This window comes from Hyperoodon ampullatus (genome assembly GCF_949752795.1).
Source record: "Hyperoodon ampullatus genome assembly, chromosome: 10".
Classification (NCBI taxonomy): domain Eukaryota; kingdom Metazoa; phylum Chordata; class Mammalia; order Artiodactyla; family Ziphiidae; genus Hyperoodon; species Hyperoodon ampullatus.
Window position 1 is genome coordinate 69,227,954 of NC_136923.1, and position 143,842 is coordinate 69,371,795.

A 143,842-nucleotide genomic window follows, 5' to 3' on the forward strand; every position below is an offset into this window, starting at 1 on the left:
TTTCTAGGAAGGCACAGAAAACCATTCAACACCATGTGCAACAATAGTGAGATTCTTGGAAGGATACAGTTTTTGAGCTACTGCTGCTATAATCCATACGTCTGTCTGAGGATTAAAAGTCATTAAAGGTGATAAAACCAGATAAAGTGTAAAACTTGCCATGTTTTATAACAGTATACATATTTCTTGAATATCATTTTACTTAACATACAAATTACTCATTTATCTGTAGCTTCATAAAAACAATTTACTTAAAAACCATATAAAATTGTGTCAAAAATGTCACTTGGAGCATTAAAATAAATAACAACAGTAATGTATAATAACCTAATGCTATTAAAACCACATACATATATACATACGTACATTAGGGAGAAGGAAGAGTTCTTATAATAGAATGCCAACCATAAAATTCAGAAGGAATGATGGAGTTAGAAAGCCACCGTTTAGAAGATAATACGGTGAAAATTGGTTTAGGCAAGGGTCATCCTCAGATGCTAAAACTAGTTGGTAAAGGTTTGATGAGGAACAGAACATGTATATAGTTTCAAAATACTTATTATTTGCAAAGGGAAAAGTAGTAACTTTACAGGGGAGAAACTTAGACACCCCCTTAAACAGCTGATCAAATTACTATCACTAGTAATGGTACAGATTGACATCATGCCCCTCCCCTGCAATAAGAGGGACACAGCAGTGCCATTTCTATGCTATCCTTGCCAAAAGTTCATGGTTCCAATTTAATCATGAGGAAATATTAGATTCCAATTTGGGAACATTTCACAAAACAACTTTTTAAAAATGTCAAGGTTATGAACTACAGACTCTTAGGAACTGTTCTGGGTTAAAGAGAACTAAAGAGACATTCCATAATTTGATGTATGATACTGGATAGGTCCCTAGACCAAAAAAATGTTTCCAGCTTATTGAGGTATTATTGACAAATTAAATTGTAAGATATTTAAAGTACACAGTGTAATAATTTGATATATGTATACATTGTGAATGGATCCCCCTCCCCATCAAGTTAATACGTCTGTCACCTCAAGTATTTACCCCTTTTTTTGGTGAGAAAATTTAACTTCTACTCTTTTAAGCAAATTTCAATTATACTATATAATATTATCAACTATAGTCACCATGTTGTACATCAGATCCCCAGACCTTATTCATCTTATAACCGACAGTTTGTGTACCCTTTTACCAACCTCTCCCTATATCCTCCACCCCCCATCTCCCAGCCCCTGGCAATCACTTTTCTACTCTCTGTTTCTATGAGATCGACTTTTTTCCCCCCTAAATTCCTCATATAAGTGATACCATACAGTATTTATCTTTCTCTATCCGGCTTTTTTCACTTAGCATAATCCCCTCTAGTTATATCTGTATTTTGCAAATGATAGGATTTCCTTATATGTGTGTGTATATCTATATATATCTATATCTATATTTATATATCTATATCTATATATATCACATTTTCATTAGCCATTTATCCAAAAAAATTATTTACTACAAAGGACATTATGGGACAATTGGTGAAATATAAATAAGGTCTGCAGATTAAGGTATCATATCAGTGTTAACTTCCTGATTTTGATAATTATACTGTGGTTAAGTAAGAGACTATCCTTGTTCTTATGAAACAAACACTTTAGTATTTAGGGATAAAGAGGTATCATGCCTGCAATTTACTTTCGAATGGTTCATAAAAACAATGTGTTTATATAGAGAGGTAAATGTGTATGTATGTGTGTATAAAATGATAATAGAGAAAACTACATATATATAAAGAGCTGCATATGTGTATAAATAGAACATTATAAAGTAAACGTGGTAAAATGTTAACAATTGGGGAATCTAGTCCAGGGTATCTGAGAATTCTATGTATTATTCTTGAAACTTTTATTTAAGTCCAAAATTATTTCAAAATAAAAAAATTAGGGGCTTCCCTGGTGGCGCAGTGGTTGAGAGTCCGCCTGCCGATGCAGGGGACACGGGTTCGTGCCCCAGTCTGGGAAGATCCCACATGCCGCGGAGCGGCTAGGCCCGTGAGCCATGGCCGCTGAGCCTGCGTGTCCGGAGCCTGTGCTCCGCAATGGGAGAGGCCACAACAGTGAGAGGCCCGTGTACCGCAAAAAAAAAAGAAAGAAAGAAAAAAAGTTAAATAAGTAAATTGAATCAAATGCTTTATTTTAGCTTTCTTTAGTATATTTTTTTACAAACCCAATTTAAAATGAAATGTCAAAGAAAAGGAAGTGATGGTGACGACCATGTATTATACTGTTTCACTTGCATTATCGAATGTGTTAGAACACAAAAGCCAGAGTGGGGTGTGTATGTGTAAAAATTAATGTGAATTGAAGTATAATGTCAGCAAAATTGAAAGAGCATCTTACATCTGCCCAGGCTAAGAGGGCATCTAAATAAGATGTGGCTTTCAATGTAGCCAGTTCCCTCTTTTTGTATCCTGTACTCATGCTGATACCATCAAAGAAGAATTCTTACTTTGTGAGTCCTTTTGGAAACTACAAAGGCTATGAACATTTTGAAAATGGTAAACATATTGTTTGCCAAATAAAACTTTGGAAAGAAACCTTCATATTCTGCACTGATGGAGCCCCTGAGATGCTTGTTAAAGCATCTAGTTTTGCTACTTTCATGAGAAAGGAAACTCTTCACATCACTCATTGTCTTTTTACACAGACAAGCACTGGCAAAAAGATTCTTCTAACAGTCCTGAAAAACAAGTTTTGTCAACAGCCATAAATGTCATCAACTTTATCAGAGGCAGATCTTTGAGTCAAATGCATTTTAAAATTTTTTGTAAAGATATGAGAGCAAAATATAAATTCCTTCTCTACCCCACAGAAGTTTGCTGGTTTTCATGAAGATATGCCTTCAAGCACTTTTTAAAACTAAGGGCAGAAGTTTTACTTGAACAGAAATTTTAAAAAGAAAGAACGAAAAGAAAATCCACTCTTGGGACGTTATGAAAAAATTTTTTCATGTATTGGCTTACCTGACATATACTTTTAATCATGTGAATGAGTTAAATCTTTCAATTAAATGTTATGGGGTCAATGTTATATATGCTTCTTAAAAAATTAAAAAACATTTTCAGTTAAGTGATCGATAAGGAAGAAACTGGAAGATATGCTTTTCTAAGATGGAGTTGTAATACAAAATTCTGTCAATTTCTTTGAAAAGAGAAGTCTTCAAATTTCTGGAACACTTCAGAAGTCTTTCAAAAGTTATTTCTATCTTATGGCTTCTAAGTTAAATCACAGATATGCAATCCATTTCTTTCTTATATAAATTGAATCAAAGATGTTAAGTTGTTGATCTAACAGAAGATGAATTCATTGATCTTAGAACAAAAAATATACAATTGGAATTTAACTGAAACATACTGGAAGAATTCTAGTATTCTTTGAGAAAGCATTATTCTTGCCTTGATTTATAAAAAACTTTAGAAGCTTTAATTCCATTTGCAAAAATAAATCTTTATGAGTCTACAAATCGGGATTTTCAACAATTCTGACCATCAAAACAAAAATTCAAAATTGATTGAATTTCCAACAAAACTTGTGTGTCAAAAACCATCTCACAATTTAGTTTTCTTAAGTCAAGCAACAGCTTTCTCACTGATATATATATGAGGTAATTTTTTTTTATTCAGGTAAATTTTACATCCAGTGAAATCACACGTTAAGTGTGAACAGTTTCATGAATTTTGACAATGTATGTACCTGTGTAACCACGAATTCAATCAAGATATAAAATGTTCCCAACACCCCAAAAAGTTTCCTCATACCCCTTTTCAGTCAGTTCCTCTGTTCCAGAGCCAACGACTGTTTTGATATCACCATAGATTAGTTCTGAGTGTTCTTGAACTTCATATAAATAGAATCATAGCATAGATATTCTCCCATGCTTGGCTTCTTTCACATATTATATTTTTGAGGTGATTATGAATAGAGCTGCTATGAGCATTCATCTACAAGTGTTTTTGTGTGCATATTTTTTCATTTCTTTATAAATACCTAGAGGTGAAATTGCTGGGTCATAGATTAAGTGTATGTTTAACTTCATGAGAAACTGCCACACTGATTTCCAAGTAATGTATGAGAGTCATGTTTGCTCCAGATCCTTATGAACACTTGGTTTGGCCCGTGTATTTAATTTTAGCCATTCTAGTGGATGTGAAGTTGTTGTTGTTTTTTTTTTTTTTTTGTGGTACGTGGGCCTCTCACTGTTGTGGCCTCTCCCGTTGCGGAGCACAGACTCCGGACACACAGGCTCAGAGGCCATGGCTCACAGGCCCAGCCGCTCCGTGGCATGTGGGATCTTCCCGGACCGGGGCATGAACCTGCGTCTCCTGCATCGGCAGGCGGACCCTCAACCACTGCGCCACCAGGGAAGCCGTGAAGTTGTATTTTATTGTAGTTTCAATTTGCATGTTCTTGATAACTAACAACGTATAGTTAAGTTGGCTTTTTAGTATACAGTTCTGTAAGTTTTAACACATGTGTAGATTTGTGTAACTACCACCACAATCAGGATACAAAACGGTTCCAACACCCTAAAGAGTCCCTTATGGATCCCACTTGTTTTATGGTCACTCCTTTCCCCCATTCCTAACTCTTAACAATTACTGCCCTATTTTTTGTCCTTATGGTTCTGTCTTTTCCAGAATGTCGTGTAGATGGAGTTACACACTATGTAACCATTGGAGCCTGGCTTCTTTCACTCAGCATTTGAAATTCTTTCATTTTGTTGCCTTTGTCAATAGTTTCTTCCTTTTTATTGCTTATGTAGTATTCCATTGTAAAGGTGTACTATAGGTTATCTATTTTCCTATAGAAGAACATTTGAGTTCTTTCTAGACAATTATGAATAGAACTTCTCTCTGTATAAACATTTGTATTTGGCTTTTGTGTGAACATAAGATTCACTTATATAGGTAAATAACTCACTGTGACTCCTGGGTAATAAGGTACATATATATTCCAGTTTATAAGATACTACCAAACTGTTATCCAGAGTGCTTGTTCCACTTTCCATACCCATCAGCAATTGATAAGTATTCCAGTTGCTTCACATCTTCACCAGCACTTGGTATTGTCAGATTTTAAAAAAATCATGGGCATTCTAATAGGTGTGTATCTTACTGTGGTTTTAATTTGCATTTCCATAATGACAAATGATGTTGAGTATCTTTTCAGGTGCTTATTTGCCACCCATATATTTTGTTTGGTGAGAGATCTGCTTAAATCTTTTGCCCATTTAAAAAATTGTATTGTTGGGGCTTCCCTGGTGGCACAGTGGTTAAGAATCCACCTGCCAATGCAGGGGACATGGGTTCAAGCCCTGGTCCAGGAAGATGCCACATGCTGCGGAGCAATTAAGCCTGTGCGCCACGACTACTGAGCCTGCACTCTAGAGCTGTGAGCCACAACTACTGAGCCCGTGTGCTGCAACTAACGAAGCCCATGCACCTAGAGCCCACGCTCCACAACAAGAGAAGCCATCACAATGAGAAGCCTGTGCACCTCAACAAAGAGTAGCCCCTGCTCGCTGCAACTAGAGAAAGCCCACACACAGCAACAAAGACCCAACGCAGCCAAAAATTTTTTAAAAATAAAGTAAAAAAAAATTGTATTGTTTGTTTTCTTACTGTTGAATATTGAGAGTTCTTTATATATTGTGGATACAAGTGTGTAGTGGGATATATGATTTGCAAATATTTTCTCTCATCTGTAGCTTCTCTTTTCATTTTTTTAATAGTATCTTTTACAGAGCAATAGTTTTCAGTTTTGATGCAGTCCAATTTATCAATGTTTTTTTTATATAGATCATGATTTGGTGTCACATTTATGAACTCTTTGCCTAACCCAAGGTTATGAAAATTTTCTCCTATGTTTTCTTCTAGAAGTTTCATACTTTTAGAGTTTATGTTTAGGTCAATGATCCATTTTGGTTTAATTTTTGTATCAAGGTACAGTTTAGTTGAAGATGATGGTGATAATGATGATTGCATATGGATGTTGAAACGGTGTTCCAGAACCTTATGTTAAAAAGACAATTCTTTCATCACTGAATTGTCTTTGTACTTTTGTCAAAAAGCAATTGACCACATTTGTATGAGTCTGTTTCTAAACTCTGTTCCTTTGATTATGTGTCTATTCCTTTGCCATTATTACAATGCCTTGATCACTGCAGCTTTATAGTAAGTCTTTTTCTTTTAGTAGTAAGTCTTAAACATCAGATAGTATGGACTCTCCAGATTTATTCTTCTTTTTCAAAATTGTTTTTGGTATCCAAGTTCCTTTGCTTTTCCACATAAATTTTAAAATCGGTATGTTTATATCTACAAAAATTCCTTCTGGCATTTTTATTGGAATTGCACAAAGTTGATAGATCATTTAAGACTAATTGAAATCTTAACTATATTGAATCATCCAATCCATAAATGTGGAATTTCTCTCTCTATAGGTCTTTGATTTATTTCATCATAATCTTGTAGGGTTTTTTAGCAGATACATTCTGAACAAGTTTTTTAGACCATTTCATTTTCTTGACACTTTTGTAAATGGTATTTAAAAAAATTTGATATCCAATTGTTAATTGCTAATATATAGAAATATCCATTTTTGTTTGTTGACCTTGAATTCTGCAAACTTTCAAAATTCACTTATTAACTCTAGGAACTTTTTTTTGTAGATTCTTTGGGATATTCTATGTAGACTTCATGTCATGTGTATAAGATCCTCTTCTTTCTTCCTTTCCAATCATATGTGTTTTATCCCCCTGCCTTATTGTACTGGCTAGGACTTCCAGTAGGATTTGATTGAGAGGTGAAAGTGTTTATCCTTGCTTTCTTCCTGATCTTGTTACCAAGTCCTAGTTCACACTGTCACCACATGACAGGCCAATAAATCAAGAGACGAGGTGTTGGGGCAAGGAATAGCAACTTTATTTGGAAAGCCAGCAGACCGAGAAGATGGTGGACTAGTGTTCCAAAGGACCATCTAACCTGAGTTAGAATTCAGGCTTGTTTTATACGAAAAGAGGAGGGTGTGTGGCTGGTTGTTGCAAACTTCTTGGTGCCAGCCAGACGCAGAGAGGATGTGATAATCCTTTGTTCTTGTAGTTATCCATGCAGGGTCTGGTCATGATGTTCCTGTAAACCTCCAACAAGACAATGTTATTCTCTATTCTGCAACTTTTTATATGTGAATGAAAATTGTTACACCTTTAAGGTCAAGCCTGGGGGGCAGAGTCTTGAGAAAGGGCTATTATGTATATTTCAGGTTATAGGCTGCATTCCTCTAGAGATGTGCAGAGCAGGCAACAGAGCACAAAGGTTAGAGCTAAAGGAATATATCCAATGTAGAGGCAGGTTTGTTCTTCAGGTTTGTTGCAATCCCAGTGGGAAAGCATTCAGACTTTTCACCATTATGTAGGATTTTATACATGTATGTATGTATATATAAACATACTAATTGTAATAATTAATACATGAGTATATATACCCTTCCCTTTTTTTTTTTTTTTTTTTTTTGCGGTACACGGGCCTCTCACTGTTGTGGCCTCTCCCCTTGAGGAGCACAGGCTCCGGACGCGCAGGCTCAGCGGCCATGGCTCACGGGCCTAGCCGCTCCGCGGCATGTGGGATCTTCCCGGATGGGGGCACGAACCCGTGTCCCCTGCCTCGGCAGGCGGACTCTCAACCACTGCACCACCAGGGAAGCCCTACCCTTCCCTTTTATCGCTAGTTTTTAATCATAAATGGGCATTGAATTTTGTGAAATGCTTTTTCTGCTTCAATTAATGTGATTATGAAGTTTGATTTTTATGTCTGTTAGTGAAGTGCTTTTTCTGCTTCAATTAATGTGATTATGAAGTTTGATTTTTATGTCTATTAATAGGAATTACATTGATATTTTAATATTTAACCAGTCTTGCATTCCTGGGATAAACACTACTTGGCCAAGGTGTAGAATTCTTTTCATACATTGCTGGATTTGATTCACTAGTATTTTGTCTAGGACTTTTGTTTCTAATGTTCGTGAGGGATGTTGGACTGCAATTTTCTTTTCTTTTCCTTTCCTTTCTTTTCTTTTCCTTCTTTCACCCGTGCCATGTGGCTTGTGGGATCTTAGTTCCTCAACCAGGGATCAAACCTGCACCCTGGCCAGTGAGAGGGTGGAGTCCTAACCACTGGACTGCCAGAGAACTCCCCAATTTTCTTCTATTGACCTTTTCTGGTTTTGGTATCAGAATAATGCTGGCCTCATATAACACTTTGCAAAATGTCCCTTTCTCTTTTATTTTCTGGAAGATATTGTGTAGAATTGGTATAATTTCTTCTTTATATGTTTGTAGAATTCTACAGTAAAGCCATCTGGCCCTCAATTTTTTTGAAGTTTTTTAATAAAATTAAAACTATGAAGTCAATTTTAAAAAACAGATATAGAGCTATTCAGGTAATTTATTTCTTCTTGGGTGAGTTTTGGTATTTTGTAGTTTTTAAGGAATTGGTTCATATCAATTGGTCCATTTATATGTATAGAGATGTTCTCAGTATTTCCTTATATCTTTCTAATGTTTGCAGCATCTATAAAGATACTCCCCATTTCATCCTGAAATTGGTCATTTGTATCTCCTTTTTTTTTCTCTGGATGGCAAGAAGTTTATTAATTTTACTTACTTTTTCAAAGAACCAGTTTTTGTTTTCTTTATTTTTCTGTTTTGAATTTCATTGATTTTTGCTTTTATTTTTACTACTTCCTTCATCTGCTTACTTTGAATTTATTTGCTCTTCCTTGTCTAGTTGCTGAAGGTGGAAGCTTTGATTGTTGAATTGTGACCTTCCTTCTTTTCTGATAGAATCATTTAATACAATAACATTTACTTCTAAGCATGATTTAGCTGCATTCTGCAGTTTTTGATATGTTGTGATATAAGGGGAGGCATATATATAATATAAGACAGAATTCTGAATGTAATTTCTTTACTGTTTTCATTTGCCTACTCCCAAAATGAATTTGAAGCAACCTTTACTGGTGGTATATATTTCTTTGTGTGGATTCAATTTACTGTCTGGTGTCCTTTCTTTCAGCTTGAAGGATTCCTTTCAGTAGCCTGTAAGGCAGTTCTCATAATGACAAATAATCTGATTTTGTTTATCTGGGAATGTCTTGTTTTTAGACTTTTTTTTTTGAATGTGGACCATTTTTAAAGTCTTTATTGACTTTGTTACAATACTGCTTCTGTTTTATGGTTTTTTTTGTTTTTTTGGCCACAAGGCATGTGGGATCTTAGCTCCCCAGCCAGGGATCAAAGCTGCACCCCCTGGATTGGAAGGTGAAGTCTTAGCCACCAGACTGCCTGGGAAGTCCCTATCTGGGAATGTCTTAATTTTTCCTTTATGACCCTCCTACCCCCACACAGGTTTTTTTTTTTTTTTTTTGCAGGAGACTTTTTCTGGGTATAAAATTCTTGGTTGATGGTCTTTGTCTTTCAGCAATTTGAATATGTCATTCTAGTGCCTTCTGGCCTCCATGACTTCTGGTGAGAAGTCAGGTGTTAAACTTATTGAGGATCCCCTATTACTCCATTTAACCTTAATCACCTCCTAAAAGCCCCATCTCCAAATAAGTATTGAGAGTTAGGACTTCAACATATGAATTTTGTGGGGGACACAGTTCTTCCCATACAAGCCTCAGTAGTGAAATTTTCATATCAGTTACTGTATTTTTCAACTCCAGAATTTCTATTTGGTTCCCTTAAAAAAATCTCTTTATTGATGTTTTCTATTTGGTGAGACATTGTCCTCATACTTTCTTTTAATTCTTCAAACATGGTTTCCTTTGATTCTTTGAACATATTATAATAGCTGATTTAAAGTCATTGTCTACTAGGTTCCACTTCTGGGCTTTATCAGGTATGGTTTCTATTGACTGCTTCCCCCCACCCCCCTGTGTTTGGGGCATACTTTACTATTTCCTTGTGTGTTGAAACTGAATATTTAAAATAATGTGGCAACTCTGGATATGAGATACCCACCCCCTTCCCCAGTTTGTTTTTGTTGCTGTTTTTCAGTGATTTTCCTGAACTAATTCTATAAAGTCTGTATTTTTTGTCATGCATGGACACTGAAGTCTCTGCTTGGTTAGCTTAATGGTCAGCTAACGACTGGACAGATTTCCTTAAATGCTTGGAGCTAATAAATCTCCTAGCCTTTGTTGGGATGTGGCTTCAGTGCACTAATAGGCAGTTTACAAATCTGCCTTAGCCTTCACCTCCTGCTTGTATAGAGCCTCACTGTCAGTCAGAGGTGAGAGATTAGGGCCTTCTCAGGTCTTTCGTGGGCATGTGCACAGCCCTGCACATTCATGTGGCCTTCTAGATACCCAGGAATATTCTGGGGCTTTTCAGAGATCTCTATGGGCAACTCATTTCCAGATATTCCTTTTAAGGTTTTTGTTATCTCCATCTGGTAATGATGCTTCAGGCAGCTGCTATGTTAAACAATTGCCACTGATTATTTTTGATAATGTCTTGCAACTAGAACTGTTTGCACAGAGTGACCTCTGAGTCAGGTAAAATAAGACAAGCCATGAGAATGGAGACTTTCAGCAAGCTGCCAGATAGGTCAAATAGTGACAATTCTCTGGGGATAGTGCCAGATAGGTCAAATAGTGACAGTTCTCTGGGGACAGGGCTTTTGGGGAGCTCCAAACCTGTTTTATTCTCTTCAGTGGCTTCTAGGTTGCTGGTTTTCACAGCCACCATAGTTACAAGGCTGTTGGTTTTCAAGTCTACCATGGAGCTGGCAATAAGGAGATAGGATTTGGGCAAGTTAAAATGCCACAAAGTGCATTGTTCTTACTGAAACAATTTTTATTGAAGAAACACTCCTTGGATTTTTGCAAGTCTTGGTTAATTTCCAGAGTTCTGAAAAAGTTGATTTTGCAAATATGCCTGTGTTTTCATTGCTTTTATGAAGGACTGTATTTTCAGAGGTCCTTACTATGCCATTTCAGAAGTTGGAATTCCTGAATCTTTTTTTAAGAAGTTGTTCTAGGAATTATAATATACATACTTAACTTTTCACAGTCTATTTAGAATTAGTATTTTACAACTTTCATGGAATATAGAAACCTTATCACCGTATAGGTCCTTTTGCCCTCTCCTATTTATGTTATAGTTGTCATACATAGTATGTTTATATACATTGAAAGCGCCATCCGACAATGTTATATTTTTTGCTTTCAACTCTCATGTAAACTTTAAAGAACTTAAAAGAAGAAAAACAGTCTTATATTTACCTAGATATTTTCCATTTTTATTGTTCTTCCTTCATTCCTGAGATTTCTGATGTGAAATCTAAAGTTGTTCTAATTGTTGTTCTCCTATATGTGATACATGGTTTTTCTCTGTTTTCAAGATATTGTCTTTGCTTTTAGTTTTCAGCAGTGTGATTATGACAGGTGTGGGAATATATTTCTTTAAGTCTTTCCTGTTTAGAGAGTTCTAGGCATCTGGAATCTGTAAGTTTATGTCTTTTGCCATCTTTTGGAAGTTTTCAGTCATTATTTCTTAAAATATTTTTTCTGCACCAAGTATTTTTTCTTTCTTCTTTCATTCTGGGACTCTGATGACATGAGTGTTAGACATTTTGGTATTTCTCCACAGGCCCCTGAAGCTCTGTTCAATTTTTTCCCTCATTTTTTTCTCTTTGTTGTTCAGATTGGATAGTTTCCATTGATTTATCTTCAATTTCAATGACTCTCCCTCTGCCATCTCCATTCTGCTATTGATCCAATCTAGTGAAATTTTTGTTTCTCTTACCATATTTTTCAATTCTAAAATTCCCATTTGGTTATTTTTTAATCTTTTCTTTCTCTGGTGAGACTTACTATCTTTCTATTCATGTTAAGAGTCTTCAGGCCTTCTATTAGATCATGATTATAATAGCTGTTTTTTTCAATTGTGGTAAAAAAAACACGTAACAAAATTTACCATCTTAATAATTTTATTTTTATTTATTTAGTTAGGCTGCGTTGGGTCTTCGTTACTGCATGCGGGCTTTCTCTAGTTGTGGTGAGCAGGGGCTACTCTTCGTTGCGGTACGTGGGCTTCTCATTGTGGTGGCTTCTCTTGTGGAGCGTGGGCTCTAGGTGCGCGGGCTTCAGTAGTTGCAGTACGTGGGCTCAGTAGTTGCAGTGCGTAGGCTCTAGGGTGCACGGGCTTCAGTAGCTGTGGTTCATGGGCTCAGTAGTTGTGGCTCGCGGGCTCTAGAACACAGGCTTAGTAGTTGTGGTGCATGGGCTTAGTTGCTCCACAGCATGTGGGATCTTCCTGGACCAGGGATCAAACTCATGTCTCCCGCATTGGCAGGCAGATTCTTAACCACTGCACCACCAGGGAAATCCACCATCTTAATAAATTTAAAGTGGATAGTTCAGTAGTGTTAATTATATTCATATTGCTGTGCAACAGATCTTTAGACGTTTTTCATATTACAAAACTGAAACTCTTTACCCATTGAACGACAGCTTCATTTCTTCCTTCCACCAGTCCTTGGCAATTCTACTTTCTGTTTCTATGTGTTTGACTACTTTAGATACTTTAGATACCTCACATAAGTGGAATCATACAGTATTTGTCTTTTTGTGACTGGTTTATTTCACTTAGCATAATGCCCTCAAGGTTTATCTATGTTATAGCATGTGATAAAAGTTCCTCCTTTTTAAAGGTTGAATAATATTCCATTGTATGCATATACTACATTTTGTATATTCACTCATCCTTTGATGGACACTTGGGTTACTTCTACCTCTTAGCTGTTGTAAATAATGCTTAGGGAACATGGGTATGCAAATAGCCCTTTGAGACCCTTCTTTCAGTTCTTTTGGATATATACTCAGGAGGAGAGTTGCTGAATCATATATTAATTCTATTTTTATTTTTTTGAGGAAACTCCATACTGTTTTCCATGGTGGCTGCACCATTTGACATTCCCACCAACAGTGCACCAGTGTTCCAATTTCTCCACATCCTCTCAACACTTGTTATTTTTTGTTTTTGTTTTTTTGATAGTGGTCGCCCTAATGAGTGTGAGGTGGTAACTCATTGTACTTTGGATTTGCATTTCTATAATGATTTGTGATGTTGAGCATATTTTCATATGGTTGTTGGGCATTTCTATACTTCTTTGGAGAAATGTCTATTCAACTCTTTTGCCCATTTTTAAATTGGGCTATTTGTTTTTATTGTTGTTATTGTATAATATCTATTAAAAAAAACCTTTGTCTTGGAGGATACAAGATAATATACAAAAGTCAATCACATTCGTATATACCAAAAATGAACAAATGGAATTTGAAATAAAAAATGCAATACTATTCATGTTAACATTCCCCAAAATGAAACACCTGGGTATAAATCTAACAAAATATATACAAGGGACTTCCCTGGTGGTCCAGTGGTTAAGACTCTGTGCTTCCATTGCAGGGGGCATGGGTTTGATCCCTGGTTGGGGAACTAAGATCCTGCATGCCACATAGTGCAGCCAAAACAAACAAACAAACAAAAAAACCTAAGCAAAAAAATATATAAACAAGATCTATATGAGGAAAACTGTAAAACTCTGATGAATTAAATCAAAGAATTAAATAAAATGGAGAGATATTCCATGTTCATGGATAGGGAATTCTCAGTATCGTCAAGACGTCAGTTCTTCCCAACTTGATCTATAGATTCAGTGCAATCCCAATCAAAATCCAGCAAGTTATTTTGTGGGTATTGACAAATTGATTCTAAAGTTTATGTGGAAAGCGGGAATAGAGGGAACGTACCTCAACATAATAAACGCCATATATGACAAACCTACAGCTAACATTATACTGAATGGTGAAAAGCTGAAAGCATTTCCTAAAAGATGAGGAACAAGACAAGGATGCCCACTCTTGCCACTTATATTCAACATAGTTTTGCAAGCCATAGCCACGGCAATCAGAGAAGAAAAAGAAATAAAAGGAATCCAAATAGGGAAAGAAGAAGTAAAACTGTCACTGTTTTGCAGATGACATGATACTATACATAGAAAATCCTAAAGATGCTACCAGAAAACTACTAGAGCTCATCAATGAACTTGGTAAAGTTGCAGGATACAAAATTGATACACAGAAATCTCTTGCACTTCTATACACTAACAATGAAAGATAAGAGAAATTACAGAAACAATCCCATTTACCATTGCATCAAAAAGAATAAAATACCTAGGAATAAACCTACCTAGGGAGACAAAAGACCTGTACCCTGAAAACTATAAGATGCTTATGAAAGAAATCGAAGATGATACAAACAGATGGAAAAATATACCATGTTCTTGGATGGAAGAATCAATATTGTCAAACTGACTCTACCACCCAAGGCAATCTACAGATTCAATGCAATCCCTATCAAATTACCAATGGCATTTTTCACAGAACTAGAGCAAAAAATCTTAAAATTTGTATGGAGACACAAAAGACCCTGAAGCAATCGGGGTCTTTTGCCAAAGCAATCTTGAGAAAGAAAAATGGAGCTGGAGGAATTAGGCTCCCTGACTTCAGACTGTACAGTAAGTCCCCTACACATGAACCTTCAAGTTGTGAAATTTCAAAGATACAAACGTGTGTTCGCATGTCCAATCATGTAAGTTAGTTCATGTGTCTGGCATACATTGTCACACGTGTGCATCCTCTACAAGTGGTTGTACAGTACTGTATAGAGTACAGTAGTACAGTATTTTTATTTCAAGCCCAGGATGTCCGGAAGCAAGTGTAAAAGCAGTGGTATATAGCTGATTGTGTTAGTTGGGTACCTAGGCTAACTTTGTTGGACTTATGAACAAATTGGACTTACGAACATGCTCTCAGAACAGAACTCGTTCATATGTAGGGGACTTATTGTACTACAAAGCTACAGTCATCAAAACAGTATGGTACTGGCACAAAAACAGAAATATAGATCAATGGAACAGGATAGAAAGCCCAGAAATAAACCTACCCACCTATGGTCAATTAATGTACGACAAAGGAGGCAAGACTATACAATGGAGGAAAGACAGTCTCTTCAATAAATGATGCTGGGAAAACTGGTCAGCTACATGTAAAAAAGTTAAATTAGAACATTCTTTAACACCATACACAAAAATAAACTCAAAATGGATTAAAGACCTAAATGTAAGACCAGATACTATAAAACTCTTAGAGGAAAACATAGGCAGAACAACACTCTTTGACATAAATAGCAGCATAAATGACATAATGACATAAATATGACATAAATATCTTTTTTGAGCCGTCTCCTAGAGTAATGGAAATCAAAACAAAAATAAACAAATGGGACCTAAGTAAATGCAAAAGCTTTTGCACAGCAAAGGAAACCATTGACAAAACAAAAAAACAACCCAGAGAATGGGAGAAAATATTTGCAAATGATGTGACTGACAAGGGATTAGTCTCCAAAATTTGCAAACAGCTCATGCAGCTCAATATCAAAAAACCAAACAACCCAATCAAAAAATGGGCAGAAGACCTACGTAGACATTTCTCCAAAGAAGACATACAGATGGCCAAGAAGCACATGAAAGATGCTCAACATCACTAATTATTAGAGAAATGCAAATCAAAACTACAATGAAATATCACCTCACACCAGTCAGAATGGCCATGAAAAAAAATCTACAAATAATAAATGCTGGAGAGGGTGTGGAGAAAGGGGAACCCTCCTGCACTGTTGGTGGGAATGTAAATTGGTACAGCCACTATGGAGAACAGTATGGAGGTACCTTAAAAAACTAAAAATAGAGCTACCATATGATCCAGCAATCCCACTCCTGGGCATATATCTGTAGAAAAACATGGTTCAAAAAGATACATCCAACCCAGTGTTCATTGCAGCGCTGTTTACAATAGCCAAGACATGGAAACAACCTAAATGTCCATCGACAGATGAATGGATAAAGAAGATGTGGTATATATATATAATAGAATTTTACTCAGCCATTAAAAAAATGAAATAATGCTATTTGCAGCAACATGGATGGACCTGGAGATTATCATACTAAGTGAAGTAAGTCAGACAGAGAAAGACAAATATAATATGCTATCGCTTATATGTGGAATCTAAAAAAAATGATACAAATGAACTTATTTACAAAACAGAAACAGACTCACAGACTTAGAGAATGAACTTATGGTTACTGGGGGGAAGGGTTGGGGGGAGGGATAGAGTGGGAGTTTGGGATTGGCATGTACACACTTCTGTATTTAAAATAGATAACCAACAAGGACCTACTGTATAGCACAGGGAACTCTGCTCAATATTCTGTAAAAACATAAATGAGAAAAGAATTTGAAAAAGAATAGATACATGTATATGGGAAAAAAATTTAGTTGAATGCACAACAATGTGAATGCACTTAATGCCATTGAATTGTACACTTAAAATGATGAAAATGGAAAATTTTATGTATATTTTACTTCTATAAAAAAACAAAAATATATTTGCAATAATATTAAAAAAATAAATTTTCTGTGGGTAGGCAAAAGATCCAGAATAGCCAACACATTACTGAAGGAGAAGAACAAAGTTGGAGGACTAACAGTACTCAACTTCAAGACTTACTATTAGGCCATAGTGATTAAGATATAGCAAAAGAATAGACAAATAGATTAATGGGCAAAATATAGAGCCCAGAAATAGACCTGCATATATATAATAGATTAAGGGGCAAAATATAGAGCCCAGAAATAGACCTGCATATATATAGCCAACTGATCTTTGACAAAGGAAAATTGGCAGTACAGTGGAGCAAAGATAGTCTTTTAAAAAATGGCACTAGAGAAAAAAAAATGATACCAGAACAACCAGACAGTCACTCTTAAAACTCTTAGAACTTAATAATAAGATAACAAGGGACTTCCCTGGTGGTCCAGTGGTTAAGAATCCATCTTGCAATGCAAGGGGTGCCGGTTCGATCCCTGGTCAGGGAACTTAAGATTCCACATGCTGCAGGGCAGCTAAGCCAGCGTGCCGCAACTACAGAGCCCATGAGCTCTGGGCCCTCACACCACAATGAAAGATCCTGCGTGCCGCAACTAAGACCCGACGCAGCCAAAAAATAAATAAATAATAATAATAAGATAACAAATAACCTAATTAAAAAATGGGACAAAGACCTTAACAGACCTCACCAAAGATACACACATAATAAACAAGTATATGAAAAGATGTTCCATATCATAGGTCATCAGGGAAATGCAAATTAGAACGAGATACCACTACACCCAGACTAGAGTGGCCAAAATTTGGAATATTGACAACCCTAGTGCTGGTGTGGATGTGGAAAAGTGGGAACTCTCATACATTGCTGGTGGGAATGCAAAATGATACAGCCACTTTGGAAGACAGTTTGGCAGTTTCTTACAAAACTAAACATACTCTTAACATATGATCCAGTAATTGTGCCCCTTGGTATTTACCCAAAAGTATTGAAAAATTATGTCCACAGAAAAACCTGCATATGAATGTTTATAGAAACTTTATTTGTAATGTCCAAAATTTGGAAGTAACCAAGATGTCCTTCAGTATGTAAATGGATAAATAAACTGGGATACATCCAGACAATGGAATATTATTCAGTGTTAAAAAGAAATAAGCTGGGACTTCCCTGGTGGCGCAGTGGTTAGGAATCTGTCTGCCAATGCAGGGGACACAGGTTTGATCCCTGGTCCAGGAAGATCCCACATGCTGTGGAGCAACTAAGCCCATGCGCCACAACTACTGAGCCTGCATTCTAGAGCCCATGAGCCACAACTACTGAAGCCCGCGCGCCTAGAGCCCATGATCTGCAATAAGAGAAGCCACCGCAGTAAAAAGCCCATGCACCACAATGAAGAGTAGCCCCCGCTCGCCACAACTAGAGAAAGCCTATGTGCAGCAAAGACCCAATCCAGCCAAAAATAAATAAAGAAATAAGCTATCAAACTATGAAAAGACATGGAGGAACCTTAAGTGAATCAAAGAAACAAAACAAAAACCACGCGATTTCCTCCAGTTTCTCTGACCTATAGGGACTTATTTCTTGCTTCTGGGATAAGAAATAGATGGTTTCTTGGAGCCCTTTCCATCTGCACCCCTTACACGTTCCAGGTTTCAGGCTGCCTTTCAGTCCTGGCCAGGAGATACCAGAGGGGGAACAACTGGGAAACTCACCCTGATTTGGTGGTTCTTTGACTTCTGTTTTTCCTTCCAAGAATTCTGCTGGGCTTCCCTGGTGGCACAGTGGTTAAGAATCCGCCTGCCAATGCAGGGGACATGGGTTCAAGCCCTGGTCTGGGAAGATCCCACATGCCGCGGAGCAGCTGGGCCTGCCTGTTGTGCCACAACTACTGAGCCTGTGCTCTAGAGCCCGCAAGCCACAACTACTGAGCTCACATGCCACAGCTACTGAAGCCTACGCGCCTAGATCCCGTGCTCAGCAACAAGAGAAGCCCATGCACCGCAACGAAGAGTAGCCCCTGCTGGCCAGAACTACAGAAAGCCTGTGCGCAGCAACAAAGACCCAACGCAGCCAAGAATAAATAAATTAAATAAATAAATTTATTTTAAAAAAAGAAGAATTCTGCTACCATTTCTTTTCATAATCCTCAGATAGGTGTTGCATGCATTCTGCCTAGGTTATAAATTGCATTCAGTGGAAGAAATGGGATGGAATGTGTTTTCTCCATTTTGACAGGAATTGGAAACTTCTGTTTCTCTTTTTGTTGTTGGGTATTATATATTTTTTTGGAAATAAGTCATTTGTCAAATATTTGTACTGTGAATGTTTTTCTTTCAGTCCGTGGCTTGCCTATTCAATTTCTTAACGGTGTCTTTTGATGAGCAGAAGCCTTTTTATTTTGTGAAGTCTATTTTTCTCAATTTTTTCTTCTGATTAATGCTCTCTGGGTCCTTTGTAAAAAATATCTTTGTCTACTCCAAGTCTGCAAAGATATTTTTCTATGTTTTCTTTTTTTAAACTTCTGTTTTCCCCTGTTTTATTGAGATATAATTGATATAACATTGTATGTTCAAGGTGTAAAACATAATAATTTGATATATGTATATATTGGAAAATGATTACCACAGTAAGTTAACATCCAGCACCTCACATGGTTATAACTTTCAAATATACAATACGTTATTGCTAACTATAGTCACCTATGTTTTCTTTTATAAGCTTTTTTTTTCTTTTCCATTTTTGCTCTTTGTTTAGGTCTGATCCATTTTTTTTTTTTTTTTTTTTTTTTGCGGTACGCGGTCCTCTCACTGTTGTGGCCTCTCCCGTTGCGGAGCACAGGCTCTGGACGCGCAGGCTCAGCGGCCATGGCTCACTGGCCCAGCCGCTCCGCGGCACGTGGTATCTTCCCGGACCGGGGCACGAACCCGTGTCCCCTGCATCGGCAGGCAGACTCTCAACCACTGCGCCACCAGGGAAGCCCAGGTCTGATCCATTTTGATTTAATTTTACATATGGTGTAAGGTAGGAATCAAGATTCATCTTTCCCCTATATATTTATCTGGTTGTTCCAGCATTATTCACTGGATTTACTCATATATATAAAAGTAAATTTATCATTAATTTTCCTGTGTTTTAAATGCATTCTCTCATTATTTAACGCTTTACATTAAAAGTAAATCACAATTTAAAAGTAACTGTATTTCGGGGCTTCCCTGGTGGCGCAGTGGTTGAGAGTCCACCTGCCGATGCGGGGGACGCGGGTTCGTGCCCCGGTCCGGGAAGATCCCACGTGCCGCAGAGCGGCTGGGCCCGTGAGCCATGGCCACGGAGTCTGCGCATCCGGAGCCTGTGCTCCGCAACGGGAGAGGCCACAACAGTGAGAGGCCTGCGTACCACAAAAAAAAAAAAGTAACTGTATTTCAAATAATTGATTTCCTTTGTAATCCTATACATAGTATATAATGCCCTTCAAATTATCATTTTGAGAATGGGTTCACAAGCTTTACAAGATTACCAAAGGTATCCAATACATGTTAAGAATAATGTCTTAACCCATGTTAAGAACCCCTGGTGAGGTGGAAAGACACAGCTTTAGAACAGTTTAAATGCTCATTTGTTGCTTCCTAGCTCTGTGACCTGGGGCACATCACTTAACCTTCATTCATTTTCCATACTTCCACATATTCAATTAAATGTCTATTGCGTACCTACTACCAGCCACAATATTAAATCTTATGGATTTAATACAGACAGACATAACCTTTCCTGTACAAAGTTTGCAGTTGAGTGGGGAGGCAGATGAGTCAGTGGGTCATTATACAAGACTGGTGAGTGCTTTGATAGTGAATGACAGAAGGCTATGGAAGCTTAGGGGGACTCCCCACTCAGACTTGTGGGGTCAGGAAAGATTACCAGAGATAAGAACACTAAACAGGCCTCAAGATAAGTGGACATTATCCAAGCAAAGAGAGGGAGAAGAGCAATCCAGGAAAGGGGATGAACTCTTTCGAGAGGCATGGCATGGTTGAGAAACCAAGAGAAAACCGCAATGGGGAGAACTAAGGGACCAGTAGCTCAAAGTATGACTGCAGAAGGGGTCAGATGGGAGGGTCTTGTATGCCATCCTAAGGACATTGGCTTCATCCTAAGAGAAGTGAGAAGCCATTGATGGGCTTTCATCATTGATGGGTTGTAACAGGATCAAATTCGTTTTTTTTTTCTTTTAATAACTTTGATTTGTGGAGACTGCACTAGAGGGATCCCGACTGGAGACAGGGACAATGATTTGGAGATTATTGGAGAAATCCTGATGAGAGAAGGTGAGTGCGTGGTTAGTGGCAATGTGGATGGAGAATGGATAGATTGGGATAATTTGTAGGTAAACGCAATAAAGTATATACTGGAGGCTCTGGGGCATGAGAGGAGATTTCTGGTTGGACCAATGGTGGTGTAATTCACTGGAAAAAGAGCAGGCTTATGGGAGAATATAAGGTCAGACTTGAATCTATGGGTGTGAAGTGACTGAGTGAGGATGTTCGTCAGACTTTTGGCCATATTGGTCTGAAGATCAGAAGACGGGTTTGGCAAAGGAAGCCATCTGTGTCCATATGGTAAAATGCCACAGGCGGCCTTCTTTCTTTCCTCTGGACCTTCGTTCAGTATCTGTAGAGAATGTACTGTATGCTGCGTGTTGGGGATACAGCAGTGAACATGAAGACTGGGTTTCTGCCCTCAACCAGTTTTCCGTTTACCTCTCTAAACTTGTTCCTTTTTTTTTTTTTTTTGGCCGCGCCGGGGGCCTTGTGGGATCTTAGTTCCCTAACCAGGGATAGAACCCGTGCCCCAGAAATGGAAGCGTGGAGTCCTAACCACTGGACCGCCAGGGAATTCCCTCTCTAAACTTGTACTTAATCTGTAAAATTAAGATAATAATGAGATTAAGAGAGATGAGTTGATGTGATGGCACCTGGCCTTTTTTGTTTTTAATATTTGTGTCTCGTACGCAAAGCCGGAAGATACCTGGTTACTTTTGCTTTTGTATCCTTTCCCCGTTGGGTCTTCTGCGCAGGCGCTCTGGGCTGCTCGGGGGCAGGGGGTGGGGCGGGCCAGAACTAGAGCGGTCTGCCCCGGGGCCAGGGCCCGGGAGGGTGGAGGGAGCTGGATGCCCTGACGTCATCAAGCTGCGCGTCCCGCAGGGCGGGACCCGAGCGCGACTACGCGACCAGCGGACCGGGGCGGGCTTGTGGGGAAGCGAAACTGGGGGAGGAGGAGGCGGCTCTGGCAGCGGCAGGGCCAGGCCTGGTGGCGGCGGCATCGGCGGCCTGAACCCCCCCTCTCCGCTCCTTGGCAGCTCGCCCTCTTCCCTCAGCGTGAGTGCCGACGCGCGGCCCGGGGGGAGCGAGCGGGCGGGCCCGCGGGCTCAGTATCTTCCCCTCGGCCCCCCACGGGCGTTCGTGACCCTCACCGCCCTTTCTCTCTCCCTTCCTCCTTTATACCCTTCTTCCCCGCGCCCCATCCCCAGTCCACCAGCTGCCGCTGCCAAACGTCTCTGCGCACACATTCAGACACTCACGTTATCTACAAATGAAAAGACTGGCCCGGGGAGATGTGAGCTCATCTCTTCCCTCTATGAATAGGGGTGGTAGTGCGAAACCGAGGCCCAGGTAGAGAAGACTGGAGAGGGGATTTGAACCCCTTCCCTGGGGGAGCAGCAGGTAGAACCAGGCCTTCTGCCTTCCACTTAGAAGTTCTCTGCCAGGGCACATTCTTTTGGATGTGTAGGTCACTTGATCTGGGCACTGGTTAGCTGTGCGGCCTTCCCCTCTCGGGCCTCAGTTTCTTTTAGTGGAAAAGGAGAGGGTTGAATGAGGTGATTTGGAAGGCCCAAATCTAAGGTGGTTTGGGAGGAGCATCGGTATCTCCTGCCTTTCGGACGCTATTTCCTCTCCTTTGTTGGCACCTACCTCAACACAGTTCTTGAGTTTCCTGTGCTTCCAGTCTCCCCCGGAGTCTCTAGGAACCAGAGGGCCCTTTTTGCTTACGTTATGGGCCTTTGGGGTGAGGGGTTATTTAACACCGTAGTTTAAAGTGAAATGTGGCTCAGCCTGGTTTTGCTTTCTGTTTGTTCAACGTCTCCTGTTCTTCCTACTTCCGCAGATAGCCCCTGCCTGTGCCTAGTAAGAGGCTGCCTCCTTAGGAAGGATGAGATTATGTGTTGGGTAGGCTGCCTCATCCTTGAGCTGGAGAGAAGTGAAACGTGATTCATGTTTGAATCATGAGGGGATCAGTGGTATCTTTGGATTTCATCACTCTTGCTGCTGTGACCCATACTGTAAGCCTGTTCTTGTGCACCTGCAACTCCCCTTTCCTAAGGAATAGCAGCGCAGCTGAGCACCCACCTGTTTGCTCCTATTTTTGAGTACTTTCTCTTTCCTGAGTCCTCTTATAGCCAACGGTTGTGTGTAAACCACACTGTATTCACTTCTACTCCTAATTGTTCTTTAATTTGATCATTCCTTAAGATTTCAGGAATCTCATAATCACTTCATTCCATCTCATTTTTTCCCCTCATGCTTGCCTCTCATGCTTACCCATGGGCATGGATGATGGTGACATGGTGCCTTGCCTGTTTCCATTCTTTTTTGTGGAGGTGGGTTCTTGTTCTTAAAATTGTTTTTGTACCTGAGTCCTATGGTATGGCTACCTCCGGCCCTGCTAACTTTCCCACTCTTCTGTTTTCTCAGTCCTAAGTCAACCACTACTTCCATTCCTTACTCCGTTTAAAAACTTGCCCAATTCTCCCATGTTTTCAAACATCCTGAAGTAAACCAAAACCCAACATTTGTATCATATTGTATAATCTCTTAATTGTCCTGGTGAAATAATAATGGTGATGTAGCAATCATTCTGGGATGATTTTTTCACCTTGGAAATATTTGTTGATATTCATCAGGTTTCATAATTAATTTCTAGTGTACATGGTTGTCACACATGGCCAGTGTTGCATCAAAAATACAGAATAACAAGTACGCAAGGTCTTTTTCCTCCTGTGGCTCGTGGAGTTGATCCATGACTTTTTGGTATCTGACACCAATGGCCCAGAGGCTGCTGGGTCTGTGAGCACCACATTTTCCAGTAAAACTAACAGCTGTTATTGAAAACCAGAGCTTGGCTAGCATCCTTCCTGGACATCATTCTGAGGAAGAAGCTATTCAAGTGCTGGCAATGGAAGCTGTTTGGAGTTGCCAACGTTCATGCATTAATGGTTCATTCCCATTCTTTGGAATTCCTGCTGTGATCCTAGTGTCTCTGACAAGGGCAGCTGACTATCTGGATTTGTGGTTGCAGCAACAATGAGGAGGAGAAATGATTCAGAATGCACTGCCCCTCTCAAGAAACAGAAGAAAAGAGTTGCAGAGCTTGCCCTGAACCTCAGCTCTACATCTGACGATGAACCTCCCTCCTCTGTCAATCATGCAGCAAAAGGTAAGCTTGCCTGTGTGGTCCGAGGCCACTGACCATCTGGTTATTTGAATCGCTGATGCCTGAGTTGGGCAGAATACAGTTCAGTGTCTCTTGAGGAAGATTAGGCAAATTCTACAGAGAGATACTGGTTGTAGACTCTCTTCTCTTTTGCCATTCTCCTCCTGGGAGTTGGGAACATGTTTTAACTAAAAAATTGGAATTTTTACAGGTGTGCCTTAGTTCTGTTGTGGTCCTTCAGTAGGTGGCACTCTTTTGCTGCCTTAAACCAGGTGGAAGTAGTGGTGAGCATTGAGTGCCCTGTGCTCTCAGCTGTTAATGATCTTGGGGCTCTTTCACAGGGCTGGGCTCTTTGCTGCAGTGATCTGGCCTAATTCCCCTCAAGTTTTTGCATTCTGTTTCCTCAATTCCCTCAGCAGTTATGATCAGAAACACCCAAATGAATTGGAGCATCCCTGTGTTCACTGTTTACTTTAAGCTCTAAGGATTTCACTGATCTGGTTGAAACTAGCATTTTGCTTTGCCTGTTTTTTAGGGTTACAGATGTTCACAGTTTCCACAGGTGCTTTCTATGAGAAATTGTGAAGCGTCTCAGAGCTTGCCTGAAATACCAAACAATTAGAAGTAGTTCCATTTGCATTTACTTTACTTGCCAGCTGTATTAATTTCCTAACAAAGTACCACAAATTGGGTAGCTTAAAACAATAGAAATTTATTCTCCACACTTCTGGAGGCTAGAAGTCTAAAATCAATGTGCCAGCAGGGCCATGCTCCCTCCCAAGGCTCTAGGGAAGAATCCTTCCTTGCCTTTTCTAGTTTCTGGTGGTTGCTGGTGATCCTTGTGTTCCTTGGCTTGTAGCAGCATAATTCCAGTCTCTGCCTCTGTGTGTGTCTGTGTTCAAATTTCTCTCTTCTTATGAGGATATCAGTCATTGGATGAGGGCCCACCCTAATCCAGTATGACTTCATCTTAATTTGATTACATCTGCAAAGACCCTGTTTCCAAATGCCATGTTCCCAGGTGCTGGGTGGACATGACCTTTTGGGCACTATTTAAGCCAGTACACCAGCAGTCTTGCATTTTGTATCCTCTGCTGGGTCACTGGTAAATTGGAATGAAATTTGGTGACAGATTGATGACTGAAAGAGTGTGAAGAATCCTTTGAGGGTGATAGAAAATACAATTTATTCTCAACTGGTTGGCTAATTGAAGGGCAGTTACTCATCAGTTGTACTGAGTAGCTGGTCCAGAAAGGAGAAGCTTGACAGGCCTTACATACAGCTAATGAAGCCTTTGGGGCAGCTGTGATCCTGGCTGGATCAAGAGACTCTCTTATAACCTTGTGTGTAGAGATACGTGTGCCTTTAAAGTTGTCACAGTGTATTCCAGGGTAGGTGAGAAAGGCTGTATGTAATTGAGGTTACTAAGTGGGAGGGCAAAAATATATTGGGCATATAGGTTCTGGGGCCTGTTGAGGAAAGGGAGTTTTGCTTATCACCTGGGATTTGAGCAACTTGATGAAGGTAGAGTCTCCTTGGGCAGGGCTCTGGGTTAGTGGGAGAAATGGCCTGCAAGAAAGGGAGAGCGTGCCTGGGGGAATAAATGATACTTAGGTGGTGGAGGTATCTGGTTCTAAGTGGATCTTGGGGGAGGTCTGCTCTCAAGAGAATGGCTCCCAGGTAGAGGAAGGTGTATAGTTAAGGATCTTTCAAGGGAACCAGTCTAATTTAAATTTCAAGCTTTTAAAAATGTGACTGTGAATTGAGATTATCCTCCTCCCTCCCACCCTCCCACGAACTCCCTTTAATTGTACCACATGTCTTTAACCTTTTCTAGAAGTAGCACCATATGACTCAGTCAGGATTGACTGTTGCTGTTTGTACAGAATGGAAATCTAGAGGTGGCCTGTACCTTGTATGTGTCTGGCAATAGGCCGTTTGGTCCCTTTCATTTGCAGAAAAATGAGGCAGGAGGCAGAGGCAAACAAACATTGTTAGATTTCCCTGGGTCAGCTAATTTTAGGAAGGGCAGCTCCACACTGACAAAAAACCTCTGAGGGCTGGAGTCTGGTGTCTTCATCAGCAAGACTGCTCTCTGTGCCCCTCCCCCTGCAACCCCATGCCTGGTGTGGAATAAACGCTCAGTAAATATTTACTGAATAAAACTGATGGAAGGCAACAGTAGTATCTTTTCCAAGAAGCTTAAAATGCTTTGCCTCATTCATTTTGCCTATGCCTCCTCCAGTCTGCAGAGGATCATTTCATTAAGTACTTTGCATTTATATCATCTCTGTTCTGTGTTGACTTCTCTTAGGCATCCCCTGGACAGTGTGCCCTGGTAGTTAACTGTCTCGCCAGAAACTACATATCCCCTGAGATCTATATGCGGCTTTCCTATTCAAGTCATTGCATTAAAGCAGGTGTGTTTCCTTTTGCTCCAACCCCTTCTACCCGGACATACTGTTGAACAGATGATTGAAAAATACTCTTTAGGGAGTACAAAAAAAAAAAGTAGCTGCTATTTCTGTCTGTCTGGGCCTTGTTTGTGCTTTCTCTGCTAGATCAATGTGATGACTCATTAATAGATCTATTTAGTTTAATCGGTTTTTTTTTTTTTTTTTGTGGTACGCGGGCCTCTCACTGTTGTGGCCTCTCCCGTTGCGGAGCACAGGCTCCGGATGCGCAGGCTCAGCAGCCATGGCTCACGGGCCCAGCCGCTCCGCGGCATATGGGATCCTCCCAGACCGGGGCACGAACCCGTATCCCCTGCATCGGCAGGCGGACTCTCAACCACTGCGCCACCAGGGAGGCCCTAATCGGTTTTTATTTTACATTATTGACAGGGTAGCTGCATTGCCAGTCAGAGTCTAACACCTGACCAGACTAAAGAAGAAAAGGGATGTTGTTGTCATGGCCACTGGGGCATCATATACTCTTTAGAGTATTTTAAGAGGAATTTGAAGGCATTTTCAAGCCTAAAGAAACTCTTGGAAATTTGCTATTAAATAACGTTTTGAAGCAAGGAGATTCAGATGGAGGTCATTTTTTTCTTTTTGGTTGTTTGTCACAGGGAAACTGTGGTCTAGACCCCAAGACAATTTCCTTTTCTCTTCAGCTGTGCATCTAATGTGGGCTCCTGGCCCTCCCACAGCATGTTGCTTTGGAAGTGGCTGGGCTCCTTCACCAGCACCACACTGAAAGTGCCTTCCCCTCCGTCAGGTTTAATTCTTCGCTAAATAGGCCATTTTCCCTGAAACACCATCGTTTTCCTGTCAGCCCAGATTCATGACCTTAATCAAAAACTTCCTTTATTGGTGTCTGTTTAAATTGCTTTAACGAGTTACCATTTGTCTGGCATGAAGGAGAAATTGAGTCTTTAACCAGGAATGAGTGTATTCCACAGCAGTTGTTAGGCAGGATGTGGTGTTTATTAAAGTCCATAATTTATTCTTCTGCATCTGTGTGCTGCTCACCTTGGCCAGTAGTGGTTAGAGCTGTCCCTCCTTGTGTGTTGTCACTGTCATTTTTAATCTTGGCATGTTTGACCTACTGTTCTGTTATGGAAAATTTTGTCAGTAGCTGGGAAATCTCTGATTCTTCTATAAAATGAACCTGTTTTCTTTAAACTGACTTAAGAGTAATGATTTCTATTAGGTAGAGAAGAAATCTTAAGTGAAAGCTCTAAATAATGTCTTGGGCTCTCTGGTAGGTTTTAGAAGGGGAGCTCCTGGGGAGGTAAATGGGAAATCCACCCAATTTTGGCAAGTTCTTAATGAAACTCATGATTTTAATAGACTGACCTTATTACTCCTGTTAATTTATATCCTCATCACAAGATTGTCTGCTCAATGTTTGCTAAATTCTTATCGGTCTTGGGAGGCTGAACTTCCTCTTTAGTTCCTGCTGCAGCCAAGACAGTTGTCTTCTTTTCATCTGAAAAGAGTGGCCCCAAAGGCCCAGGGTGAAAATGAGTAGTGGCTGTGGCAGTCTGTGGACATCAGGACTAATCTAGGGAACTTTGTCTTAAATCATGTCAGGCTGAGAATTGGCTTTAAATAGCACATGAAATAAAAGAGAGAAGTAAGGCTTATCTGCTTATCCAGCACACTTTTTGATCTCACAAAGAAAAGCCTTGTAGGGTGATATTTTAGCTCTCATCAACCTCATTCTCAGAACCTGGACAAGACAGCTATCTGTACATTAGGTAACACCTAAGGAAGAGAAATGGAGTGGAAAGATCTTTGTGCCAGAGTCTGGTGCTAGAATATTGCACCAGAGCCACCAAGGATTTGTCCAATGAGCCTTGCACCCAAATTTGGTTCTTCCTGTCATTTTGGTCCAAAAATGGCATGAGGACAAAGAAAACAAAAGATCTCTCTCTGAGATCTGAGGGCGGCAGGAACCCTGCATGCCCAGGAATGATATTCATACCATTGATGGGTGCCCAGTGATGGATCTTTAAGCAAACCTAACAGCCTGGCTACTCCCTAGAGCTGGACCAAGGGCACACTCTCCTTTGAGAAGGACATCAGGTTTTCCTAACCTTTATATAGATAGACCTGTGAATCTCCAGATAGCTGGTGAAAGAAATAACAGCTGATTTAACATTGTAGCTTCTAGGTTAGTCTCTGGATTCCTGGGCTGCCCAGGGAAACTATAGGGCAGTGCTCAGGGAGCTGCCCCCATTCCTGCACTAATCGGTACAGGTTGGAGGCATGGAAGCAACTGAGTGAAGAGACTCTGCACCTTTGGAAGCACAGTTCTTTAACATATGGGAGCTCTGTTGCAGAGCACATTTCTCCTTCACGTGGGCAATGAGAGATGAGAGGCCTAGGCTTAGTTTTAAGCTATTCAGAAGGTCTTTCCCCTCATATCTGCTGTCCTCTGAAGATTTCTCTGGAAAGGAACCAAATTCTGCACAAGGCTTAGAATGATACTTTATTTCTTTATAGCTTTCTTTTAAACCCTAATTTTCAAAGTAATGTATTCTTATTTCTCACACAGAAAATGCAGAAAAGGCAAAACAAAATAAATATCACTGCACATCTCAGTTTCCATGGTTACTCATTGTTAATGTTCTGGGTCTTTCCTTCTGAGTAGCAGTCTCTGGCACTCTGTGACGTGTGCTGCATTGGTCCATGTAAGCAAGTCAGCTCCTTATTGAGGGAATTGAACAGCCACCTTTTTAAAAGGACGAAGGCAGATTTGGTGCCTCTCATTCAGGGATATTCTCAACCAGAATTCCTCCTTAGGAGCCAGAATTTTGGTTTTAAGTTTATTCTAATTTTTTCACACATGTTCACCTGCCTTTCTTTTGCAAAATGTTATACCCTTAAAAATGCATATTTATTTTAGGTATTGGAGTTTTAAGCTCTCTGGGGGTAAGATTGTTACTTTTGGATAGTACTCCATTGTATATAGCATGGACCGTTTATAAAACAGGTCCTGAACCAAAGTTGTTGTCTGATCTGTTAAACAATATCAGATGTCCTTTTTCAGCCTACTGGGGTGCAGCGTGCTAAGTGATAGTCCAAGGGGGACTCAGTTCTCTGCTAGGATATAGGTATTCCATCCTCATGCTTAAACTTTTTGTTGTTTTTGTTGTTGAACCTTTAAAAAAACCTTTTATTTAAAGACTTCTTTTTTTTTTAGAGCAGTTTAAGGTTCACAGCAAAATTGAAAGTACAAAGATATCTCCTACACACCCTGCCCCTATATGCACAGCCTCTCCCATTAGCATCATCTCTTACCAGAGTGCTACATTTGTTACGTTGATGAACCTGTGCTGACACAACCTTATCAACCAGAGTTCATAGTTTATATGATGGTTCACTCTTGATGTTGTACACTCCATGGGTTTGGGCAAATATATAATGACATGTACCCTTCCTCATATATATATATATATATATATATATATATTTTTTTTTTTTTTTTGCGGTACGCGGGCCTCTCACTGTTGTGGCCTCTCCCGTTGTGGAGCACAGGCTCTGGACGCGCAGGCTCAGTGGCCATGGCTCACGGGCCCAGCCGCTCCGCGGCATGTGGAATCTTCCTGGACCGGGGCACGAACCCGTGTCCCCTGCATCGGCAGGTGGACTCTCAACCACTACGCCACCAGGGAAGCCCTCCTTCCTTATATTTTTGAGTGCTGAACGTCTTGCACTGCATGTATGAGGTGTTGTAAGAGGAAATATCCTGAGGTACACTTAGTAGGTGCTTAGCAAAGATGACAACTGGGTGATAGTTCTTTAAATTCACTACAGTAAGCAGTTAATTAATTTCTTTTAAATGCAAAGCCTTAGTCCAAGTGTTGGAGATAGAATGTTGGTTGTGGCAGAGTCCTTGCTCTCTAGGAGTGACCCTGTCCAGTGGGGTGGCATGTGACAACTAGCTCTCAGGAATTGTGATGAGTGCTGTGCTGATGGTATGAATACTGGTGCTACTGGAGCACCGTGGAAGGGAGAGTCAGGCCTGGGGTGCTGGGGAAGACTTTGCTCTTTTCTGAATGTCAACCCTTAGTTTGTGTTCTCACTGGGAAATGGGTGTCTTTACACAGTCTTTAGAATTAGGATGTAATCCTCAAGTTCTGAATACCTGTATAATGCCCATTTTGGGTATATATAAATAATTTTTTTACACGGCTGCCCTTTGTGCCTTTCCTCAAATACCTCCCACAAGCAGCCAAACTTTGAGTCAACATCTCTTCTCAGGGACTTCCTTTCTTCCTTAAAGGAATTGTGCTACATTGCTAAGTTAGTTTTTTTTTTTTTTTACATTTATTTAAAATTTTAATTAAGATAATTAATATTATCTTTTAATTAAGATAATATATTCACATGGTTCATAAATCAAAAATATAAAATGATAGCCAATATAAACTCTAGTGATATAAAAATGTAAATCAAGTTTCACTTCTTCCCCTTTCACTTGTTCCAAGTAATCATTTTGGTATTCTTTTTCCATGCCTCAACCCCACATGTGTGGATAATCACTTTTATTGGTCTTGTATATCTTTCCTTCCAAAAGCTCTTTTTGCAATTACCAGAAATAAAAAATTTATATTTTTATTGTCCCTCTTTAGTACACAAGAGTTAGGATGCCATGTTCATGAACATGGTCTAGGTCTTCTATTATTCAGTTGACAATGTGTCTCGGTGATCTCACCATTTCAATACAGAGGGAGGTTCCCAAGTTTTCTTGGTTTTTGGCACTCTTAGTGCTGCCTTAACATTTTTCACCATGCCCTAAAAATACCAAAAGAAATACCTAACAGTTTAGTTTATTAAGTATTTAGGTCTAAATAACAAGCATTTATATCCTAACAACTAATAGATGTTTGTAAGAATAATATTCGTAAATTGAATTAAAAAAATTTTATTCTTAAATAAGCACAATTACTTATTAATGAGATTTGTATACTGTTGAGCACTATACAACTTCTCAAACCTTGGGATCAGATTGGATACTACCACCCTTATTTCCTGTTCCGCATTCCTCCTCACTTGCAGTTTAATACCATTTTCAATGGGAATATGCAGAAATTGTTTACCAGATTTTTTTTTTGCCATGCATAGCGGCATGCAGGATCTTAGTTCCCCGACTAGGGATCGAACCCTTGCCCCCTGCAGTGGAAGTGTGGAATCTTAACCATTAAACGGCCAGGGAAGTCCCCTGTTTACCAGATTTTTGAGATACAATCTATTTCCAAATTTGGGTGGGTTTTCCTTAAGAAACAACCTCAATAAAATTATATTGGGTTGAAATATCTTTTTTATTTTTTGCGGTACGCGGGCCTCTCACTGTTGTGGCCTGTCCCGTTGCGGAGCACAGGCTCCAGACGCGCAGGCTCAGCGGCCATGGCTCACGGCCCAGCCGCTCCGCGGCATGTGGGATATTCTCAGACCGGGGCATGAACCCATGTCTTCTGCATCGGCAGGCGGACTCTCAACCACTGCGCCACCAGGGAAGCCCGAAATACCTTTTTTTTTGGCCACGCCGCGTGGCTTGCTGGATCTTAGTACCCCAAACAGGGATCTAACCTGGGCTCCGGCAGTGGAAGCACTGAGTCCTAACCACTGGGCTGCCAGAGAATTCCCTGAAATATCTTTTTTAAAAAAATTAATTAATTAATTTTTGGCTGCATTGGGTCTTCATTGCTGTGCGTGGGCTTTCTCTAGTTGTGGCGAGCAGGGGCTACTCTTAGTTTCAGTGCGTGGACTTCTCATTGCGGTGGCTTCTCTTGTTGTGGAGCACAGGCTCTAGGAGTGCGGGCTTCAGTAGCTGTGGCATGTGGGCTCAGTAGTTGTGGCTTGCGGGCTCTAGAGCACAGGCTCAGTTGTTGTGACACACGGGCTTAGTTGCTCCGTGGCATGTGGGATCTTCTTGGACCAGGGCTAGAACCCATGTCCCCTGCATTGGCAGGCAGATTCTTAACCACTGCGCCACCAGGGAAGTCCTGAAATATCTTTTAAGTTAAGAGATTCACGTATCTATAAAAGATGGGGAAAGACCCAGTTACAGTGACTATCTAGACTGTGGATTATCCCACTTTTGACCAGGAGACAGGTAACCCACCACTTCTGGCAGCTGCTAAGGTGGGTCTTATTTGGAATCCTTCGGCACCAAGGTTGCTGACAATGAAGATACTGGCTTGGCTCACTCAGGCCGGCAGCTCCCTCCTGGAGCCTTTAAGTGCAGCTCCTCTACTCTCCGCCTCTGTTGGTGTTGCTGCCTGAGCGCCCCATCTTCACTGTCCTCTCTTTTGCTTCTCTTTTTCCTTCCTCTCCTGTCTTCCCCTCCCCCTTCACTTCTCCCTTTCTCTTCCCCTCTTTCCCCCTGTGAGCCGGCTCTTCTCTGGGGCTGTGCTGTAGATCCACCATCTCACCTACAAGTTTGAAGGACTGTGAAAACAGGAAACTAGGAGGTTAAACAATCAGAAACTGTTAGTCCTGTGATAGAATTGTTGAAAATGAAACCAGGTATCAGTGTTTGGAAATTGATATTCAAATAATAAATAGCAGAAATAACAATCATATCATCAATAAATACATTTTATATCTGACAGTATACTTTCAAATACACTTTTTCACTTAATCTTCAAACAACCCTATGAGGAAGGTATTACCATCCTAGTTGTGTAAGGGATGGGAAAGGAAAACTGATATTTTGAACTCCTGTTGTGTGTCAAGTACCATTAGGAACCTCAGTGACTTGCCCAAGACTACACAGTTTGTAAGAGGTAGAGAATACATTTGACCTGGGTCATTTAATGAACTTTATGTGTGCAGTGCATATACTGAACACTAGTTGAATAAATGAAACTTGGACTTCTAGAGGCTATATTGTGCCATAAACACACCAAAACATCTTCCTTTTTTCTTTTCCAGCATCTGCTACAAGCCTAAGTGGGTCTGACAGTGAGACTGAGGGGAAGCAACGCAGCTCAGACTCTTTTGATGATGCATTCAAAGCAGACTCTCTTGTGGAGGGAACTTCTTCTCGCTATTCCATGTATAACAGTGTGTCCCAGAAGCTTATGGTATGTAAGGGCTTGGGTTGGGTTGGGTTGGGTTTCTGAAGCTGTACTAGCAGAGTGAGAGAAGGGAAATTGTATTGGTATGAGAAGAAGCAAAGTGAGGGCATGAGTTTTTCCTCTGCTTTAGTTTAGTAGAGAGCTGCTATAGTTTAGTAGAGAGAGTGTGACCCCTTCTTGATAGAAGTATCATATTTGAATCATCCATGGGAAGTGGCTGCTCAGGCCTGCTTCTCCTGTCCTGTCCAGAGCTGAGTTCTTGTGAGCATATGTGAACACATGAATGTGTGTCTGTGGATAAAGAGACTTCATGCTGAGATTTTTTGCTCCAGTGAGTGATATCAAAAGAAATGACTAAAATCCTGCTCACTCCTAGGTACCTAAAATAAATGGGAGTAGTAGTCTTCTGTATTACTTCCAAAAGAGGGCCTAGTTTTCCTTAATAACTTCAGTACCCCCGTTGGTATACCACAAGAAGGAAGGTGAAAAGGAAGATCTGCTACTTTCCTTATGAGACTTTAGTGTATGTGCAAAGGTTAGGGAAATCCAAGTTTGTCTTCTGTCTAGCTTCAAGAATATTATAGTTGACCTCTCCATTTTCTGTTGGATTCATTTAAGAATGAGAACTGCCACTTCTGAAGTCATAGTCAGGATTCTGGGTTGGGGCCAAAAACTTTGGGGAAGTGGAAGATGGGGAAGTTTGTGACTGAGTCAGACTCTTTGACCTGGGGAAAGATTTGTGGCTACTGTAGGAATTTCATCCGGCTCCTGAGCTGGTAATGCCCCTTCCATATGGAATATAGACCTTCTAGGTAAATCAGATCCTCTTAGGATTGGAGTTCTTTTATTAGACAAGGGTGTGTGGGTTTTGGGATTCGGGTCTCTGGTTTTGGGGGTATGTAACTGGGTTCAGTGACTCTAGAGTTTAATGTAAGCTTTTTAGTTAGTTGTGACATTTAAAAAAACGTTTCTGTCCAGAGTCTTATAGTATCTCCCATACCTCAGTTTTACATGAAGTGATGTTTCAGTTAATCTCTTGATTAAGTGGGCTGCTACAAGCCCTCATTGTCCTTGCTTAGTAAGGCCGTTTGACTGGTTAAAGGGTAAGGTTTAGAAGTTGCCGCTTGAAGCGGTTCCATTTTAAATTATGTTCTCTTTATCAGCTTTACTCTGGATCTACTTCTCACTTAATCAGACAAATTAGCTGGAAGGGTAGTTGTGCAAATGTCCAGTAAGATTCATTATATACTTTGGTGCCTTTAATTACAGCTATGAGGTCCCTTCTCTTTTATCCAACTTATAGTTGCCCTAGAGTTTCACCTCCAGAATAGACAGCCACTGGGCCCACAGTTAAACTGCAGTTATTTATTTGTTTCTTTTCATTAGGCTAGAAGGAAAACCTTAGGCCTTACTCGTTTATATTTAACACGTCTGACACATGATAAGGGCTTAACATGTCTGACACATGATAAGGGCTAAATAAATGTCTGTTTATTTATATAAATGCACCATTACTTCTCTTTTTCAGGCCAAGATGGGCTTCAAGGAAGGTGAAGGATTGGGTAAATACAGCCAGGGTCGGAAAGACATCGTTGAAGCCTCTAATCAGAAAGGTCGACGAGGCTTGGGTCTGACGCTGCAAGGCTTTGACCAAGAGCTGAATGTGGACTGGCGAGCTGAGCCAGAGGTAACTGATATGGAGAGGAGGAGACAGGAAAGCCATTTATGGCTTTATGAAGCCATATTAACATTAACAAACTAGAAGTCTCCAGAGGCAGTATGATCAGGGTGGTTAGTGGAGATTGGAGCTAGTTTCTTGTGTGGAAGATACTGGGGGTGTCCAAAATGGAAAACAGTAGTCTGGGGGAGATATGGTGGGATGTGGATTTGTTTCCTGTTGCTTCATATAGGGCTGTCTAAGACCAGTGGGTATAAGATGCAAGAAGGCAGGGCTTCCTTGGTGGTGCAGTGGTTGAGAGTCCGCCTGCTGATGCAGGGGACACGGGTTCGTGCCCCGGTCCAGAAGGATCCCACATGCCGCGGAGCGGCTGGGCCCGTGAGCCATGGCCGCTGAGCCTGCGCGTCCGGAGCCTGAGCTCCGCAACGGGAGAGGCCACAACAGTGAGAGGCCCGTGTACTGCAAAAAAAAAAAAAAAAGATGCAAGAAGGCAGAGTGTGTCTCCACAGAGAACTTTAATAAATAGATACAGCTTTCCACCAGTGACGAAGGTGCCTAATGAGGTAGTGAGCTCCTTTTGCTGAAAGGATTCAAATGGGGCCAAATGAGGACCTACTCTCCCATTGTGTGAATGACTGGATTAGGTGCCCTCCAAGGTCCTTGCACCTCCACAGGTTTATGACATCTCGGTATTAAATAGGTGTTTGTTTATGCCATATAGCTTTTCTATTGTGGGTTTAGTCTGCTTTTCTCCTTGGATATGAGTTTGCTAAGTACCAAAGGAGGCTGTATCCTTTTTCATGGCACAGGTAATGTTGAGATTTTATTTTTACTTATTTATTTATGCCCTACCTTATTCCACAGAGGATTTGAAGTAGGTATAATAAAAGCACCTAAAAATAATGGTAAAATATTACCATTATAGAGTTGAAACTAGAGAAAATAGAACACAGATATCTAGCCTTCCACATAGTTGCTGTAGTTGAGCTTCAGATGTGGGTCTGAACTCTGGAAAATTGATATTTTATTTGTCTCCTGAACTGATGTTCCAGTTCAGGAAAGAAGTCCTGTGAACCTGTGCATGATAAAAGCGTAATAAGGTGTCAGAATAAGATCCTGATAAGCCAGGAGCTAATGGGTTCTGGGGGTGGTCCTGCTGTGCTGCCTTGTAGTTATGAGGAGACGAGACAGGCAGAATAGGGCAAATATTTGTAACTGGGGCTAGATGTAGGTTTTTACTTCAGAAATACTTGGTGCTTTCCATGTCCCCATTTGTGTGAAAACAAGTGAAGAGTCCCCATCCTCTCAATGGGGCAGAATAAGAACTAACTTTGCAAACTTAGAATCTGAAATTTGCTCATAAAATCTCGGTTTTTAATGTAGACAGGCTATTGGGAAAAAAGAATTTTTTTTTTTTTTTGGCCAAGTTGCACGGCTTGCAGGATCTTAGTTCCCCTGACCAGAGATTGAACCTGGGCCATGGCAGTGAAAGTGCTGAGTACTAACCACTGGACCACCAGGGAATTCCATGAAAAAATTTTTTGAGGCAAAGCTGTCCTAATTATCATTTACCATAATTTACTTTTTCTCTTAAAAAAGATGTCCTGTCTTTTGGTTAAGAATTTGGCTCAACTATTAGTTGGTGGCCACTTCTTTAAGGTAGATGAGTCTGGGCAGCCTGAGGTGAATGTCCAGTTCCTGGAGTCACCACACGGAGAGTGCTCAGTGGCCACTGCAGCCCAGGAATATGGAGTGCAAGGTGTGAAGCTTCAAAGTCCACTTTGTGGGTAGCCTTAATGTTCAGACTTCAATGGGGAGATTGAGTCTGCTTTTCCTCTCCAAAGGGGCATCCAAAGTGTATATGAGCTGCTTTTTAGAGGTTATAATTCACAGCTATTTATGCTTAACGGGGGTGGATTTGACCAGGGGGAGAAACCATTATTCACTGCCAGATTCATTGACAAAGTTTTCAGTAATTTTTCTTTTAAACTTTTTCTCTGTTAAGGGTGGTTGGCTTGCCCTCAAGACCTTGCATTGTGATACCATTTTATGCCTTTCAGAGCATGTAGTATTGCCTTTAATCTCATCGCTTCAATTCACAGTGATGACTCTCTTCTCCACACTTGCTTGGAGGGAATGTGTGGAGCTGCCAGTGCAGGTTAGCCACCTGTTTAGGTTTTATAATCCATGTCTTTCTAGCCCAGTGAACTTAGTTCTGGCTGCACGTTAGAATCACCTGGAGACTTCTAAAAACATACTTATACCCAGTCCCTACCTCAGACCAATAGAATCATATACTCTGAGGGTGAGGCCCAGGCATCAGTACTTTTTAAAAGGTCTGCAGATGATCCTAATGTATAGCCAGGATGAAAACCACTGTTTTAGCTTGATAAGGAAAGTAATTGAAAAATTAAGAGGAAGCAGCATTAGAGATGCCAGTTTCTGCTCTGTCTTGGAATGAAGGGTATCAGGAGGTGAGACTCATTGCACTGAGTCTTCCTGATGTAATTACCTTATCATGGACTTATATCCTACGTGTACTTCTCTGTGTCCCCACTGCTCTGACTATAGGCCTCTTGAGTTAAGGACCATGTCTTTTTTTTTTTTTTTTTTTGGCCACGTTGCACAGCATGCGGGATCTTAGTTTCCCAACCAGGGATCAGACCTGTGCCCCCTCCAGTGGAAACGCAGAGTCCTAATCACTGGACTGCCAGGGAAGTCCCAAGGACCATATCTTTTTTTTTTTTTTTAACATCTTTTTTGGAGTATAATTGCTTTACAATGGTGTGTTAGTTTCTGCTTTATAACAAAGTGAATTAGTTATACATATACACATGTTCCCATATCTCTTCCCTCTTGCGTCTCCCTCCCTCCCACCCTCCCTATCCCACCCCTCTAGGCGGTCACAAACCACCTAGCTGATCTCCCTGTGCTACGCGGCTGCTTCCCACTAGCTACCCACTTTATGCTTGGTAGTGTATATATGTCCATGCCACTCTCTCACCTCGTCATAGCCTCCCCCTCCACCTCCCCATATCCTCAAGTCCATGCTCTAGTAGATCTGTGTCTTTATTCCCGTCTTACCATCTTACCCCTAGGTTCTTCATGACCTTTTTTTTCCCCTTAGATTCCATATATATGTGTTAGCATACGGTATTTGTTTTTCTCTTTCTGACTTACTTCGCTCTGTATGACAGACTCTAGGTCCATCCACCTCACCACAAATAACTCAAATTTCATTTCTTTTTATGACTGGGTAATATTCCATTGTATATATGTGCCACATCTTTATCCATTCATCTGTTGATGGACACTTAGGTTGCTTCCATGTCCTGGTTATTGTAAATAGAGCTGCAGTGAACATTTTGGTACATGACTCTTTTTTTTTTTTTTTAAACCATTCTCATGGGTGTATAATGATATCTCTGTGGTTTTAATTTTCTTTCCTTGGTTACTACTGATGAGCACTTTTTTTTTTTTTAATGTTGAGCCTTCTTTTAATTAATTAATTTATTTTTTATTTTTGGCTGTGTTGGGTCTTCGTTTCTGTGCGAGGGCTTTCTCTAGTTGTGGCAAGTGGGGGCCACTCTTCATTGTGGTGCGCGGGCCTCTCACTGTTGTGGCCTCTCTTGTTGCGGAGCACAGGCTCCAAATGCGCAGGCTCAGTAGTTGTGGCTCACGGGCCTAGTTGCTCCGTGGCATGTGGGATCTTCCCAGACCAGGGCTCGAACCCGTGTCCCCTGCATTAGCAGGCAGATTCTCAACCACTGCACCACCAGGGAAGCCCAGTATATGACTTTTTGAATTATGGTTTTCTCAGGGTATATGCCCAGTAGTGGGATTGCTGGGTCGTATGGTAGTTCTATTTGTAGTGTTTTAAGAAACCTCCATACCGTTCTCCATAGTGGCTGTATCAATTTGCATTCCCACCAACAGTGCAAGTCCCTTTTCTCCACACCCTCTCCATCATTTATTGTTTCTAGATTTTTTGATGATGGCCATTCTGACTGGTGTGAGATGATATCTCATTGTAGTTTTGATTTGCATTTCTCTAATGATTAATGATGTTGAGCATTCTTTAATGTGTTTGTTGGCAATCTGTTTAAGTTCTTTGGAGAAACGTCTGTTTAGGTCTTCTGTCCATTTTTGGATTGGGTTGTTTGTTTTTTTGTTATTGAGCTGCTTGTAAATTTTGGAGATTAATCCTTTGTCAGTTGCTTCATGTGCAAATATTTTCTCCCATTCTGAGGGTTGTCTTTTGGTCTTGTTTATGGTTTCCTTTGCTGTGCAAAAGCTTTTAAGTCTCACTAGGTCCCATTTATTTAGTTTTGGTTTTTATTTCCATTTCTCTAGGAGGTGGGTCAAAAAGGATCTTGCTGTGATTTATTTCATAGAGTGTTCTGCCTATGTTTTCCTCTAAGAGTTTGATAATGTCTGGCCTTACATTTAGGTCTTTAATCCATTTTGAGTTTATTTTTGTGTATGGTGTTAGGGAGTGTTCTAATTTCATACTTTTACATGTAGCTGTCCAGTTTCCCCAGCACCACTTATTGAAGGGGCTGTCTTCTCCGCTGTATATTCTTGCCTCCTTTATCAAAGATAAGGTGACCATATGTGCATGGGTTTATCTCTGGGCTTTCTATCCTGTTCCATTGATCTATATTTCTGTTTTTAGGACCGTATCTTTTTAACTCTGCATTCTGAGCTCTTAGCCCACAGTAGGTATTCATCAAATAATATTGGAACAATTGAAAGAAACTTTGTAAGTTGGGGGCGTTCCTTAGGATTCAAACCAGAATTGGACCTGGCCTTCAGAAGTTAAACTTTAGAATTCTGGCTCTTAGTTCTAATGTCTGACACTGCTAGTGGCCTCAGCTTCCTGGACCCTTTTCACTCTGAGTCCCTCTTGATCGATTTGGGGAAGCCCTGGTGAGTTGGGGCACAGCCCTGAGGGTCTGTCTTACCTGACTTACTTCCCTCTCTTTTGTTTGTAGCCCAGTGCCTGTGAGCAGGTGTCATGGTTCCCAGAATGTACCACTGAAATTCCTGACACTCAGGAAATGAGCGATTGGATGGTTGTGGGAAAGGTAGGATTTCAGGAAAATGTACCCTGAAGTTTTGGCACTTATCTCCTGACTTTTCTCCTCCTCAAGTCAGTTGTGTACATCTGTGTACTCACAGTTTAAGAAAAATGTGAATCTGAGCATTCTGCATCAAGAGGGTGTGTCAGGGGCTTTATGGATATGCCCCTGGCAGATGAGGCAGACAGGGTTTTTCCTCCTTCAACTTGCAAGGCAGCACAAAATGCATAACTTCTGTCTTCCTCTTGGTTGCTTTTTAGAGTAGCTTATTATACATCTGTATATTCTGGTCACTGCTGGGCACTGTTTCAGGTAGATAAAAAGACACTATCCCTGTCCTCAGAAAGTATTGAGGGAGTTGTTATGGAGGAAATTTGTTTAATTTCCTTCTGGAAAATTATAAGAATAAAGTAGATAGCTATATCAAGTCAGCATGGTCTAGAGAGCAGTTCTCAAAGTGTAGGGACCTCCAGGGATCTCCATGACCCTTTCACGGGGTCTACCAGGTCAAAGTTATTTTAATAATGATACTGAAAAGTTATTTGCCTTTTTCATTCTCATTCTCTCACAAGTGTCCAGTGGAGTTTTCCAGTGACCATGACGTGATATCACGACCAATTGAATGCAAATGTGGACAGCAGAATCTAGCTGTTGTGTATTAAGCCATATTGAGAGATTTGCAAAATGGAAAACAGGGCCACTTTTCTCAATAAATTTTTTTTTGGAAATATAGTTTTTTCTCATAAAAATGTTATTTATGTTAATATACCATCTTCTTTTAAACTAAATTAGTAAATATTTAAACATTTTCTCAGTTTTAACTTCTAATATATATACACATATCTCTTATATAAACAAAAGCTCTTTGGGGGCTCCTCAGTGATCTTGAAGAGTGTAAACCTGAGAACGCCAAGTTTGAGCATCACTGATTTAGAGGTAGCCTCACTCAGACATGAAGTTGGACTTGACATCCCCATGAGGCTCCCTCACCCTTGTTTTCTGTGACACTACCAGGTCAGTGCCTGGTATCCTGCCTTCGTACTCATCACAGAGCAAGAGGCTTCCTGGTTGAGGGAAAGGCTTCTGTCATTTGGGGCATTCCCCATCCTTCTGCCTCCACACTCTAGGGACAGACAGCTTGGATGTCTCCTTCCTGTTTGCTTTTCTCAGCCTCAGCATTCATGAGTCTTGTATGCATATGGTGCTCTAGTCAGAGTACCCAGGGGGCTGCTTCATCTCACAGCCATCTGGACCAGAGCCAGAGGGGTTTAGGATTTTCTTTTTCCCGCCCCTCAGGGATTGATGTTCTTTGGCCCCTTTTGCTCTACTCACTCAGAACCCTAGTTTCTCCATCCATCCCCCCAAATACAGTCGCATGTGGTCATTATTGATTGTTTTCTCCTCCCTGTAGAGAAAGATGATTATTGAAGATGAAACAGAGTTTTGCGGGGAAGAGCTGCTTCACAGTGTGTTGCAATGTAAGGTAAGGACTCGTGGCTAGAGCTGGAGTTGAAGATTTTGTGTGAGGGGTTGTGCTGGGCTTTTCTTGTTCTTTTGAGTCAGTTGTGGGGAGGCTGAAGTTTAGCTAAGATTTTTCTTTGAGATCAGATAGGTAGCTTGCTACATTTCTGTGAGGTGTCCTTTTTCCTGGTGTCTCTCCTGCCCTGTAGTGTTGTGCTATCCCTGTGATCAGTAGCCAGGAAAGGAACCACTTAATTTCAGTGGGTTGGTTCATTGTAATCCTGAAGGGGGCCTGGCATAGTGAAAGGTTCGGAATCATTGTGTAGCATCAGATAGAGCTGAATTCAAATCCTAGTTTAGCAGCATTTTTTTTTTTTCCTGTGTGACCTTGGGCCACTTGCTTTAGCTTCTCTGAGTTTGAGTTTCCTCATCTATAAATTGGGGAGAAAATACTCACTTCCCAGTGTTGTTGTAAAAATTAAAAGAAGTAGTTGGTGTTACCCTCCCCTTGATGTCTTTTGGCCTGTCTTTGGGTCAGGAAGTGCATTGCTTGGGGCAGAATGAGCCAAGGAAACTCTGAGGAGGAAGTGGGTTGGAGAAGAAGCAAGGCCTCAGACTAGCTTCACAGAGCTTATTTTTCTGGCAGGCTGAGTGTTGGGAATATCCTTAAGGTGACTGGAACTCAGGTAAGGCGAGGCTTTCTTTTTTCAGAGAGAATAGTAGAGAACAGAGAAGGGTTCCCTCCTGTGTGGTAGGCGCCCTCAGAAAACTCTGGTCTTGGTTTGTCTACCCTCTCTCTGGGTACCCTTCATATCAGAACTCTGGTCCCTTGGGAAGTTGCTGCTGGAGTGGAGAAGCAGATTTGTTATGAGGATTACCAGTGCCAGGAGGTGACTCCGTGCCATTTATTAACCACTTACCATGTGCCAGGCACATGCTTACTTCCCTTTTATTTTGTACCATTTTACAGGTGAGGTAGTTGAGGGTCAGTGATTGAGTGACTTGCCTAGGGTCACACATCTGGTCATTTCAGAACTGAGATACGGCAGGAGCCTAGCTCTTCAGAGGGCTGTGAATCAGGCCCCTCAAGCTCGTTAAGACACCTGTTTCATCCCAAAGGGTGATGCTCACCTTCAGGTTCTGATTCTCTCTGGGCAGAATGTGTTTGATGTCCTGGATGGGGAGGAGATGCGGCGAGCTCGGACCCGGGCCAATCCCTATGAGATGATCCGAGGAGTCTTCTTCCTAAACAGGTTTGCTGACATTTCCTTCCCCCCCACCCCGATGTACACTGCTCTACCTTTTCATTTGAGCCTTAGCTCTTCATATGTCTGGTACTGAGGCACACTTTTCTGTCTTGCTTTGTTGCAGGGCAGCAATGAAGATGGCTAACATGGATTTTGTGTTCGACCGCATGTTTACAAATCCAAGGGACTCTTATGGGGTGAGAACAAGGTTTTGCTTCTGAATTCATAGTACCAAATGAGCTTGAGCTTCAGTGGTTCAGAAATTGCCATTTGTGCAGTGCTAGGAGAGTATTCCTGCTAGGTGGTAGAGATGTATTTTGTGAAAGAGATATATTTTGCTTTGAGCTCTTCAGGTAGGGTTCCACAGTGCTTCCTGTGGTCCCAGGAGTGCCCCAGTAAGCAGTTGTCTCTAGGGCTTCAGGCCCTGAGTCCCACCCCCCAACTCTGCAAACCCTGCTGCTCACTCTGAGTGGAGGCAGCAGGGCTTACAGGGGTGGAGAAGGGGCATTCCTGACAAAATCAGCAGCTGTGCATCTATAGGCCTAGGGAGCAGGGAGATGAGGCCATGAGCTAGAACACAGGCCTCCCTCCTCCATTCATTAAACCTGTATTTATCAAAACCCCTACTTTGTGCCAGGCACAGTACCAGGAATACAATTTTGAAGGAGATAGATGTGACCCCTTTCCCCATGGTGCTTGTGTTCTGGAAATTCTGGTAGACTTGAGAGCTGATAAGGGTACAGGGTTGGGGGTTTGTAAAGCCTTTCTGTGCTCATTGATATGTGGAGGCCATTTGCCACCAGGGAGCTTTCCCCTGCTTTCTTCCTACCATGGATGAGGTAGAGTCTGAGTACAGTCAGCCCTCTGTGTCTGTAGGTTCTGCATCCACCGATACAGAGGGCCGACTGTACACTGCCATTTTATATAAAGGACTTGAGCATCTGCAGATTTTGGTGGCTGCAGGGGTCCTGAAACCAATCCTCTGCAGATACTGCGGGATGACTGTATACAGTCTTTACAGTGAGTGTTCCAAATTGAAACTTGTGACATCTGATTTGGTTGCTGTTTCTGGTATGAGAGGGCAGTACTCAGGGAAATGTTTGAGTGTTGAATGAAATGTGGGCATCTGGGTTCTTTCACTGGTCTATTTAAAATCAGTATTGTGTCTGAAGATCTAGGCTGTGTTCAGTGAGGGTTGAGGGCGGGCATGGAGTGCAGCACTTAGTCGCAGGTGGTGTCGCTTAGGTTCACACCTTCTTTGGATCTCAGCTGCCTCATCTCTGAAATTAGCCCTACTAACCTGCCAGAGGGCCGGGGTAGGACCAAAAGACTCTTAAGATTTGTTCCAGCTCTAAAATCTGTGATTTCAAACGTGGCCCCTTTCCCTTTCTGCCTCTCTGAACAAGCTTTGTGTGGGATCATAATTACCAGTCTTTGGCCCTTCTCAAGAAGTGATAGAGCAAAATGATTTTCTACTTTGCTACATGTCATTTTTCTGAACACAGACCCTCCATAATGATAGAGAAAGAAAAAAGGAAATTTCATTCTAACATTCCCTTCAGGGTTTCAAAGCATTTTTACCCAGTCCTAGAAAGTTAGTTCTCTCTGACAGTGAAGGGGCCAGGAGCCAGCTGTTCCCGAACCTGTTTCTGCTTCACTCACCCTCCTTCTACTAGGCCCCGATTATCCACTGCTTAAAGAAACTTGTTTGCCAAGTTCTTTAATGTTTCGGCTTCACCCACCTGACTGCTTCTTCAGTGCTGGCGAAACTGGTAGGTGGTCCCCTCCAGTCTTTAGTTATTTTTCTCTCCCAGGTCTCCCTCCTCATTTTACAGTACCAGCAAGCTGCACAAAAGGGCTCTTGGAATTAGCATCTTGAGAAAATTAGGTTGATATAATGTTGATTTAATTTTTTGAGCTCCAAATGATTTCTTTTAAACCCCTGCGTGGCAGAGGAACTCTGTCAAGCCGCTGGGAAGTCACAGCATCACTTTGGGCTTTTGAATGTTAAACGCCTCCAGCAGCTGGTATCTGGTTATTGTCTTTCGCTGTCAGGAAAATGAAGTAGGCATCAGGGTTGTCCCATTCCGGTCGTGGGTGGAGATATTAGTTACATAGGAAAAGGCAGCCGTGTTTGTGATGCTTCAGGCAGCTTCTTGACTTGAATTGATTGATAGTGGCCATGGAGAATTGCCCTTTCAGAGATGTTCTTTTGCACTACACTATAAAAAGTGATTTCTCTTCAGCTCCTAGTGTTTTCTTCTCTCTTTTCACCTCTGTTTTCCCCCAAGGACCACAGTGACAGCCAAGCCCGGCAGGCTTGGTGTGTTTTTCAGGCGACACACTCTAGAGCTCTCCCAGCAGAGCTGGGAGTGGTGGAAGCCCCAGGCACATGCCCAGGTTTGCCAGGGTCTCAGTGGCTCTTGGGTCAGGCGAATTACAGAATAAGAGTGTGGAGAACTTGAAGCTTGGGAAAGTGTGAGGAGGTTGGAGGTGGGAAGCCAGAGGGAGGGTCTCTGAGGTTTTTCAGTGTGCTTCTGCTTCTGCAGGTTGTGGAAAAAGAAAAGAGGCTGGGGTAGGGAAATAAAGAAATCATAAACAAGAATTGGAAGGGACAAGGGAGAGAAGGGAATTTAGATTCTTTGGGTATATGGAAGCATATTATAAACCAAAACGTTATGTGAGGGACTTGTGTGCTTGGGGTTATTGTTGAGGTAAGAAAACATCGGCTGTGAAGCGTAACAGGAGACAAAACCTGAATGTAGATCTTTAAGTTTCAGTGCTGTCTTAGAAGAAATTAGACAGCACTTACAAAGTGCCCGCTGCATGTGGAGCACAGTGCTAGGCATTGCAAAGATGAAAGGATGGAAGGGACCAGAGTTTTGACTCTAAGGAAGTTGATCTAGTTGAATATAATGTTATCTTACATTTGTTTAGTATTGTACAGTTTCTAAAGGTCTTTGACATATGGTACTTCATTTAATCCTCTAATAGCCTTAAAAAATAACCTGCATTAGTCCCAGTTTACAGTTGAGGAAGCTCGAGCTTAAAGACATAAGTTATGGACTTGCCTTTGACTGCACAGCCAGTAAATGGCAGAGATGAGAATCCCAGATGTCCTTTCTATGAAAGGACCTTCTGGCTGTGGCCTGTGAGGGTATGACACATCTTGACATCACAGAACAGATCATATTTATGCCCTCTTCTTGGAGGTGAGATGCTTTCATTGATTCATTCCCCTTCCTTCTCCCAGTCTTCCTTTGGGCCATCTGCTCACCCAGAGAGGCTGGAGCCTGTGGCTAGGACATGGGCAGTGGTGAGGAACAATGTTTTCACTCTTTCTAGCATGTGCAGGCCTTAAAATTGTGACCCCTGCCTCACTACCACTTTGCAGCCTGGGAAGTGCTGCATAATATTCTCGGCAAATGCCATTAGGTCTTTCTTTGTGTGTGCAAATGAATATAATCCAAAAGTATGAAAACTGATGGCTCAGGAACAAAAGTATGCTAGGGTGGAGTGGCAGGGGTAGGGGAGGAAGAACTGATATATCCCAGCATGCTGAATGGGCTTGTCACAGGATGATGAAGTTTATTTTTAGCTAAAGTCACTTTCTCCTGAGACTTTTTCACTGTTTTGATAAAGGTAGATAACCATCATCAGAGGCAAGGCCCTTGTCACCTAGAAAGTGACTGGATCGTGAGCATCAGTATTTCCATTTCTTTCTTATAACTGTTTCCCCTGAAGCTTTCTGATCTTTATCTAGCAGTTAACAGAGCTCTGGACAAGCACCCAGCCATGCCAAACCTATATAGAGAGAAGGCTGAGCTCCCTTAGCCCCTTTCTGCTGGATGTTCATGAGGGTCCCCTGCAGTCACCCCCTCTAGAACTCAACCTCTTGTCACCAGTGCAGATGGTTTATCCTCTCTGCTGTGGAGGGTTGGGACAAGTAGAATTCATCATCTAGGGCCCAGGTGTGTAGAAGAGAAGTGTAAACACACAATCTAGGTCTGCATGCAGTGTACATTTTATTTTATTTATTTATTTGGCCGTGCTGCATGGCTTGCGGGATTAAGTTCCCCAACCAAAGGTCGAACCTGGGCCACAGCAGTGAAAACCGGGAATCCTAACCACTAGGCCACCAGGGAACTCCCAATATTTTAGATTAAGAGTTAAAGCCGCTCAAGTGGCCAAAACTATAATCCAATAAAAATACAAGTGATTATTGTAATTTAGTTATTCCTTAGGTGAGTGGGTGCTCTGATGGCTGCCCGGAAGCTGTACAGCATTGTCTCCTGTTCTCTCTACCTTGTCAGCTCCCAGCTATGCACCACCCAGGCCCTGGCTAGCAGAGGAGCAAAGGCAGGAGAGGGAGTGGGTGTTAAAAAGGAGGAGACTCAATGCACTATGGTATCTTGGATGGGGTCATGGAACAGAACAAGGGCTCTAGTGAGATCTGAATCAAGTCTGGACTTTAGTTAATAGTAATGCACCTGTGTCAATTTCTTAGTTTTGACAAATGACAATGTAAGATGTTAATAAAACTGGGTGAAGGGTATATGCGAACTTTATTCTTGCAGCTTATCTGTAAATCTAAAATTATTCCATGATAAAAAGTTAATTGGAAAAAAAAGGGAGAGCCTCAGAGGAAGGGGAGAAGGGAAGCAGAGGCTATGATCTGGAAAGATAGTCCCTGTGGCTGGGAGGGGGTGATGTGAGGGCCCCTCAGACTCTGGTTGGACAGGAAGACCGGCATCTAATGGTCAGGCTGATGGGGTTCTGATTTAGCTTTGCTGCGGACTGTCTGTGAACAAGTCGCTTTGTGTCTTGGGGTTTCTTTTTCCCTATCTGTAATGTGGGGTTAGAACATCTATTCTGCTCAGTGGGACTCTTGTAAGGCAGGATATGGTGAGGAAAAGATGCTGAGAAATAAAAAATGCACACTTAGATGCCCATTAAGATGTTTTTATTAGGAGTCTGAGGTAGGCCTGGTGGGTTGAAAGGCATCAGGGGTGTTTTGAGGTGGGGATGGGCAAAAACTTTGGAGGGCAATGATCACAGAGGACACATTTCTGGGCGCTTGTGGCTCTGGCCACAAGAACTCTGCATTGTGCTTGCTGAAAGGCTTATTTTACTCCCCCTGCCTTCTCTTTCCTGCTCCCCATTTAGCCATCTTTTTTCCCTTCCTCCCCTGACTTCCACTTGCCTTTGCAGAAACCACTGGTGAAGGACCGGGAAGCTGAGCTTCTATACTTTGCTGACGTCTGTGCAGGCCCAGGTGGCTTCTCGGAGTATGTGCTGTGGAGGAAGAAGTGGCACGCAAAGGGCTTTGGAATGACTCTGAAGGGTCCTAACGATTTTAAGCTGGAAGACTTCTACTCGGCCTCCAGTGAGCTCTTCGAACCTTACTACGGTAGGGACGTGGAGGAGGGTACCAGGGGCTATGAGAGGCAGTTCTCTTTGAAGACTTAAGGTCAGAAGTAGTTATTATCCACTTGCCATGTTTTCTTTCCCAGGTCTCTGAGTCTGGGGTTCCCAGCCAATGTCATGAAGGTCTCGGTTCCCTCTCGACTGTCCCTTTTTACCCCAGGCCTGTGGGTACAGGTTAAATACTCCACTAGGCAAACTCTCATCAGAGCCATATTACTTCCTCCTTTCTTCTCTTGTGGTGACAGGAGATAATGAAACTGCCTGATCTCCGGCTGAGAACTGGCAGGTTTATTAACACATACAAACCCACACCCATCTCTAGCCAGCTCAGCAGCCCTCCAGCAGTTCCCTCCACTCTGGCTCGCTTTTTGTGATTTGGCAGCAAATCCTAAGTCCTTTGTTAACAGTTCTTATTAAGAAATTGATATTGGTCCCTAAATGTAGGTGCTTTAAACACAACTTTGATCTTGAATATGAAGACCTTCTCTTTCAGTTGATGACTCTTGGCTGGTCAGCTCCTTCTGAACTCTGCTTTATTATAGCAGGGCACTGTTTTTGCCTCCTGTCCATCACTGCAAGGCAGCCTTGTATGATGGGTCCTTCAGTGAGTTGCTCCTCACAGGGGCTTTTCTCCTGGGCCTCGAGGTCCACCTGGTACCTGTGTTCACAGCCCCAGAGAGCTTGTGTCCCAGCTCCAGGGATGCACAGGGCAGATGAGCTAAATGTGAATCTTGTGTCTTGTCAGGTGAGGGTGGGATCGATGGAGATGGAGACATCACCCGCCCGGAGAACATCACTGCTTTTCGGAATTTTGTCCTGGATAACACAGATCGCAAGGGTGTCCACTTTCTGATGGCTGATGGGGTAGGTAACCTGCTGTTCATAGGGTGATGCTTTAGGGATTTATCATGTTAGAGGCTTGAGAATTGGTTTTGTTTGTTTTGGTTGGTCCTTTAGCTGCCCTGGAAGGGCAGATAGTAGGGATGTGTGTTGTATGTTTTTATTCTTTTTGTGCATCTTTTCAGTGGTAACTTTGTCAAGGCTGTGATGTTGTGGGCATCTTTGCTTGGAGCAAGTGGACCTTCTCAGCTCACTTCTTCAAAGGACCTTGGTTGGCTATGAGACATGGTGAGAGGGAGGCCATGACTAAGATGAGCTAGGCAGAGCTGACCGGGAAGAACATTCCCGTCATTTGTCACCTGGGTGCTGCTCCTGGTAGAGGCTGTCTACACATGGCCGCTCCTAAGCCTCTGGATGGGCTAATAGGTGACCGCATAACTGAAGGCAGCAGCTCAAAGGAGTCCTCCAGGACTCCACAGGAGGCTCGGTCAATCGCTGAGCTAAAGTGAATATTCAAGTCGCCTGTTTCTTAGGCAGGTATTTGATGTATAGAGGCAAGTACCCTGCAGCTTTCTCACCTAGTAATCTGATGCTGCAGGTAGTCTTTTCTGGAATGAGCCACAAATTAGTGTAGAGGAGGGTCAGAGAACGTTGCAGTTGCTCCGGGGTGACATGGCCAGAGTTGAGAAGAGCCTTTGGAGCCCCTTGGGTAGCCTTTCAAGCAGTAGCCCTGTGGAGAGGTGAAGAAATGTTTAGGATATCAGCACAGAATCTGAACATGTACCTCCCTCACCAAAGCTTTGTGCACAGCAGGGGACAACAGATAGACAGGCTTGGGTGGAGGGGAGGGAGGGGCTGCTTCACCTGTGCTTGAGGGATCTGATAGTGCTTGGGAGGCAGGCAGCCTTGCAGTTTGTCAGCTAGAGTGGCAAACTCAAGGATTGTCCTTCTGGCTTAGGCAGCTTAGACTGGTGACCTGTGTGGCTGATTTATTTGTTTGTCTATTTCCCCCATAAACAGACATGCATTGTAAGAAGCATCTGTAAATCTGGAAGACGTTGCTAAACATTTTTGATTCTGGAGACCTGTCCAGGCTGGGCCCAGCTTAATGGAGGCCAGCCTCTTTACTTTTCTTAATTATTGTGATGAAAAACACATAATGTAAAATTTACCATTGCAACCGTTTTTAAGTTTACAGTTCAGTAGTGTTAAATATATTCACACTATTGTGAGACAGATCTCCAAAACTTTTTCATTTTGCAAAATTGAAACTCTGTACCCATTAAACAACAACTCCCCTCTCTTCCTATCACAGCCCCTCTGGCCTCCTTCACTTCTGTGTGAGCATGGCTGTCTGCTCCCTGCTGGGATCTCACAGAGAGGGAGACCACTCCAAGGATAGCAGTGTACATTCTTTGAACAAACACCCTGGCCAGAGAGACTGCCAGCTGGAGGGAGAGGCTCCATGGTCTTGGGACAGGAAAGGGGGTTTTGTGAATAAATCCTTGGTCCGCAGAGAAAGAGATTACTGTGACTGTCAGAGTTATGCTAACTTTTCTCCTGTCACCAGATTGGGGCCTCTTTGGTGGTCAGCCCACGACTGAGCGAGCCCATTGCAGAGTTTCAGGCCACATGTACTCCCTGGGTCTCACTGGATTCACCAGGGCATTCAGTTTCCTATCTTGTAGTTGGCCTGTGACTAGCGTATTTTGCCTCTGTTCTGCTGTACTCTTCCCTTGGATTCCCATGTGAGTTTTAAAATTTTCTGGACCATCTCCTTGGAGGAGCAGACTTGGTTCCATCCCCGGGAGTGATAGAGCAGGAAAACAGCACTGGCTCAGTCGTCAGGCCTGGGTCCCAAGTGCTGTCTTCACCACAGTGAGCCATGTGACCACGCCAAAGAATCTAAACACCAAGCTGTATCTTTATCAGTCAGATGGTGGAGATCAATGAAAACACTTCAAGAAATCTCACAGAAGATGAGGTAGGGGTACTCTTTTCAGTCCTCATCACTTCTCTTTTCTACCCTGATCCTTGTGCTCTCATTTCAGGGTTTCTCAGTGGAGGGACAGGAGAACCTGCAGGAGATCCTCAGCAAACAGCTGCTGCTCTGTCAGTTCCTCATGGCGCTGTCCGTTGTCAGGACAGGTGACACTGCCTCTGCTGTCTCCCCACCCAGACCCACCTCTTAGAGGCCCTGTTGGACAAGAGCATGTATAGGGGTTGGCTTGGAAGTTAAAAAACAATCTGCTTATATTAGGTGACAGGTGGCTGAATGAGGAATTTAGGGGGAAAAGTGCCATAGAATCCCCAAAGTCCCCTCTAAAACTGAGTCTTTCCCTTATATTGCCCGTGACTTTAATGGACCCAGCTGCTGGGTCCCTGACTTCATCATACTCCCTGAGACTGCCTTACCCACCTTGTGGAATAGAAGCTGCTGACTGCTACTGGTGTTTTCTCTCTCATCTAGGAGGCCACTTCATCTGTAAAACCTTTGACCTCTTCACACCTTTCAGTGTGGGGCTCATCTACCTGCTGTACTGCTGCTTTGAACGAGTATGTCTCTTTAAGCCGATCACCAGCCGTCCTGCCAACTCAGAGAGGTGAGGCTTTCCTCTCCATTTTAATCAGACTAGTTGGCTAAATGTCAGAACAGCAAATCCTGGTGCATCTCTGGCATGACCACTCAAGCTACATTAAAAACCTTGACTTAAAAAAAGTGATTGGAGCCAAGAGGAGTCAGGATTTGGATTTTAATGGTTCTTCAATGTACCCGTCAGCCTCTGCCTCCTTTTCCACAAACCCTATTCACCACACTTACGTGGGCAACCCTTGGCTTGGCCCAGGAGGGAGAAGGAGACCAATAGAACGGTCACCTGGAGGGACTAAGTGGGCCACTAACCACAGTCACTGTTGGCATCCCAGGTGGGACACAGTGTCCATACACGATGTGAGAGAAGATGTGGCCAATCTGAATTTCTAAGTGGCTTGTTAAAAACACAGATTTCTGGGCCCTGTCCCTGGAGAGTCTGGTTGTCTTTAACTTAACAGACTTCCCAGGTGACGGTGATGCAGCCAACCTGTCACAGGGCAGTTGGGAACCACAGCCATAGAGAGTAGAAATACAGCCCAACATAAAAAGAAAGGATTTGAGGTGAACTTTGCAACACACAGACTGTGCTGTTCTTTGTGCATAGACAAGAGCTTCACGACTCAGCAAGGGGATTGGGGAAGGGAAAAGTGAGAGAAGCCCTTGCTCAGTGGAGTGACAGGATATCTCCTGCCAGGTATGTGGTGTGCAAGGGCCTGAAGGTGGGCATCGATGACGTGCGGGATTACCTCTTCTCAGTCAATATTAAACTCAACCAGCTGCGGAACACCGATTCCGACGTGAACCTTGTGGTCCCCTTGGAGGTGATCAAGGGAGACCATGAATTTACTGACTACGTGATACGGTCCAATGAAAGGTAAGCAAACCAATGTGTTTTTTTCTTTGTTTCTTTTTTTTTTTGCTGGCACCATGGGCTATCAAGAAAGACCAGAGAATGAAGGACTGAATGACCGGCTGTTGGTATCACTTTGTTAATTTTGAAAAATTGGTAACTGGGATTGGTCTGCTCATTCCAGGGCTCCCTGGGACTTTGGGTACCTTGAGAACTTTCATCCTGCTCCCATGCCCTGTCACAAGGGTGGCCAGTGGGAGCCTGGCTGGCATACCCCTGCCCATGGGAGCCTGAGTATGATAGTGAAACCTGACAGAGAGCAGACTTGTTCTGTGTCCTCAGAGGAAGGAGTAATTTCCCTTTAATTGCTTCCATTTGTAAAAGGCCATCATAGTTTGTTGCCCTGTGAAGTCCCCTTGTTGGAAGCAAGAGATGGCTGGAAAGCAAATATATAACATGCTTCGGAAATTTCTGTTACCAAAGCTTTTGCCAGTCCATGAGTTCCCCAAATAGACCATGTGAATGCTGGTTTTTGGGTTTTTTTTAACCTTCATTAATTGTTTTCCCCCTTCCCCATTAGTGGTGATAATTTAAAGTTGTGACAGTTGGCTCAGTTTGCTAAGTGGGCAAGCCTTATTGAACAGTTTTCTAGATAGGTTGGAGAGTTGTATAGTGACAATGAATCAATAGAAGTGCTTTCTTAGGGGGGCCAAACAGGTGTTGTAAAGGTCATTCTAAGAGTACAATCCCAAGTCTCCCAGAGAAGTTCCTTCCATGTCCTGGCTATCGTAAATAGAGCTGCAGTGAACATTGTGGTACATGATTCTTTTTGAATTATGGTTTTCTCAGGGTATATGCCCAGTAGGGGGATTGCTGGGTCATATGATAGTTCTATTTTTAGTTTTTAAAGGACCCTCCATACTGTTCTCCATAGTGGCTGTATCAATTTACATTCCCACCAACAGCACAGGAGGGTTCCCTTTCTCCACACCCTCTCCAGCATTTATTGTTTGTAGATTTTTTGATTATGGACATTCTGACTGGTGTGAGGTGATACCTCATTGTAGTTTTGATTTGCATTTCTCTAGTGATTAGTGCTGTTGAGCATCCTTTCATGTGTTTGTTGGCAATCTGTATATTTTCTTTAGAGAAATGTCTGTTTAGGTCTTCTGCCCATTTTTGGATTGGGTTGTTTGTTTTTTTGATATTGAGCTGCATGAACTGCTTGTAAATTTTTGAGATTAATCCTTTGTCAGTTGCTTCATTTGCAAATATTTGCTCCCGTTCTGAGGGTTGTCTTTTCATCTTGTTTATGGTTTCCTTTGCTGTGCAGAAGCTTTTAGGTTTCATTAGGTCCCATTTGTTTATTTTTGTTCTTATTTCCATTTCTCTAGGGGGTGGGTCAAAAAGGACCTTGCTGTGATTTATGTCATAGAGTGTTCTGCCTATGTTTTCCTCTAAGAGTTTGATAGTGTCTGGCCTTACATTTAGGTCTTTAATCCATTTTGAGTTTATTTTTGTGTATGGTGTTAGGGAGTGTTCTAATTTCATTCTTTTACATGTAGCTGTCCAGTTTTCCCAGCACCACTTATTGAAGAGGCTGTCTTTTCTCCACTGTATATTCTTGCCTCCCTTATCAAAAATAAGGTGACCATCGGGCTTCCCTGGTGGTGCAGTGGTTGAGAGTCCGCCTCCTGATGCAGGGGACACGGGTTTGTACCCCGGTCTGGGAAGATCCCACATGCCGCGGAGTGGCTAGGCCCGTGAGCCATGGCCGCTGAGCCTGCGCGTCCGGAGCCTGTGCTCCGCAGTGGGAGAGGCCACACAGTGAGAGGCCCGCATACCGCAAAAAAAAAATAATAATAAATAAGGTGACCATATGTGCGTGGGTTTACCTCTGGGCTTTCTAGCCTGTTCCATTGATCTGTATTTCTGTTTTTGTGCCAGTACCATACTGTCTTTTTTTTTTTTTTTTTTTTTAATTTCTTTATGGCTGTGTTGGGTCTTCATTGCTGTGTGCAGGCTTTCTCTGGTTTCAGTTAGCGGGGGCTACTCTTCATTGCCATGCGCGGGCTTCTCATTGTGGTGGCTTCTCTTGTTGTGGAGCACAGGCTCTAGGCACGCGGGCTTCAGTAGTTGCAGCATGTGGGCTCAGTAGTTGTGGCTGTGGGCTCTAGAGCACAGGCTCAGTAGTTGTGGCGCACAGGCTTAGTTGCTCCACGGCATGTGGGATCTTCCCGGACCAGGGCTCAAACCCGTGTCCCCTGCACTGGGAGGTGGATTCTTAACCACTGCGCCACCAGGGAAGTCCCATACTGTCTTGATTACTGTAGCTTTGTAGTACAGTCTGAAGTCCGGGAGCCTGATTCCTCCAGCTCCGTTTTTCTTTCTCAAGATTGCTTTGGCTATTCGGGATCTTTTGTGTTTCCATACAAATTGTGAAATTTTTTGTTCTAGTTCTGTGAAAATGCCATTAGTAGTTTGATAAGGATTGCATTGAATCTGTAGATTGCTTTGGGTAGTATAGTCATTTTCACAATGTTGATTCTTCCAATCCAAGAACATGGTATATCTCTGTACCTGTTTGTATAATCTTTAATTTCTTTCATCAGTGTCTTATAGTTTTCTGCATACAGGTCTTTTGTCTCCTTAGGTAAGTTTATTCCTAGGTACTTTATTCTTTTTGTTGCAGTGGTAAATGGGAGTGTTCCCTTAATTTCTCTTTCAGATTTTTCATCATTAGTGTATAGGAATGCCAGAGATTTCTGTGCATTAATTTTGTATCCTGCTACTTTACCAAATTCATTGATTAGCTCTATTAGTTTTCTGGTAGCATCTTTGGGATTCTCTATGTATAGTATCATGTCATCTGCAAACAGTGACAGCTTTACTTCTTCTTTTCCAATTTGGATTCCTTTTATTTCTTTTTCTTCTCTGATTGCTGTGGCTAAATCTTCCAAAAGTGTGTTGAATAATTGGACTTCTTTTTGTTGAGCCACGCTGCCATCTGATATGGGTGTGTGTGGACGCATGGCAAAACTGGACTTCTCAATGCTCCCAACTGCACAGAGTGCTTAAGCAACCTGTAAATTGATTTGCATTTTTATTAAGTTGTAGGAATTATTTATATATTCTGAATGCAAGTCTGGTGTGTTGTGAATACCTTTCCCCAATCTGTGGTTTGCCTATTCATTTTAATGGTGTCTTTTGATAAGCAGAAGTTAAAAATTTTTTTGAGTCTTTTTTTTTTTTTTTTTTTTGTGGTACACGGGCCTCTCACTGTTGTGACCTCTCCTGTTGCGGAGCACAGGCCCCGGACGCGCAAGCCCAGCGGCCATGGCTCATGGGCCTAGCCGCTCGGACTGGGGCACGAACCCGTGTCCCCTGCATTGGCAGGCGGACTCTCAACTACTGCGCCACCAGGGAAGCCCTGAGTCCTTTTTTAAATTGTAAAATATACATAACAGGGGGCTTCCCTGGTGTCACAGTGGTTAAGAATCCGTCTGCCAATGCAGGGGACACAGGTTCGAGCCCTGGCCCAGGAAGATCCCACATGCCGTGGAACAACTAAGCCCATGCACCACAACTACTGAGCCTGAGCTCTAGAGCTCGCAAGCCACAACTACTGAGCCCACATGCCACAGCTACTGAAGCCTGCATGCCTAGAGCCCATGCTCTGCAACAAGAGAAGCCACAACAATGAGAAGCCCGCACACTGCAATGAAGAGTAGCCGCCACTCACCGCAACTAGAGAAAGCCCGCGCACAGCAATGAAGACTCAACACAGCCAAAAATAAATAAATAAATAAATAAATAAATAAATAAATTTAAAAATATATGTACATAACATAAAATTTATCATTTTAACCCTTTTTAAAATGTATAATTCAGTGGCAGTAAGTATATTCACATTGTTGTGCAACCATCACCACGATTCATTTCCAGAACTTTTTAACCATCCAAAGCATAAACTCTCTACCTATGAAACAGTAACTCCCATTCCCCTTATCCCCAGCCATTGGTATCCTCCGTTATTTTCTATCTCTATGAATTTGCTTATTGCAGGTACCTCATATAAGTGCATTCATACACTAATTGTCGTTTTGTGTCTGGCTGTTTCACTTAGCATAATGTTTTCAAGATTGATCATGTTGTAGCATGTGTCAGGATTTCATTCCTTTTTAAAGGCTAATTAATAATTCATTATATGTACATACCACATTTTGTTTATCCATTCAGCTGTTGATGGACATTTGGGTTTTCCCCACATTTTAGCTATTGAGAGTAATACTGCCATGAATATTGGTGTGCAAAGTAACTGTTTGTGTCCCTGCTTTCAGTTTGTCTGGGTATACCTCTGGAAGTGGGATTGCTGCACCATTTTACATTCTCACCAGCAATGCACCAGGGTTCCAATTTCTTCACATCTTCTCCAACACTTTAGCCATCCTAATGGGTCTGAACTGGTCATTGTAGTTTTGGTTTGCATTTCCGTAGTGAGTAATGATGTTGAGTATGTTTTCATATGCAAATTGGCTGTTTGTATATCTTCTTTGGAGAAATGTCTATTCAAGTCTTTTGCCCATTTTTATTTTTAAAATTTTATTTTTTATTGAAGTATAATTGACTTACAATATCATATTAGTTTTAGGTGTACAACATAGTGATTTGATATTTTTATACATTACAAAATGTTCACCGCAGTCTAGTTACCATCTGTCACCATAAAAAGTTATTGACTATATTCTCTATGCTGTACATTGCATATTATGACTTATTTATTTTATAACTGGAAGTTTGTACCTCTTAATCTCCCTCTCTGACTTCACTCATTGCCCCCCACTCCCCTCCCCTCTGGCAACCACCAGTTTGTTCTCTGTATCTATGAGTCTATTTCTGTTCTGTTCTGTTTGTTCATTTGTTTTGTTTTTTAGATTCCACATAAGTGAAGTCATACAGTATTTATCTTTCTCTGACTTATTTTACTTAGCATAATACTCTCTAGGTCCATCCATGTTGTTGCAAATGGCAAGATTTCATTCTTTTTTATGGCTGAGTAATATTCCTTTGTGTATATATACCACATCTTCTTTATTCATCTGTTGATGGACACTTAGGTTGCTTCTGTATATTGGCTATTGTAAATAATGCTGCAGTGAACATAGGGGTGCATATATCTTTTTGAATTAGCATTTATGTTTTCTTCAGAAAAATAGCCAGGAGTGGAATTGCTAGATCATATGGTAGTTCTATTTTTAATTTTTTGAGGAGCCTCCATACTGCTTTCCATAGTGGCTGTACCAATTTACATTCCTACCAGTAGTGCACGAATGTTCCTTTTTCTCCATATCCTCGCCAACACTTGTTATTTGTTGTCTTTTTGATAACAGCTATTCTGATGGGGAGGTGATATCTCATTGTGGTTTTGATTTGCATTTTCTTGATGATTAGTGATGATCTTTTCATGTGTTTGTTGTCCATCTGTATGTCTTCCACAGAAAAAGGTCTATTCAGATCCTCTGCCCATTTTTTAATCAGGTGTTTTATTTTTAAATTGAAGTATAGTTGATTTACAATGTTGTGTTAGTTTCTAGTGTACAGCAAAGTGATTCAGTTTTTTATATATATATATAACATGTGTATTTTTCAGATTCTTTTCCATTATAGTTTATTATAAGATATTGAATATAGTTCCCTGTGTTATACAGTAGGACCTTGTTGTTTATTTATTTTATATAGTTTATATTTGATAATCCCAAACTCCTAATTTATCACTCCCCTCCTCTTCCCTCTTGGGTAACCGTAAATTTGTTTTCAGTGTCTGTGAGTATTTCTGTTAGTCTGTTTTGTAAACAAGTACATATGCATAATTTTTTTAGATTCCACATATAAGTGATATAGTATGAATTTGTCTTTGACTTACTTAGTATGATAATCTCTAGGTCCATCCACGTTGCTGCAAATGGCATTTTTCTTTTTTTATAGTTGAGTATATTCCATTATGTATATATATACACCACATCTTCTTTATCCATTCATCTAGGTGTTTATTTTTTTTTGATGTTGAGTTGTATGAGTTCTTTATATATTTTGGATTATAACCCCTTATCAGATATATTGTTTGCAAATATCTCCCTCCCATTGCTGTGCAAAAGCCTTTTAGCTTTTGATGTAGTGCCATTTGTTTATTTTTGTTTCCCTTGCCTAAGGAGACATATCAAAAAAAAAATTGCTAAGACTGATGTCAAAGAGCATACTGCCTGTGTTTTCTTCTGGAAGTTTTATGGTTTCAAGTCTTACTTATATTTAAGTCTTCAATCTATTTTGAGTTTATTTTTGTGTATGGAGTGAGAAAGTAGGCCAGTTTGATTCTTTGGCATGTAGCTATCCAGTTTTCCCAACACTGTTTATTGAAGAGGCTGTTTTTTCCCCATTGTATATTCTTGCCTCCATTGTCATAGATTAATTGACCCTATTTCCCTAGTTTGAAATTAGGGAGTGTGACACCTCCAGCTTTGTTCTTCTTCTGAAGGTTGTTTTGGATATTTGTGGTCTTTTACGGTTTCACACAAATTTTAGAATTATTTGTTCTAGTTCTGTGAAAAATGCCATGGTATTTTGATAAGGATTGCACTGACTCTGTAGATTGCCTTGGGTAGTATGGTCATTTTAACAATATTCTTCCAACCCACTGGAATCCATTCTTCCAATCCAATATTCTTCCATCCAAATGGAAAGTATATCTTTTCATTTGGTTTTGTTATCTTCAGTTTCTTGAATGAATCAATGTCTTATAGTTTTCTGAGTACACGTCTTTTTACCACCTTGGTTAGATTTATTTGTAGGTATTTCATCTTTTTGATGCAGTTGTAAATGGTATTGTTTTCTTAATTTCTCTTTCTGATAGTTTGTTGTTAGTGTATAGAAATGCAACAGATTTCAGTATATTAATTTTGTATCCTACAACTTTACTGAGTTCATTTATTCTAATAACATTTTGGTGGCATCTGTAGGATTTTCTGTATATAGTATCATGTCATCTGCAAACAGTAACAATTTTACTTCTTCCTGTCCAGTTTGGATACCTTTTATTTCTTTTTCTTGTGTGATTGCTGTGGCTAGGACTTCCAATACGATGATGTTGAGTAAAAGTGGCGAGAGTGAGCACTCTTGTCTTGTTCCTGATCTTAGAGGAAAGATTTACAGCTTTTCACTGTTGGGTATGATGTCGGCTGTAGGTTTGTCATCTATGGCCTTTATTATGTTGAGATATGTTCTCTCTACCAACTTTGTTGAGAGTTTTTTTCATCATAAATGGATGTTGAGTTTTGTCAAAAACTTTTTCTGTATCTATGGAGATAATCATACGATTTTTATTCAGTTTGTTGATGTGGTGTATTATGTTGATTGATTTGCAGATATTGAACCATCCTTGCACCCCTGGGATAAATTCCATTTGATCATGGTCTTAATCTTTTTTTTTTTTTTTAAGATGTTGGAGGTAGGAGTTTATTAATTAATTTATTTATTTTTGCTGTGTTGGGTCTTCGTTTCTGTGTGAGGGCTTTCTCTAGTTGTGGCAAGCGGAGGCCACTCTTCATCGCAGTGTGCGGGCCTCTCACTATCGTGGCCTCTCTTGTTGCGGAGCACAGGCTCCAGACACGCAGGCTCAGTAGTTGTGGCTCACGGGCCCAGTTGCTCCGCGGCATGTGGGATCCTCCCAGACCAGGACTCGAACCCCTGTCCCCTGCATTAGCAGGCAGATTCTCAACCACTGCGCCACCAGGGAAGCCCCAGTCTTAATCTTTTTAAAGCATTGTTGAGTTCAGTTTGCTAATATTTTGTTGAGAATTTTTACATCTGTGTTTATAATTGATATTTAGCCTGTAATTTTCTTTTTTTGTGGTGTCTTTGGTTTTGGTAGCAGGGTGATGCTAGCCTAGTAGAATGAGTTCAGAAGCATTCCTTTCTCTTCAGTTTTTTAGAGTAGTTCGAGAAAGAGGTATTAACTCTTCTTTACATGTTTGTTAGAATTCACCTGTGAAGCTGTCTGGTCCTGGACTTTTGTTTGTTGGGAGGTTTTTTGTTTGTTTGTTTTTACTGATTCAGTTTTATCATTGGTAATCACTCTGTTCATATTTTCTATTTCTTCTTTTTAAAAAAATTTTATTGCAGTATAGTTGATTTACAGTGTTATGTTTAATTTCTGCTATACAGTAAAGTGACTCAGTTACACATATATATACTCGTTTATATTCTTTTCCATTATGGTTTATCATAGGATATTGAATATATTTCCGTGTGCTATACAGTAGAACCTTGTTGTTTATCCATCCTATATATAATAGTTTGCACCTGCTAATCGCAAACTCCCAATCCTTCTCTCTCCCTCCGCACTCCCCCCTGGCAACCACAAGTCTGTTCTCTATGTCTGTGAGTCAGTTTGTGTTTCATAGATATGTTCATTTGTGTCGTATTTTAGATTCCACATATAAGTAATATCATATGGCATTTGTCTTTCTCTTTCTGACTTACTTCACTTAATATGATAATCTCTAGGTCCATCCGTGTTGCTGCAAATGGCATTATTTCATTCTTTTTAATGGCTGAGTAATATTCCATTATATATATATGTGTGTGTGTGTGTATATATATATATATACCACATTTTCTTTATCCATTCATTCAACGGATTCTATTTCTTCTTAATTCAGTCTTAAGAGATTGTATATTTCTAGGAATTTATCCATTTTTCCTAGGTTGTCAATATAATTGTAGTAATTTTAAAATTTCCTTTGTATTTCTGTGGTGTCGATTGTGACTTCTCTTTCATTCTGATTTTATTTATCTCGGCCCTCTCTCTTTTTTTCTTGATGAATTTTGCTAAAAGTTTATCAATTTTGTTTATCTTTTCAAAGAACCAGCTTTTAGTTTCATTGATCTTTTCTATTGTTTTCTTCAGCCTCTATTTCATTTCTTTCTGCTCTGATCTTTATTTCTTTCCTTCTACTAACTTTGGGTTTTGTTTCTTTTTCTTTCTCTAGTTCATAAAGGAGGTGTACAGTTAGATTATTTGATATTTTTCTTATTTCCTGAGGTAGGCTTGTATTGCTATAAATTTCCCCCTTAGAACTGTCCCATAGGTTTTTGGATCATTGTGTTTCCATTTTCATTTGACTTTAGGTATTTTTTTATTTCCTCTTTGATTTCTTCAGTGACCCATTAGTTGTTTAGTAGCATACTGTTTAGCCTCCACATGTTTGTTTTTTGCAGTTTTTTTCTTGTACTTGATTTCCAGTTTCATACCTTGTGGTTGGAAACAATGCTTGGTATGATTTCAGTCTTTATAAATTTATGGAGACTTGGTTTGTGGCCTAGCATGTGATCCATCCTGAGAATGTTTCACGTGTACTTGAAAATAATGTGTATTCTACTGCTTTTGGATGGAATGTTCTATGTATATATCTATTGAGTCAATCTGGTCTAATGTGTTATATAAGGCCAGTGTTTCCTTATTGATTTTCTTTCTGGATGATCTGTCCATTGATGTAAGTAGGGTGCTAAAGTCCCCTACTGTTATTGTGTTACTGTCAATATCTCCCTTTATGTTTGTTAATATTTGCTGTATGTATTTAGGTGCTCCTATGTTGTATGCCTATATATTTATAATTGTTATATCTTCTTGTTGGACTGATCCCTTTATCATAGTATAATGTTCTTCTCTGTCTCTTGTTACAGTTTTGTTTTAGAGTCTATTTCATCTGATACGGGTATAGCTACCCCAGCTTTCTTTTAGTTTCCATTTGCATGGAGTATCTTTTCCATCCCCTCACGTTCAGTCTCTGTGTGTCTTTAGATCTGAAGTGAGTCTTACAGGAAGCATATATGTGGGTCTTGTTTTTTAATCCATTCAGCCACTGCATGTCTTTTGATTGGAGCATTTAGTTCATTTGCATTTAAAGTAATTATTGATAGGTATGTACTTACTGCCATTTTGTTCACTGTTTTCTGGTTGTTTTTGCATTCTTTTTGGCTCCTTTCTTTTTCTTTTGCTCTCTTACCTTATGATTTGATGAATGTCTTTAGTGTTATGTTTGGATTCCTTTCTCATTTGTATGTGTATTTATAAAAGGTTTTGGTTTGTGGTTACTGTCAGGTTAATACATAACAATCTATATATATATATATGTGATTATTAAGTTGATGATCTCTTAAGTTTGAATCATTCTAAACACCTTGCATTTGTACTTCCCTCTTCCCCCTCCCACGTTTAACATTTTTGACATCATATTTTATGTACTTCTGTTTGTGTGTCCCTTAACTACTTATTTTGGATATAAATTATTTTACTATTTTTGTCTTTAACCCTTCCTAATAGCTTTATAAGTGGCTGATTTGTGAACTTTACTGTATATCTGCCTTTATCAATGGGATTTTTCCTTTTTTAATTTTTGTATTTATGGTTGTGGCCTTTTCTGCTTTGAGAAGTCCCTTTAAACATTTATTGTAAAGCTGGTTTAGTGTTGTTGAACTCTCTCAGCTTTTGCTTGTTTATGAAAATCTTTATCTCTCCTTCAAGTCTGAATGATGTTCTTGGAAGGTAGAGTATTCTTGGTTGTAGATTTTTTTCCCCTTTCATCACTTTGAATATATTATGCCACTCCCTTCTGGTCTGCAAATTTTCTGTTGAAAAGTCAGCTGACAGTCTTATGGGAATTCCCATGTATGTAACTAGTTGCCCTTCTCTTGCAGCTTTTAAGATTCTGTCTTTATCTTTTAATTTTTGCCATTTAATTATAGTGTGTCTTGGTGTTGACCTCTTTGGGTTCATCTTGTTTGGGACTCTCTGTGTTGCCTGGACTTCTGTGTTTCCTGGATGTCTGTTTTCTTTCCTAGGTTAGGGAAGTTTTGAGCTATTTTCTCCTCAAATAAGTTCTCTGCCCCCATTTCTCTCTTTTTTGCTTCTGGGACCTCCATAATGCAGATGTTAGTATGATTGATGTTGTCCCAAAGTTCTCTTAAACTGTCCTCATTTTTATTTTATTTTTTTTATTTTTTGTGGTACGCGGGCCTCTCACTGCTGTGGCCTCTCCCATTGCAGAGCACAGGCTCCAGACGTGCAGGCCCAGCGGCCATGGCTCACGGGCCCAGCCACTCCATGGCATATGGGATCCTCCCAGACCGGGGCACGAACCCGCGTCCCCTGCATCCGCAGGCGGACTCCCAACCACTGCGCCACCAGGGAAGCCCTGTCCTCATTTTTTTTTTTTTTTTTTTTTTGTGGTACGCGGGCCTCTCAGTGTTGTGGCCTCTCCCATTGCGGAGCACAGGCTCCGGACGCGCAGGCTCAGCGGCCATGGCTCACGGGCCCAGCCGCTCCGCGGCATGTGGGATCTTCCCGGACCAGGGCACGAACCCGTGTCCCCTGCATCGGCAGGCGGACTCTCAACCACTGCGCCACCAGGGAAGCCCTGTCCTCATTTTTTAAAATTCTTTTTTCTTTTTTCTTTTCAGCTTAGGCGATTTATACTATTCTGTCTTCCAGTTCACTTATCTATTTCTCTGTATCATCAAATCCACTGCTGATTCCTTCTAGTGTGTTTTTATTTTTTAAACAGTTTATTTAAACCCATTAAGGAGGTCATTTTTAAAAAATTTTTATTTATTTATTTATTTATTTATTTATTTATGGCTGTGTTGGGTCTTCGTTTCTGTGCGTGGGCTTTCTCTAGTTGCGGCGAGCGGAGGCCACTCTTCATCACGGTGCGTGGGCCTCTCAATGTCGCGGCCTCTCTTGTTGTGGAGCACAAGCTCCAGACGCGCAGGCTCAGTAGTTGTGGCTCACGGGCCTAGTTGCTCCGCGGCATGTGGGATCTTCCCAGACCAGGGCTCGAACCCGTGTACCCTGCATTGGCGGGCAGATTCTCAACCACTGCGCCACCAGGGAAGCCCTCTAGTGTGTTTTTTATTTAAGTTATTAAATTCTTCAGCTCTGTTTGATTCTTCTTTATATTTTTTAACTCTTTGTTAAACTTCTTACTGTGTTCATCCATTCACCGAGTTCATTAAGCTTCCTTATGATTATTACCTTGAACCCTTGATTGAGTAGATTGCTTATCTCCACCTCGCTTAATTCTTCTGGGGTTTTGTCTTATGTCTTCATTTGGGATATATTCCTCACTTTGCCTGATTCTCTGTTTATTTCTATGTATTAGGTAGGTTGGTTACATTTCCCAGCCTAGGAGAAGTGGACTTATATAGGAGATGTCGTATGGGGCCCAGCAACACACTCCTCTCTGGTTACCAGAGGTATGGGCTCTAGGGCTATGGGCTGCATGGGCCCTTCGGTTGTGGCAGGGTTGACTATTGTGGGTGTGCTGTTAGGTGGGGCTGGCCCCTGACCCAGTTGGCCGCCAGGCCCTACCTTGTGTGGTAGTTACCAGCTTGCTAGTGGGCGGGGCTGGGTCCCATTGTGGCTGACTGCCTGTCCCAGGAGGGTCCTGGGGCTGGTGCTGACCCTCTGGTGGGTGGGGCCTGATCCTGGAGTGGTGGCTGTGGGGCCCTGGGGGACCAGGGGCTGGTGCTGGCTGCTTGTGGATGGGGCTGAGTCCTAGGGCAGCTGTCAAAAGGGGCTGGGGGGGGGTCTCAGGACTGGTGCTAGCCCATTGGTGGGTGGGCAAGCCCCCAGCACTAATAGGTAGAGGGAGGACACCAAAATGGCACTTGCACACACCACTGTCCTCATGGTAGAATAAGCTCCCCCAAAATGGCTGTTGCTAGCATCTGTGTCCCCAGGAGGAGTCCCAGTGGCCTCCTGTCTCTCTGGGAGACTCTCCAAGATCACCAAGTGGGTCTCATGCAGCCTCCTTTACAATTACTGCCTGAGTGCTGGGACTTGGGAGTATGTGAGAATTTGCATGTGCCCTTTAAGAGTGGAGTCTCTGTCTCCTACAGCCCTCCAGCTCTCTTGTAAGTAAGCCCCACTGGCCTTCAAAGCCAGACATTATGGGGCTCATCTTCCTGGTGCAAAGCCCCTGGGCTGGGGAATCCAATCCAGGGCTCAGATGCCTCAGTCCTTGGGGAGAACCTGGGCAGTTGTGATTATCCTTCCATTTGTGAGTTACCTACCCAAGGGTGTGGGTTTTGACTATACCACATCTCTACCCCTCCTACCCATCTCATTGTGGTTTCTTCTTTATATCTAGCAAATCTCTTCTGGTAGTCTTCAGGTTGTTCTCATAGCCAGTTGCTCTCTAAATAATTGTAATTTTGGTGTCCCATGTGAAGAGGTGAACTCAGGGTCTTCCTACTCTGCCATCGTGGCCACACCTCCCTTTGCCCATTTTTTTTTCTTTTTTTAATAAATTTATTGTATTTATTTATTTTTGGCTGTGTTGGGTCTTTGTTGCTGTGTGTGGGCTTTCTCTAGCTGCAGTGAGCGGGGACTACTCTTTGTTGTGGTGCATGGGCTTCTCATTGTAGTGGCTTCTCTTGTTGTGGAGCACAGGCTCTAGGTGTGTGGGCTTCAGTAGTTATGGCACGTGGTCTCAGTAGTTGTGGTACACAGGCTTAGTTGCTCTGCAGCATGTGGGATCTTCCCAGGCCAGGGATCGAACCCGTGTCCCCTGCATTGGCAGGCGGATTCTTTTTTTGTGTGTGTGTGGTACGCGGGCCTCTCACTGTTGTGGCCTCTCCCATTGTGGAGCACAGGCTCTGGACGCGCAGGCTCAGTGGCCATAGCTCATGGGCCCAGCCGCTCCGCAGCATGTGGGATCTTCCAGGACCGGGGCACGAACCCGTGTCCCCTGCATTGGCAGGCGGACTCTCAACCACTGCGCCACCAGGGAAGCCCTGGCAGGCGGATTCTTAACCACTGCGCCACCAGGGAAGCCCTGCCCATTTTTAAATTGGTTTGTTTGATTTTTGTTGTTGAGTTATAGGAGTTCTTTATACATTCTGGGTATTAATCCGTTAATCAGATATATGATTTGAAAATATTTTTTCGCATTCTGTGGGTTGATTTTTTACTATATTGATTGTGTCCTTTGATGCACAGAAGTTTTAAATTTTGATGAAGTCCATTTTATCTGTTTTTTTCTTTTATTGCCTATGCTTCAAGTCCATTCCTAAATCCAGTGTCATGAAGCTTTTCCCTGTTTTCTTCTGAGAGTTTCATAGTTCTAGCTCTTATGTTTAGGCCTTTGATCCATTTTGAATTGATTTTTATAGATGGTGTAAAGTAAGAGTCTAACTTTATTCTTTTGCATGTGGATATCCAGTTTTCCCAGCACCATTTGTTGAAAAGACTATCCATTCCCCATGGAATGCCTTGGCACTCTTGTTGAAAATCATTTGATCATATATATGAGGGTTTATTTCTGAGCTCTCTATTCTGTTCCATTGGTCTTGATACCAGTACCACACTGTTTTACTGCAGTGTTGTAGTAAGTTTTTTTGAATTCAGGATATATGAGGTCCCCAGCTTTGTTCTTCATTTGCAGTATTGTTTTGGCTATTTGGGATCCTCTTAGTTTCCATATGATTTCTAGGATGGATTTTTCTATTTCTGCAGAAACTGCCATTGGGATTTTGGTAGGGATTGTACTGAATCTGTAGATTGCTTCGGGTATTATTGTCATGTTAACAATAGTCTTCCAATCCATGAACACAGCATGCCCTTCCATTTATTTATTTATGTCTCTTTTCATTTCGTTCAGCAGCGTTATGTAGCTTTCAGTGTACGTATTTCACTTCCTTGATTTAATTTATTCCTCATTATTTTATTTTTGATGCTATTGTAGCTAGAGTTGTTAATTTCATTTTGAGATTGTTCATTGTTAGTGTATAGAGATGTGACTGATTTTTGTCTGTTGATTTTGTATCCTGCAAGTTGGCTGAATTTTGATTATTATAACAGTTTATTGTGGAATCTTCAGGGTTTTTTGCATAAAAGGTCTGTCATCTGCGAACTGAGATAATTTTACTTCTTCCTTTTCAATTGAATTGCCTAGAAGTTTTTTTTTTTTTTTTTTTGCCGTACGCGGGCCTCTCACTGTTGTGGCCTCTCCCGTTGCGGAGCACAGGCTCCAGATGCGCAGGCTCAGCGGCCATGGCTCACGGGCCCAGCCGCTCCGTGGCATGCAGGATCTTCCCAGACTGGGGCACGAACCCGTGTCCCCTGCATCGGCAGGCGGACTCTCAACCACTGCGCCACCAGGGAAGCCCTGCCTAGAAGTTTTAAATTTTGCTGCTGAAATCCAGTTTATCAGTTTTTTCTTTTTGTTGGTGATTTTTGTTTTCTCTAAAAATTTTTCACTTATACTGAAGTCATGAAAGTATTCTCCTGCTTTCATCTAGAAGTTTTATAATTTTAGCTTATATGTTTAGGTCCGTAATCCATCTGAAATTAATTTTTGTATATGGTATGATGTAGTGGTCGAAGTTCTTTTTTTCCATATAGATATCCAGTTCTAGCACCATTTGTTGAAAATACTATTCCTTTTCCCATTTAATTGCTTTGGCACCCTTGTTGAAAATTATTTGACTGTATATGTGTGATTTTATCCAGGGGACTCTGTTTTTTTTGTTTGTTTGTTTATTTGTTTGTTTGTTTTTGTGGTACGCGGGCGTCTCACTGTTGTGGCCTCTCCCGTTGCGGAGCACAGGCTCCGGACGCACAGGCTCAGCGGCCATGGCTCACAGGCCCAGTCGCTCCGCGGCATGTGGGATCTTCCCGGACCGGGGCATGAACCCGTGTCCCCTGCATCGGCAGGCGGACTCTCAACCACTGCGCCACCAGGGAAGCCCCAGGGCACTCTTTTGTTTCCATTAATCTGTTTGTCTGTCCTTTGTTATGTTTCTTGATGACCGTACCTTGAAAAAAGTCATCTTGAGATCAGATAGTATATGTTCTCAATCTTTGTTCTTCTTTTTCAAGATTGTATTAGCTAGTCCAGGTGTTCTTTTTGTTTTGTTTTGCATTTCCATATAAATTTTAGAATCATCTTTTCAATTTCTACAGTAGGCCTGCTGGATTTTTGATGGAGATTACATTAAATTTATAGGTCAATTTGGGGGAGAATTGACAGCTTAACAATATTGAATCTCCCCATACATGAACCAAAAAGTAACCATTTATTTAGGTTCTTTAATGTTTCTCAGCAGTTTTATAGTTTTCAGTATAGAGGTGTTATACATCTTTGGTTAAATTTATTTCTAAGAATTTTATGGGTTTGGATGCTATTGTAAATTGTGTTTTAAAAATTTCCTTTTCTAATTGTTCATTGCTAGTATATGGAAATACAATTGATTTTTGTATATTGACTACATATTTTGTGTGAATGCTTAATTTACTTTTTAGTTCTAGTAGTTTGGTAGATTCATTAAGATTTTTTACATATATAACCATGTCTTCTGCAAATAAATAATTGTATGCTTTCCTTTCCAATTTATATGCCTTTTAATGTCCATTGACAGATGACTAGATAAATATATATATTCCTTTATATATATATATATTTAAAGGAATTAAAAAGGGATTAATAAAGGGAAATTTATAGCATTTAAATATATAGATATTTAAACAAGACAAAAACTTCAAAAGACTACAGATTTATAAATTAATACCCCTCATGAACGTAGACATAAAAATCCTTAATAAAATGTTAGTAAATCAAATTTAGCAATATATATAAGTGATACTCGTGACCAACTGGAGTTTATCTAAAAATGCAACATCTGTATACCTTTTGAAAATCATTCATTGTACTTCATTGTATTAAAGGAATAAAGAAGAAAAATAATAATTTTTATAGATACAAAAAGACTATTTGACAAAATTAAACATCCATTCATGATTAAAAACTCTCAGCAAACTAGGAATAGAAGAAAACAATCTGGTAAAGGACATCTACAAAAAACCTACCTACAGCTAACATCATACTTAGTGGTTAAATACTTTATACTTAAAATCAAGAATAAGGTAAAGATGTCTGTTTTCACCCTTCAATTCAATATTATACTGGAGGAACTAGTCGGTGCAATAAAGAAAAAAACAGAACTACCATAAGATCCAGCAATTCTACTTCTGAGTATTTATCCAAAAGAACTGAAATTAGGATCACAAAAAGATATGAGCCCCCCCTCCCCCCCACCAATGTTCACTGCAGCATTATTCACAATAACCAAGATTTGGAAACAACCTAAATGTCCATTGACAGATGAATGGATAAAGAAAATGTGGTATATACATAAATGGGATATTTCCCTTAAGCCTAAAGAATTTATTTTAGAATTACTTTTTTAGTGCAAGTCTGTTGGAGAGTAATTCCTTCAGCTTTTGTCTTTTGAAAATACATTTATTTCTCTTTCGAAGGATATTTTCATTGAATTTAGAATTTGAGGCATTTTATATTTTGTCAGTTAATCTATGACAAAGCAAGAATATACAATGGAGAAAAGACAGTCTCTTCAATAAGTGGTGCTGGGAAAACTGGTCAGCTACATGTAAGAGAACGAAATTAGAACATCTTCTCACACCATGTACAAAAATAAACTCAAAATGGATTAAAGACTCATGTAAGACCAGAAACCATAAAACTAGAAGAAAACAAGGGCAGAACACTCTTTGACATAAAGTATAGAAATTTGGGGGGGGATCAGGTCCTAAGGCAAAGGAAACAAAAATAAAGAAATTCCACCTAATTAAACTTAAAAGCTTTTGCACAGCAAAGGAAACCAACAAAATGAAAAGACCACCTACTGAATGGGAGAAAATATTTGCAAACAATATGACTGATAAAAGGTTAATATCCAAAATATGGAAACAGTTCATATAATTCAAATATCAATAAAAACAAACCATCCAATTAAAAAAATGGGCAGAAGACCTGAATAGACATTTTCCCAAGGAAGACATACAGATGGCCAACAGGCATATGAAAAGGTGCTCAGTATCACTAATAATCAGAGAAATGCAAATCAAATGAGATCACCTTGCACTTGTCAGAATGGTCATCATCAAACAACAAATGTTGGTGAGGATGTGGAGAAAAGGAAACCCTACTACACTGTTGGTGAGAATGTAAATTGGTGCAGCTACTGTGGAAAACAGTGTGGAGGTTCCTCAAAAAACTGATCCAACATGTGATCCAGCAATACCACTCCTGGATATTTATACAGAGAAAACAAACACTAATTTGAAAAGACTGCATCCCACTGTTCATAGCAGCATTATTTATAACAGCCAAGATATGGAAGCAACCTAAGTGTCCATCAACAGCTGAATGGATAAAGAAGATGTGAGATATATATATAGATATAGATATATAGATATAGATATATAGATATATAGATACACACACACAATGGAATATTTATTACTCAGTCATAAAAAGAATGAAATTCTGCCATTTGCAATAATATGGATGGACCTAGAGTGATGGACCTTAGTGAAATCAGTCAGACAGAGAAAGACAAATACTGTATGTTATCACTTATATGTGGAATCTAAAAAATAAATGAATGAATAATAAAACAGAAACAGACTCACAGATTTAGAGAACAAACTAGTGGTTGCCAGTGGGGAGAGGGAGGAGGGGAGGGGCAAGATAGGGGTAGGGGATTAACAGGTACAAACTACTACGTGTAAAATATATAAGCTACAAGGATATATAGCCAATATTTTATAACTTTAAATAGAGTGTAATATATTAAAATTTTGAATCACTGTGTTGTATACCTGCAACTAACATAATATTGTAAATCAACTATACGTCAGTAAATTAAATAAGTAAAAAAACAATTATTGCTAATATCATATTTTTCATTTCTAGAGTTTTTGCTTTTTAAAAATTCAGTTTTTATTATTTATTTATTTATTTTAATTAATTAATTTATTTGGTTGTGCCGGGTCTTAGTTGCGGCTCATGGCCTCCTTAGTTGCAGCATGTGGGCTCCTTTGGTTGCGGCAGGTGGGCTCCTTAGTTGCGGCACATGGGCTCCCTAGTTGCGGCATGCGGGCTCCTGAGTTGTGGCATGCAAACTCTTAGTTGCGCATGCATGTGGGATCTAGTTCCTTGGCTAGGGATCGAACCCAGGCCCCCTGCATTGGGAGCATGGAGTCTTAACCACTGCACCATTAGGGAGGTCCCCAAAATACAGTTTTTATATCTCTGCCAATATTCTCCATCTTTTATTCATGTTATACCTTTTCCACTAGATCCTTTAACATGTTTTTCACAATTATTTTAAAGGTCCTGTCTGATAATTCCAAAACTTGGATCACCTCTGGGTTTTGTTCTATTGGACTGTTTTCCATCTTGTCAGTGGGTCACATTTTCTTGCTTTATCACGTCTCACTTTTAAAATTAGAAGCCAGACGTTGTGTCTAAAAGAGTCATGGAGCCTAAAGTAGAAAGGGCAGCTGTTAGTGCAGGTAAGTCAGTTTAGTGTGTAGTTGAACTGGGTCTGCACTCTGTTGTTGCTTTATTTAGAATCAGTTCAGAGAATTCCCTGGTGGTCCAGTGGTTAGGATTCCACGCTTCCACTGCAGGGGGCACAGTTTTTCGATCCCTGGTTGGGGAACTAAGATCCTGCAAAACTAAGATTCTTTAAAAAAAAAAAAAAAAAAGAATCAATTCACTACTGCTTTCAAATTTTTAAGGATGCTATCAGAACCTTCCTTTTAGCTGGACTTGGGATCTGAGTGTCTGGAAGGTTTGACTCAGTTCTTCTGCTTTACCCTAAGCCTTCATCAGGTACCTTAAGGGTATGGTCGAGGGGTTTCTCTTTTGACTCTCTAGCCCCTCCCTCAAACATAGATGGCCATTGCTCTGGCTAAACTTCTCTGTCCTGATGTCTATTGGCTGTCTTTTTTGGTAATCCTTCTGAGATAAAAATCATTTTTTTTCTTCTAGCCATTGTAGTCTGCAGATCAAAGCTCTGGCCAAAATCCATGCCTTTGTTCAAGACACGTGAGTGTTGCCCCTTTCCAGAATTCACCTATTTCAAGGGAAGATCTTTAAGTTTTGTTCCTCCTCCTGAGCTCTCTGTTTATTTCATTTACACAAACGTTTAAAAATACCTACTTTTTTAATCTCATACTTTGCTGTAGTCTGTGAAGGATGCCAAAGAAGCATATGGCATGAACCTTGCCCTCAAAGATTATGTTGTCTTTGGACAGACAAGAGTAACCCAGGAAAAGGATACAGGAAAGTTGTTAACAGTGCATCAGAGGATGTAGAGTGGCATAGCACGCGTAGAACATCTAATGCTCAGGGGACACAGAGTAAAGAGTGATCAAAAGAGGAGATGTAGGACTGGTCAAGGATAACCTCTGGTAGGGGGTGAGCATAAGTTAATTCAGCTTTCTGGGACGTGGTGACATCCACCGGGATGGACTCAATGTGGCCTTTGTCAGAGGAGCCAGCATGTGCTGATGGGTAATTGGAAGAAGGGTGTGTGGGGACCCTGACATCCAGGGTGGTCAGGAGGGTGGTCTCCTCCCTTCCCTTTGTGGTGGGACAAGGAGGTCATCTCATTTTGTGTACATCTGAGCTCCCGTCTCCAAGAGGCAGAGGCATGGGAGTCTTATAAGCACCCTGGGTAATGGCAACTTGGCCTCGTATGTGCATGTACACACAGACGTCCTCTCTCTGAGGTTCTGATGGGTGCGCAGGAGGCACACTCCTTGTATGTCTTTGAGGTATTAGTCATTTACCGGCTTCATTTTCCCAGGACACTGAGTGAGCCTCGGCAGGCAGAGATCCGGAAAGAGTGCCTCCGGCTTTGGGGGGTGAGTGTCTCCCCAGCCCGTTTTTGCTCCAGGGCAGGGAAACTTTAAAGAAGAATGGGACTGACTCCCGACCCGGTCACCTTAGGGTTCCCCGCCCCCGCCCCAGTGAAGAGGTCTGCCTACCCTCACAGCACTCCAGAATTGGATGTCTCAGCATTGTTGGGAGTAACCTCCTTGGCCCTTTCACTGCTCGTTTAGCCCTGCAGGCTGGTTAGCATGGACAAGGGTGGTGGGTAAACAAGCCTCATTTTCCTGCTGGTGGCCCTGGGTAGCAACACTGACCACAGAGAGCCCCAGAGAAAGGTAAGTGGCCTTTGGGGTGTGCTACCACAGGGCCTGAAAGGAAGCAGTGACTGAATTAGCCAACTCCACTCCCCACCCCCAGCTTCCTTTGTTGTATGCCATTTCCTCTTGCCCAGCCTGAGCCTATGCCCTTGCCTGCGTAGACTCACACACAGCCTTGGTCAAAAGTGTGTTTGAAAACCAAAGCTCTTTGCTGTCTTGTTTTAGATCCCAGACCAGGCTAGAGTTGCTCCTTCTTCCACAGACCCAAAATCTAAGTTCTTCGAGCTAATCCAGGTAAGCTTGGTATCTGGTGAAAATAAAAAGTTAGAGAGGCCTAATTAGATGTAGTATCACTGAGACCCCCAGATGCCTGGCCTCCAGAGGGCTTGTGCAGGTACCACATGGGTTCCCAGGGGCTGGGCTGAGGCCACCACAGATGGGAACTTTTGGTGTAGGGTGTTGAGTTCCCTGGGAGCCCATCAGGCTGCCTGAAGATCCTTGGCCCTAGATGTGTTCTGTTCAGCATTCCTGCCGCCCAAAGGGTGGTGCTGGCTCTCACTCCCTGGCAAGTTTAGGGTCCTGTGAGTGTGCCTGCAGGGGAGACATGAAGTATGGGATGATCTTAGGCTGGGGAGCTGGTCAGAGGGCCAGGAGGGGCTGCCAGGAGAGCTCACAGTGGATCTGGCCTAAACTTAGGCTCCCTGTTCTGTTTCTGGTGAGTGGTCCTCAGAATTCTTCTGCCCTGTGTTTTCCTACCACCTGACTTCCAGCTTTTCCCTGGGCTTTATTTAAATCTGGCCCAGATCATGGGCCACTGTGCTGGTTTTGTAGGGTTAGGGACTGGAGAATGAGGTTCAAGATGACCTCAAAAAAAAAATAGCACGTGTAAATTTTTCTGAATGGGTAGAGAGATTACTTAACTGCTTTCAAACCAACTGCTTGCAAGTCTTTGCCTTCAGTTTTATTGAAGGGGAGGCTTTTATATTCTGGTGACATTTCCTTATAGCTCTGGTAAATCGATCCATACTCTGGGGACTTGGTGTTCTTTCCTTTCCCAGGCTCTCCTAATAGGTCCTAAAGGAACACTCCAAGCAGACAGAATTAGATCCCAGTTAGTGCATGTGGAGGTAGAGCAGGGGGCATGTTTCAGACAGCAAGTGCTTCCTGTCCCTCCCCTCCCCAAGCCTGCCCTAACTCCCTGACCCACCCCCCACCCCCCACCCCCCAGGCACCCGTACTGAGCGCCTGTCCCTTCCCCCAACCCAGCCGTGTTTTCTCTGACCCGGGGCTGCAGGGCACCGAGATCGACATCTTCAGCTATAAGCCCACGCTGCTTACTTCCAAAACCCTGGAGAAGATCCGCCCAGTGCTCGACTACCGCTGCATGGTGTCTGGCAGTGAGCAGAAGTTCCTCATCGGCCTGGGGGTAAGTCTGCAGCTGGCTTCCTACCCAGCTTGGGTGGTGGAAGCTTGCTGTCTGTCTATGGGAATCTGGACAGCTGCCTGCCACACTTGGTGCATGTTCTCTTGGCACCAAGGAGCTGGAGCTTTGACCGCAGGGAAGGTATTTCTTGAAACTTCACTTCCTTCCTTCCTCTGAGTTAGCCAAACATCATTCATTCATTCTTTCTATCTTTCATTTATCCATGTATTTGCTTATTTACCTCCATGTATCGCTAAAGGGAGGAACACTGCCTCCTTTCTTGTGATGTGGAGCTTCCTAGGCTAGCAGGATGGTCAGTAGGCTAAGCTGGCTTGAGCCCATGCAGCTATTTCTTTGCAACACCACCACCATCCCATGTCATCCCCTGTCTTTGGAGTCTAAAATGAGGTGAGGGAAAACCTTGGCAGTTCTATATCTTAATTGGGTTAAGTCCTCATTGCTCTTTCTTTCCACTCTGGGTTGTCTTTATAGTTTTATCTCTTCTTCCTCACTTAGTTTCTCTGTGTCCTCTCACACTTTATCTTTTTTTACTTTCTCTCTGCTCTGCTCTCCGGACCCTTCACCAAACCCACTTCAGACATACACCAAGCTGGATCTTTCTTGAGGGCCTCTGATCATGAACTCAGGCCTCTTGAGTGGTGCCCTGAGCCTGTTCCCTCCCAGTGGGACAGAGTCAGAGCTCTCCTCTTCCACTGAGGCATTGGAGGACAACACTGTCATTATAGTGTACGAAGTATAACTGACTAATCTCTCTGAGACCTTTTCTTCTGGCATTTCCCAGCCCCATCAGCTTGTAGCCACCAACTAAAAGCCCTTTTGAGAGCTGAGCTTCTCACCACTCAATGTCTTTGTCTGCCTGACCTGGCCCTTTCTCTCTGCCCATAGAAGTCTCAGATCTACACATGGGATGGCCGCCAGTCAGACCGCTGGGTCAAGCTGGACCTGAAGACAGAGCTACCCCGGGACACTCTGCTCTCTGTGGAGATTGTCCATGAGCTGAAAGGGGAGGTTAGAGGTGGTTCTGCTCACGTGTATGGCTCTGCCATCTGGGGAACAGCTGGGCCTGTCCCTTCGCCCCCATGCCCCGAGTTAACTGGGTTATGTGTATGTGGTGCCTGACAGGGCCCAGGGCCTGGCGAGTGCTTTGTAGCACTCCTCCTCCTTGAGTAGTTGCTCTAAGCCATGGCATATTCAGGTAGGAAGGACCACAGTCTCCTTTAGGAGATCTTGATCATCTCTGTGTAGCAAAGTCCCTGGTGAACCTGCTGCATATTTTTTAGCTGCTGATTGTTATTGACCAAGGATTCCTTGGGAAAGAAGCAACTTGTTATTTCCCATGAGCTCTGGGTATTACAGCCATACAGATAACTTTCAGAACAGTCAGTGGGAACAGTTGGCCAGAGTGGGAAGCCAGGTCCTGCTGGAGCACCATGGCGGCAGCCTCACTGGGTTTGAGATTCAAGGGGGCTCATCACCCATCACCTCAGGCCTCTGTCTGCTCAGAAGCATGGGCCAGCCTGGTGCTGAGAATCAACTGGGAGGGAGGTGAGAGAAATATCCTGTGTTTAGAGCCCTTCCCTTCCCCCGGCTATACGTAGAATGGAGGCCAGTGTGCCACAGTGGGCGGAGTGAGCCCCAGGCCAATTCCTGGCAGGGTGGGCAGTGTACTTGTCCTTCTAGGGGAAGGCCCAGCGGAAGATTAGTGCCATCCACATCCTCGATGTCCTTGTGCTGAATGGCAGCGACGTGCGGGAGCAGCACTTTAACCAACGGTCTGACCTGGGCCCTGGGGGAGGGAAGGTGGGCCGGGGTGGGCCAGGGCAGCTCTGTGGCGGCAGCCTCTGTGGCTTGGGCCTCACCCAGGCTTTCTCTGCTTAAGCGCATCCTTAGAGTTTCCCTCTTCTACCCACTAGCTGGTTCCAAGGGCAGGGTGAGAAATTGGTGTTGGCACTTCCGGTTACCAGGACTTGGGCCTTGATTTCATACATACTAGCATACTCCATTTTGCCTCAGCTGTTCAGATCAGAGGTGATGTTTGTTTTAAGGTTGAGCAAGAGGGTGACCTTATGGGGAAGAGGGAGGGTCTTCTCCTCTGAAGAATGTGTTCTGTTCTTGGTGGTCCCACTTAAGTCAGTTTATCTGATCCCAAAACTCCCACAGAGGTACTTTTGTTCGTGGATAGGTGCCTAATCAGTCGTTTAAAAGGGGGGTACAAAAAGGAGAGACATCTTACACCGCCATGGTGCTGAAGTCACTCCTAAGTTGGTTCATCTGAGTGGGCGCACTGTGGTATCTGTGGTTTGGGGTGAAGGAGCCAATGCACAGAATAAAGATGATGCTTGAAGTTCTGGTGGAGGTGACTGAACACAGCCGAAGTTACACTTCAGGAAAACCAACCAAGATGTATTGAAAGTAGAGGTCAGAGTCCAGAGCGGGGGAGAGGGCGTTCATGACGACATCACGAGAAGGGCAAGGGTGGGCTTCCTGGGAGACATGAGTGCTGCCTCTTGGAGCAGTTTTGCTGCAGATTCAGGAGTGTTCTCTCACTGGTGCCATGACAATGCCCTGGGGGTGCGGGTGCTGGTAAAGATACCCTTACTTGCCTCTGAGAGACTCTGTTTGGATTGTAGAATTCAGCTTGCTGAGAAATTTGTGAAAGCTGTTTCCAAGCCCAGTCGGCCTGACATGAATCCCATCAGGTGAGCAGATCATCTCTCCCCCCAGATCCTCCTCTCTCATTGCTTCTTTCTGGCTAGTGCCTGCCCCTCTGTCCTGTGAGGGGTGGGAGGGCTCAGTGGGGGAGACCAGGCCAGGCTGGCATTAGAGATCAGACTGCCATTGAGTGATTTGCTTGGGGGTGCTGGGTAGGTGACTCCTTTGCCCCAGAGTATCCCCCATCCTGCCTGTCACAGTGGGCCAACCTCCACAGGAGAGGTTCGTTCCTCAGGGTTAAGGCATCCTCATTTAAGACGCACGTGCTTCTGAGAGCACTAACACACCTTGTGAGCCACACATTCATGCTTGAGTATCATTAGCATATCAATCCCGGCCTTTTCATTTTTTTCAGGTAAGAAAAGGGTGCTGAGGGAATGGGAGTTTTTGAACATGAAAAAGAAAAGGTTGGTTTGAGGTAATGGGATCCTTGGTGCATGGAAAGAAGGCCATGGTTTGTTGCCACGTTAGGTAATGTAAAAGTTCTAGGCCTTGAGAGGGTAACAGTCAGGGAGCAGACAGATGGAACAGACTTTTCCAGTCTGGGCTGAGGTCTGAGGTTATTATCTTTGGGGCTTCATGTGACTACAGACTGAGGTATCTATTTACATTTTATCAAAATCATTTTCATTATTCTTTTTAATACAGATTTACATAGGATTAAATCCAGTAGTGGGAATGCACTTTTAGAAGTCTTCTGAAAATCTAAAAGTAATTTCTTGTGCTTTAAAATGTCCTGTCTGCCGGGTCCTGAGAAGCAGCTTCCAGGGGTCCTGTCTCTGTTGCTTGTGACAGTTTGGTTGCTTGGCTTCTGGGCACCTTACTCAGTAGCAGTTCCAAAGGCGTGTTCAGGGGCCCCCAGAGGTGGAGGGCTGGGCATCAAACAGGAGCCCTGCATCCTGGGTAGGGGGGGTCTCCTCACCCCTAATGGTAATAGGCCTATTAGGACGATTTGGAAGCAACTCTGTTACAGGAAGGCCTAAAATCCATGTAGACAGACCTGGGCAAGAGCCTGGCCCTTGGTGTTCTGGCCTCTAGAGATGGTGACCGTAACCCAGGGTGGGAATGCTGACAGGGACATCTTCATCTGCCAGACCTTCCTCTTTCCCCCACCTGACTTCCTGAACCATAGCTGTGCTCCCCAGGTGCCCTGGGGCAGGCTCCAGGGGATGCTTGGCAGCTCTGAAACCTAGGGCTTGTCTGTGGAGGACGGCAGTGACAGGCTAAGGGTCCTCATTCTTGGTGGGTTGGGTGGTGCAGGGCCTGAGGCAGAAGGTGAGGATAGGCACAGCCTCCTGCCTACCAGCTGCTGCCCAGACAAGTGTCCCACCAGGAATCCTTTGTCACCTCTCTGTCCGTCTGTCCACAGGGTGAAGGAGGTATACAGGCTGGAGGAGATGGAGAAGATTTTTGTCAGGTGAGTGACTCAGCCAGGGTAGCTCAGGATTTGAGAGGAGTTGGGGTGGGGGGCATGGCAGTGTCCAGGATTCGTTCTCTTTTTCTGTAGAGGTGGGTTAGGGGTACAGCGGTGAGTTGCCCTGGTGGCTGCCTCTACCCACCCCCCCACCTCCTTTGCCTGCGTGGCTCAGCTGCAGCCAAGGGCCCCCCAGCTGAGAGCTGATTCAGCACCGTCAGGAGGGGAGCAGGGCGGGTGTGCGTCAGGCAGAAATACGGGCTCGCTGATGCTGTAACAGTTACGAGGGGTGTGTGCGTCAGGCAGAAATAGCAGCGGGCTTGTTGACGCTGTAACAGTTGCGATTGTCCCTGCTAGGGGCAGAGCAGCAAGCTGCTTGAAACACTATAAATCCCAGTTCCTGGTGCTGACAGAGAGACTGAGCCTGGAGGGGTAGAGGGGGCATAACTGCTTCCTCATAATCTTAGCGGTGTGCAGGGTGCTCAGATCTGAGGGTCTCATCCTGGGTGTGCCCCTGTGGCCACTGGAGCTGGGCTGGGTCTCAGTGCTCCCGAATTAACTCTTTAGTAGCCACACTGATGCCATGGGTGGTGAACTGAAGACCCAGTGGCACTCGTAGTCTCACATCTTATCCTTACCGGTGTCACCCTGACACCCCACAGACAGCAGCAACATAGCAGGGGCATGTGTCACTTCCCTGCCTCCATTGCTTAGTTGGGAGTTCAGAGCCTGAGTTCTAAACCCACCGCACTCACTCACTTGCTGTGTGGCCTGGAGCAACTCAAGTCTCTGACTCAGTTTCTCATGTTGAACTGAGGTAAAGTACTGTGGTTGGTTGGCTGATTTTGACATTAGCCAGAGACTAACGTTAGGGCTTTCTCTCTCTCTCTCTCACACACACACACTCACGCTTCCTGTTTGCATGCCTACTCTGGAAAATCAAGGTTAGAAATGAAGATCATCAAGGGCTCCAGTGGCACACCAAAGCTCAGCTATACAGGGCGGGACGACCGGCACTTTGTGCCCACTGGCCTCTACATCGTCAGGACAGTGAATGGTGGGTGATGAGCCACTGTTTCCTAGCCCCACTCCCTCAGCCAGGGCACCTGGCCCAGACCCTACTTGAGCCGGAGCTAAGGGCTCCCTACTGAGGTGGGCATTTCTTTGAGGTGTATGTTGAGGGGGACTGTGTTCCCTGAGCCTCTTCTGTTCTTCGGTGGATCCTGGGGGTTGGGCTGGGGCTGCAGAGAGGGGAGCCCCACTTGTATATGCACACGTGGTGTCCTCATGGCAGGAGAAGGGCCTTCGCGGTGGGCAACAGCAGACCCAGAAAGTCAAGCTGGGCCGTTCGTATCACCTGTAGAATCCTTTTTCCTTAGTGCCCTCTGGCTAACAGACTCCTACTCCCTCTGCCAGGGCCTGAGAGATGTTGCCCTGGTAGCAGGTTGGCAGGACTGGGGAGGGTTGTTGAGAATTATCTTAGTCGTCTTCCTGGAGCCCCTTTGGGCGGGTGATGAAGGCTGTGTCCTCCCAGGCTGTTCTCCGCTGCTGTTTGGAGGGGAGGGGAGTGGAGGAACGGGCGTGAAGGCAGGCATGCCCTTCATTGGCCTGACCTGTCCCCCATGGGTATTTTGTGTCCTTTCTGGGCTTCTTCCCCCTTTCCTCCTGTCAGAGCCATGGACTATGGGATTCAGCAAAAGCTTCAAGAGGAAGTTCTTCTACAACAAGAAAACCAAGAACTCTACCTTTGACCTCCCTTCAGACGCCATTGCTCCATTTCAGTAAGTAGCCTTCTTCCAGGCCTGCCCCCTGCAGCCCCAAGTACTCCTGCTAGAATGCCAGCCTGACCTCTTGGGGCACATGACTGCTGCCCATGCAGGGGCTTCCCACGAGGGTATGGCTGTGATGGTTGGGGGTCCTGGGTGTGAAGGGCCCGACCCTGGCCGGGGCGTGGGCTAATGCTGAGGTCCACAGTCTTGCCTTCAGACCCAGTGTGTTGCCGGATTGTTGGTCATAGGTTTCGACAGCAGCCAGTAGCCCTGATGTGCCTGTAATTAGCCACTGACACCAGTGTGTCACCACACTAATACTGTTCTATTAGAGCAGCAGAGACAGATAAACCAGGAATATCAGTAATTAAAGGATCCAGTAGGATGCAGTTAGCAGCAGTAGAAGCTGTGTGTTGAGAAAAGCTGGTTCTGGAAGGCAGGGAGCAGGGCCTACTAGGTACGTTTGGCTGCCAGAGGGAAGACTCTCAATTGGAGTCATTAGTGAGACCTGCCCTCCCCCCCGCCCCCAGTGCGCGCACACACACACACACACACACACACACACACACACACACTCACTCACTCACTCACTCACTCACTCACACTCTCTCTCTCTCTCTCTCTCTCTCCCTCTCTCTCTCTCTCTCTCTCCCCCCCCCCCCCAAGAACACCCATCCGCGAAGTCACGGGTGCCAGGGTGGGTGGTGAGCTCTTGGTCCTGCTCCACGTGGGTACAGCCCTCTGACCTCCCTTCTCCTCCCCAGCATCTGCTACTACGGCCGGCTCTTCTGGGAGTGGGGGGATGGCATCCGTGTGCATGACTCCCAGAAGCCCCAGGACCCAGACAAGCTGTCCAAGGAGGACGTCCTCTCCTTCATCCAGACGCACAGCGCCTGAGGATGCCCACCCCTGCCGAATGCCCTGTCGTTCCCTGAGCCTGGCCGTGAGGTTGGTGGCGTCCTCTGAAGAGCTCAATTGGGGCCTTCTGGGACACTTTTTGGAATTCCCTCCCCGGAGCCCTGCCTGGGAACTGTCTCCCCTGCCGGCACTCAGCCTGAAGGATGCAGCTCCTACAGCACGTTTGAGGTCAGGACCCAGGGCACATGGGGCCAGTGGAGGATGTGTCTGTTAGAGGGCAGCAGGGCTTCGGCTCTGCCATTCCTTCCTGTATCCTGTAGACTCACTTTTCTGAGTTCCACGCAGTGCCCTGAGGGCGGCCATGCCCCTGCGTTGCCCAACTTTTTATTGGGCCGACCCTGAGAGGCAGGAGGCTCACTGTTGAGAGCTGGCCAGGAGCAGCTGCTATATAAATCAAGGTTTTGTTTCTTTGAACTTGCTCTGTTTTGATGCCAAGTTGGGAGATTTTCTTGTCTCCTCCCCCTACCCTCTCCTGGTCTTCCCTGGAGTTCTTCCCAGCCCAAACCTCTGACCGTCCCGCAGGCCGGGAAGGGAGGCATGTGGACCCCACATCTCTGACACCACGTCAGGATGCAGGTAGCATTGTCTGGTGGTAGGTGTGACTGCTTCCTGGGGTTGTAGAGCCTTCCTGGGCCTCACCCCTTTTGATCCAAACCTCAGGCAGCTCTAGAAGGGGAGGAAGCAGCCTTGAAGACCTGCCATTTTCTATGCGCCAAACAGTAGTGGCCCCACTGTAACAGAGGTCCTGTTGGGTTGGGTCGCACCCAGTCCTCTGGCAATCATGGCACTCCCGTTTGTCCCAGCCACCTTGCTACCCTCCCCCCTCCATTTTTTCATCCCCAGCAGGAGGCACAGTTGCTTTTGTTTGTCCTTTTGTGGTCACTCCATTTCCTCTATCTTGGCGGGTGGAGGGGGAAGCTGGGCAGTAGCTTTGGGTGGGGGAGGGAACCTGTGGTTGTTTTTAATGGGAAATACCTCTCAGAGATGCTCCTGTGGGCTCCCTAGGGTCTCATCCCAGTGCTAGACTGGTTTCCATGGAGATAGAGGGCACTGAGGCTCCCCATGAGGTTGGAATTGACTCCACCTCAGGGGTCTCAGGCCAGCATCCCCCAGGCTGTCAGCAGCACCGCTGAGATGCTGTATTTCCACCCAATTCTGGGTATCAGTGTGTCTTGCAGAATCTTGGATCATTAAAGATAAACATATTTTTAATGCCTGTGTGGCTCCGTGCTGGGGCTTGTCCTTCGGTGCTTTATGGTCTGGGACTTGCGTGAATGAAACAGCTTGGGCTGGAGGTGAAGGGGAGGAAGCTGTACTCAAGAGGGGAGAAAAGAGGGTGGGTTTAATCAGAGCCTTGTCCAAGCTCAGGGCTGCTGTTTGCTGCCAAAGAGCGGCCCAAGGAAGAGTCAAAATTATGTGGCTCCTGTGAGAAGCAGGGATTAGAGAATGAATGAACCTACAGCCCAGCAGGGCAGTGTGACAATCCAGGATCAGTATGTGTGACTAAAATAACAGAGGCGGGCTTCCCTGGTGGCGCAGTGGTTGAGAGTCCGCCTGCCGATGCAGGGGACACGGGTTCGTGCCCCGGTCCGGGAAGATCCCACATGCCGCGGAGCGGCTGGGCCCGTGAGCCATGGCCGCTGAGCCTGTGCGTCCGGAGCCTGTGCTCCGCAAGGGGAGAGGCCACAACAGTGAGAGGCCCGCGTACCGCAAAAAAAAAAAAAAAAAAAAAAAAAAAAAAAAAAAAAAAAAAAACAAAAAAAAAAACAGAGGCGTCAGACCAATTAGTGCCACTAGACGGGGAAGAAAGGGAGGGAGAGATGGTTTCACTGACCCCGCCAACCTCCCCTGTTCTGCGTCTGCACTGGAGGCTGTGCGCGTGCTGATGGCGCCTCTCCCTCTCTGCTCTAGGATAGCGTTTCTCCACCAGTCCCATCATCGGTGCAGGTTCTCCCTTAGAGTCCACTGCCTATGTGCTTAGCTCCTTCACCTGGGCCCCCAGATTCCTTCCTTAATGTTTCACAGCCTTACTTTAGCTCCCAGGGCAACTCCTTCCCTTGCTTTTCCTTACTTGGTGTGATCTCGGCTCCCAAGCCCCTTCATCCTTTTGGTTGCCCTACTCAGCCTTACTCCAGCCTCCCACTCCCAGCCCTCCTGGCCCCTGTGCTGGGAGTAGAGGGCTGTGCTCGGGGGCGGTGGGGGTGGGCGGGGGAAGGTCTGTGTTTGCCGCTCCTGCAAACCCCGCCTGATTTACTGGCCACTCACCGTAAGTCTGTCTGGTCATTACCGTGGCTCCGGCTGCCCACTGGCTCTGCCACACCTCGCCAGACTTGCAGCCTCTTGAAGATGGATTAACTCCGCACTCCCGTGGGACCACCACACGACCACCTCAAGTCCCCAAGTTGCCCTTTGCTGCACAGGCTGCATTTTTCTGCCATAATCACAGGCAGTGGCACCGACTGGAGGGCAAGACAGGGTTTGGTGGGGGGTGGCGGACAAGTGGTGTAAGGTCTGCCTCTCAGCCCCAGCAGTGCCCAAGTCCTCGAGATGGCGCCCACCATGGTTTGCCTTAGGAAGCACTTTGCTAACGCCTTACTCCCCACCTAAGCTGGGGGCTTACCTTCAGGCCCCTCTCCTCCCTTGCATCCTGAATGCCACCCCAGCTGCCACCAGATCATGACATTTACTCAGCACACAGAAGCAGCCACGGTGGTCTTTATTGCCTTTCCCTTGGGCTAAGCCAACACAAAGCCCTTCTGGAGACTCAAGCCCCACAGCAGGAATGGGAGGCAAGAGGGGCCGGGCCAACAGGAAGCCCTGCTCCGATGTCTGGGTCAGGGAGAAATGGCCCTTGTACCTTGGTCGTCTTGAGGTTTGAAGGGCCTGCTTGGCCGTGACCACGGAGCTGAGGGGAAGCCTGTGCTGACTGGGGAAATCTCAGGCTCACAGGGTCCAGTAGGCGTAGATAAGCGTCAGAAGGAGGAAGATGGCCACAGACAGCACCATGTTCTTCCGGTTCTCCTGCCGAAGCAACTCCAGCTCCTTCTCTGGAAGGAAAAAGGGTGGTGGACAGGTGGTCTGGGCCCATCTGCTACTCTCATCTGCCTCCACCTATCCCACCAATGGGTACACACACTGCTGAGCACAGAGGTGTTCCCTCCCAGCTGCCTCCTTATCCATAAAAATGACTGTCCTCCTCGATATGCCCAGATTTGGCTGCAGATCCTGACCCAAAAAAGCCCCAACCCCCAATGGTGCTCAACCGTTTCTTTCCAAATGCAGTTGAAGATGGAATATGTGAGGGAGACACAAAAAGGCCACACCTAAAAGCCAAGCTAGGTGGTGGCATGGCCTCACCAGGTGAGCCCTCTGGCCCGTCACTGGGTGCCCCCATGGTGCTCCTCCTTCCAGGGTGTCTCATCTGGTCAATTAGAGACTGAGGGCAGCTGGGACCTCCTTGGGCCTGACACTGGAGTAGGGACAGGGTGGGCCCACACCACCAGTGCTTCTAGTCCTGCCCTGCTGGATGCCCAGCTCAGCAGGAACGAGGTATGCTAAGACGAGGAAGTTTGTGCCCGCAAGGCACTCAGGCTGCCTCTAGAGGAAGCAAGCCCTGCTATTCTACAGCCTGTATCCATTCATATGATACACGGGTGGTTGGTATTCTGTGAGGGCTCACCTGAGTGGTAAATGCTACAATTTTGGGTGAAAATTGCTAGGTTTGAGAGGGAACTGATGTCCCATCCCTCCCTGTGTGAGGAAGCAGGGAGATACCTGCAAACCAGCTCTGGGCAGGCCAGACGGGACCCGGGTAGGGGTATGTGACAGGCACCGTATGTGACAGGCACCGTGCTAACAGTGTTGATTCAACCTGGTTCCTACAGGAGGCTCCCTGCCATATGGACTATTCTAGGGCTGATTCTCTGCCAGGTCTGGCCCCTCAGGGTGAATAGAACAGACAAGCCTGAGAGGCCTCTGCAGACCCATTTCCTCCCGGGCTGCTGGGGGCAGTGCCCAGCAGCCACCCTCTAGCTCCGTGCCCTGTCTGGGCTCTACCTGGCTCTGCACCCAGCACCCAGAAGGTGGCAGCATTGCTCCACTCAGTAGCCCTTCACAGCACCCCAGTGGGAGGTTCATCCTCCACCCTGGACCCCAAAGACCCTATTCCCATCACTCCATTGCAGGGTTTTCCTGGGAGAGAGTGGAGGTCTGGGAGGAGGGGGCAGGGAGGACAGCCCTCCCAAGTCAGGGTGGATGTGAGGATCTCTTCACCTGGCCACAGCCATACCCCTTCATCCCACAGGAGAAGAACAGACCCACAGGACTCTCCATCTCCCTTGGAACAAAGGAACAAACTTGCTCTTCCAGGATGCTGGGCCTTCAGTTGGTTCCCGCAACCCCCTGGGGGCTGGCTGTCTCCCAAAGAATGCCCTTGACCCCCATCACTTTGTGATCCTAGGATGTGAGGGTGGGGCTGGTAATGGCAGGGAGCTTTCTTACCATAGTTGGAGGCTTTGGCCATCAGGCTGCTTTTCTCCTTCTCCAGAGAACTCCTGTGAGGGGGAAGGGGTCAAAATGGCTCAGGCCCTTTTTCTTTTTCCCACCTGAGGGGCAGCTGGCACACCAGAGCAAGGGAGACAAGAGGAACATGGGCTCAGGTCTCTGGTGGCAGGGGGATGGGAGGGGTGGCAGTTGAGGGCTGGGGCCCCAGGACAGATCGGAAGGACTGGGGGATGTCGGGAGGAGCATTACCTGGCCTCTGAGCTCAGCTCTGCCCCATAGAGCCTGGAGTTCACAGCCTCCAGGTCTCTCCAGCATCGTGACAGCTTCTTCTCCAGCCCATCTATCTGAAAGACACAGCACACCCAGCAGGTAGAGATGGGTGGCAGAGCCTTTCAATTTTCAAGACAGCTGGGATCCTGGGAGCGGGAGGAGGGAGCCTCTAGGAGTCTTTAAGCTAGCAGCTATGTTTTGCTGTCCTCTACCTCCACGTGGTGCAGGCTGACCCCGGCTAGAAACAGCTTTGAGTGTTGCTCAGGGTCTCCAAGCTGCCCTGACTCACTGGGCCAAGCATGGGTTGGGGCAGATAGGAGCAGCCCCCCCAGTCAGCTGTCTCCCTAGCACAGGCCCCAGTTGGGCCCCACAGCAGGAGCAACCAGAGCCCTGAATGTGGCAGGCACAGGCGGCTCCTAGAATGAAACGAGACGATGGAGGAAGCCTCTGCCTTTCCAAAGCATTCCACGCGTGATTAGACATCTAGGGGCCAAAAAGCAGAGGCATGTTTTCTTGTTGGTACACTTCATCTTAAAGTAACCTAAGCTGTAATAATACACATTTTTCCATGAGATTCAATAAAAGTTACTGACAGTACAGCTCATGTTAGTTTCTGACTCGGTTCTTGCGCAAAAGCATTGACCATCATCAAGATAGCTGTAACTTGGGGGGCAAAATAGCTAAGCTCCTGAAAGGCTGCATGCCAAAGGCACCAGTTCTCCCATTTGTTTTGATTATAGTTTCAGAGATGTGTTCTTGGGGAAATAATTTGAGTTATGGGGAAATGTTTTATGAAATACTGGACTGGATCATCCAAGGTCCTGGTATCATGCATTTGGCTTTGAAAGTTCATCTGTGTCCATCTGTCTCCAGGTGTCTGTCTAATCGGCCACCTCCCTAGGCCCAGGCCTGTTCTTCTTGAACCTCTGCCCTGCTGGTGGGAGCCTAGATTTCAGTGGGTGGGAGTTCAGAGGGCCCTGTGTCCCTCACAGCAGCTGACTGAATAGTGCTTTGGGTCCAGCTAACGCTTGATTTTCCATATGACTTCACTCATTCTCACCACATCCCTGGGAGGGATAGCGAATACTGATATAGGCTCTACTTCACAAGTGGGAGAATGGGTCCTCCAAATGGAATGACTTTTCTGAGGAGTCAGAGTGGAACACTCCTTTCCTTATCGGTCTCAGCCAGTTCTCTGCTCCAATCCTTTCTGGAGCGGCCCCTGGACAGACGGTAATCAATGACTGCAACTACGAATCCCAGCATCCCTGGCCAGTGTTCTGGGGCCAGTGTCAGAGCCGCACTTGAAGACTCTGGGCCTTCTGCCCCTCCCCCTGGCCAGTACCCATCCCAGCCATTCTGGGTCAGCTACTTTCCCTTGTCCCAACGCCCAGCCCAAAGGACACACCGTCTTCCCACTTCCCTGCAGCCCCAGCCTGCTGCCAACTCCAGCTCTGGAAGCAGGGCCCGGTGGGAGGGAGCAACTGCAGAGCCTTGAGTTAACTGCTTGGTTAATTGTGTCACTTCTCTGCTAACGGGCACCAAAGGGAGGGCTGTCCTGGGAAACAGCCCCAGCCAGGAGATGGGGCCTGTGCCTGGGAGGCCAAAGGCCATGCTGAAACCTGCGCTGTAGGGAAATGAGCACTGGGAAGCCAGGCTCAGGGAACAGCAACAGCCTGATGTGAAGGTTAGTGGAGACGGAGCTGGGAGGAGCAGGTGCTTCAGGCCACCATGAAGCCTGCCCTTCATAGCAGTACCCCCAACACACACAGCCAGCCCCTCAGTACCCTAAGACTTGCTGTTTCCACTTCCCGGTGTAGAAACCACAAACAGAGCACCAAATTCCATGCTGGGTCCCACACAAAGCTTGATTGATGCTCTATCTCCTCCGTGAAGCCTTCTCTATGGCCCTTGGCTGGAGTGGTACTGCCTCCTTCCCCCGGCTGATGAACCAAGCCTTCTCTCATGAAGCTGAGCGCATGTTGTGTCATCCAGCTACATGTGTCCAAACCTCATCTTGCCAAACTCTAGGAGACCCTAGGGCAGATGATGTAAACCTGCAGCCCAGTGGTCAAGTCTAGCCCAGATCGGCCCACGCCACTTGTGTATGTGACTGCTGGGCCTCTCAGGATGCCTGACTTTGTAGCTCCTGTCCTAGAAGGCCTGGCCCACTGCAGTCCTTGTGTTTGTAGCCATGGAGGAATGAGTAGGGTTGGGTGTGGGTGGGGCCCAGGGGCTGGGCTTCATGTGGCACCGGGAGTCTAAAATCCTCCCCTCATGCCCACAGAAGCTGGAAGAAGCTAGGAGAAGCAGCTGTATGTGCACATAGATTATGTACTTTGTGGATTACCCAGTGCAAGTATTAGTCGTAGGTTAGATTTCTCCCTGCCCCACCTTCGGCCAGCCCCTGGTTTGCATGTCATTCTGGGGAGGAAGTTGGGGGACTTCCATCCCTAAACACCTCTACAAGGCTACCAAGGGCCCAAACGGGATAACTGGGCCAGAGCGAAGCCAAGTACTCACGCTCAGCAAAACCTTTAAATTGAGGTTGGCAAACCACAAGTGGCCAAGCTGGTCTGCTGTCATGCTCTGGGCAGGGCCTGTGGAGCTGGCAGCTAGAGGCCTTTATCTGAACGAGCCCAATGTATCTGCAGTTCCATGAATACCCCACTTTCACTTACCACTTTTTAATGAGCTTAAACAGACTAACAAATCAAGGTTTTAGGGACTCAAGTTCTAACCTCCCTCTATGAATATTTATGTCCTGCTGCAGCTCTCTCTGATTCCCTTCTAAATATCAAGTTCTCCTCCTTTATAACCCAGCTGCTTGATATGGGCTGAGTGAGGGGGAGTCTGGGACTGTCAGGAGGCTCTTCAGTAGGCCACAGACCCATCCTCAGAAGGTGACCCCACTGACAGTTAAACACCCTGCAGCATTTGTTGATGCAGAAGCCAGTTCTCAAGCAGCTATAATAACGGGTGCCAACATTCTAGTGACCTACTGGCCGCAGATAAGGCAGGGAGGGAGGGTCAGGATGCATCTTTTAGTTGTGGCTGGGGTTGGGAGTGGTGGCTACAGAGCAAAGCTAGCCCAGCAAGATAGACCCAGAAATAGGGGAGAGGACCCAGGAAGTGGGTCTTAAAAGAAGCCCCTAGTTGGCTTTTCAGTCAACTCTCAATGACATGCACATAGCTAATGCACTTCACAGATTCCCCAAAACAAATCTATAGTCCTTGATTAGCTTCCTCTCTGCCACCAGGCTGAAGGCAACAGAGGACAAGATAGCCAGGACCAGGAGAAAAAACACGGGTTAGGACCAGAATAAGGAGACAAATGTCAAGAAGATTCTGGAAGCATAAGGGTCAGAACTGGGCAAGCAGTTGGGAGCCCAAGTGCTCAGAAGCCTGAAATTGTAGTTCCTGAAAAATGTGGTAATAAGGAGTGTGGGCTGTAATCAGATGCCTCAGCTGGCCGTTCACTTGCCATGCGTCTAGGTGACTTCCTTAATTCGGTGCCTCAGTTTACTCATGTGTAAAACAAAGATAATTTTCCTATTTCAAAGAATTGTGAGGATGACATGAGGCAATACGTGTACGATCCTTAGTGCCTAACGCACAGAGTGATGGCAAAACAAGTGTTTGCTAGCATTATTATCAGAGAATGGTTTTCATTAGATCTGTAGGGAAAAGAAAGAAAATTGAGTTAATATGTGGCAAGAGTAAGAGGAGGTAGAAGCCGGGGTGCGTGGTGGAGAGTACTCTCCATTGGTCACTGGCTGGCAGCAGCAGGGAGGGGAGCCCCTCTGGCTCAGATATGGCCATCCTGATTCTATGGAGGGGTTCAGCAGGGGTGGTGCCTGCAGGTGGACCATCACAATAGCAATGCCTCTACAGGCCAGCCTCTCCAGCTGGCTCGGGACACGGCATGCTGGGAACCTCATGATCCTGCCGGGGGTTGAAGCTGGGGTGGGATCTGGAGCTGGTGCCAAGTTGTAGAGGCTCGGCCTGCTGGAAGCTGAGGATGAGAGGTCTAGGGCAGCGTCTAAGGGCAGAACAGACTCAGGTGTGGTCTGGGCCCTGGTGGGCATCTGAGGAGACGTGGAATAGCAGGTGGAGCCTAGCAGCTGGAGTGCAGGTTCACTGACGCCATGGCTCTACAGCGCCTGGTGCCCAGCTAAGCTGGGAGCAGGAATGCAAAGCCCCAGGACTAAGGCAGGAAGAAGCCCCATCAAAGAGATCCGACCAACTCCAATGGGAAGAGGAGGTTACACTCTGGAGGCCAGGGAGGCTCCCAGGACTCCTGCCCAACAGGCTGGATAGTAGGTCAACTGGCAGGAAGGGCACGGCTGACCCAACTGGTTCAGTTCTGGGACTTCCCTGGAGCTGCAGGGGGCAGCACTGCTGGCTGTGACTGTCACAGGTAAAGTAATAGCCCAGGTAGGGACTGAGACTGGCACTCATTCAGGCACAGAGCCAGGGCAGAGAGTGGATGCCCCTGATGTACAATAACATGGACACAGGAGTGTCCATGCATTACGTTTATACTCAGAAGACCAAGTGTCCATTTTTATACAGGAAAAAAGAACAGTATGTCTAAGTCACTGAGATGACAGTCAGTAGGTGAAACGGCTGCAAAGGGACCCAAGGAATCAGTAAGGCAGTGGTGTGAGCTCCATAACAGTTAGCCAACTGTGTGGCACGCCACATAGAGCTGAGGACCTGGTAGGTGTTGTGTAAACCTGTGTGCAAGCAGTTCAGGGGACTGGGAAATAGGTGGTGAATATGCAGGGTGTCCTGGTGGGAAAGTCTACTCTTGACCCCAAGACCAGAAGTAGCTAAAACCTGCTCATGGAGACTGCTGGTCTGAGCCTCGGCAGGGAAGAAGGGAGGAGAAGAAAGGGAGAAAAGATTTATGGGGCAGGGAGTGGGAAGGAGCAACCCTCACGTAGGAGGGAGTTGAGGGCCCCAGGGGAGGCCCTGGAGACAGGATCCAGGAAGTTTGTACTTTAGCAGGAAAGGCCCACGAGGGATTCCTCCACAGTCAGGATGGGAACCGCTGCCTTTCTTAACCAGGCACGGACTGGGGGATCGGAGCCTGGTGGGTGGCTTCAAGAGTGGGCAAAGGAGCAGGCTCAGTGAGGAGAAGTATAAGACCAAGGATTCTCCACAGAGGTGGGGATGTTTCCTGCAGAAGAACTCGAAGTTCTGAAGTCAGACTGACAGTCAAGGTCAGCAGAGGCCCCGACCCCAGCCAAGTGGGGCCACTGCTCCTGCTGGCAGTCATCAGAGCCAGGGTCTCTTCCTGCGGCCTTCCTCCAGGACCCCTCCCTCAGAAGCAGCTCTGAGCACTCGGCTGGCAGTTCAGTAGCCCTGAGACAGCTAAGCAAAATCGCCTCTGCCACCTGACTTGGGGAACAACACCCTATTCTCAGAGCTTTAGGGAAGTCTCCCTGGAGTCCTATATGCCATAAAACCACTGTGTTAAGAGAAACTGTAAAATTCTCCTGGAATCCATGGGTGGCATCTTTTCAGGAATGTGGAGCCTCCCAGTACGGAAGCCCAGAATGAGGCCTCTTTGGGGGCAGGGAAGGTGAGTGCCATCTCGCACACAGATAAGTGCCCAGTGCCCAGGTCAGGCCAGGTCCGCGGGGGGCCAGCTCCAGGTCTGGCTGCTGCCAAGGCCTCCCAGCAGCTTTTTTCTGCCAACAAGCACTACTGAAGGTGGCTGAATGGTGCTCCCACAAGCATCTTGACAGCCTGGGAGGTGGCTCCCTGCCCACTCCCTAAGGAGCCACTGTCTAGGGCCAGACTTTCTTCTGGGAAAGGGCAGAGGCACCCTTGGGGCTTGGCACTGCCAAGCTAGCCACTGTGCTTTCTGGTTTAGGAAGTTGTTTCCTGTCTTGCTGGCCTTGCTCTTGGGAGATTCTGGGCTGTGAGTGACAAAAAGTGGCTGGGAATGAGTTAACCTCAGGAGTCAAGCAGCGGTCATGGGGCATATCCTGCACCTGCCTGGCCGGGTCCTTGCTGGGCACCAAGACCTAACAAAGAGCACGGTGTCAAGGTACCTGAGCTCAACTCAAATCATGGACTTTCACATGTCTGGATGGCACAGCACAAGTCAGAACAGCCTCTGGAAGCCCAAAGTCCACAATAATACCAGTAGCAGCCAACACTACGGTAGCAGGCATATGTGCCAGGCACTGCTCTAAGCACCTCACACGACTCCCTCACGGGACACTCACAATAACCCTGGCGGGAGAGGAGTAGCATCAGTATCCACACCCTGTGGATGAGGAAACTTGGGCTGCGGGGATGAAGTAACTTGTCCAGGGTCACGCAGCCAGTACCCGGGGGAGCGGGCGGTTGGGAGTCGGTGCTGTGAGCTACCAGCACACATGGGAGGAGCTCAGAGGCACCAGCCCGGAGCCACTCTTAGCTCCTGGGCGTCAACTCCGCTCCTTACACCCTGGGCCATGCGGTTTGTGGGCAGCTTCCCGTATGCTCCCCAATGTCTGCATCAACTCTGCAAGGAAGGGACTTTTTACAGTCTCCCTTTTACAGGGGAGCAAACTCCCACACGGAGAATTTAAGCAACCGGCCCTAGGTCGTGTCACTGGGAAGTGGCAGAATTGGGGTCTGAATCTGGGTTTTTCTGCTTCAGAGCTTATGCTCCTTCCACCTCTTCAAGCTCTTCCTCCAAAATCCCTCATGAAAACATTCATGACAAAGAAGGGTTCTGTGGAACAAAATCATTCCACATCCCAGTCGAAACCCATCTAAACTTGTTGATCTGGCTTTAACAGATTCTCTACTCTGAATAATCTTGTATAAGGGCTTTGCTTGCTTTCTGTCCACATAACAGATACTGTGAGGGGAGAACCTGATTGAAATCTGTTTGCTTGGAGACAGTGAGCGTCTCCAAGCCCAGCGTCTGTCCTCACACTGAAGGCAATTACTCTCTAACTCTGGGCTTCACAGACATCCCAGGCACCCTCCCCCAAACCGCCTACGCTGCCAAAGCACCCTCCAAAACACACACAAAACAGACCCGGGTTTGAGAAGGGAAAAGGTGGGCTAGTTGGGCCTGATAAACCCTCCTTTCCCCAAAGTCTTTCTTCTCACTTGCTAATAACTCACAGCCTGGAGAGTGGTGTCAGCTGTTTCAGCTCCAGCCCCAGCAGTCTGGGAACTGGATTTCTGGAAATCCACTCATTTTCACATGTCAGGGAAGCCCCAAAATGTTTATTACAATGGGTAGAGAAGCCGGACCACCTGCCCAGATGGTCTCTGGCAGGAGATCAGGGGCTTCCCATCTGGGGCCTTGAGGCCACACAGCCAAGTGACATGGGGGTCATGGGCCTTGATTTTCCAGGTGACTATCCTCAAACCCCAAAGGACCAATTACCCTGATACCGCTTAAGGGATGTTCTTCTGTGGAGGAGGCTCTGTGAGGGCAGAAAACAAAAACCTCCACCATGGCTCCCAAATCATCAGAAGTTTCTCTCCCAGGCTGGGCAGATGAAGACAATAAACCTCCCCGGTTTTTAATCAATGAACAAGTTTCAGGAAAAGCAGAGAGCCAAGGGACTTGTCATTTCTCTGGAGAGTCACCTCCCGCCCTAGGTCAAGAACGTGGAGGTCCTCCTGAAGCCCGCGCAAGCTCCGAGGGCTTCTGGTCTCTGAGAGGCTCTGCAAGCAGAGCCACGTCAGTCCTCACCTGAAGCCTTCAGCTGTCCCTGGGCCAACAGCCTTCAGCTGTTGTCTGGGGTTTCTTTTCTCTTCTTTCCCCCAATATATATTTTTTGATAAAGTAGCAAAAGCTTCTTCATCACTGAAAGGCTCAAAGCACTTTTCCAGAATTGGCATCCACCCCGTGCCTTATGAATTCATTAATTAAGATGCTGGCAAACAGCCACTCCACACATGCTGACATCCAGCCGTGTTAGGTAATGAGGTTTTAGTCTCCTGACCCCCATCAGATGGAGTGGAGCCAGACGCAGGCTGCTGAGAGAAATCACCTGCCCAATGGCAACCTGTCGCTTGAGCCTGGCAGCAGGCGAGGCTCATTTAATGGTCAGCCGCCCTTGAACTGTGTCTGCAGGCCTCAAGCCTTTCTCCCAGCCCTGACTGGGCAGCCGCCAGCAAGACAGTGTCCAGCCGCCTGCTCCACTGTGGCCTCCTGATCTCTCACCAATGAACCACTCAACTGGGCCCAGAAGTCAGGGGTGAGGGTTCAAGTGCCTCCTCTAGCCTCTCAAAATCAATTCAGTAAATATTTATTGAGAGTCCACTAGGCTGCTTCTATCCCTTGTCTCAGAACACTGGTAGGTTCCTGTCAGCCTTGTCACAGCCTGTTCCAGGACCGAGACTGTCTTCATCCCCACTTAGTGCTCCTCCCTGCCCCCAGGGAGCTAGCTCACAGTGGTGGCTGACACTACACAATCACAAGTGTCCACACTCCTCTCCTCCTGGTGCTCATCCTGCTTTGGCCATTTTCTCCACTCAACCTACCACCTACCCTTCATCGTCACTGATCCTGGCCCCTTTTTCTGATAAGAATTCCAGTGAATTTTAAATGACTCCCATTAGGGCTTCCCTGGTGGCACAGTGGTTGAGGGTCCGCCTGCCGATGCAGGGGACGCGGGTTCGTGCCCCGGTTCAGGAAAATCCCACATGCCGCGGAGCAACTGGGCCCATGGGCCATGCCCGCTGAGCCTGTGCGTCCGGAGCCTGTGCTCCGCAACGGGAGAGGCCACAACAGTGAGAGGCCCGCGTACCGCAAAAAAAAAAAAAAAAAAAAAAAAAAAAAAAAGACTCCCATTAACTTTTATTCCCTCTAGCAGATACTATTACTTGGCCAACACAACACTGATTCCCTACCCCTCCTCCTTTGCCTGCCTCCACCACAGAAGTAAGAAAAGCTCAACAGATGCTTTCCCAGCCTCACTGCAGCCAGAGGTGGTCATGACCCAGTTCTGGCCAATGAGATGTTCCAGAAGTCGGCTGGGAGACGACTGAGAGAGCTTATGCTTTGCTGATAAAAGGGACAATGATTGTTATAGTTCCTTTTTCTTTTTTCCCTGACTTAAAGTTGAATATGACGACTGGAGCTGTGGCAGCTATCTTGTGACTAAGAGGAAACGGCTAAGAGAATGCAGAAACACCAGCTCTGACATAGCTGAGCCTTTGAACCAATGCCAGTAGCCACCTCCCTCCAAATTTCTTGTGATGGGAAAAAAAGTATATTCTTGTTTGATTAGGTCACTGAGGTCAGTTTTCTGTAACCTGTAGCTAAAACCTTTCCAAACTGACAGATTTTTGTACTAGGGACCAGATCCAACCAAGTTATCCCCTTAAAGATGTCAGCTAAGACACTGCACATCTGTTAACGAAAGACCAACTGGCTGTTGAAACATTTAAGACACTAAGAATGGTCCAGCTGAGGAAAAAAAGTACAATGACCAAATAACAGCTCATTACTATCAGAAATTAAAAAACAGGGCTTTCCTGGTGGCGCAGTGGTTGAGAGTCCGCCTGCCGATGCAGGGGACACGGGTTCGTGCCCCGGTCCGGGAAGATCCCACATGCTGCGGAGCGGCTGGGCCCGTGAGCCATGGCCGCTGAGCCTGTGCGTCTGGAGCCTGTGCTCCGCAACGGGAGAGGCCACAACAGTGAGAGGCTCGCGTACAGCAAAATAAATAAATAAATAAAAAACAGGCTTTACATCAGCCAAAATCCTATCAGTTTAGACTGAAATGCGTCCTTTCCCTCAGCCAGAATCCTCCTATCAGTTTAGACTGAAATACAACCTTTCCCTCCTCCCACACAACTTGAAAATCAGTACCAGAGCTGGTGATTTCTCACCTGAATTATAATTCTCTCGTTATTCAGAATAAAACTCATAGCCAGTTTTTCCCAAATCTGAGATCTCACAAGGTGGCAAATGAGTTGGATAAAAAGGTCTTGAAAGGAGCCACAAGTTGGGAAGGCTGGGAGGTGCCTTGGTGTCCTGGGAGGTGACTGCCCAGTACAGCTGGCCCCAGCCAACCCTCAGGGGGAGTGCTCAGTAATTGCTTCATTACAAGTGGAGGCTGTTTGCAGGTGCTGAGATCACTCACTTGTGGGAGTTTTATTGCACTTGTCAGATTAACATTTTTGATTAAATCACCACTTCATTGGCTTTGAGCACACGACTTTTAATAACAGGACCATATCTACTGCTACTGAGCACCAGCACACATTCAATACTCAGATCCGCAGGGGGCAAAGGAGGAACAATGTGAGGAGATGGCTAGATGCCAAGTTTTTTCTCAGGTGCACAGTGGCAGAGCTCAAATCTTAGAATATCCAAGCAAAAGGTAACCTAGACATCAAGATGGCCAATGTAAATATCTATATTGGTATTGATAGGTTAAGAAAATAAAGGGGTGAAGGTGACTGGTATACGGCACTAGGAGAGCATGTACCCCACCAAATTCAAAACACTTTTAAAACCCGTGTCAGCCAAACAAAAGACATCTATGATCATCTATGATCTATATGTGGACCACAGTCAGCGAGTCTTGTGTCTGTAACCCCTGGTGAAATTCAAGTCCTTCATGTTACAGATGAGGAAACTAAAGTCCAAACAAGGGGGCTGACTTAGCCACGATGGAAGGACACGAAAGAACTACGAAGGCTACTGATAAGAAAGCACTGTTTGTTGATTATCCACCCTGTGCTGCACGTGCTAGGCACTTTACAAATATTGCCTTGTTTAATCCTCAAAACTACACTGTGAGGTAAGATGGAGTCTGCTGAGGAGAATTGGGCTGTCCACTAAAATACACTCTTCTTCCACAGCAATGGAGCTGTAGTTGGGCACATGGCCTCCTAGCTGATGAATGCATGTCCCACCTACCCCTTGCAGGCTTTGCATCTTAGCTGCATCTTTGCCAATGGAAAGTGGGCACTCTGGGCCCAGAATTCTTAAGACAGTGGGTGTGCTTTCTCCACTCTCTCTTTCCCACCAGTGGATACCTCAATGGAGTGCAACCTAGTTTCATTCATGAGGTGACAACAGGCCCTGGCCCCCAGCAGAGCCACAAGACAGAAGGAATATGGCAGAACCAACACTGTCCTGGTACTCTAGACCAGGGGTTGACAAACAATGGTCTGTGGGCCAAATACGGTCCATGACTTGTTTTTGTAAATAAAGTTTTATTGGAACACTCTCATTAATTTATATACTGCCTATGGCTGCTTTTGTGCTAAGACATCCTATCTGAGTACAGCTGAGTCTCATTATTTGTGGTAGTTATGTTCTATAAGGTTGCCAACAATGAATTAGCAAATACTGAACCAGGTTAGGTTCTGGTGAGCCTCTGGTCACAACATTTTTTATCAGCTGATCAATACAAAGCCTTGTTTTGTGTGTGCTTCTGTTTAAAGAGACCTTATTTAATACATATTGTTGATTAATTAACACTGAACTCACATCCAACAGGACTATAACTCATGCCTGAGAAAGCTTATCTAACACACATATTTTCTCCATAAGGCATGTCACAGCCTTCTTAGACTTTGGAAGACTAAATAGCACTTCAGCACTACACTCGAGGGCCATTTTAAACAGCAAAATCACCAAGAAAAGCACAAAAATGCAAGAAACTTGGCAGTAAATAGACCGGAAAAAGGACACTTGTTTACAGCACACAGAAGAGCTGAAAAATAAGACACAGCATTGCCTTGTTCCACCTTAACGAGACACATGGGTCTCAGGTGAATCAAATCTTGACGCTTTGAGTCAGCCTGTTAATTACTACAAAAGCATTTCGAGGACTGATTTGGGGGTTACAAGTACATTTTAGTAAGTAGACAAATGCACAAATATGGAATCTGTGAACAATGAGGATCAACTGTAGTTGCAACAGAGACCATATGGCCCACAAGGCCTAAAATATTTACTATCTGACCCTTTATAGACAACATCTGCCGATCCCTGCTCTAGCCTGTTAGAAAAAAAACAAACAACTTTCTTGTTCTTGAAGCCACTGAATTTTGGAGTTTCTCTGTTATAGCAGCTTATCATGTTCTAATACAGGCTATAAAGTCTAGGCTAGTCCCATTTCAGAGTGCCATCTCATTTTAGCATCTATAGTCTCTCTTACAAGGAGATTCACATTTCCATCGTTTTTTTCCCTACCAAGTTGGCCAATATTTCTCAAGGGGTGGTACTAAAACCTCCTGCATAAACACTGGTGTAGCTTGTTAAAAATACAGATTCTTTGTTAAAAATACTCACCCAAGTCCTACTGAATTACTCGGGGTGGGGGAGATTCAACTCTCCATTTTTAAGACAGATGATTCTTAATGCGTTCTTAAGATTGAGAACCACTCAACTGGTAGTAAGCTCAATAAGACAATCACCCGGTATCTTTCTTGCAACCCCAGGGAGGGTGATCTAAGGGAACAGTAACACAGGAGAAACAAGATGCACCAGAAGGCAAATCACCTGTGCTTGATTCTCGGTGCCTCAACCGTTTCAACGGTTGGGCTCTACTTGAAACCTCAGGTTCCCCATCTGTAAAAATCTCACAGGCTTGTAGTGAGCGCAAATAAAGTAACGAATAGCAGCTGCTCGATATGCATCAATTTTCTTTCCTTCCATATGCAGTCAATTATTTGTAAGCTCTTTGCGAACATCACCATTCCAGAATTCTCTACAAATTCCCACAGGTTCCCAAAGTAATTTTCAAGCTTCATGCTTTAGTACCCCGGAGGAAAAATTCCCCATCTCAAGGGACAGTTAAGCCACCAGTAATACATTAAACAGTATGGGGTCCCTCACTTCTGGGGGTGCCCTCATCTACAGGTCTCTAACCCTTTGGGATCCCCTCCCCTGCGAGTACCCAACCCTTTTGGGTCCCCTTCACTTAAACGTCTCCCCTCAGGGCCTCAAGATTTCGGTGTCACGCCCTCTTTGGTGCTCCCCTTACCTGCCTGTCTCTTCCTCTCTGGAGGTCCCGTGGCCTTCTGTTCCCAGCTCTCGTGGCCCCTCGGGCTCTCCAACCTTCGGTTCCCCCAGCGGGCCGTGTCCCAAACCCACGTCGCCCTCACTTCCTCCCCTCACTCCCTCCTCCAACCTGCAGCCGGGCCGACCCACTACCCCGCCGCGGGGAGAAGGCAGTTCACGACGTGGCCCACCCCGCTTTCTCCCCCTCACCTCTAGTGCGACGCCCAGATTCTCCCGCTTCTTTTTAGTCATGTTACTCGCCGGGTTCCCGGAGTCACTATTGGACTCGCCCACCGGCGGCGCCACGCATGCGCAAACCCCTGTGCTTCTCCCTCATTGGCCGCCGACGTGGCGGGAGGTGGGACTACTGGCGGGGTCCATCTAATTGAGGGGCGTGGCCAGTTTGGAGCGGCCATGTTTATGAGGGGCAACCGCTCTTTGAGGCTTCAACCTAGCGGGTGGTGGGAAGAGGATAACTAGATTGGCCCGGGAGGAACGACGGCCCACCCAGGGGTGGAGCTGGCCCTTTCCTTACGAATTCAAAGGCACTTTACAGCACAGAGAGGCTGTTTCTTCACCCCGTCGTCTTCTGTACCCTTCTTCCTTTTTGTGACCACCCTACCCAGTTTGAGGCCAGCTCCCATCCCTTCAATTCTGTCAAGTTCTTTCCGACCTTCAAGGCCCATCCTGAAGCAGTGATCCTCCATGAAGCCCCATCTTGAGCCTCTTGGCCCTTTGGGAGCTGATCATGACCTTCTGTTGTTATTCCTCCTTTTTGTCTGTGCTTACTTATTTTTCTTGTTTTATTGTAACAGAAACAGCCTACAAACGTCACAGAAAACTTTTAAGTGAAAAGCAGCATCCTTTACCCTACTGTTCTTAATACAGTTCCTATATTTGTTTCTGTATATTCCGACCCAGGCTTGGTCTCAGACATTGTATTTTATACTGTTGTAATCCTACTGTACGGTATGCTGTAGACCTATGTCCTTTGAAATGGTTTGACTGTGATCCAATGATTAAAAAATAAAATTTTGTATCATGACCCAGTTACCCATAGAACTGAAACCAAATTTTCCTGATAAACACCTTTACCATCTTTGATGCATTCAAATATTTTCTAATCTAGTCTATTTCATTAAAAAAAGAACTTGGTGGCAGGACACCTATTAATTTTATTTCATGACTCATTAATGGATATTGAACTGCAATTTGGAATAAACATTTTCCCATGTTTTGAAATCATCATTTGCGAAGGCCGTATATGCCAATGGATGTGAATACATCCCATTCTTGTACTGGACATTATTTTATTGGACGTTACCTCCAAATAATACTAAAGCAAACATCTTTGTGTACATAGCTCTGTCCTTCTGAACTATTATTATTATTGTTTTGCCTTTTATACTGTCATTTATTATGGATACACTGTTAGTCCACAGATGTAATCTCTTTGCCTATTATATATCACACACATAAATATTAGCATACAAATAATATATTCTTCATTTTGAGATTTTTTTCAGTACAGTTTCTATCTTTATTTTTTACCTTTTGGTTAACCCCTTACCTTCTTCCATCCTCACGCATTCACGCAATACTACACATCAGCTCCCTACCCCTATTTCAGCCAGATAACCATCTGAATTATTTCTTTAAGATAAATTCGCACAAGTGGAATTATGGGGTCAAAGACTATGAGACTATGGGAATCGAAGCTCCTTATTTTCTGACCAGTTATCTCTCTGTTGGAGTCTGTGTTTCTGTGTGTGAATAATAACCCTGATGCAGTGTTTGGGTGAAAAAAAAATGTTTTCAGATCTGTTTTCTCTTCTTGATAGAGTCATTGAATGACGGAGCGGAGGGGAACTGAGATACCATCTCGCCTGGCCGCCTGACTGAGGCCACAGAGGGAAAGTAGTAAATTATGTCTGAACAGGAAGCAGGCTGCTCAGAAGTTGTTTAGTGCAGGGCTTTCCTGGTGGTGCAGTGGTTGGGAGTCCGCCTGCCGATGCAGGGGACACGGGTTCGTGCCCCGGTCGCAGAGCGGCTGGGCCCGTGAACCATGGCCGCTGAGCCTGCGCATCCGGAGCCTGTGCTCCGCAACGGGAGAGGCCACAGCAGTGAGGGGCCCGCGTACAACAACAACAACAAAAAAAAAGTTGTTTAGTGCAGTTCTTAGCTTAACACCCAGCCCAAGAAAAAATTAATCAAGAACATTGTCCATCAACTGTCAATCAACAGCATTTATTGTCAGAACACTCTTCATATCATTGGTTCTGATCCAGAAAAACCAGAGTCTGTGCTTCCCAATTGTCAGAGGCACAAGCCCAGGGAAGGTGAGAAGAGGAGGAAAAACACTATGTTCTTTTAAAAGTGGTTCCTTCCGCATTTGTTTGGCACCAAGAAAAAGCCACATAGATCTGGGTACGTCTCATGTCAGTCCCATGTCTCTCTTCCCCATTCCCTGTGAAATGATGCGTGAGCTGTCATCCTTCTCCCCAAAGAGCCTTGGATTCTCCAAGCCAAACCTTGTCCCACGGTTCTGCTAATGGGACAAAATACTTGAAGTGGGGCTGGAATGAGAGCCTATGTGGGTTGGAGTGAGGCCAACCGGGATTGCAGTCCCAGCTCTGCCGCTTAGCATTGGTGTGATTTGGGGCAAGATACTTAAATTTGCTGAGCCTTAGTTTCCATGACTAAAACAAGCTCATTGTGTCAGACTTATAGGGTCATTGTGAGAATTACTAAGTGGTTGGTACTGTGGCTTGTGAGTGACCAGGAGAGACTCAGCAGAAGTGATGCACCTGCTGCCAGCTTTTCATTACAGGGTTTTGCTTAGCAGTTGTTGCCATTCATATATTTTGTTATTGTTTTGATATCAGTTTCTATCAGCTTTGACATTACTGTAAACGATCTGTCATTAGGAGTTTGGGGCAAATACTTGGGTTGTTTCCTGCTATCAAGGATGCGTAGTTTACTGCAAAAGGCAGCCACTAACATACACAAGTGTCTCTCCGCAGAGAGGAGATCCCCTCTTCACCTCTCTACTCATCCTTCCTACTGAGACCATCGATTTTGGGTTTCATGTGCCCAGACACTGCAGATGGTGGTTATCCCCATGGCATTGGGGAGGCTGAAAGAGCCCCAGGTAACCCACAGCATTCCTTTCATCCCCGGATACATAAAAGACCAGCTTTGGGGCTTCCCTGGTGGCGCAGTGGTTGAGAGTCCGCCTGCCGATGCAGGGACACGGGTTCATGCCCTGGTCTGGGAAGGTCCCACATGCCGCGGAGTGGCTAGGCCCATGAGCCATGGCCACTGAGCCTGCGCGTCCGGAGCCTGTGCTCCGCAATGGGAGAGGCCACAACAGTGAGAGGCCTGCGTACCGCAAAAAAAAAAAAAAAAAAAAAAGACCAGCTTTGATTCCCATGGGGGCTGTTTGCTGAGCCTAACGCAGCTTGGCCTGGCTTCGTGCTGTAAATTCTGCCCACACGCAGATGGGTTACTGTGAGCCAGCTGTCTGTCTGTCTGTCTTTGGTCCTGAACTGTCTATCTGGGAGTTTTAGAGCTAAGTTTTTAAGGAAAATCGAGCACTGCACTGGCAGACAGGAGAAATGGGTTAATTCCTGGCTAGGCCAGGTTCTCACTGTATAACCTTGGTCAGGTCAACCCTCCTCTTTGGCTCTCAATTTCCTTGTCTGTGAAATGGGCACAGTGGAAAAACTAGACAGCTTAGATACCCTAGGATTCTTTTTTTTTTTTTTTTTTTTTTTTTGCGGTACGCGGGCCTCTCACCATTGTGGCCTCTCCCATTGCGGAGCACAGGCCCTGGACGCACAGGCTTAGCGGCCATGGCTCACGGGCCCGGCCGCTCCGCGGCACGTGGGATCCTCCCGGACCGGGGCACGAACCCGTGTCCCCTGCATCGGCAGGCAGACTCTCAACCACTGCGCCACCAGGGAAGCCCTAGAATTCTATTTTTAATGGCCTTGTTATTTGTAAAGTGCCCAGATGTAAGGCACCCTCATTGGCTGTAAGGTAGACATATAAAATAAGAACCAATCATTACCCTCAAGATATCTTCAGTCTAGTTAGAGAGACAGATTGACAACATGAAATAGTGAATGCCAGACAACATATAATTAAAAGCCAGCTGTCTGGTACCTACTGTTGATGCATTAGGAGCTCAGGGGAAAAAAAGAATGCTGTGAGTATTGGGGGTGGCTTTGGAGGCTATGGGTCCTGGAGGATAGACAAGATTGGGTCAGGTGAAGATTGGGAGAGCACACTCCAGAGGGGAACCCAAGGGCTTCTTGTGCCTACAGGAGGCGCCTTTTTAAACTCTGCACAAAAAACTGTATAGGCTAGCCACAGCCCTGGCTTATTTGTCATGGAGACACTTAGGTCAATTTTTCCATCCCTTGTCTCATCTTGGGCTTGCCTGACCCATGGGTCCCAGACCTGGACCCCTACCACTGCCCCGAGGGCACCTTCTCAGAGCAGGAGTGGGGGAGAATGGAATCATTCACTGTCAGAAGCATTTCAGGCAGGAAATGAAGAATTTTGTAGGTGGTTAAAAATACAGTGGAGGCTGATTTATGTTTGAATTTTGTTCCAGGACAGCAGATTATAGCCCAGGTTCTGAGGCAAAGGCAGCCGTGTCTTTATGGCCTGCTTAGATCAGTTTTATGTCTTAGTGGTTTTTATATGTTTCAGCTAAGCCAAGATGCTCGAACTTTTTGTCCCATACTTCACTGGGGAACTCATGTACCACTCCTGCACCCAACCTCATTTTCCCATAAATAGAAAAAAAAGCAAAATAGATGAAAATAATGTTTTTGCTTTCTGCTTAGCTGGTATCCAGTAATTTAAGCTAAATTAAATCAAATCATAAATAGATGATGAATCCACATGACACCCTGAAGTAGATGTCAGGGAACATCGTGAAAATAAGAGGACAGAAATCTAAGTATTGTTGAATATGCAGATCGCTCCATCCCATAATATTTCCTTGATAAGAAGAAATTTCTTCTTTTTTTTTTTTTTGTGGTGCGCGGGCGACTCAGTGCTGTGGCCTCTCCCGTTGTGGAGCACAGGCTCCAGACGCACAGGCTCAGCGGCCATGGCTCACGGGCCTAGCCACTCCGCTGCATGTGGGATCTTCCCGGACCGGGGCACAAACCCACATCCCCTGCATTGGCAGGCGGACTCTCAACTACTGCACCACCAGGGAAGCCCCAGAAGAAATTTCTATCAGATATTAGCACCAAGAAAAGCTATGTGGCTCTTCCTGGCATGCTAACAGGTTTTTACCTCATGGCTACTCTACCTTTTGTAACTGATCATGCTTCGCACTTTTTTTGTTCATGATGAAGCTCAGATCTGAACCTGTTCAAGGATTTTGAGCAGAGGTTTCCAGGTACTAGCATTCTCCCTGGCTTTATTTTCTTTTTCTACCCTTGTTTTCACTTTGCTCTATCACTTTATCTATTTTTATCTCACTGTATTGTGTGCATTTTGATAAACTACCTCAAATCCTTTTTTAGAACACAAAGGAGCATAAATAAATCAATAAATACATCCTGTGTTTGTAAATATGGCACTTTGTTCTTTCTAAGGCAAATTTTCACATCCATTAGCTCTGTGGGTCTTCACATAGCACTGTAAGGAAAGTTAAGCAGGCTCAGTCACCCTCATTTTGCAGACAAGGAAGCTGAGGTACATCCATGAATAAAATGGTTTGCATAAGAGGACAAACCCACTCTTCCATCTGTATAGAAGATCACCTGAACCCCTCTGAGGAAGGAAACAGGAATATGAAATAGCCCATTAGGTGACCTTTTTCTAGAGATGCGGAATGAGAAGGAGGAAAGTTTGGAGGTCACCACTGGAGAGGACACAAACTGGGGTGACCATTGGCTTCAGAGATTCCTCCAGAGTCCATATCTGTGTTGCCATTTCTACCGCCTCCTGCCTTTTGATAACAAACCCACTCCCACCTGTCACACGGGTGGCATATAACTCAAGTAGGGTAGCCAGTCATAGAACCACATGCTCCTGGCCATAGTGATTCGTTCAGACAGGAGAACACATGACCCAAGCTGGGCCAATACGAGTTCTTCACTGAGATTTTTAATCTCTAGCTGGGAAATGAAACCTCATCTCAGCTCTGGTTGCAGAGCTGTTGAGATGTGATCCTGGAACTGCTGATAGCTGTGCTCCCTTCTATGAAAAGAGGCTCCTGAGGAGTATAAGGGGAGGCCAGCAGCATGAATAAAGCAGCAGCTGTGAGAGGTGGTGAGAGAGAGTGACTTGTGGATGCTTGGAGCTGAGGTTCCAGGCTCCTTACCCTTGCCCCTCCCAGGATGGAGGCCAATACATCCCCTTTTTTGAGTAAGCTAGTTTGAGCTGGGTTTCTCTCACTTACAGCCTAGAGATTTCTGAATTCATATAGTTTGGAGACTGAGTTTGTTTTTGTTTCTGAGGGAACCCTGAAGTTCTGCTTTTCTGGAATCCAAATTTTGGTCTCCTGTGTCTACACAACTGGACACTCAATGTTTGAATCTCAGTGTTTAGCTTATGCAAGGGAGCTTAGGCCCTGGGAAGTAATAATAATAATTACCAGCCCATTGTCATGCATCTGTCACTGGAACATAAACAAAGGCAGTAGAGCTTAGTGGTTCAGAATGTGGCACCTGGCTCTGCTGCTCATCAACTGTGTGACCCTAGGCAAGTTACTTAACCTCTGAGTCTCAGATCCCTCATCTGTAAAATGGGGATAAAACAGTAGGCACCTCATAAAATTCTTGTGAAAATTATATTAAAATAATCCATTTCAGCACATAATGCTGTGCCTCGTACCTCATTAGCACACCATAAATGTAGCTCAAGTATTTTGGATAATTTTACATGTACTATCCCTCAAGAACTTCTATGAATGTGAAGCAGAACAAATATTCTCGTATTCGTTTGGCCAATGAAGACTCTGATGTTCAGAGGGGTTAAGTGACCCATGCAGGCCACATAATAGGTGGAAAAGTCTGGATTCTTGATATTGGAGTCAAATCCAGTGTTCTCTCCTTTGGACCATGTTACCAAGTGGTGCTGTGCTGGCTATTGTCAGGAAGCCAGTTTAACAGCTTATAAAGGGCACTATCCCTCCAGGCACAGAGTCCATTAGTGAAGCCAAATTCTGTCCAGGAGGCTGCTTGCTGAGGACAGAGGATTGGTACTGGAAAGATGCCCACAGAAAAGACTGCTTAAGCTGGCTTCCCTGGTCACCTCCAGCAAGTGTCTATCTATATTCCTCTAACTCTTCATCCTCCATGTCAGCTCCCAGCACCCACACATCTCACATAGAAGAATTCTAGAAGACAGACTACCAGAATCAGAAAGTAATATAGAGATTGCTCGAGTCCATCCATTCATTCAGCAAACATTTGTGAAGCTTCTACTCTGTGTCATGCATAGTAGATGTTATGGTGAACAAGACACAGATCAAATCTCTCATTTTACAACTGAGAAAAACCAAGTCCTAGGAAGGAAGATGGTTTCCCTAAGGCCTACAGTGAGTTAGTAACTTTGTTAGACACCTAGATGTATCTGCCTAGCTCACAGCAGCACCCCCTTTTCTGAGGTTTACGTGATCTCAACTTCCTTGTCATAGCTGATTGGACCGGGGAAAAAAAAACACCTGACTGAAGCTAAGCCAACCAGATTTCATCTCCCAGGAATTTGACCCTGGTATGAGATGCTGATTTCAGCCCAGATAGAAAGGAACAGAAGGAATGCATGGTCCTATCAATAGTCTATCTATCTCCCCTTGGGTGTTCTACCAGTACCACCCATCCCTTATATCTTTCCTCTTCATTTTGGGAGTTTTGAATGTTTTTTTTTTTCTTCTTGCAACAAAAAAATAAATAAACTAAAGTAAGACTGTGTTCAAACTTTTTTTTTTTTTTTTTTGCTTGCAGTACGCAGGCCTCTCACTGTTGTGGCCTCTCCCGTTGCGGGGCACAGGCTCCGGACGCGCAGGCTCAGCGGCCATGGCCCACGGGCCCAGCCGCTCCGCACCATGTGGGATCCTCCCAGACCAGGGCACGAACCCGTGTCCCCTGAATCGGCAGGCGGACTCTCAACCACTGCGCCACCAGGGAAGCCCTTGTGTTCAAACTTTGATTAAAACCTAAGCTTCCTGTCTCCCAGACCTGTGTTCTTTCCATCATGCCAACTGGTAGCAGATATGCCTTCCCTAGGATCTCTCAGAACTCTGGCCTTTGGATTTGCCAAACGAAACCTTGCCACCCAAAGGGGTTCTCAGCGTTCAGAGAAGGGGGCTCTGGGAGATGCCAGGCCCCTTGATCTTTAGAGCAATTGCTTTTGGTGTGTGTGTGATGGTTTCCAGAACAGCAGGAGAGGATGGTGATTAAAAGTTCAGGCCCTGAAGCCAGACTGCCTGAGTTCAGATCAATCCAGGTCCTCCACCCTTGGGCAAGTCGATTTTCTCAGTTTCCTCCTCTGATATTTACCCCCATGGGGTTGTGGTAAGGCTCCATATATGTATGAAGTGCTTGGAATCGTGTACAACTAATGCTAGCTATTTACTATGCAAGCAGCCTGCTTTTTTAGATTGCATTTGCTTACAAAACATTCCCAGACCCTTAAGGTTTAGCTTTCACTCACTTCTCTAGCTACTGCTAGTCCCCTGAGATCCACCTTGGTCTGATCACATTTTTAGCATAAAAACAAGTAGCATTCAAAGCCCAAATCAGATATACACATGAAAAGCAATCAGTCTCTGACCTTTTACACACATTGATGTGTGTGTTGTACCTGTGATGAGGTAGTTGTCTCGGCTAGTACACTCCCCTAGGGCAAGAGCTGACCAGCCTGATTAAAGTTTCTCATCAAACCTTCATTCAACAATCATTTATTAAGTGCCTACTATGTTCTGAGCTCTATACTGGGGCTGGGGGACAGGGGCTTTCTGTGCGGTGACAGACTAAAAGATAAATACAATACCATGTTCCCAGCACTGTGAGAGAGGCAAGCATAAGGATCTATGAATGCATTGAGAATGTGGGTCTAGCTCAGACTGGGGAGTTAAGGAAGGAGTCTCAGAGAAAAGGAAAGATGAGTAAGAGTTAGGCAATGCAATTTCGCACCCATCAGATCTGCAGACATCTGACAAACCCAAGTGTTGACAAGGATGTGGAGCCATGGAAACTCTGATACATTGCTGGTGGAGTGTAAATTCGTACAAAACTTTGGAAAACAAATCAGCATTAACTAGAAAAGTTAAAGATGCACTGGTGCACCAGCTGACATACTACAATCATGTACATTGTTGCAATAGCAAAGAATTGTTTCTTAAACTTAAATGTCCATCATATTAGTCAACTACTGCAGCAATAATACTGTGTAACAAATAATCCTAAAAATATCTCAGTTATTTACAACAGCAAACATATACTTCTTGCTCACAGGATTTCAGCTGGGGTGATTCTGCTTAGGTTTGCATCTGCTCCATGTAACTCTCATTTGGAGACTCAGGCTGAAGGGATAACAGTTTTCTGGGAGCATGCTCTTCTCATGGCAAATGGCAGGAGGCCAAACTAAACCATTTATAACCTCTATATGCATCACATTCTCTAGTATTCTCTTGGTTAAATTCCGCTGGGTCAAACTCAAAGTTAATGGAGCAGGGATATGTTTTCCATCCCCTCCACATGGCAAAGGATGTAAATGTACAGTTCTATATAGTCGTGGAGTAAAGAGTTGGGAACAATAATTCAATCAACTATATCCATCAATAGAAAAATGGGTCAATAAATTGTAGTGTAGTCATACAATGAAAAATTATACAGCAATGATGGTCTAAAGCAGGGATAAGCAAACTACGCTCAATCCAGCTTGCTGCTGGATTTTTTTTTTTTTTTTTGTAATTACAGTTTTTGCAATTACACTTGTATTGGAACACAGTCATACTCACTCATTTACATGTTGTCTATGGCTGTTTTCACATTATAGTGGCAGAGTTGAGTAGTTGCAACAGATTGTTGAGCCTGCAAAGTTTAAAATACTTATTACCTGTCTCTTCCAGAAAAGTTTGCCGACCTCTGATCTAGAGTTACGCACATCAACACGGATGAATCTCACAAACATAACGTTGTTTGAAAAAACAATTTGCAGAGGAACATAAACCATATAATACCATTTCCCTAAAGTTTCAAAACATGCAAAGTATTCAAAACAATACTATACATTGCTTTAACTACTCAAACATATGCTGTATAAACAGTAAATGTCAAAAGCAGGCTGGCACTTCCCTGGCAGTCCAGTGGTTAAGACTCTGCGCTTCCACTGCAGGGGGTGAGGGTTTGATCCCTGGTCTGGAAAGTAAGATCCCTCATGCCACTAGAAGGCTAGAGATTATCTCAATAACTGGGGAGATGGATGTGACTGGGGACAGGCGCTCAGGGGGTTTCTACTGTGTTGGTAATGTTTTATCTCTTAAGCTGAGTGATGTTGGTCATATAAGGGTATCAATTTTATTATTACTTATAACTTTTATGTAAGTCTTTCATATTTCATAAAAGAAAAAAAAAGAGTTAGGGGAGCACAGAAGATGGCTGAAGGGTGTTCTAGGCCCAGGACCCAGGATGCAATGATGGAGGCATGAGGAAGACTAGAATGACTGAAGCATGAAGTGCATGGGGAGAGGAGGCTGGGAAGATGAGATGGGGGGCTGGTCTTTGGACCATTCTAAGGAGTTTGATTCCTTACTGAGGCAGAGAGGAGTTCCTGGGCAGTTCTGAGCATCCGTGGCATTGTAATCAGATTTGTGTTTTAGAAGCATCAGCTGGTTGCAGTATGGAGGATGGTGGGGAGCAGGACTGCCACACATCTTGCCCCCCAGGTGTCTCGCTTGCCTCAGTTTACTCCCAGCCCTGGTCTGGAAGTGGGTGAAACTGGAGGCAGGGACAAGGTTAAGAGGCTGTGGCAGTGGTCCAGGGCCTGAGCCAGAGCAGTCACAGTAGGGATGGGAAGGAGCTTGGAGAGCTATGAAGGAGGTGATTAAAGAGGGAATGTGGAGAGTAAGTGAGGGAGAGGGTCTAGGAAGCCACCCACCTTTCTGCCTCAGACAAATGGATGGTGTTGCCATTTGCTGGGACAGGAAATCCAGGCAGAGTGGCAGATTTTGGAAGAGCAGTGGTGAGTTCAATGGAGCGGGGATCCAGGATGTAGCTGGAGGGATGATAGATGGAGTGGGAGGGCAGGCAGGTGGTTGAAGGACCCTGAAGTTTTTTGTTTTCTTTGTGCTCCAGGAGGGGAGCAGTGGGAATTGGGATGGGCATGGCAGATACTGTCCATCACCTACCCCCAGCATTCCTCCTCCTTTGCTAGGAGAGCCCAGTTTTCTCCAGGAGTCAATGTGTCCAGCCCCCAGATTAATCATGATTGGTACAAATCAATGATGACCGTCTATTTCTCTCTTCTAGTAATTGGCTTAGGAATAGACATGTGACCTCATTCTGAAAATGAGACATAAGGAATAATATGCTGGGACTTCTAGGAAATTGTTTTCTTCCATGATAAGAGACATATGTGTGAAGAAAGCCTCCCTGTCTTCTCATTCTACACGTACATTTTTCTCTCCCTGACTCCTTCATTTCTACTTGGGAAGCTGTTGGGAAGGGGTGTGAGGCTTGGAACTGCAGCAGCCACCTTGTCACATTGAGGAGACACATTGAGGATGGCAGAATGAAAAAATAGGAAGAGCCTCTGGGTCCTTGATGACATCTGTGAACTGCTAAACTAGTTTTGGGACCCGCTACCTTCAGATACTTGTCCAGTACATAATATATGTCCTTATGTTTTGAGCCACTGCCAGTTGGTTTTTCTATTACTTGTGGCCAATTATACCCTAATCAGTATAGGGGATTTGAAATTTTGAAATAATTGCAGTGTGGCTTGAAAGAGGGAAACCAAATACAGTGTTGAGGGTTCAGCTGAGAAAGAGGATCTTAGGATAGCCTACAAGGACCTCCACAACTGGGTCCCCCCCACCTCTTATTACTCTCACTTGCTCAGTCGACCCAGCCACACTGGCCTTTGGCTATTGCTCAAACGTGCCAGGCATGCTCCCACCTCATGGTCTTTGTACCTGCTGTTCCCACTGCCTGGAGCGCTCTCCCTCCAGGTGACTACATGGCTCCCTCTCACCTCCTCTAGGTCTTTACTCAGAACTCACCTTCTCTGTGAGATCCTCTCTGGCTGTTCTCTTTAAATCGAACCCCCTCCCAAGTCTCTTTCCTTTTCCTCCATAGTACTTACTATGTATTTTGCTTATTTGTTTTGTTTATTGTCTCTCTACACTAGAACGTAAAACTGGGAAATTGGGTGGGGGGAGGCAGTGCTGGAAAGGTCAGAATTCACTGATGTATCCCCCAGGGCCTAGAATAGTGGATATAAATAGGAGATGTTCAATAAATATATATTTTTTTTAAATAAATATATTTATTTATTTATTTTTGACTGTGTTGTGTCTTTGTTGCTGTGCGAGGGCTTTCTCTAGTTGCGGCGAGCAAGGGCTACTCTTTTTTTTTTTTTTGCGGTACGCGGGCCTCTCACTGTTGTGGCCTCTCCCGTTGCGGAGCACAGGCTCCGGACGCACAGGCTCAGCGGCCATGGCTCACGGGCCCAGCCGCTCCGCGGCATATGGGATCCTCCCGGATCGGGGCACGAACCCGTATCCCCTGCATCGGCAGGCGGACTCTCAACCACTGCGCCACCAGGGAGGCCCAAGGGCTACTCTTCGTTGTGGTGTGCGGGCTCCTCATTGCAGTGGTTTCTCTTGTTGCGGTGCACGGACTCTAGGTACGTGGGCTTCAGTAGTTGTGGCTCGTGGTCTCAGTAGCTGTGGCTCACAGGCTCTAGAGCGCAGGCTCAGTAGTTGTGGCGCATGGGCTTCATTGCTCTGCGGCGTGTGGGATCTTCACGGATCAGGGCTTGAACCCGTGTCCCCTGCATTGGCAGGCAGATTCTTAACCACTGCGCCACCAGGGAAGCCCAATAAATATTTGTTGAATGAGTGAATGAATAATTTATTTGTAGGGACTCCAAGACTGACAAGAAGATATCATTTTCTCTTGCTGACGTCAGCAGCCTGGAGGGTGAAAGCAGATGACTAGATGGATTCAGGGATGGGGTTTTGCTCAGAAAGGGCAGCAGAAAGGGAACAGGAGGGGCAAAGGTTTGGAGGGGATTCTCTGGGATAGGGTCTCCACATCTGTGGTTATCAAGTCACATGGTGTGGTGTTTGAGAGCAGGGACTCCAGGACCCAGATCTGGCCCTTCCCACCAGCTTGCCCAGCACACAGAGAGCTCCCTGCCCTGCCTGTTCCAGACTCCTGCTTTTACTTGGTGACTCCTCTCACCTGGAATTCTGACATTTTCCTTGCTGGCTCCCCTGGCCCTATTTCCCCCTTCTTGGAATTCCTATATATATACTACCCCGAAACCCTGCCTGTCCCTTCCAGAGTTCTCACGTTGTTTCATGTCTATGTTTGTTTGATCTCCAACCCAACGTCCAGCCTCCATCCCCTCCTGTGCTCCTGGAGCCCACAAGGTGGGGTGCCCATGAAGACGGTCAGAAAACCCTTAGGGGGCGAGGGAAAGGTCCTGTTATTTCAACAACACACATTTAGAGATGAGTATTCCTTTCGGGTCTTCCATCAAATGGCACTTGCCCACCATCCTCTGTTTCTTCTGGGGAGGAACATGTGCTTTCACACGTGTGTCACATTCACTTCTCCAAGAACCCCAGGAAGTGGGTGTTATTATTGCCACTTTCCAGAGGAGGACACTGCGGCCCAGAGAAACGCAGGATCCTGCTCAGAGCTACTCAGTTAGACAGATGCAGAGCCGGGTCTGAGAGTTCTGAGTTTTCCCAGGGAGGAGGGAGAGAGAACCCCTTCCCCCATCGCTCCACCTCTCATTCAGGTCTCCCCTTCTCAGGAGGAAGGGAAAGCCTGATCGGTGTGTTTTGCAGTGAACAAGGCTTGGAGCTCTTCCTAAGCGGCTTGCTGGAGGCACCAGTGTTTTTATATATGGCCTCCCGTCTCCCTCGCCTCCTCTCTTTGAGGTTGTAAGGAATCAGAGAGAGCGAGCACCCCTCCTCCTGCCTCCTGCCTGGATTCCCTGTGGTGGCTCCCGCCTGGGGTTAGTCGGATCACTGCTTAGCTGCCTACCCTGCTCTGCCCAGGGGGAAGCGCAGATGTCTTCCTCTGACATTCCTCGTGCTCCCTGGGATGTGAGTTTTCAGTGCCTTGCTCCCAGGCCTGGACGACTGCCTCTCTGGACGCATCCAAGGGCTCCCTTGCCTTCTGGCTTCCAGTTGGGCTTAAGGAAGGGAGGGGAGTGAGGACAGAGAATTTATTACTCCAGCTTCCTCCCTGCAAGGTCACCACTGGTTGGCCATGTCCCTCTACCCGTGATTACCCACCATCAGGCGGCCCTCCCCACACTGCTGCTCTCTCAGGGGCTCCCCACTCTTGCCAGCCCTGGGTGCTGCAGCACCCTTGCCAGTTTCCCTAAACCCTGCCTGCATCTTTCCAAACAAGCTCTTTACTAAACTCTCCTCATGTCATCCAGGGTGAGGCTGTCATCTCATTGCCCCTAAGACCCCGAACTAATCAAGTACCAGCCAGTTGAGAGTCAGCTGAATCCCCAACAGGAAACGGGATCCAGAGAGACAGCCTCATTGGGCAGGAGGGCACTGTCACCACCTCCTGGCCATCAGTCTCCCAGGGGGAAGAACCCCTGGTAAGCCACAAGTGGGAGTCCAGTCAACTCCACCCTGTAAAGCAGACTATCTAAATGCCTGCTGCTTCCAAACTTGGAGGAGAGAGCAAACTCTGAAAACTGCTGCCTTTGCTTCTCCCCCAGGAAGAGGAAGACTGCCCTGATGGGTCCTGATCCACAAATGGGCACCATACTGTGCAGTAAACGGTAATCTCCAAATATTTTGATCACACATCCCTGTGGGTAAAACATATTTGAGGATGTGCCCGTACATCAGTCAGGGTCTCAGCAAGAAACAGATGTCCTGGGCTTCCCTGGTGGTGCAGTGGTTAAGAATCCACCTGCCAATGCAGGGGACACGGGTTCGAGCCCTGGTCCAGGAAGATCCCACATGCCGCGGAGCAACTAAGCCCGTGTGCCACAACTACTGAGCCTGCGCTCTAGAGCCCGCGAGACACAACTACTGAGCCCGCGTCCCTAGAGCCCACGCTCCTCAACAAGAGAAGCCGCCTCAATGAGAAGCCCGCGCACCGCAACGAAGAGTAGCCTCCGCTCGCCGCAACTAGAGAAAGCCCCCGGGCAGCAACGAAGACCCAATGCAGCCAAAAGTAAATAAATAAATTAAAAAAAAAAAGAAGAAGAAGAAACAGATGCCCTGTTTATGTTAGGGTAATTCAAGCAAGTTTATTTACAAAAGATTCTTTATAAAGGTGTGGGTGTGGAGGCACCATAAGGGGTAGTGCAGTAAGCAGAGCTGTGACCACCCCTCGGTCCACAGGGGAGGGGAGGGAGTGGTACACCCACATTTGGAGGGAGACAGCCAAACTGTGAGGAGCTTTCCAGTAAGGGACACGGCCACCTGAAGTGGACCTGCAGGGAAGGAGCCATCGGAATAAATTCCCCAACTGCACTTTCCTCTTCCCATTAGCCCTCCCATTGGCCAAATCCCACCTGACTCCGCAGGGCAGGGAGCCTGAGGGCTGGGCTGAGGAGGGCTGAAGGGACAAGCAGGAAAGAGTAAGTCACATCCCCCGCAAATGTATGTTTATCTATTAATAACTTCTAAACATGCACAACTGTGCTACTATATTATGTACATTATAAAGTACACACAAGGAGGGAAATTGAAAAGGACAAGACAGAAGAGATAGAAGTTGTGCCCCAATAGATTATTTCCTGTCCCCTTGGAGGTGTGGGGTCCCTGCTTTGATGAACACTGTGTTGAGGACCAATGTCCCTGAAGGAACATTCTGATGTGATGGAAGTGTGTAAAAACCAATCAAGCTGGACACTTGAGATGAGTGCATTTGCCTGTGTGTAAATCTCTCATGCACACACACATGCACATGTACCTCTGGGCCCCATGGGTTCCCACTTTTCTCCACTGTTCGCTCAGGAGGTGGGAGCAGCCTGTGGTTCCTGGGCTACTTCTCTCCCTTTCTCCTCCTCTCACTCATGTCTCCCGGTCCCTGCACCAGCTGAAGTGGCCCAGCCCAGGGCACCTCCCTCTGGAGGAGGCTGACACCTTGCTCTCTCAGGGTAATGAATGAGTCACACTTACAGGGCTCTTGCCACGAGCTGGGAGCTGCTCCAGGCACTTAATATGCACTAACTCATTTAATCCCCACAACAACCCTCTGAACACTGGTACTATTTTTACCTCTTTTTTCCAGGCACAAAGAGGGGAAGTGACTCACCCAAGGCCACACGGCTAGTAAGAGGCACAGTCAGGATTCAGCTCCAGGGTCTGTGCTCTGATCCAAAGCTGTGTGGCTTCTCTTGGCTTCCCTGGGACCAAGAAGGAAGCAGACTCAGCCTGTCCCCTCGAAGCTGATCTCTTTTTCTCTCTCACTTTCTCCAATTGCCTCTCACGTGGTGATTGGTATGGGAGGGAGGGGGTGACAAACTAGCAGCACCTGAGGGCAAGTGGCCTGGGAGGCCGCAGTCAGGGCCTGAGGCTGGGCCTCTGCGCTTTCACCCAACCTGGAAGAGGGAGAGGTGCATGTCTGCACTACACCCTCTCCCTCCAGCAGGCTGGCCTCCTTTTCTCCCTCCCTGGCTGACTGGCTCCTCCTGACCTCTGCCTTCAGCCAGCCCCCTCCCCACCCTCTGCAATGCACTCCTGCCCCCAGCCCAGCTGGCCTTCCAGGCTCAGTTGAGGTCCCACCTTCCCTCTAGGGAGTATCTCCCCTCCCACACACACCCGAGCCCACTTTTTGAATCTCAGAGTCAGGCCCCCCTCCTCACTGCCAGCTCAGAGAGGGTAGGAACCACATATGTCTTGCTTACTGTCGCCACCTGGACACCTTCCCCAAAGGTGCTTGGGACAGACAGAGCAGGCACCCAGGGATTGCTGGAATCAGCAAAGGAACGGAACATAGTGCTGTTTGTGACTTCTGACGTTGTTTTGGGCCATCAATGGGTCATCAGAGGTTTTTCGGCACGTGCATTTCATGATCAGAATTCTCCAAGGGTCCCAGAGCGTTTAGGGGGGCATCTTCCCCCCTTTCTGAAGAGTGTTTGCCAAGAGCTGCGGCAGCTCGGGAAGACCCCTCCCCAATGACCGCAAAGGAAATGGTGGGCCCAGGCTCCTTAGCAGCACGAGCCATGGGCAGCCAGACAGGGCAGCGCCATGAGGCTGGCTCTGCTGACTACAGGCACCATTTGTGCCCAGCCGGCAGGGGAGCCCGCCTGCATGGGCCTCACGACAGCCTCGTGTCAGAAAGCCCTGGGCACCTGAACTCTGTCGCCTCACAAGACAGGTCACTTCCCTCCCCAGCTTCCAAGTCTTTACCGGAGCTGTTTTCTTGTCCCTTAACTCTGTTGGTATTGAAGTCTGGGCAGCCTGACAGCCCTGGCAGGCAGCCCAGAGGCCAGGGCCCCAGGCAGACACTCTCTCTGCCTTATTATTCAGCTGTAGCGGGCTGCGATTGGGTGGCATTTGTGAGCACAAAAGAGATGACGAGGTCATTCAGGAGACTCAGAAAAGGGCGCCACAGGCCTCCTGGCTGGAGGTTCTCCTGGGGTCCGGTTGAGTCTATTTTCAGCCGTCCAGACATTTCTGTTCACATCTGACCCTGGCCTCTGGGCCTCTGCATACCCGGGGGGAGGGGGCTGGCATGGAGATTTCTTCTAGGACCTCCCTGCCTAGAGAACCCGGTGCTGGCTACCCCGATCTGAGGCCCTGGGCACTCTACTTGCCCACTCTCTCGTGAATGGGGTGATGGGGGTGGCATCCACAGGGGTCAGTTCCCTCCCACAGGCACCTGCACCCACCTGGCCTCCCTCCACTTGACAGACCAGCAGAGAAGAGAGCAGAAGCAGCCGTGCTGCTGCTGCCGCTGCCGTGTACTTGCGAGTCAACGATAAAGGGCCAACGCCCTTAATTGGTACCTCGTGTGATTCGTGGCTCCTTTGTCACCCACAACATCATTCCTGGTACCCAGATCAAAGCTCCTGCCAGCTGTGCACCGAGCCCTGCTCTCGGCAGGAAACAGTGAACTGGAGCAAGTGAGGAGGAAAGATGAAGCTGAGGATGGAAAGGCATTTTTTTTGACAACAGGCTCTGTCCCCCTGCTGCTCCCTGCTGGCCTCTGCCCCCAACCTTGTTTCTAGTCCTGGGAGCAACGGGGGCTTTGAAAATTCCACCGAAAAATGGTGCCCTGGTTCCCGGCATGCCCTGTGGCCATCTGTCGTTGATTTGAAATCTTTTCGCCCGGAGTCCCAGTCCTGCTCAGTAGACAGCAGTATTTGCTTATTAATTTGTTTATTGATTTACTGGGCTGTACTTGGGGCTTCTCCCGGGAAGAACTCCAGACATGTGGGCTGCCCAGCATCCAGCCATCAGTCAGAATCAAGTTTGGGCTTAAGATGCCACACGGGGGTGGGATAGGGAGGGTGGGAGGGAGGGAGATGCAAGAGGGAGGGGATATGGGGATGTATGTATATGTATAGATGATTCACTTTGTTATAAAGCAGAAACTAACACACCATTGTAAAGCAATTATACTCCAATAAAGGTGTTAAAAAAAAAAAAAAAGATGCCGCACAGCTTGGAGTGGGCGGGTCTCGGACCAGCACAAAGTCCCGGAAGGATTGAGGGGATGGACAATGGGGCATTGGAAGGCCGAGGCCAGTCCGTGAGTAGGTGGGCTGACGCAGCAGCCCCAGGGACCGAGGCACGCTGCGCTCTGTGGGAATGGCGCCCCCTGGAGTTGTGCAGCATGGCACTCCGGCTTTGGGCCTCTGCCTGTGGAGAGGTTATTATAGACTCGTGGCCAAAGGGAGGGAAGCGCACATCTCCATCTCGGGGAGTGGCCCTTCTCCTGCTCAGCAGTATTTAAGAGGCGTCCTTCCCAGAGGCGGGGGATGGAGGAGAACCAGTCCAAGGTCTTTGGTGCCCGAAGTCACTCAGATTCACGTCTTAGAACGGGCTTTCTGAACGTGCCAGGACTGAGTAAAGCAAGTGGTGTTTCTAGCAACAATTCTCTCAGCTCTTGCATAAGAATACTACATTTTAACAAAACTCTGAGGAGGTCTGTGGCTTTGTCGCCTTTTCAAGACCTATGTTGACTACAGATTGTGGTAGCAGGATGGGAGGGGGCGGGGAGGGTGGTGAGGGAAGAGGCAGCAGTGTCTGAACAGAATTCTGACAAGATCTCTGACAGAGAACTTGTAAGAGCCAGGCGACTCTGAGTGTGGGCTTGGGGGGCACACAGGCCTGGCGCAAGTCTCGGCTCCGTCATTTATGAGCTGGGCAAACCCAGGCAAGTTACTTACCATCTCTGTGCTTTGTCTCATCTGTAAAATGAGGGTGAGCATGTCAACCTCATGGAATTGATGGGAGGTATAAATAAGACAACATAAGAAACACACTAATATATGGATGTTTGTTATCTTCCTATCATATACACAGGATTAGACACATGATGTTTCCTGATGGAAATGTTACCCCTAAAATGAAAGGAGGACCCTGTCTGAATGAATCTGGGGTCTGCTTTTCAGATGTGCCTTTCTCTTTGGCTGCTTTGGACTTACCTGGGCTTCCCTGGAGCCCCTTCTCTTCGCTTTCCCTCAGGACCAAGATCAAAATCACCTGGTACTGCTATAAGCCAGCCAGGCACTAATATTGCCCGCAGATGATACCACATGGGGAGGGAAGTGGGGGTCAGGGTGGGTAGAGGGAAAGGGCTGAGAGTAGCTTCTGTGAAACCACGGCCCTGTGAGAGTGCATAGGGTCTCAGGGGAGCACCAGGCTGAGAACTCCACTGCCCAGACTCCAATCCCAGCCCCACCATTCCCTGCCGTGAAGCCTGGAGCAAGAAGTTTAATCTACCTTTGCCTGGTTTCTGCATTTGCAAAAGGAGATTATAAGAGTACTTGTCTCATAGGGCTGTTGTGAGGTTAAGCAAGTTTATACATGTTACACACTAGGCATCTGTACAGAGTTTCCAAGTCGTACCCCATACAGGGTTTAAAACACTCACAACTCATCTTCCACTATTCCTGCCCCATTCCTGTGCACACTGTGCTCAACCTACACCCGACCATCCCTGTCCTTCAGTCACGGCCTCTTTGCCCTGTCTCACAGCCAGGAATGCCCTTCCTCCCAGCCTTGGCCTGTCCAGGTCCTTCTCACCAGGGTCTGGCTCCGCTCACTCTGGAAAACCTTTCTTGGTTTCTCAGGACAAAATGTATCTCTCTCTCCAGAGTTCCCCAAGCTCTCAGCATATATGCTGAGAATGGGCTATGTCTCAGTTATAGCACATTCACCCCTCTCCCCCTACATCTCACCATCTTGAAAATTCCAACTCATTCTTTGTTTTTTTTTCTTTTTTTTTTTGCGGTACGTGGGCCTCTCACTGTTGTGGCCTCTCCCATTGCGGAGCACAGGCTCCGGACGCGCAGGCTCAGCGGCCATGGCTCACGGGCCCAGCCGCTCCACGGCATGTGGGATCCTCCTGGACCAGGGCACGAACCCGTGTCCCCTGCATCGGCAGGCGGACTCTCAACCACTGCGCCACCAGGGAAGCCCCCTACTCATTCTTTGGAACTCGATGTAGGCGTCACTCCCTCCAGGAAGCCTTCTTGGATCCCCACATCCCCCTCCCAGTTGAGGCCTGGTCCTCCCTCTTCTGAACTTCTTCCTACAGTACCCTGTGTATATCCATTACCGCCACACTCAGCAGAGTTGGTCTGTTTCCTTCTGTGCCTCCCCCAGCTGACTGAGCTTCCAGTGAGGGGGTCGGTATCAGTTAGGACTGAGATGGTCTGCAGGTCATAGTAAACCCCCAGATATTGGTTTATGCAATGTAGAAGTTTTATTTCTTTCTCTCTTGAAAGTCTGGAGTCCGGGGCTCATAAGGTGGCTCTGCTCCATATGGTCCTCTGGGACCCAGGCTTCTACTATCCTGTTGCTCTATGATAGGCGACTTTCATGACCACGGTCCCCTTGCAGTCTAACATGGCTGCTCCAATTCCAGCCATTACATCCACTTTCCAGTCAACTGGGGGAAGAGTGTGTGTCAGCTATCAAGGAGGCAGCTATCATTTGACACCTCCCTTTACACTATTGGTCAGAATTTAATCACATGACTGTCTAGCTGCAACAGAGGCTAGGAAATGTAGTCTTTATTCTGTTTGGCTGTGTGACCAGCCAAAAGTTCCAGGACTAGGAAGGAAGGGGAGAATGGAAGGAAGATAACTAGCAGTCTCTGCCACAGGGCCTCCTTCATCCCTGTGTGCTCAGCGAGTGCTCAGTGTTTATGGAAAGACAGACTCATGTAGACAGTCACAGTGTGTGTTTGCCTCCCCCAGCAGAGGGGGTGTGTGGCAGCCTCTGATTGATCTGTGTGTTGTTCCCCCACCCCCATTCATTCATTCACACATGTTTGTTGATGCCTCCTATGTGCTGGGTGTTATTCTAGGCGCCAGGCTAAAGCAGTGAATAAAAGACGCAAAAGTCTGCACCCTTTTGAGCTGACATCCCAGTGGCTTCTGTAGTGGTATGAAGCACTGTGCTAAATGCTTTCTGAAGATGAACTCACTCGAAGGGGTACCCATATTACTCATCTCTATTTTACAGATGAGGAAACTGAGGCATGGAAAGGTCCCATGACTTGTCTAGGTCATACAGGTTAGAAGAGAGAGAGCTGGGATTTAAACCCAGGTGTTCTGGCTTCAGAGCCTGTCCCCTCAGCCTCTACTGGCTATAGCCTCTCAGCTTTTCTTACACTATGGTGCTCTTACTGCACATGTTGTGCCGTGTCCTGCTTTCTGCCCTGAATGTGCCACAGATATCTTCCCGTAACTTTTGTAATCACCATTTGTGGTGGTCACATGGGGGAGGGCAGGGCAGAGCAGCTGTGGTGTGTGTGCAGGGAGGGAGAGAAGGGGGCTGTGGTCCCTGTGAGGAGTCAGGCGGCTCTGTGGGCATCTGACTGGGAAGGGCCTGTGACTAACAGGCCTAGGGCCCCGCTGGCTTGGGTGATCTTTACTCTGGTTCTCTCCTTGATGGTCCAGGCAGGGGCTGTCTTCTCAGCCCCTTTCTACTCCTTGGGGAGTCTGCTGGGCCTTGAGCCTTCCCTCACCTCCCTTGGCTTGTCCTATGACTGACTTTCAGGCCTCAGAGTTATCTGCCCGCCTCAGCCAGTGGGGGCCTAAGGGCTCCCCCTAACCCCTATCCTGTGGGCTCTGTAAAGCATGTCTGTCTCCCAAACCCTTTCCTAGTCTGGGGAGACAGGGGAGAAAGTAAAAGAGCTCTGGAGGAAGGGGAGTGGCACCAGAGAGAAGATGCTGGGGCTTGTGTCTCCCCCATCTCCCCCTTCTTCACCTCTTTCTTCTACTGTGCTTCAGGGACCAAATAGAAAGGAACAAACTCTTCCTGGACACCTATTCCCCATTGAGAATATTATTTTCCAGGGGAGGACACTGGGGCTCAAGGAGACCGGGTCCCTGACCCTGTGTCACCGGCTAGTTGGTGGCAGGATGGAGGGTGAAACTCTGCCCCTTGCCCGGTGGGCAGAAAGTGGCTGCCCATTTTGCAGATGGGCACATCAAGGCCCAGAAATTTAGTTAACTATGCCCAAGCCACAGATTACACAGTGAGTCAGGGATGGAACTTGGATCTTGGGGATAACCCGTCCAAGGCAGGCCCATTTGACTCCATCATTGGCCCCATAGGTTTGGTTTCTAGGACCCCAGAGATCTCAAAGCACCTAGTTAAAATTGTGGAAGGCCTCGTAATCAGCAAGTGCTTGTGGCCAGGCTGAGTCCTGGCAAGCATCGCAGGAAGTGCTGTGAGGAATGCAGAAGAAATTAAGATGTGATTCTTATCTGGAGGCAATGGTGGTTGGGGTAAGGGTGGTTCCAATCGGGTTGGGGAGATGAGCTCTTGAAAACAGGAAACACATCTAACACTCAAACATTTCAATATACGGTAATGCCCTTGAGAGCCAGTATGGACCGAAGCAGTTAAGAAAGCTTAATGGGAGAAGAGGATTTGAGCTGGACCTTAAGAAGTAGTAAGAATTAAACTCATACCCAAAGGATGGAGAGATGGCAGGAGGGTAGGGGTACCAGCTTGAGGCACAGAGGCTGGACTGAGGTGGCACATGCCAAGTATGATGTGAGGCCTGGCTTGACTAGAGTGGTCTTGTTGGAGAGGAGTAGGCAATGACCCTACAGAGGAACTGAGAAGCCTGACAGTGAAGAGGTCTGGAAGAGCAGCAGAGGTATTTGAACTTAATTCTGTAAGCCAGGGAAGATAGCTCTTCAGCATGGGTGCCTCCAATCTCCTTCCTCCATTCATGGCAGACATCACTAGTCAATCACTGCACTCTCCCTGCTGAGCCACACACGGGCCTTAGGGTCCTTTTCAACCCAAAGCTCCAGGCAGTCCCTGCCTACTTAGTTGTTGTGGGTAAATGGGAGCCACTGCATGTTCTTGAGCTGGAGAATGAGTGTCAGAATATATTTTGTATTCCTGGAGCCTGTGTGGGCTACTTGCCATGATCCCAATCAGCCTTGAGTCACAACGGTGGTGGGGCTGTGGCCTCTGAAGACCACAGGGCAGTGGAGCCTCTGCCTTCACCCCTATAAACCCACCTCGCCCAGGTTGCTCACCTGGGGAGAGGACCCAGTTTTTCTCATCATGGAAACTGAGCAGAGAGAGAAAGAAGCAGTCACGCCACTCAGGAGAGATTGAATTCTGAACAAGACCCTGGTTGGCTGCCCCCCCGGCTGAAAAAGAAAGGCGTCCAGGCCAGGGCTGGATGGGTGCCACCACTGACCCAGATTCTAATGTAATGAGTTTAAATGCACCTTTAAAATGCATAAAGGGCCGAACAAAACTCATCTGTCATGGTTTTCAGAGTGAGAGAGATCCTTCCATCCACCACAGATATATATGTGTGTGTATGTGTATATATATATATATATTTTTTTTCTTTCCCAAAAGTAAGTATTGATTCTCAGTGACTGTAAACAGGCCATAAGAACGCTCTCAGGCAAACCACACTCTGATTTCAACCATGCAGATGATTCTGAGATGACATTCCTCCTGTGGTTCTGGTTTGTTTGTCATTGCTGGTGTGTGTGTGTGTGTGTGTGTGTGTGTGTGTATAGTGGGTTGGTGAGAAGCACAGGGACTAGAAAGGTGGGGATAAAAGGGAATCATTCTGTCTGCCCAGAGCTACTGTGGACACTGAATGCAGCTGTTTTTCATGGGTCTTGTAGGCTGGTGGATGGGAAGGGAGCTCCAACATGCCTGGAGGGAGGACCTGAAGGTTCCCTGTTTTGCAGGCCCCCAGAACCCCACCCCACCTCCAGTCTGCAAGTTTATCCCTGGCTGGGGAGGCTTGCTGATAACTCAGCTCCCTGGCGAGCGCTAGGTCCATGAGCAGCTGAGAGATATGTTTATTTCCTTTTAATGTTTTTCAGGGTTCAATTTACCCAGTGGCATGCTAGTAAATAAAAAAGAAAACCAAACCTTTGACAGGAGAAAATATGGAGTTTTCCTCCTACATTCCTGAGTAATATCTGAAAACTTTTGTGACTCACGAGGGCCTGCAGTGTTTGGCTAAAGTGGGAAAAAAAAAAAGAAGGAAAAGAAAACCATCTCGTTTCTTATATATTTGTCAACAGCTTGTTTAGAGAAAGTGGAGAATATTCTACATAATGTGGCCCTATGCACCTCCGTGCTGCTGCCAGGTTTCCCGAGGTCTGTGGCTGTGTCTGAAGCCAAGGAAATGTAACCTGTGTAATTGTATCTCTGTAAAGGGGGCCATTTTCTACTGCCCAGAACCCATTACCCACCAAATCTCCTGACACTAATCTCCCAGGCTTCCAAGATCTGGGCATTAGGGGTGGTGAGTTATGGCACAAAAATCATTCAAATATTCTGGCTTGGAACACAGAGGCAGTAAGAAAAAAAAAAAAAAAAAAGGCAAACAAGGGAGGAGCTGTTACAGGCGAATGAGGCATTAGGAGGTGAGACCGGGGAGGTGAGAACGACAACTCTGCATTCTGTTATGTGTTTACCTGGAAGACTTTGAGACCCTGTGTGCCAGACATTGAGCAAGGCACAAGGAGAGTAGTTGACAATAACAACAACAATGCAATCATGATAACAGTAATAATAACGGGGCCCTTTACTGAGCCTTTAGTAGGTGCTGGGCGCTGTGCTGAGCACATTATCTCAGAGTTGAGTAGCCAAGCCAAGCTCCTCGCTCTTGGGGAGTTTACAATCTGGTGCAGGAGAAGGGAGCGGGATCAGCTGACTGCTGGAAATCCAAGGAGAATCCTGGTCTTGAAGGATAGTTGGGAAAACCTCCAATTTGGGAATTTTTGTAAATTTTGAAATTAGGGGCTCTAATTGATATTAGAGGCCTCAGTCCTGTCAATTTGACGGACTAAAGGCTAAGATTAACAGGAATCTGGTTATTTAGGTTTTCATGGGAGAGCTTGCCAAATTTAGCACAGAGGGGATGGGCAAAGGGGTGAGGACAGGTGGAGGCTGGTGAGGGAGAGAAGGGGACATTCAGGGCACAGAGAAAGGCAGGGGGCAGGAAGAGAGGAAGGGGGTGGGGAGACTCTGACCACCAGGGTGTGAGGTGAATAACTGTGACAAGCAGATGAAGGCTGGGGGACTTGGAATTCTCCAGCCCAGGGCACTGATTGGAGAAGGAGGGAGATGAGGGCTGTTGGCTGGCTGGCTGGGAGCTGGGTTCAGTGGTAACAGGTCTTCTGTATCCTGAAAGGAATCAATGAAGGCAACTGAGAGTGAAATTCCTCCTTCAGTTTCAGGACAGACTTTGAAGACGTGCCTCCCAAGGCAGTAGAGGGGAAAAGAGGGGTTGTGAGTGGAATCCAAGGCACAGCAGGTGGAGGGAGATGGTGGGGAAATGGCTGTTCTCAGTGGGCTCCCCTGTCTCAGGCATGGGTGGAAGATTAACACTGAAGGGAGATCCTGGGAGCTGTCCAGGTCCCAAGTGCTGAAACGGATTCCTGGAAATAGCATTTTTTGGTCACAGGAGCTAAAAGGCTCCTACCCAGTGGTTCTCAAAGTGCAATCCCTGGACCAGCAGCACCAGCACCATCTGGAAACCAGCTAGCAATGCACATTCCCAGGCTCCACCCCAGACTTAATGCATCAGAATCTGTGGCGGGAGGGTGCCTGCAGTAGTAATCCGTTTTCAACAAGCCCTGGAGGGGATTCTGATGCCCCTCAACTTGGAGAACCACTTCTCAAACCAATAGCTTTTCCTGTTCCCAATCCCAGACCCCCAGTCCATGCCTCCAGGGACAAGCCCTGTACACAGCTCTACCGTGGCACTTGCCACCCTGCCTTTAAACATGTCTGTGTTCATTTTCTCATCAGCTGAGCTCCATGAGGGGAGGGTAATGTCCTGCTTAACTCTGAACCACCAGTGCCTGGCACAGACTGGCACACAGTAGATGTGCAGTAAATCTTGTTAATGAATGGATGGAAGGATGGATAGATGAATCCTAGAAAGGCAGCTAATGTGACCTTTAAAAATATAAATACGGTTGTGTCACTTTCTTGCTTAAAACCTTCCTGGGGCTGCCAACACATTTAGAATGAAATCTAGCTCCTTACCCTGGCCTACGAGGCCTTTTGATCAGGACCTGTGGCCTCACCTCTCTAATTTATCCTGCTGTCTCCCTCAGCCACTATCCCATTCTTCCAAACGCCCCAAGCTTATTCCCGCCTCAAGGATTTTACACAGCTGTGCCCTCTATCTGGAGTGTTGGTTGCCCAGATGGTCACACAATGGGCTTTCTCTCATTTCTCAGGGCTTGGCTCAGACGACACTCTCTCAGAGAGGCCTTCTCTGACCACCCATCTAAAGCATCACCTCCCTTCTCATTCTGTCACCTTGTTGGTTGATTGGTTTGTTGTTTGGTTGGTTTGTTGGTTGGTTGGTTAGCTGGTTGGTTTTCTTCTTCACAGTACTAGTACAGATCCCAAGGGTGCAAGGGGAGGGATCCTCCTCCACCATTTCCATATGTCCCTCTGTATAAAAGACAATCATCATTCACATAGAAAATTGACATTGTCTCAATTTAAAAAACTTTCTATATTTATTTAGATTTAAAGTAAAATCATTGTGTATACTTAGCAAACCCTGCTTTAGGGTGAGTTCCCTTCTAATCATCTTGCTGCATCTAAGTCCCTTTGGATGGGGCTTCTGAAACAGCCAACGACCAGGCCCCTTTAATCCCACCATGGTAAGAGCTATAGACTTAGGATAAGATGGGCCCTGTAATCTGGGGTGTTCCATTGAGCAAGAAGGAAAATGGGCCACCTAAAGAAGACACAGAGATTATGGGTGAAGACTTCAACACATTCGGAGAAATGAGGGAAGGATGCATTCTTTGGGACTGGGGTACAAGTTAATCAGAAAAGGCTTCTTGCATAACTGAGCACTTGTGTTGCATGGGGAAGATTTTAAAGGGATGAAGATGACAAATATAACCGTAATAATATTCTGTTTAGTGCTTGACTCCTTGCCAAGCACTGTTCTAAAAACCCATATTCATTTACTCCTTACAAGACCCTTAGGAGGTGGGTGCTATTTTCACCCCCATTTTACAGATTGGGAAACTGAGGTACAGAGGGGTGATGTAACCTCTCCAAGGTATGCAGCTAGAAAGAGGCCGAGGCAGGAAATCTAGTTTGAGCCTTAACCGTCACCCTCTCCTCTCCAGTAATGACGTCAGCAGTCCTTCAGTTTTCTGTACAGTTTCTCAAGCCTGTCCCCACACTCTAGCTGGCTCTGAGCACCTATGAGGTAGTCAGGGCAGGTGTTTCATCTCCACTTTTGAGGTGAGGGTGCTGAAGTTGGTGAGGTTAAGCAAACCACCTGAGGTCCCACAAAAAAAGAAGAGGCAGAAGTGGGACCATAGTCAGCAAGCCCAGCCCGGGAAAGAGAGGGCCTTTGGGAAGTGACATTGAGAGCCGGCAGGCGGGCAGCATTCCTGCTCCTTTCCCCAACCCACCCTCACCCAGCTGTAAGATATATATAGCGCCAATGGAGCAATGAATCGTGTGTTTGTCTGCAGCACCTTCTGCAGATCCATCACAGAGCAGCGCTCGGTGCAGATTTTGCAAACAGCTTGAGATTACTGAATTAATTAGAATAAAATTAATCAAAACCCCCACCACAAAGGAACCTGAGCGTGTGGAGTGTGTCTTGGGTGAAGAAGGAGGCGCCGCAGAGAGATGGCACCACGGGCTGGACTGGCTGTCCGCCCAGAGCCTGCTGGGGCAGCAAAAAGCCGCTGGGCGGGGGGCTCTGACTCCTGCTGGCACTCCAGCAGGCTCCCCAGCCCCCATTTCTGCACACTGGGTCTTGAAAAGGTGAGGACTCTGACCCTTTTGTCCAGGCATTTTTTTTTTTACTTTTTATTTTATATTGGAGTATAGCCAATTAACAGTGTTGTGATAGTTTCAGGTGCATGCAGGCTGTACCTTTTGTAGGGACTGAAGCTTGAGTCCTATTGGAATGTTTGACGTGATGCATGGGAGGGAGGTGAACAGGCAGGGATAATGCCACTGATTACAGTTCAGAAGACCTGGGGTCCCTGAGCATCATTATCCTAGTTTACCAGGAAGGATGGTTTCGACTTTACTCACTTGTTTCAGCCCTTGTAAGTCGTATAAAATATCAACAGACGAGAAGTTAAGAGTATGCACCCTCGGCCAGACTGTCTGAGTTTAAAGCTTGGCTCTTCCACTAACTAGCTGTGACCTCAAGCACTTACTGGCTGCATAATCTCACTGAGCCTTAGTTTCCTCATCTGTCAAATGGGGATAAAATATAATACCTCCCTTACGGTGCCTGTTGTACAGTAAGTGCTATATAAATGTAAGCTGTTCTGATATCTAACCTGTCAAGAGGCCCTGTCCATCTTCCTTCAATTTGCCTTCATATTTCCTTTTTCTGTCTGCTGTCACTGTCTCAGTCAGGCCTTCATCACTCCATTCATTCATTCATTCATTCCATAAGCATTTATGGAGCTCCCACTATGTACCTGACACTGGACCAGAGCCTGGGGATGCAAAGATAAGACCCAACCACTGAGGACTTCCCTGGTGGTTCAGTGGTTAAGAATCTTCCTGCCAGTGCAGGGGACACGGGTTTGATCCCTGGTCCGGGAAGATCCCACATGCCGCGGAGCAACTAAGCCCGTGTGCCACAACTAGTGAGCCTGTGCTCTAGAGCCCGTGAGCCACAACCACTGAGCCCGTGTGCCACAACTACTGAAGCCCGCGTGCCTAGAGCCTGTGCTCCGCAACAAGAGAAGCCACCGCAGTGAGAAGCCCGTGCACCGCAACTAGAGAAAAGCCCACGCACAGCAACGAAGACCCAACGCAGCCAAAAATAAATAAATACGTAAATTAACTTAAAAAAAAAAAAGATCCAGCCACTGCCTTTGGGCATTTCCCATCCAACAAAGGAGTATGGATGCACCTGGTCAAACTCCCAGGGATCAGGGAATGCTTCACAGAGAGCTTGCAAGCCTGGGAAAGACATTCCAGCAAGGGGAACAGCATGTGCAAAGCACTGCCACCGGAGTTAGTATCCTAAAACACAAATTTGATCAAGTTATGTCCTGGTTCAAAACCGATAGTCAGCCCCGTTAGCTCACTGCAGTCCATGCTTCTCCCAAATCTGCCTCCACTTACCCTCATGCTCTCCAACTCCCAGCACTCCCCTCCAGCTGGGGACTGCAAGATGACAGGGTTATCATAGAACTTAATGATTATGTGTATGCAGCAGGTGCTTAATAAATGAGGCCACCCCTCCCTCCCATCCCCACACTAAATTGCTTGGTCAGCTTCTCTTTGTTTAAGTGTGTGCAGGGGGCAGCACCATGCAGCATTCAGAGTGCCAAGCCCTGGCCTGGGGGTCAGCAGAGCAGTTTCTAGTCCTGACTTTGACTCCCAGCAGACTGGCCTTACTGCCTTTTCTGCCCCAAGAGGATCTTCCCTTTATTTCCTCATCTGAAGAATGAAAGGTCCCAGAGTTTTTCAGTGAGGGCGCTGTGGGCATTTTCAGGGGGTCTATTCTTTGTGAGACCCTCCCATGCAGGGAGGGACAGTTTAGCATCCCAGTAGTGCCCCCCCTCCACCCCCGGGCATCGAAGCAACCAGAACCACCCCTCACATTTCCAACCTCTCCCTTCCTGCCCCAGGGCAGAGACCCCCTTTTGAAAAGCATTTTTGTAGTCCTTTTGAGCTCTGACCTTCTATCAGTCTCTGACTCCTCAAGGATGGATCTAATGCCTCGAGGGGACTCTGCTTGTGCCCCGTCCCCACAGTGCCTAGAGGAGTTGGGGGCACATGATAAGGCAGTAAACAGGGAGCCCGTGAGAGACTCCTGGGAGCATCCACAGCCCAGGCTCTGGAGCCACACTGAGAAATTTCGAATCTGTCTCTGACATTTACCAGCTGTGTGATGCTGGGAAAGCTTCTCAGCCTCTCTGAGCTCCAACACTTGGTTTATCCGTAAAATGAATGATGGTGGTAAGAGTAACCACCCCATAGTGTTATTGGGAGGGTTAAATAAGATAACAAATGTAAAGCACTTAGCACAGAGCCTGGCAAGTAATTAATATTCAATAAAAGGTCTATTGGGTCATCTTGGGCAAAATTGAATCTCTCTCAATTTTCTCATCAAACAAGACTCTCCCCAGGCTGTCAGGAAGTCAAAGTCAGCAATGCATTGCATGCCTGGCACAGTTAGCTCTCTGCAGGGCATGCAACTGGTGGAAGTTTAAGTGATTCACCATCTTTGGAGGTCAGTTGGGCAGCATTTTCAAAATTATAAGTGCACATACCCCTTGTCCCAGCAATCCCATATCTAGCTATTTTTTCCTATAGATATACTTCCAAGTGTGCAAAATAACACAGGTACAAGGTTTGTATTAGCAAAAGATTGTGGATAACTCAAAATAGCCATCCAGTGGGGATTGGTTAAATCAATTATGGGACATAAATGCACTGGAATATGAGACAGCTGTAAAAAGGAACGAGGAAGTTTTTTACATACTCCTATAGAAGGATCTCCAAGACACATTGCTCTGGAGAAAAAAAGAACAGTGTGCTGTAACGGCTGTATTTGTGTGCGTGTCTATCCATAGAATATCTCTGGAAGGATCCACAGTAAATCAGTGACAGTGGCTGTTCTCTCCAGGGAGGGGATGAATGGTGCAGAGAAGGGAGGAAGGGTTTTGTGAATGTGGAACCATGTGCCTATAAAAGCTATTGATAAGCATAAAACCTGACTTAAAACATCAGGAACCATAATGAGCCCAAGTCTGTAGTGAGATCCTCCTCTGGGGGTGACTGTGAGGCTTAGCTCCCTCTGTCTCAGGCATATGGCTCCTTGCTCTTGCTGCCACCGCACACTTCTGGAGGCCTAGAGGTGGGCCTCGGCTGGGGGCCCAGAAGGATGATGCCCCCTCAGGGCAGGCAACGTCTGGGTACATCCCCAGCACCTTGGGGAGACCACTTTCCCCCAAGGGCCCCCATATGTTTGCACTTAAACTGAGGCTGTGGTACCAAGAGCCTGATTGCTCTGCCCAGGACCACGCCACCCAAGGGCTCAGTGTGCGCCCATGTGATTGGAAGAGGAGTCCTTGGGTGGCCTCTCAGGTCTGCCAGGGAGGCAATTTCACAGACGGCCTGGTTCTGCACCCCTTTTCTCTGCCTGCAGCAAAGGAGTTGCGGCCGTAGCTCTGAAGGAATGAGGTGTCCATCCTGAAGCAGGATTCAGCCTCTCAGAGAGAGAAGTGGGAGGCGGATGGAGATCTAGAGCCCATGGAATAAACTTGAGTTGAACACTTGGGTTCAAATCCCAGCTGGGCCATTTGCCTACTGTGCAATCATGGACAGGGCACTTGGCCTCCGTGGGCCTCAGTTTCCATACCTGTGATGTGGAATGATCACACTCACTTCACAAGGTTTCTGCTAGGAGTGGAGGTAATGTCTTCAAGGTGCACTAGCACAGAGTCATAACTAAGGCCAGGATTTGAGTGCAAGTAGTTTATCTGGAGGGTGATCTTGGAAAGCACTGGGCAAGGGAGACAGGGAAGGAGGAAATCCAATAAAGGGTGTGTTGAAGAGCAGTTACCACCCTGGGTCCCAGGCTCAGTCCTGCTGGACCTCTGGGAGACTGTGTAGAATAAGCCTCAGTTATTCTACACAGTCTCCCAGAGGTCCAGCAGGGACAAGCTTGCTGGGGTATTTATATGCCAACTCCCTACCATCACTGGTTGAAGGCTGCTCTGGGCACTTAAACCAGTTGCACTTCCAGCCTGCCTGGAGCTCAGGGCAAGCAGGCTGGGAGTGGGTGTGTGGGTGGAGAAAGCTGTCAGGCAGAGAAACACCCGGTGCTTGGAGCTGGAGCAAGTCCAAGTGCTTCGCATGGGACTAGTGAGTGCTGAGGGCATGTGGCAGGGGCACCAATGTCTCTGTCACAAGTGGTTTAGCACGTGCTTGGCACTGTTTTAAGCACTTTACAAATATTAACTCATTTAATCCTTTACTACAACTCAATGAGGTAGGTGAAGATACCAGGGCATGGAAACGTTAAGTAACTTGCCTAGGTTCACCCAGCTAGAAGGGAGAGCCAGGATTTAAGCTGAGGAAGTCTGGTTTATTAGGTCTAAAGGGACCTTAGAGACCACTTAGGTCAATACCTTCATTTTATGGATAAGGAAACCAGAGAGGAGAAGCAATCTGTCCAAAGTCACACAGCTAGCTAGTGACAGAACAAAAACTTGAACTCGGATCTCTTGTTCCTTCTCTGACACTCCCCCCAACCCCCATCTTCTCAACCTTAGCCCTTTCTCCTCTGGGCTACCAGTCTCGGGTTGGTGGGGGAGAGACAGGTGGGAGGGGTGTGGAAGGTGGCATTCTGCAGAATACTGGGTGCTGCAGTGCGGAAGCCACGGGGCCATTAATCGGCTGGTAAGGCGGGCATGGCAGAATCAGATTAGATCTTTAAGATGCATGCTTGGAATCTCAAAATCAGCGAAGGAATCAGAACTCAGAGGAGGCGTGTGTCACTTGTCCCTGACTTTTAACCCCAGGCTGGCATCAAAGAGGAAAAGATGAGCTGGGCTCACTAGGGTGTGAAATTTCCTTTTTGTCTCCTGAGGTGGGGAGGGAGAGATGAGAAATTGCGATGAGCCCTGTGTGTAATTAAAGGCTCTAGAATTTCTTGAAGATTATGTTGCTCAAAGAGACACAGGGGGGTATTGCTGGGCCCTGGCTGACGTGCCTTTAGACAGACTAAAAGAGGTAAGGAGGTGTGTGATGTGTGTGCGTGTGTGCATGCTTGGACTGAGGGGAAATCATAACTGACAAGATGTAAATTAACCCTTGCAGCTTCATACTTTTCAGAGAAGTCAGAGCAGGGACTAGCTGTCCTTGCCTGAGACAACCTTCTAGAATCTTCACCCTTGAGTTGCCAAGGGGTGTCCTTGCCAAACTGTCCATTGGTTGTTGCAGACGTGCCTGGCACAGCAAGGGTAACCGTGTCCCAATTTGCCTGGGGCTGTCCTAATTTTAGCATTGAAAGTGCCATATCCTGGGAACCCTTCTCAGTTCTGGATAAATCACAATGGTTGGTCACCCCAGGCATGGCCCTTCAATCCCCATCCCTCCTAAGGCCTGACCAAGAGAAGCTACCTGTATCAGAAGACTGGGCCTGTGGGGCGTGGAGGAGGGCAGGGTCATGGACAAGTGCTATCCAGCCAGGTGTCCAAATCTGCCTCCAACTCCTGTCTTTGGAATCAAAGACTGCTCCCTCAGATTGGGTCACACTCCTGTCAGAGGTCCTTCTTGCTCTGAGAAGGGGGTCCATGATTCCCTTGTGGGCCTGTTGAGCCTGGCTGGCAGGGCTGTGTGCTTGGGAAGGACCCTGGTATAGGGACATGTAGGACAGGGCCTGAGGCCAGACTGTGAGCATGGTGCAACCTGGGACAGTCCCTTTCCCTCACTGGGCCCTGTTTCAAATGAAGTGATTGGACTGGAGTTCTCTTTTTCTTTTCTCTCTTTTCTTCTTTTTTTTGGGGGGGTGGGGTGGGGAAAGATTTATGTTGAAATTATGAAAGTAATGCAATTGTTTTGAAAAAAAATTTAACAGAACAAAATTTAAGAGTGAGAGGTTAAAATCCCTTTCTCGTCCTTATCCTGTGGGACAACCATTAACAGTCTCTTTTTTATCTTCTCAGACATTTTCTCTGCATATGCAAGCATGTGAATATATATAGCCTTTATTTAAAATGTAACACAAATGAGATCCTTCTCTACATGTTATTCTGCAACTTGCTGTTTCTGTTTAACAATATATCCTAGACATCTTTCCACACACACAAATCTCCTTCTTGCCAGCTGTAGAATGTTCTGCTGTCAGGATGCACCATGGCTTGTTTAACCAGAACTGCTGGTTTCTAGGGCCCTACTGGCTTCCAAGTTCACTGCCCCGGCAAGAGTCACATCTCTTCACTAAGAGATGAAAATGATTCGGAGAAGGGTGAGGAGGAAACAGAACTCTTGGGTCCCGAGAATAAGGTGTGGGATGGAGAGCTTCTGAAGATACAGAAAACAGTCCCTCTGGCACCGAGTTGGGGCCACAGACACAAGGCTCTCTGCTAATGCAATGTGACAGGGCTGCAGGGCCCGATAGGTTTTTCCATTTCATTGTCTTTCCTGAGAGAAGCTCATGATTATCACCTTCCAGGTCACCAGGAGCGGAGGGCAGAGAGACAGCACAGCTCGCGCGCTTCCAGCTGGCTCACATCAAGAAGTTAGAAGGGAGCCTGCAAATGCATTTCCTGTTATCATCTCTCCACCCCAGAACGACTTTCCCTGGCGGGGCTGGGGGAGGGGAAGCGGGCAGCAGGCCCCTCAGCAGGACCTGGGCAGGAATATTAATGCCCGAACAACTTCCTAGCGCAGCGGGGAGGAGCGACGCGGCTCAGCTGGTCCTGGGAGGATCTGGTTGCTGAGCAGCCAGAGCAGGGACGGATCCGCGGGCTCGCGGCAGGGGCCGCCCAAGTCTTAATGAAAACGTCTCCTCGCTCTGGGCCGGGCGCCCCCAACACACTGCCCGGGCCTCTCTCGGCCACCTGGGAGAGGATGGGCGCTGCGCGCGGACACCCAGCCGGCCTACCTAGGCGCCAACAGCGACATCGCTTTATTCCCGGCTGGTGCATCCGTCTCGCTGGGTCTAGATAGACAATACAATCTCTCTGCCCACACCCCATTTGCTAGGAGACAGCCTGGGCTTCTGAATTTTTTATGGCCTCACTTAGCTTGGAGGAAATCCAGAGGTCAAAGCCGGCGCAGACGCTCCAGTCACCTTGCCCGTCCGGGCGCGCAGCCTTTCCGAAACGGGCTCACCCACGGGGCTCTAAATTACGGCGATTACACTGCAATTCGCGGCGCGATATTACTTCGATACACTACCTGCTGCAACCGGCACTGGGAGGCGTGCATTATTTACCAGGGAGGCTGCCAGCGCTGCGCACCAGAGCCGCCAGCGTTCCACGGGGTCTTTCCTGTCCCTGCAGCCCCGCCCCCGCTCTCACGGTGCAGGGTCTTGGGTGGGGAGAGGAATGGAGCAGCTTCTCTCCGAGTGACGATTTTCTGACCGCAATATAGGCCGGGAGAGCAACGAGTGACAGAAATGGCAGCTGGCGTGAGGTTGGGGGTGGGTGGGGAGAAGTGCTTTGCCCGCGGCTCCTCCTGCTCCGAAGGACACCCCTGGTCCCTCTTAGCCGTCCTAGGAGCCCTTGTCGGGTGCGTCCTGGGAACCGCGCGGAGGGCGCGTCCAGAGCGCACAGCTGGCTCTTGGAGGCTGGCTAACTGCAGCAGCCCGTTAACCCTCGGCCAGTGGTGGGGAGGGAGGGAGATCAGGTTACGCCCCTTCCCTAGGTCCCTGGAAACGGAGTCTGCTGCAGCCGGAGGCCCACTTTCATCCTCGATGGGGACCGGGGGCGGGTTCGGGCAGCTGGCCTCCTTCCGGCTCCCCTGTTATGGCTTGGCTTCAGCATCTAGATTGCAGGTTACTTCTGCTTTTATCCAAAGCGGTCCTTAAGGGAGATGGATTTCTGATTGAAATCCAGTCAATTGGCGCCGAGGCTGGCAGGGCGCAGCGTGAGTGCACTTCTGGGGAAATTGCCCTGGGCCGGGTGTGTGTGTGTTGGCAGGGAAGGGACAGGAGCTGGGGGCCCTGCCCACCATCCTGCTCAGGAGCCTGTGAATGAGCTCTGGTTTGTTAGTATCTGTAGGAGTCCCCTACAGAGAATCTGCTCTGCCTTTCCAGCTCCTTGGGATTGATGGAGCCAGAAACCTTCTGTAGGGACCCCCAGAGGTCAGTGCATCCAGTCTCTGGAATCCAGACAGTGTGTGGTTAATGAGCCAGAGGAGGAGACCAAAACTGGTGAGCTGGGGGGTGTCTGTTTTGTGGGGTGGAGGATAGTCTGCAGTGGGTCATGGTGGTTGATCTGTCCAGATGTGGATCAGTGTCAACATCCTAGTTCCTGTTCTCTAGGATTTTCTAACAAACAGGGAGAGGTAATCGTTCCCTGCAGGATATGCCTGGTTCAGGACATACCTGTTGGAGGGGGCTGCCCCCAACCCTGTGAAGTGTGCCTAGGGTCCTTGTTATCTGTTTCCCCTCCTGGATCGTAACCCCCCACTTCCACCTTCCTTTCCCATCAAGGAGTAGCTGAGGAGCCCTGGGAAGACATCTCCAAGCCCCACATCTCTCCCCAGCATCCTGAAAGTCCTTAATGTCCATGTCTAGATTCCAGATTAAGCCTCACCTCTCCACTCTTGCAGAGCCTGACTTAAAATGCAGATTCTCCTGGGAGGGGCAATACTTTGAATATCCACTGTCTTCTAGCGGATGAGCTTATCAGTCCTTCCCGAGCAGCTAGAGGAACTGGGTGTGGAGGGGCTCCTGGAAGGAAGCACAGGGGCACAGGGAGGTGAAGGATGTCAGATGCCCATACTTCCCAAATTGCTTGGGAGAGGATGTGGCTGTGAGAGGAAACATGAAGACTGGGATGGATCCCAAAAATGTCAGGCACTCATTCTGCCTGCTCTTCCTGGGCCAACAGAGAACATACATATCACCTCTGTGCACTTTGGGACCTGCCTAAGATGAACATATTTTTTTGTTGTTTTTTTTTTCGGTACGCGGGCCTCTCACTGTTGTGGCCTCTCCCGTTGCGGAGCACAGGCTCCGGACGCGCAGGCTCAGTGGCCATGGCTCACGGGCCCAGCCGCTCCGCGGCATGTGGGATCTTCCCGGACCGAGGCACGAACCCATGTCCCCTGCATCGGCAGGCAGACTCTCAACCACTGCGCCACCAGGGAAGCCCAGATGAACATATTTTTAAAAGGAATCCTAGCCGCTGCAGGAGCAAACGGTGCTGTGAGGGCCACCAGGGGCGGGAGGAAGAGAGCTGGCTTGAGAGTAAGGAGCCCTAGGGCTTTGCCAGGCCCTGCCCCTCACTAGCCGGGTGACTGTGAGCGAGTCACACTCCCTGCCCCAACCCAGGTTCCCTTGTGAAGAGTGGGTGGGTCCCCTGCAGTGCGCTGGGTGAGCTGAGGCCTCGACCCCCTGCTGCCGTGAGGACAGAACACTACCCTGGTCAGCAAGGAAGACTTACTTCTCTACTTACTTGTCTGTTCAGCTGCAGGCATCGGGGCTGTCTTGCAGGCCTGCAGCCGCCATCACTGTGCTCGCCCCTCTCTGCTGCAGCTGTTTGCCTGACTGACTGATTTAGTGGCCTCCCTGGCTGGCGCTGGGTCCCTGTGTCCTCCTGCTCATTTGCCTCTGGCCCTTCCCTGGGGTTATCAGGAGGAGCAGCCCTACTGTGGAGGTGGGGGAGACTAGGACATCCACCATCACTGAGTGCCTCTTGGGTTTGGAAAGGATCTTAAAGGCTGCCTGGTCCAGTGGCCACCTGGTGCTCTGGGCCCCTCCCCAGAAGCTTCACTTCTCAGAGTAGGAGGCTCATTATCTCTCACCGATCCACTCTCTTAGAAAGTTCGTCCTCTTCTGGAACCAAGGTCCAGTCCCCTAATCATCTCCCCTTAATTCTAGCTCTTCTTCTTGGGAACAGCACATACAAGGAGTGGATTCTACAGGATTCACAGGACAGCCCTTCTGATACTTCAGGGAAGTCACCTTGTCCATACCCCACCCTATGTTCTTGGGGCTAAACACACCTGGCCTCTTCACACTGCTGCTTCCGAGTCCCCTCACGATCTTAGCTCTGACAAGAATTGATTACGCTTCCAGTCTGATGGCAGAGCCCCTGGTCTTCAGGGAGCTTCCAGTCTGGGAGATAGTCTTCCTATGACCAAAACAATGAATAATAAAATGGCACAGGTATTTGGGATGGTTGGATTTCCAACTGGCATGGCTGCTGGTCTAGAAACTTGCTCAGAGGTGAGTACATCAAGTCGGCCAGAGAGAGGAATTTTCCAATTCTAAAATAGCTGCCTCGGGGCTTCCCTGGTGGCACAGTGGTTGAGAGTCCGCCTGCCAATGCAGGGGACACAGGTTCGAGCCCTGGTCCGGGAGGATCCCACATGCCGCGGAGCAGCTAAGCCCGTGCGCCACAACTACTGAGCCAACATGCCGCAGCTTACTGAGGCCCGCGTGCCTGGAGCCTGTGCCCCGTGGCGGGAGAGGCCACCACAATGAGAAGCCTGAGCGCAGCAACAAAGACCCGATGCAGCCAAAAATAAATAAATTAATTAATTAAAAAAAATAAAACAGCTGCCTGCCTTTCTCCAAGAGGGTCTGTTTCAGTGCCCCCATCCTCCACGGAGAGGGAGAAAGGAGCCGTGGGAGAGAATGCTCTTCAATTCTCTCCTCCTCAACCCAGCCATCGTCGGGGGATGGGGACCCACGGCTTTGGTGCCACAAAGATCTAGGGTCAGTGGGCCTGTGGCCTTGGAGAAGCCTCCTCAGCTTCTGAGACCCCAGTGTTCCATTATTTCTCTTGATTCCTAGATGTTCCTGGAGGGGCCGATCTGCCCCAGCGTGGAGTGGGTTCTCCCTATCGACTCCGCCTCCACCCGCCTGCAGGTCTTAATTTATTATTAACTCTGCAACTGGCTTTGAGATTACGGAGGACCGTGTTGTTTCTTTCCTTGGCGTCTCTTAAGGTCCCTGAGGGGAGGAGAGCTGAGAGCTCCAGATACACAAATATGCTGTGAAAACCCTGTGGATTTGCAGTTCTAGCAAGGGGAAGGAAATTAGCTGTAATAACTGCTACCACCTCACTCGAAAGACTCCACCGCAGACCCTCAGAGGGGCTCCTGGCCCCCTTCCTCTGTTCTCTTCACTTCCTGGCCACCTATCTGGAGACCTCGTCTTCAAGATCCCCTGCAAGACAGTTGGCCTCCTCCCCACCCAGTCCTGGGACATCGAAGTCACCGACGGGGATTGTCAATATCCCCGGGGCCTGTGAGGAGGAGGAGGGGGAGGAGGAGGCCACAGGAGCTATCCCTGGCCTCTCCCTGAGTGATTTGCTTGAATGGTGGTAGGAGAAGCAGGTGGAAGTCAATTTTCATTCTCCTAGAACTACAGGAAGGGAGAGGGCTATTTGGAAGTTTCTGAGAAGTGAAAGGGATTCACTGGCCCCCAAATAAAAGGATCAGTAGGCATCTGCCTTTTCCTTTTTCCTCTCTTGAGGAGAACCAAGGGCTAAAACCCTTGAGTGACTACCCCACAGTGGCAGCTGCACTTAGGCAGAAAATAGGCTCCGGCTGTGGCTGCAGCAATGGAAGGAGCTGGTTCTAGCCCTCGACTGGCTAACAAGTTGACCCACCATGATCTGGCCTCTGGCTTCCTCTCTGGCTTCTGGTGCAAAGAACATAACTCAATCATGTGGCAGATGTTATACAAATGTTCATTGAACTGAATAGTTTAGGTTCTCCTGCTAGTTTGCTGTGTGACCTCTGGCAAGTCACCTAACCTTTCTGGACTTCTGGGTTTTTTTTTTTTTTTTTTTTTTTTAATATATAAAAGGAAAACATTGGCAAGATGTGACCCAAACACACTTTCTGCCATGTCCACCAGCCAAAGTGATGTGCTGTCTGCTGCAGTCTCACACAGATCATGTAAAAGGAAAGTTTTACACCCAATGGGATAATCATGATTTTTCACTACTAACTATTATCTTTGTGAATTAAAACTTTGTCAGTAAAATTGATTCCTACCAATATTGTTGTATCTTTTTTTTTTTTTTTTTTTTGTGGTATGCGGGCCTCTCACTGTTGTGGCCTCTCCCGTTGCGGAGCACAGGCTCCGGATGCGCAGGCTCAGCAGCCATGGCTCACGGGCCCAGCCGCTCCGCGGCATATGGGATCCTCCCAGACCGGGGCACGAACCCGTATCCCCTGCATCGGCAGGCGGACTCTCAACCACTGCGCCACCAGGGAGGCCCTGTTGTATCTTTTTACTTTAACATTTACTAAGATGTTTTTCCCCTTGGAGAGACAGTAAGATGTAATGGTGAAGAGTGTGAGCTCAGGAGCCTGACTACTTGGCTGTGAATCTTGGCTCTGCCACTTACCAGCTGTGTGATCTTCAATGTGTTCCTTAACCTCTCTGTGTCTCAGTTTCCTCATCTATAAAGTGGAGAACATGATATATCATAAGTTTGTGATCTGAAGGGCTTAGAACAGTGTCTGGAGCACAATAAAAGCATACCTGATAGGTGTTGGGTATTATTACTGTAATAACAGAATGTCTTTAAACACGTCTTAGGAAATGTGAGCTCTTTGCTTTTATCATGCTGGGTCCTGAATCTTTGCTAGATGACCAGTTAGAAACATAACTTCTAAAATCCTGAGAAGCCCTGAACAGGATGATCTTTAAGGTCATCCATCTATGCTTCCAGCTAGAGTGTTGGGGGTGGCGTGTGTGTTCCTGGTTAATAGAATATTCTAGTTAACAGAGAGTAGCCCATTCCTTTTAGTTTCATTCCCTTTGTAGTTGAAAATTTATTTGAAATGCACAAACCCGTTTCCTTGCTTTACTCAGCAAGGTTAATTAATATTCCTTTCTGTGGAGGCCTTGAGGTATTATTGGAAAGAGCCCTGGCTAGGCTGTGGGGAGGCTGACAAGTCTGTCCTGCCTCCACCCCTGGCTTCTGCATCTGTAAAATAGGGTGTGGCGGGGGGAAGGATGAGGCCTGGCGGGATTTGGGGCTTTCCCTTCTCGCAAGGAGAGATCAGGTGGAATGAGGGCTCCAAGAGAACTTTGTAAACTCTAAAGCCCTGGGCCCCCAAAAGGGTGCCTCATCTTCACCAGAGAGATTCTGCTCCCTGGGAGCCCATTTCCAAGGCAAGAAGTCACCCCTTCCCAGGCCTTCCAGGGGAGGCCCAGGAGATGGCCTAAAGGGTGCTGGGCCTGGGACTTTACCCCAAGGAACAGGATGTTGTTTTGTTACTTTTTTGTGTTCTTTTCTGATCTTGCTTTATCCTAAAGTCAAAATAAAAATCCAGTTAATGGACAGTTCCATGAACTGAGACTTTAGAGGTTGGATATGTGTGTTAAAACATGTGATGCATGTATGTGGCATTCCCTTGGGACCCAACCTTGACCAAGGTTTCCAGAGTTCACCCTCACATCTGGCCAACACTGCATGCTTTGCCGATGTAGTTGTTCATTCATTGAAGAAGAATTTATGGAGAATCAGTCAGATGCTGATCTAGGCGCTGAGGAGACAGCCATGAATAGGACTGACAAGGTCTGTGCCCTCATGGACCCCACACCTAGTTGGGGAGAGAAAGATAATAAACAGAGGGATAAATGAGAAGGGCGGTTTGGGGACTTCCCTGGCCATCCAGCCATCCGGTGGATAAGAGTCTGTGCTTCCACTGCAGGGGGCACAGGTTCCATCCCTGGTGGGGGAACTAAGATCCCGCATGCCACGTGGTGTGGCCAAAAAAAAAAAGAGAGAGAAGGGACGTTTTGGTTGTGATGAGTGCTGCGAGGTAAGTAAGCCAGGTGGACATGATGGAGAGTGACTTGGGGCCTAGGTCACTTTCTCAGGACAGGACAGATTCTGCTGCATGGGCAGCTTTATGTAACAGAGATTGTCCTAAATTCTTTCTCTGTAATAGAAATACACTACCATGCATAATAAGAATGACAGTAGTTAACAATGGGTGAGCTGGCAGGAATTCCCTGGATGCCTAATGGTTAGGACTTGGCGCTTTCACTGCTGTGGGCCAGGTTCAATTCCCTGGTGCCACATCCCGTCCTGAATGGTTTGCAAGAATCATCTAATCCCTTCAACAGCCCCATGAGGAGGGTATTGTTATCCCCTCTTTACAGATGAGGAAATTGAGGCACAGAGGTTAAGTAACTTTCCCAATATCTCACTGCTAGTAACGAGTGAAACTGGGATTTGAGAGTCCTGATGGATTTATGAATATTGTTGTTTTTGGGGGTTATAGTGTAGCTATTTGAACTGTCACTGGAATAGTTACACTCCATTAAGTATTCTTCATTCGATTTGACCCATTTTCAAAATGCATTTGGTAATTTGTAGGTTTTATTTCATTTAGTGAAGAGGGCTTCCCTTAGGAATTAATTGGAAAGCTGGTGGTTCAGAGAGGTTTGTAGTTTCTAGGGTGGTAGAGAAATCACAAAGCCGTGGCATAGGAAAGCTGCAAATGCTATGGAGACCATCTGGCCCAGGTCACTTATTGTATAGATCAAGAAACTGAGTCCAGGGCTTCCCTGGTGGCGCAGTGGTTGAGAGTCCGCCTGCCGATGCAGGGGACACGGGTTCGTGCCCCGGTCCGGGAAGATCCCACATGCCGCGGAGCGGCTGGGCCTGTGAGCCATGGCCGCTGAGCCTGTGCATCCGGAGCCTGTGCTCCGCAATGGGAGAGGCCACAACAGTGAGAGGCCAGCGTACCGCAAAAAAAAAGAAAAACAAAACTGAGTCCAGAGAGCGTATGAGTCACCCAAAGACACACACACATCACACACTACACACACACACACACACACACACACACCACACTTTGGGTCCTCCCTCCAAGCCTCCCACACATTTTGAGGAGCATGTCAGATTCTATTAAGAGTAACCAAGTGCAGTGTTCAGACACGGTTTCAGCCTATTTACCCAGGGACTCCACAGCTTTGGAGGCAGCAAACATGCCCATTTGTTACTATTTGCAAAATGGTGTACACCAAATATGGGCTTTCTGTAAACAGATTAAAAAGTAATAAAGTGGCCCCATCTGCATACTAGAGCACCGTGCTTCCATTTTAATGAAGCTTGCTCTCGCAAAACCATTTTTATGGCTTGTCAAACAAGCTGAAGACCATGGCTGAACATGGAGATGTGCTTTCACTCCTTCCTTCGGTCCTTCCTCCCTCCAGTGTGTACAGGGCACCTGCTGTGTGCAGATGGGGCTGGGCCCAGCCCCTGGACCACCTGCTATGCTCAGGAGACCCGATGCGTACCTACAATACTGTTAAATAGCAAGGTTTGACGCCATCGTCCACGTGAGCCACGTGAACAGTAATAATAGTAATAAAATTTCATCAGCGTTTACCATATGTCAGGGTGCTGGATATCTTGT

At 45.8% G+C, this 143,842-nt stretch overlaps 2 protein-coding genes across 2 annotated transcripts; one reads left to right on the forward strand and one right to left on the reverse strand.

Moving 5' to 3' along the window:
* Window positions 1-23,919: 23,919 nt before the first annotated feature.
* On the forward strand, window positions 23,920-83,309 carry CMTR1 (cap methyltransferase 1; the record flags this gene model as incomplete). Its single annotated transcript, XM_079712938.1, has 23 exons — window positions 23,920-24,052; window positions 33,439-33,590; window positions 35,113-35,271; window positions 40,257-40,349; window positions 41,755-41,826; window positions 42,963-43,057; window positions 43,176-43,248; window positions 48,263-48,461; window positions 49,224-49,342; window positions 51,370-51,466; window positions 51,789-51,921; window positions 52,606-52,785; window positions 72,678-72,734; window positions 73,498-73,555; window positions 74,066-74,134; window positions 75,135-75,266; window positions 76,170-76,292; window positions 76,965-77,056; window positions 77,915-77,983; window positions 79,366-79,413; window positions 80,355-80,467; window positions 81,083-81,191; window positions 81,944-83,309. The coding sequence occupies 23 exons, from the start codon at window positions 23,920-23,922 to the stop codon at window positions 82,074-82,076; spliced, it is 2,508 nt and encodes an 835-aa protein (XP_079569064.1). The 3' UTR covers window positions 82,077-83,309.
* A 1,485-nt stretch (window positions 83,310-84,794) lies between these two features.
* On the reverse strand, window positions 84,795-100,128 carry CCDC167 (coiled-coil domain containing 167). Its single transcript, XM_079713561.1, has 4 exons — window positions 100,075-100,128; window positions 86,850-86,944; window positions 86,598-86,650; window positions 84,795-85,144 (listed from the first exon to the last, which is right to left on the reverse strand). The coding sequence occupies exons 1-4, from the start codon at window positions 100,114-100,116 to the stop codon at window positions 85,041-85,043; spliced, it is 294 nt and encodes a 97-aa protein (XP_079569687.1). The 5' UTR covers window positions 100,117-100,128; the 3' UTR covers window positions 84,795-85,040.
* Between the last annotated feature and the right edge of the window lie 43,714 nt (window positions 100,129-143,842).

Bases quoted from the DNA above. Each gene is read 5' to 3' on its own strand.
- CCDC167 (XM_079713561.1), bottom strand. From the start codon at position 100,116: ATGACTAAAAAGAAGCGGGAGAATCTGGGCGTCGCACTAGAG. The intron at 86,945-100,074 runs GTGAGGGGGAGA...TGTGTCTTTCAG, and splicing joins ATCTGGGCGTCGCACTAGAG to ATAGATGGGCTGGAGAAGAA. The intron at 86,651-86,849 runs GTAATGCTCCTC...TCCCCCTCACAG, and splicing joins GAGCTGAGCTCAGAGGCCAG to GAGTTCTCTGGAGAAGGAGA.